The sequence below is a fragment of the Cyprinodon tularosa genome, unplaced genomic scaffold (assembly GCF_016077235.1).
Source record: "Cyprinodon tularosa strain WSP-4 unplaced genomic scaffold, ASM1607723v1 ctg79, whole genome shotgun sequence".
NCBI classification, from domain to species: Eukaryota; Metazoa; Chordata; class Actinopteri; order Cyprinodontiformes; family Cyprinodontidae; genus Cyprinodon; species Cyprinodon tularosa.
The window spans coordinates 336827-458722 of NW_024039551.1; the positions used below are offsets into that span (position 1 = coordinate 336827).

The 121896-nt window shown below is 38.6% G+C and overlaps 1 protein-coding gene across 1 annotated transcript; it reads left to right on the plus strand.

The window, feature by feature from the left end:
• The first annotated feature begins 44439 nt into the window (after nt 1–44439).
• LOC119773886 (mineralocorticoid receptor-like) lies at nt 44440–104319 on the plus strand. Its single transcript, XM_038271087.1, has 7 exons — nt 44440–44629; nt 56672–56788; nt 66347–66688; nt 71397–71541; nt 80025–80155; nt 92363–92520; nt 100672–104319. Exons 1-7 carry the CDS (start codon nt 44455–44457, stop codon nt 100825–100827), a joined length of 1224 nt encoding a protein of 407 aa, XP_038127015.1. The 5' UTR covers nt 44440–44454; the 3' UTR covers nt 100828–104319.
• Nucleotides 104320–121896: the final 17577 nt, after the last annotated feature.

Sequence of the window (121896 nt, forward strand, 5' to 3'; positions counted from 1 at the left end):
GTGAAGTTATGAGCATAGATATGTATCATTATGAGAATAAAGTCGTAACAATACGATAATAAAATTGTAAATTTACGAGTATAACGTTGTAACATTACAAGAATAAATACGTAACATTACAAGAATAAATACGTAACATTACGAGAATAAATACGTAACATCACGAGAATAAAGTCGTGACATTACCAGAATAAATACGTAACATTAAGAGAATAAAGTCATAACATTAAGAGAATAAAGTTGTAACATTACGAGAATAAAGTCGTGACATTACCAGAATAAATACGTAACATTAATAGAATAAAGTCGTAACATTACGAGAATAAAGTCGTGAAGTTATGAGCATAAATACGTATCATTCTGAGAATAAAGTCGTAACAATACGATAATAAAGTTGTAAATTTACGAGTATAACGTCGTAACATTACGAGAATAAATGCGTAACATTGCAAGAATAAATACGTAACATCACGGGAATAAAGTCGTGACATTACCAGAATAAATAAATAACATTACGAGAATAAAGTCGTAACATTACGAAAATAAAAGTCGTAACATTACGAAAATAAGTCGTAACATTACGAGAATAAAGTTGTAACATTACAAGAATAAAGTTGTACTATTACGAGGATGAAGTAATCATACAATAACCCGTTTCAGAAAGAAAGCTTTGAGCTCCGACCAGCTCCGCCAATCAGCAACCTGAGTCCACTTTGACATTCTGCTGGATTGCTAAAAGATTTCCTTATTTGTCAAACCAGAGCCAAAGTATAACTTCACATAATGCTTGACATTCCTCATTTTAGGGAAGAAAGTGCTTCTTGTGGGAGTTTTCATAAAATACAACTTGTTTCTCATAATATTAGGACTTTATTCTCTTAATATTACAACTTTATTCCTGTAATTTTATGACTATTCTTGTTGTGACTTATTTCTGGTAATTTTACGACTTTATTCTCGTAATTTTACAACTTTATTCTCATAATTTTACAACTTTATTCTCGTAATGTTACGACTTTATTCTCTTAATTTTATGACTATTCTCGTTGCAACTTTATTCTCACAGTTTTACAACTTTATTTTCCGAGAGCTTTAGGACCGAGAACTCCGTCCTAATTAGCCTTACTATTTTTGAGGAGGTAAAAACATAATTTAGGTGTTTTTTACTAAATAAAGTCGGGGGTGACCCAGATGTATATCTGATTGCGCATACACAAATGAGCTGATGGTGCGGATCGTGCTTCCGGGACGGATCGGGTTGTGACAATAGCCAAAAACAACACTAAACTTAGCATCAGCTGCAGAGCTTCCTGGTGGTGCTAAGCCAAAGGGTTCTTCCATTTTTAAAATGAGACTAAGCTAAAATTAATCATCTTTAGTTGATTCAAAAATGTAATGTTGAGTGAAATATGAAAATATTCAGCCCTGGTGGTTTATTGTCTGTTCAGAAACTTGAAAGTTAGATCATTTTCTAGCTAAGTGCTCAAACCCAACACCAAACAAACCACTGCAGTCTGGATGCTTTTTCTGATTTTAAAAAACAAAAGACTGCTTTTTCAAGTTCGGTTAGATGTTGGTAATGAACTTAAAATAAGCATAAAATATCAAATCAATCTCTTTTTTGCCGCTAAAGTGGTTCTGTAGTTTTTTGATGCTGCTACTTAAATAGGAGACAAGGTTTCATTTGATACCAGAAAGTCTGACCTCATTACAGCCAAGCTGCTCTGTTTTTCTAGAAATGTTGGATAAGCTTCTGTTTGTTGTCGGAAATACAAGATCTGGAAATCTTGGCAAATCTAGGAAATTTGAGGGTAAACTTTTACTATGATATTAATTGACAGGCTATGTCGATAGCCACATTTATAATGTTCATTTTGAAAGTAAGATAAAAAATGTAATGTATGCCAAATGGACTACTTTCACACTCGGCGTAACATCCCCACTCATCTTACCGTGAATAATTAATGAGCTCTCAGGGCAAGAAGGCTATAAATGTTAAATTGAAGTTCATGATTGCAAGTCTAAAGAAAAAATAAAATCTGTTAAAAATTAGTGATGGCAAAAACTGGAAATTTTAAATTTGACAATAATCTCTGTTTGATGCATCTGAAGTTTAATTCAACACAGTTTATTTATATAGCGCAAATTCTCCACACATGTCATCTGAAGGGACTTTACAGTTCACTAGATCATCCAGTCAAATTGATTGAAAGTTTTTTATCTAAGAAAAAACAGTTGATTGCATCGACTCATTGACTCTCAGGCAATCCCTCACACTAAGCATGCTTGTAGGTCTTAGTTCTGTAATTCCTTTCCTTAAGACCCAGTTTGGGATTTCTTAAACATTTTTTCCTGTCATGGAATACAAAAAGAAATATAGAACCTTTTATCGATGTTTAAAATTAAAGAAACGGCTGATGGTACTTAATAAATATGAGGTATAAAGTCGTGATTATGAGATACTAAGTAAAGTACATTATCTCGGGTCTGATCTCTGAGCATTATATAAGAAGCTAAAGTTTCTTTTAATATGTGCAATAAGTGGGCATGTTGTGGATGATCTACAAAGTGTCTGCATAAACTTAAAGAAGTGCAAACTGATTTGGTTGCACCTGTTAAAATGAGCAGATTGCATTTTCTAATGGTAGTTTGAGATCAGCTGTAAAACAAAGATTAGATTCAAGCATTGAGTTGGAGGTTAAACTGATTATTATTAAACTACTGTTAGGATAATTACCATAGATGATGTGTGAGTTTATTACACCCTAATATTTTCTGCCTGTTGCATGTCAGAACTGATGTTTTCCACAGTAGTTTATCTAATTAGGACAATTCCTCTGTCCAGATATACGGTTATAATCTTCATTCTGTACGAGGCAAAGATTTGGAAGCTGCGTCCTTCAGCTAAGAACAAAGTGTAATATTTTGATAAGGCTGGAGCCATGGATGTCTACTCATCTGCTAACATGTATGATGTACTGATGTGATGATGTGGCAGACTAGAGATGTATAAAATGCCTCTTTAACTATTAATCGTTGCCGCTTCCTGAGAAGTGAGCCTGGTGGTGAGTAGCTGCCTTCTGTAAACTCTAAGCAACTTCTCTGATCTGAGTAAGATTACAATTTCTATCAGAATCTGATCTAATGTCTGATGGTTATTAAATACATATAAATTATGAAGTGTTATTTAAAGTTTGTCCAGAGTGATCTCTTTTCAGGAAAAAGAGCCAGAGAGAGAAAGCTCTAAGGTGCAGACATAGAGCCAATCTTTAACACTACGCACAAAAGTAAAATGAAACATAACTGTGCTTATTACAGGGCTATAACTATTGTTTGGTTTTTTAAACATGCCACAATATACAAGTTCATTAATATTTTTTATTTGGATTTATCTGCATTAATACGTGACAGCCTGCAGACATATTTTCCTCTAGTGATATTATTCTAATGCGATTATTTCCAATGGTCCAAATAAGCAAAACTTTAGCACAGAATCTCTCTGCGTTGTCTGTCATTATACCAACGCCTCCCAAATGGAAACGACTGCAGATACTTTTGCGTGTCAGTTTGTACCCGACTTTCGGAAATACTAAAATAGACGCAAAAACTCCACTGCAGTTTCTTTTCAGTTGAGTTTCAGTTTTGGAATGTCTCTTTGCACTTTTTAAATGTTTATATTTTCATATCCTTCACTCATGCATTTATTTGGTTTGGTCATTAGAATAGGAGCTGCATATTGATGAAGGCAAATGCACAAAAAAAGGTTTGCATACACTTTCTGCTGAAATGCAAACACAAATCACTCTACACCTTCTTTGAAGATCTGCTCTTTGCATACAAACTCGTTTGCACCTCATTTAAGAGACACAAACCTGAAGATCAGGTCCCCTAAATCTCATAATTATTACTTTGAATCCCATAATTAAGATGCACCATGTGCTATTTTTTTACTCTCAAGTGGAAGAAATTTCTTCCATTAAAAAAAAAAGTTGAAAGTTTGGTATCGTATTTGGCCAGGTTGGCCAGGTTGGATTTTAACTCCTCTACTGGATGCAGTGCACTGTTTGCATGAGCTTATATCCCTGACTTGGACTATCCCACTGTAAGAATGTCAGGCTTGATCCTTTTTGTTGCAAAGCCACTTGCTAAATAAAATCTTTGGAGATAAGCGATCAGGGTGAATATTTCCACACGGCTCTTGGTTCACTTACAATAGCCGCGACTGACGAGGAGAGCAAAACTAAACATTGTGGACAAATAAAATTCCTGGTGAATCCACTCGTTATCACTTCCCTGCCAAGACAAAGTAGACTTTTTGTCATTTAAAAAAAAAACTTCCCATATTGCTGCACATGTCTTAAACAGATTGAACAAGTTGCTTAACCTGCATGAAAAATGTTGCTTTCACTGTGATTTTCTGCTTTATATATTAGGTAGATATTCACGTCTCTGGCTCACAGATAACACTGTGAGAAATATTTGAAAAAGCAGAATATTTTCAGCTTGTAGTTGGTGTGCAGCAGTCAATAAATAGGAGAGAAAATTTCTTAGATATGATTGCTTTCTATATATTCTGTGAGGCCGCCTTCATTATGGCTAATTGGATTCAACGCTGCCCACTCATTGGCCCACATTTCTGCATTTACATCATATTAAAGGCATTTAATCTGAGTGGCATTGATAAAATAAGACTGACATTTAAGCTCCTAAATCTGCAGGATGGAAGGATGTTATGAGGGATTTTAGAGGGAGAGAATAGGCTGAGAGGGGGGGGGGGGCAGTCAGAGGGTCTCAGACACAGAGAAGCAGGATCTCATTGCAGGGTGTTTTTTCAAATGACGGTCTGCTTGTCAGTTGCAAGTCGTTTCGATCGGTGCTGACAGACGGGTAGAAGCTCTGCTTTACTAGTTCAGGATTAGAGATGCAGGCATCGGTGGTAAACTTTGGATAAAGTTCTCCACTTTACTGTTTATTCTTCTGACCTTATAAAAAGCAACATGCACTTTAACAAAAAACAGTTTCAGTTTAAGTGGTGTAATGTGAAAAAAAGTATTTGACTATTCACACTAGTTAAATAAACAGAGATCGATGGATTTCACTCAGTCGGCACTTTATTTTCATCTTTGCAAAGAGAGAACAGTTCATCATACAGTTCTTACTGCTCTGTATTCAGCCCCGTTCTGCCTTGGCAGAGTGTGTTCCCCTTACTTACAACAACGGAAAGTAGTCAGAGTCAAAACAAATTACAGACACTTTGGTAAAATAGTGAAGAATCTGGCTTTATGAAGAAGCTACAAACACCGTCACGCTGGAGAATTGTGTGGCCTTGCAGCTGAAACAGACTGAGTGAAAAATATTTTATTTATTTAATTATTTATAGTGAGTAAATAGGATAATTTAATGTATTAAATAAGAGAAATCTAAATTTTCCAACCAGGATCTGAAAGGATGGCTAAAACATCCAACAATCTGTCAAAGGTTGTTTTGGGGGTTTTTTGTGTGTGAAAAAGGGAATCATGTAAAAACATTTTATAAAGGGCTGAATGATTTTGCAAAAAAACAAAATTGCAATTATTTTTAACCAATATGGAGAATTTGCATTAAGCCTGTATTTTTATTTTAGGGTTTCAGTTTTCGTGACTTTGAACGCTTGCATGTCCAGAATCCATTGTTGCAGGACTGTATTGTAACGTTTTTGTGAAAAAGTGCTTACTTCTACTCCCCTATGCATGGTATGCTGCTTTGTTTGACAGCAAACCCACTTTGAGTGTATCACCTAAAGGCCTGCGGTGAGAAGTTTAGTGTATTTTTCTTGTTAAAAGTAATGTGAACAATTTAAGCGCCTCTGCAATTGGAAAATTAGGTTTTTGTTAAATTGCAGTTATATTGCAAATGCAATTAAGCCCTAGTTTTATATTTAGATGAAAGTTTCCCCCATGATTAAAAAGCATTTATATCCTGAAACATTCATGAGGAGGAAGAGTCTAACCATCCGTTTAGGATTTTTTCCTTCTCAGTTCTCTTAAGGTATCGTCACAAAATTTCATTCAGAGATAAACTCCTGACTTTGACTTTTCAGCAGCTTGATTCTTTTCTTTTTTGCTTATTCTACTGTAGATGTTAGGCTGTATTTGGGGAGGACGGTCCTGCTATTTTTTCCCCACTATTGTTCCAATTCAATTGTAATTAAAGCATTCTGAGAGTAACTTCACTGTTTTCTCAGTTTTTAAAAAAAAATTTTTATTTGTTTTACGAATGATCATTTTTTTTACAATTGTAAAATTTTTTGGTTTTTTTAGATGTTATTTTTTTGTCTTTTGTTTTCATTGCATTTTTTTTTCACATTGCTTTTTCCAGATCACCTTCTCTGTACTTCTGTGGTCGTTTTGTCCACTGGAGAGAGGATCAAGGATGCTTTTCTATGGGTTTGCTGGACGTTATGTGGCTTGAAGTGATTAGCATAGGATCTTTAAAATGCAATATGAAAAAAATTGAATTTGGAAAATTCTATCTGAAAAAGAGAGAAAAAAAAAAGAAAATTGAAATTATAAAGTCTCTAAAAGGACAAAGTTAATGTTTTTTTGCTTGCAACAATAATGGAACAAAATCCCCTCCCTACAGCTGTGGCAGAAAGCCTGAACCTGAAATGTTTTGTTTAACAGCGGCCCTCATTCTAAGGTACCAGAGTCATGTGGCTGAACAACAAGCCCCAATCGTCAGCCTTGACAGTTGGTATGAGGTGTTTAGACTTTTGTGTTTTGTTTTCTTCACCAGACTTAGTCCAGTGAAATATGTCCAAACATCTGTAATCTGTCTCCACTGTCCAAACGACTCCGAGCCAGACGTCTCATGGTTTATTCAGAGAAAACTTGGCAAACCCAGATCCTGCTGTTATACTCTGTCTGGAAATAGGGCGATTTTTACCTTTTAAGCTCCTTAGTTAATCAGTCTTTTTTGGTATCTAACATTTACATTTCTTTTATGATCCTTTCCTCGGTAGAATGATGGGTTCCTGGGTTGCAGGTGTCCTTAGAAGCCCTCCCATGCTGACATCCAGAAACAGATTCTTCTCTTGGACCACTGCTGATGTCATTATTTTCTGTTCCACAGCATGGCTGAAATGCCAGCGTTATAGAGGTGGTCACATTTGCAGTTGATCAGTAAATCAAGTGGATTTAAACAGCAGCACCTGGTGCCGTTCTTTCTCTCAGGAATCAAAATGACTTGGTTAGTTTAATTAATCTGATCATTGGTAGCTGCTCTACTGAAAGACTTTCAGCTTTCCTTGTTAAAGATGAGTTTAACCCTGATATCATTTTGTGAGTTACTTGTGTAAGGATCTATCATATTCTTATTATTCTCTCACAAAAGAGGAGAATAATTTAACTTTACGCAGCTGTCTTCACATGCTTCTCTTTAATGCAACCTGGACCTAAAGATGTAGAAATTAACGGGACATCTGGTTTTCTCACAGGTTTAATTTCTGTGACTAACTGGATGTGCTCTCTTTCATCCCTTTGACATAAAAACTGGCTCAACTGCTTGTTTCCAAGACAGAGCTAGTTTACCGTTAGCTTTTCTAACATAGAAGGTATTTATAGATCGGTGCTTCTATGCTACTTTCCCATATTTGCTTCAGTCTGTTCTGCTGGTTTCTTCCTATTAAAAGGGAGTTTTTTATCTCCACTGTCGCTACATGCATGATTGGTGTGAGTGATGGCTGTAGAGTCAATTATAAAATCCAGGAGAGTATCTACTGTCTCTTCCTGTTCATTCAGGAGTGGATAATCCTTTAAAGTCAGTGAGTGGATGCAATCAGCTGGTTTTCCAGAGAATTAAACTTTGAACCTTTAATCTGACTGGAGGATCTGATTGAATCGTCTCAGTAAAGAGCCTAAAGATGAGTGAACATAAGTGAATTGAGTGGATGTGATCATTGCTGTGTTTAAATATGTCTGGGTCATGGCAACCACAAAACAGGCAAGTAGCAACCGGACTTTTGCTCAGTTTTTGTCCAGACGTTTCCACACCTATCCAGGAGTCTTTGTCTGGTCTGTCGGTTCCACTTGATCACTATGTAGTTGGAGTGCTGCTCTTCTTAAGGAGCATGGAGGTCTATCTTCCTAAGTACATTCCAAGTCAGATGCAAATCAAATTCTTGACGCCTTGTGTTGTGTATGGGTTATGTGTTTGGCCATTTGATCAATGATGAGTGTGCTTGTGTATTCTCTTAGGAACAAGTTCCAGAGCAGAGTTCTAGATGTTTGGAAACTGAAACCTCCGTCCTTCCCCTTGTTCAGGGATGGCTTTTCCTTCACCCCTCCTTCAAACCACTTGTCCTCTCTGTCCAAGGCCTGAACATTTTGGTGATCAAAGGTGTCTCCTTTGTTCATGAGGTGCCAATGTTCAGATAAATCTGGCCCAGAGCTGCTAGCTCTCCTGTGCTGCACCATTTGCACTGTTGTTTGTTTTCTCCGGTTTAGCAGTCCTTTCTGCATTAGTCTTTGGGATAAACCAGTTTGTGTCTCAGTGTTGTTGGGTTAGAAATTTACTGATCACTGCATTTAATGTTACGTTTAAATAAAGCTTGCATTATGACCTAGTACTATTCCTATTCTGTTACAGAAATCCTTTCATTGAATTCATTATTTCCCAAAGAATCAACTGACTATCTGAGGATGATATTTAATGCTTTAGGAGCGAACCTTGGGGTTAATATAATTGTAAGCTGGATCATTCAGACAGTAGGTGATGTATTATGCATGCAGCTTCCTGAGGTGAGTTAGATGTTTGCATAGCCTGGTGTAAGAGTAAGCTGTGTTAAAATGGTAAACGCAGGGTTTCTTCACCACACAGTTGATCATGGTTCACAGCAAAGCAAAATAAAAGCCACTGCATCTTGAGAATGAATGTGTTTTATCCTATAGCATCTTCTGTTCCTATGATGTTGGAGTATGGAGTGATTTCTTTCCCATTATTGATGCAAGCCAAGAACACATTTTGTTATTGGAAATTAAAAGTAAAAATGAAACCCAGGAATGAAACTTTTTTCTCAGAATTTCTTTTAATTTTTTGTTGTCAATTCTTTCAAATTATTGTTTTGTTTTTTTTTATGGATTTTTACATTTTATTTCTTCAAATTTCTGCTCTACAGATTGAGTTTTAAGAATTCTTTCTTTTCAAATTGCGTTGTACAGATTACATTCTCTTCACTTCATGCTTAATCCAAACCGTCGCTCTAGACCAATAAAAATGCTGTTGCTAACATCTAGCAGACCAATAGAAATGTGTCTTCCCTCCTCTTTCTAGAGGAAGGCCCGCCCCTTAAAGTTAAGAGAATTTGATTGTAGAACGGCATTTAAAAAGATCACAATTTGTAGAAGTCCACATTAAGAAACAAACTTTGAAAAAAAGAATTTAGGGTTTTAATTTACTCTTAAAAACTTTTTCAAAGTGACATTTTTGGATTGAATTTCTTTTCTTTTTTAAGTTTTCATAGACAAAACGTCCTTTTATCATTATTTTCATTTTCAAAACATGTTATTTGCCTTCAGCAATAATGGGATGGAATTCACTCCATATTGCAGTGAAAGCAGAGTGTTAATCAGTTTGGCTCAGGGCTGCTTCCCGCCATAGGGTCCAAAGCCTAGTGATGTGTTCAATGTCATTTTAAAATTAAACGGAGACTCTTAATATTTTATTAACAAGAAATCAAATAAGTGATTACAGAAACGTTGGTTAGAAAAGTTTTCCAGAACCAGATTAGAGGACAGTTGTCATGATTACTGCGTGCAACATAAACTGCTGGATTTGAATTGAACAGATTTTCTGTAATTAAATCTTAATACTTTATTACAATATTCTGCTTTATGAATCAATTTCATGTTACTCCAAAAAAAACCTCCCTACCTCCTGCTGCCCATTCTACTCTGTCAAACTGGGCTGTTTGTAGAAGGAAGAGGAAATTGGCATCCTGTTGAACCTTGTTCTTAAATAACTCCCTGCAAAGGATTTATCCGTGTCTCATCCAACAGTTTAACGCTGCCTTTCACCTTGAGAACACCTCAGACCAGACTATACCGAGGCTTTAGCGCCCCATGGGGATTATTCGGCCAACATCTTTGGCCCCTAGTCTGAAAGGGAGCCCTGCGAAAGCCCTTAACGCAACAACGAGCCACTGTTTGTCCTGGCTTGCTATAAATTGCCTGCTTTTAGCACAGCAGTGCAACAGCAGCTATTAGAGAGGAGGATATAATCTACCCTGACCTCGTCTGGCCCGGAACAGTTTAGTCCAAACCGGTGAATCCAGAAGCCTTCATGGAAACAGCTCTGGACTCCAAGCTGTTCCCAGTTTTACCTCTGTTATCTGGATGTCTCTGTAGACGTATTAATCAGAAATTAATTTTGGGGGGGAGGATCACATTAATCCCTTTCCCTGCAGTAGAGTGGAGTATCAAACTTCTACCAGCACCTTGCACTTTTATCCTAGTTTACCCCCCCTTCAGAAAAGCTGCTGCTGAAACAGACGTTAGATTACGGCACAAATGTCCATTTGGACATGAATACCCAGGCCTGTTCTAGCAAAGACACCGACAGACGGCCTGTTTTAAGCCTTGCAGCGTGTGCTCCTCATCATCCACTGCGCCGTAGGGAGCTGGGTTTCTTTGGAGTCTAATGACTAGTTATCGACATATCGCTACCGATTCTTCTTGAACTCACTGGTCAGAAAAAAATCAAGACGTTTGTTGACTTTCTCTAACAACTATCCCTCTGATTAGTTCAAGCGTTTCAGATTGATCCTGTCCTGCTTTCTCAATATTGCTGCTGCACAGATTTCTCTGAGCGCCTGTGGAGTGTAAAGACAGGCTCCCTCCGCATGCAAAGAGGATGGAGCAAGGAGAGAGGAAAACTGGACTACTGCTGTGGCACAGGAAGGGAGAGTGGGCAGCTGAAGGGGAGACCATCTCAAAAGGAATGAAAAACGTTGGAAGTAAAGTAAAGTTACCTTAACTGAACATTCTCCTCCTAGAAGAAACGATTTGTTCTCAAACGACGTCAGCCGATCTTCTTTAATGAGAAAATTTTCCTGTCTGGTTACGCTGACCAAACACCAACTCTGATCTACAGCAAGCCGGTGTCCCAGGATTGATTGGCTTTGAGTAGACCCCCCAGTGTGCAGGACAGCATCTTTCTTTAAGCCTCAACTCGGCTCCTTTGGTTTGGTATTAAGCCGTGGGTCAGAAAACAAGAGGACTAAAGAATCCAGACAGAGGCAGGTACCAGAGCTGCTCTCGGTTCCTGTTAAATAAAACCACAAGTATTCATAATCTTCAAAAAAGGTTGACAGATTCTTCTTTGGGGAAACATTTTAAGAAGAACCTCCCCAGTAGACTCACTCACAAGATATTCATACTGTTGTTGAAGACTTGGTGGAAATCTGGAGGCATTCGTTTTCTTTCTCTGCTTTTATTTATTTCACTTTACACTCCCTTTTTATTTTGTTCTATAAAGCACACATATAAAATAATACATTAGAAATAGTGTAAACAGAAACAGATACTACTGGAAACAAAAGGATCTTAACTAAATGAACATCTCTTTTGGATAATGTGTCCCACCCCATGCATCAAGCTGTTGCAGAACTGGAGAGCTCCTTTATTGACAGACTGCTGCACCCTAAATGCACCAGGGAGCGTCATCACAGATCCTTCCTCCCAGCAGCTGGAAGACTCTAGAACCACCACTGTTTCAACAACCTCAATAAGTTGCTCCATTTATGCTGATTTTGCACAGTTTCTACCTTCGTCAGTTAAATAACCTGCTGCTGTCATTTTGCACATCTCTGATGTTGCTGCTATTTTCAGACATTCATTACTGTAGAAATGTCCATAGCTGTATATTGGTTATTTATTCTCCAGGTGCACAGTTTTATATTGCTAAATCACTTTACAGTACACTAATGTATTGTTTATCTTTTAACTCTTCACTATCATGTTATTTTTATAAATTTTTCTAAGGTCCACATTTGTGTGACCATTTTTTTTTCTATAATCTTTTGGCTGCTATAAACACCAGAATTTCCCCATTGTGGCAAAAATAAAGGGGTTTTCTATTCTACTCTATTTTATAATTTACACCCTAGATGAAAAATATAACTATCCTGAATCAAATAGATAGTAAACATCAACATTTTGCTGAGAAAACATACATTTATACTGCATAAATATATTTATATAAATATATATATATATATAAACCTGCCATTAACTTTCTTTTGCATTTGTTGTGTAAACATCCATGCAGAAGCTGTATGTAACTCTACTTAGTTTTAGTCAATTTAACTCAACAAATAGTCAAACTTTAAATGTTATTTACTTAGTTACCTCCTCACACTCAAAGCTTTGCTGAGTAGCCTAAACAACTTTAAAAAGTTAGCATTTTTCTCTTAAACTCCTTTTCTGTTTGATTTCTGTCCTTTAGGCTCTTCTAGAAAGTCCCAGAATATCAAGGGCCTGATTGGCTGTTTGTAATTAGCAGGAGCTCCAGCTCCAATGAGAGGACAGAGCACAGCTTAATACATAGACAGGAAAACTTGTATTCTTTTCCACTCTTGTACTTTCTCACATTTCCTGCCATTAAAGTTGTTATATTGGGATTTTATCCGATGAATAAAACCAGAGGAGAGATATCTGAGTGGAAGGAAGAAACATAAACAGCTTTCATCTTTATTTTAAAGGAGGTATTGCCTGATATTTTATTCTTACAATCCCTCTGTAATTGTCTTTATATTAAGTTGTAATAATTTTTGTGAAAAAAAAAAAAAAAAAAAAAAAAAAAAATATGTATATATATATATATATATATATATATATATATATATATATATATATATATATATATATATATATATATATATATATATATATATATATATATATATATATATATATAGATCTTTTGGACCCTTTCTCACACCTCTTGTATTGCTTCTTGTTAGGGTAAGTTTTGGAATATAACTTGTCTGTGCATTTAATATGAATTAGCAACATTAGCATGTCTTCCTGCTCTCTAATACAAACCAAAGTTCTTTACTTCAACCAAATAAAACACTTAATCTTTTTGCACACATAGACCAACACAGTATTGTTGCTAACACCCAGCGGACCAATAGAAATGAGTCTTTGCTCCTCACTGCAGGGGAAGGATCGCCCCCAGAGGTGAGGAGAATCTCATCTGTGAAATTAGACAAGCATGTGATTTATAAAACTCAAAACAGAAGAAAAAAAAATCTGTAACAAAAAAGTTAAACAATTAAATTAGAAAAACAAGTTAAAATTATTAAATATAGATTAACATAAAATTCCTAAATATAAACTACAATTTCACTTTTAAAAAAAAGCTAAATAGGAAAAATATGAGTAAGAAATTTGAAAAAAAGAAATTCTGAGGAAACAGCTAAATTACTTTCAAAACTTTTTTTTTTATTAAAACACTTTTTGAATATTCAGATTCAGATTTATAAAAATTTTGTTTACTGTTGCAAAGAAGACATTTTGTAAATGGAAATAATGTATTAAAATTCAAGCTGCTGATCTCCAAAGCTCCTCTGAATAACCTTCTCCTTGCTTATTTGGTCTGTTTAGCTAGATGATCATGTTCTGGTTGCTTGGTTGCTGTATTTATGCTAATATTAAATTACACACCGATACACTCAGGAAAGTTGCATTAGATTATATTTAGGGCATTAGAATAAGGGGGTGTAAAACAGGGATTTCACACTTTGCCGGGTTAGATCTGTTACAGAAACACAATTTCTTTCACTTTAACAGTGTGAGGAATTCATGAATGAATAGTTTTGTTTGTAACGTGAAGAAAGGTAGATTAGATCAAATAATATGAATGTGTTTGGAGAGCTGGATGCTCCATTAAATCAGCCGTTATTAGTTCTAATTGATGGCTGCAGGCGAGGAGCTCAGACAGATTTATTTGCTGCATTAACACCATTAGATCACTAGAAGAATATGCTCTCTTCTAGTTATTCTGGTTCGGTTGGACAGAAATTAGTTTTGGCTTAAAGTAAATTAGCTGTTTCCAAGAATTATGACTCTTATGATTATTGACCACAGTTCATCCCAGCAAAGATTAGATTTTTCATACAGTTTATGGCAGATGCTGGGATTTTTTTCAAAACCCCCCTAATTGTCAAATCGAGCGGTCCGTCAGTTTGGCTCCACGGTGGCAAACTTCTCCTCGTGCAACAAATGGCTTTAATCCACTCAAATTTGTGGAAGTTTCTCAGCAGGAGGCAGAGATTACAAGGATAACGCTCACAGTTTGTTTCTCGAACCGAGGGGAGAGAGAAGAGCAGGGAGAAGCTGTAGAGGAGGCAGGAAGTGTGAAAGCAGCCGCTGGAGTACGGACCTTTCAAAGGCGTGCCATTGTTAGATAAACTCAGATCTGCCTCAAACAAATACAAGATCCCATGATGTGTGGCATGAGATGGAGTCCATGTCGTGTGGGGCTAAAGGGGAAGAATACCTGTCAGTAAAAATCTATGTGGGGATTTCTGAATTTGTAAGTCTAAGTCAGTGTGAGTAAATGATAAGATATGTTTTTTTTTTCTCTGAGCTCATACAATAACCTTCATAACCTAGTATCTGGGTATTGCAGGCTAACAAAGAACCAAAAACGTCGAACCTGTTCTTCTGTTTCAATTTGCATGTTTCCTAAACCAAAATAAGCCACAAAAAGTTTTTGGACTATTATATAAACCTTCAAACTCAACGCTAATTCTGACATTCTGAAATTAAAAAGTTTCCTGGATGGGAAGCAAAACATCTTCAAAGTCCAGTGGATTGTTAACTTTTTTGGAATCTCTATGCTTGTATTTTTATTGACTGGTATCTTTCCCCAAAGATAAAAGATAAAAAAAAAATTTATAATTTTTTTGGAATGTTTGAGGCATGATCAGTTTATGGAAAACCTTTTTATCATGTGACGTCTTAAAACATCTCTTAGCAATAGGCTTCTGTGTAGACTAGACCTGAATATGACCAGATGACAGTCCGCTTAGCTAATGCCGTGGCTTCAACTGTAAAAGATTGAGTTTTTCCCTCAGGGTCAAAGGTCAGAGTCTGCCTTCAGCTTTGAGTTCAACATTATGACCATGTGCTGGTTCCAGTTTTGTTCCCAAATGGAAAGATGGATCGACAGAGAGATGATGGATGGATGGATGGATGGATGGATGGATGAATGGATGGATGGATGGATGGACGGACGCATGATGGATGAATGGATTGATTGGTTGATCGATTGACACATGGATGGACGGATGGATGGGTGGATCGATGGACAGATGGTTGCACGGATGAATAAACGGATGGATGGGTGGATGGATGCATGATGGATGGATGGATGGATTGATTGGTGGATCGATGGACAGATGGTTGCACGGATGAATAAACGGATGGATGGATGGATGGATGGATGGATGGATGGATGGATGGACGCATGATGGATGGATGGGTGGATGGACGCATGATGGATGGATGGATGGATGGACGCATGATGGATGGATGGATGGGTGGATGGATGGATGGATGGATGGGTGGATGGGTGGATGGATGGATGGACGGATAATGGATGGATGGGTGGATGGATGGATGGATGGATGGATGGGTGGATGGATGGATGGGTGGATGGGTGGATGGACGCATGATGGATGGATGGGTGGATGGATGGATGGATGGATGGATGGATGGGTGGATGGATGGATGGATGGACGCATGATGGATGGATGGGTGGATGGATGGATGGATGGATGGGTGGATGGATGGACGCATGAAGGATGGATGGGTGGATGGGTGGATGGATGGATGGATGGGTGGATGGATGGATGGACGGATAATGGATGGATGGGTGGATGGATGGGTGGATGGATGGATGGATGGATGGATGGATGGGTGGATGGATGGATGGATGGGTGGATGGATGGATGGACGCATGATGGATGGGTGGATGGATGGATGGATGGGTGGATGGATGGACGCATGATGGATGGATGGGTGGATGGATGGATGGGTGGGTGGGTGGATGGATGGATGGGTGGGTGGGTGGATGGATGGATGGACGGATGATGGATGGATGGGTGGATGGATGGATGGATGGGTGGATGGACGCATGATGGATGGATGGATGGATGGATGGGTGGTTGGGTGGGTGGATGGATGGATGGACGGATGATGGATGGATGGATGGATGGATGCATGATGGATGGATGGATGGGTGGGTGGGTGGATGGATGGATGGACGGATGATAGATGGATGGGTGGATGGATGGATGGATGGATGGATGGATGGATGGATGGATGGATGGGTGGATGGATGGACGCATGATGGATGGATGGGTGGATGGATGGGTGGATGGATGGATGGATGGATGGATGGATGGGTGGATGGATGGACGCATGATGGATGGATGGGTGGATGGATGGGTGGATGATTGGACGCATGAAGGATGGATGGGTGGATGGATGGATGGATGGATGGGTGGATGGATGGATGGACGCATGAAGGATGGATGGGTGGATGGATGGATGGACGCATGAAGGATGGATGGGTGGATGGATGGATGGATGGATGGATGGACGGACGGACGGATGGATGGATGGATGAATTGATTAGTGGATCGATGGACAGATGGTTGCACGGACGAATAGACGGATGATGGATGTAGTAAACTGAGTTAGTGGTTTAATTGTCTGGAAACCTTCTTTGTTTTCATCTATAGAATTATGGCAGATCCCTTCATTGCAGCCGTGATGAAAGTTCTTTCCTCTTTTAAAACCTGTCTGAACCAAAGCACATAAAGAGGAGCCAACCTGCACACTGTAAGATCTACTATCAATGATTTAACATCCTCAAAAAGATGCACATCCCTTCTTTCCAATTCATCCAAGTGATTCTTTTTTTTCTCCAGAAATTATGCTCTATTTCCTGTTGTAAAGCCACTCATTAGCACTGATGGGTCTCACCACGTGAAGCAGAACAGTGAATAGTTAGGAAATGCACGGCACAATCTGGTTATCTGCTGCAAAAAAGAGGCGTTTCAAAGGGATTTCTATCGCTGCCCACAGCTGTCTGCTCAGAGTCACAGGAGACCAAACTGCTGTTCACAACAACTCCTTAAACACCTTCACACTTACTTTCTTATGACGAGGCTTCAAGAACTCCGCTTTAGGAACAAGATGTTTTTGTTGTTTTTTCAAACAATGATCCAAAGGGAAAAAGCCTCGGGGGATTTATCAGGAGGATAGTCTTAATTCTGAAATGGAAATGAGGAAAATATTCCAAACCCCCAGAGTATTTAGTCGGGTAACAAAGACCTCTTGGTGGCAAATTATGATGCCATGTTTTATTAAAACTGTGAATGAGATGCAGCCTAGAGGGAGATGTTGCATACATTTCTGAACTGTACCCTGGGTGCATGTTAACTTGTTACGGAGGGAAATGACAACAGCGATAGTGGCCGTCGGTTAATGATGAGGTCATCAGCAGGTAGTCCTTTGGTTCGTGATGCTTGATGAATATTTGTGCATTCAGCACTCATGTCTTTTGATCATTTATAGCCCGTGCATTGCTGCTCCTTCCCTTTAATGTTTTCTTTCATCTATTGATAAATGTTTATTTGTGTTTAAATCAAGACTTGTGCAACATTTGTTATCATTGTGTCATTTTTATCAGTTTTATTCAGTGAGGCAGAAATCCTGTCTGCTTTTAAGGTTCAGCCAAAAGCTTTCCTTAATGTTCTTTTATTTTTTGTTCTCTGCTTTTTCTCTTCATAGTAGCTTCATCAGGTCTGTTCCTGATTGGCTGACAGACAGAACCACCTGTGGAGCTTGTTTACCATTAGCTTTTCTAAAGTATTTGTAGATCGGTCCTTCTATGTCTGCTTCTGTTCTCTTGAACCCCAGTCAGCCTCATTAGATGGCTACTCACACTCAGTCTAGCTCTGGTTCTGCTGAAGGTTTCTTCCTGATATAAGGGAGTTTTTCGTCTCCACTGTCGCTGCATGCATGCTCAGTTTAAAGGATAGCTGTAAAGTCAATATCTAGTTTCTCTTCCTGCTCATCCAGGAAGAGAGAATCCTGTTAATTTGATCAATGACTGGATTCAATTGGCTGGTTTTCCTTAGACAGAAACTTTGAACCTTTAATCTGACCGTATGATCTGATTGTACTGGATAATATAAAGTGACCTGAGATGACCTGTGTTGTGAACTGGCTTCATATTGATATGTGCTGAGCTGAATCGCTAAATGGAGGAAGAGGAAGCAGTTTCTGCTTAAAGCTCCTGCATGTCATACTTACAGGGATTCATTGACATAAACATAATACATGATCTATATGCATGCTATTTATTATCACCTATGAACTGAAAGTCTCAATCTTTATGTTTGCCTTGCCGTAAAAATTGCTGGAAAAAATGACATGGGAGTTCCCATTTGTGGAGGCAGACATCTTTTGGGCTATGGTGACTGCCCAAAAGCGAAATATAAAAAAAAAAAGGATTTGATGTAATAGTTTTAACTTTAGCATTTAATTATTTGGTGTGTACTCCTTTCCAAACCAAATAAAAATCCAACATAAAAATAAGTCATACCATAAATTTGCTCTTAGAAAACCAGAGCACCTCTGACTATTCTGTAATCACAGTTAAACTGGAGGAATTGGGAACAATGTACAGAACAAAGAATATAGTCAGACTGACTCCATTTGTTTCATTTTTTGTTTTGTTTTGTTTTCATTCTTCGTGACACTTGATTGGGTGTGGGAAAGCAGCTGATACCAGGGTGTTCCTCTGCATTGTTTTTAATGTACGTCAAAGCTGAAGGTGAACTCAAAAATAAAAGAAAAACATAGTTTTTGGTAGAGATAAGCTTTTTTTAATTTTTTATTTGGGTCCTCACAAAGTAAAACAGACCCCAGCCCTGTTCTATTTTATAACCTAAAAAATAAAATATTTTCGTATACCCCTTGCAATGCACTTTCAGACCACTAGGGGTACAAGTACGCCCCTGTTGGGAATCACTGCTCTAGAGGGTAATTGCTGGAAATGGACAGAGGGCTGCTGAGGATCAGCAGAGTGAGTGGCGGAGCTGGATGAGGGAAGCAGCAGCTGGACTTGAAACATTCCTTCTTGGGCTAAATTAAAACGGCTTTATTTGACAGCCACTCAAAAACCAGTAAGCATTCCCCGCTTTATCCTTCGTCAACATTATTTTCCTCTGTCTTCCGTTTTGATTTAAAAAAAAGCTTGTCTCTACGGCCTCGATGATATTCGGCCTCCATGATATTCATGATACTTTGTATATCCTACTTTTATCAGCGCACTCAAGACAATAATGGTATTTATGTATTGGATGCTGTGATCTAATGTAAGTAAACCTTCTCAACACTTGGCCAATGAGCTAAAGAAATTACCAGCACATATCTGGGATCATTTAGAGCAGGGCTTTTAAAGTGTTGGAGTGTAAAGGCCAATTTATGCTTCTGAGGCATAGCCTCATAAACCGTCAAAACCGTTCCTGAAAAGAGATCACTCGGGACAAACTCTTAATAACACTTCATAACTTATATGTATTAAATAACCAGGAGACATGACAACAGATTTTGATAGAAATTCTAATCTTACTCAGATCAGAGAAACTGCTTAGGTTTACAGAATGGCAGCTGCTCATCTCTGGGCTCACCGATTAATAAAAAGGCATTTTATACAACTCCAGTCTGCCACATCCTCATATTTTACATCATACACGTTAGCAGATGATTAAATGGGACACCACTCTCATTCCATTTCCAAATCTTTGCCATGTACAAAATGAAAATTATAAAAGTATATCTAGACAGACAGAGGTGGAAAGTAACGAAATACATTTACTCAAGTTACTGTATTCAGTAGGTTTTTTGTGTATTTTGTATTTTTCAAGTAGTTTTTAAAATCGGTAATTTAAATTTTACTTGATTACATTTTGAGTGAAGTATTGTATTTTGTTACATTACATATCCCATCTGTTACTGAGTAAAAAAAAAACTTTGGAAAACCGAAAGGAAGACAAAAAAATCGGGCCCGTAAGCACTACAGTGAGTGACGTGATCAGCATGTAGATCTAGGCTACCAGGCGCCAAGTCTTTCTGTAGGAGATTGGGAACAAGATGGAGGTGGATCAGGAGAGCAACGATGGTTCAGAGAACGTTTCACTAGAAATGCTAGCTGAAACATCGAATTCTGCTGCCCAAAACGACGAAAATCCTTGGCCACATTTGAAAGACTGCTTTTCATTTAAATTCAAGAGGGCCAACAGGATCATCATGCAATGCCAGATGGGTCTGCCAAAGTTGGCTGAACTAGCAGCATTCAATAACTCCACATCTAATCTGTGGAAGCATGTTTTGGTAAGCATTTAGTGCATTGGTACTTCAAACAAAGTTTTCATGACTAACAGCCAATTAGCAAAACAACCTGTTTCGTGGCATTGCTAATTTTGTCTAGCACAGGGGTCGGCAACCCGCGGCTCTTTCATCCTTTTACTGCGGCTCTGAGTGGCTTGGGAAAATAAATTGCTAAAAAAAAACTATTTCATTTAAGTCAGTGTTTCCCGCAGCACTATCTTGGCAAGGTTAGCAACAGTTTTTTTTTTATGTAACTAAGTAACTTTTACTTAAAATACATTTTAAATTAGCTACTTATTACTTTTACTTGAGTAATTTTACTTGTACTTGAGTAATATTTCATCCAAGTATTGGTACTTTTACTTGAGTATGATATTTTAGTACTTTTTCCACCTCTGTAGACAGAGGAACTGTCCTAATTAGATTAAAAGGTCAGTTCTGACATGCAACAGACAGCCCATATCAGGGTGTGATTAACTCACTCATCTTCAATGATAATTATCCTAACACTAGCAACTCTACGTAGATCCGTGACCGTCATATCTTGCAGATGCACCATTGTTGTTTTGGAAGATAAACACTCCCATCGGTGCCGCCGATGTTCTTGTGTATTATGGAATAGGCTCCCCCTTGTGTTTGGCGGGAAACTGCTGTGCGTCCCTAGAAATTCCAGAGCGACGGTGCAGAAGCATAGCCTGACGTAGTCCAACTCAACTCTAGTCAGAATATGAGTCTGATGCTGCTCCATAGAGCTGTGATTATGGGGCGTGTTTTGAACGGACCAGGAAAAAAATGCCTCTGCACTCAATTGGATAGACCTACAACCAATAAGAGCAACGGAGTGCGTGACGTATGTTAAGCGACGCATAGTTGTTGTCCACAAAAATCAAAGCGTGCAGTTGCACGCCTAGAATAAGAGGATGAGCCTTGAGTTTCTCTGTTCCTCTTTTAAAATTAATTTGCTGTCGATATCTTCTAGAACAGACCAAATAGCAGAATCTACTCACCTAAACTCTCCAGCGGCAGCCATTGTTGTTGGCGCCCAAGCGCGCTTTGGTCACGTGGTTGATTATGTTACTGTTGATCATCTGTCCATCATCGTATAAAGCCCGCCCTGACAATTTGATTGGATCGCCTGACAGTGGGCGATAATACTCGCGCTACTATGGAGCAGAGCCAGACCGAACTTCCCGACCTCAAACCTTGTGGGCGGGACTAAGTTCGGAATGGCACCCAGGCTAGCAGAAGCATACCAGCAAAACCAGTTCGGGACCAGACCCAAGTGACATTTGATGTGTGCGGATGCAGAAGTCTAATCTGTCCTTAAGCCTTCCTAAAATAAATAACAGAGAATAAAACACCCCAAACAGAATAACTGTTTTTTTTTTTTTGTGTCCCTTACATTTAAAAAAATTTTTATTTTACACATTTTGAAGTTTTTCAGTTTTTTCTCACCAAAATCACCAATGGATGATATCACATCTACATAATGAAAACAGGGCTTCCTTAGTTTAAATGTAAATACTCTATTGCTGCTGCAGTGGAAACTACATAAGACCGAATTTTGACACTTAGAGACATACAGTTTAATCTATGTGTTCTAGGAAATTGTTATACTGCTTCTCTTCCTATTCTATAATAGTAAATATGATAATAATTGAACTCAATTGACCTTACATATAGGAAATATACCTCTGCATTTAACCCCTCCCCTTGGGGAGCAGTGAGTTGTCATTGTGGGGCGCCCGGGGAGCAGTGTGGGGTTAAGGGTTTTGCTCAGAGACCTATATTCCCCCTTCCCTTTGTCAGTCCTACTGTACCTGCTTAAATAAAATAAGGTGTTTCTTTTAACAGCTGTCAGTCAGTCATCAGAACTTATGTAGGAAAAGAAATTCTGTGCTCCATCAGCGTTGGCCAGCAGCCATTCAGGCGTTAAATCATTCATTTAAAGGTCCGGATGTAACAAAGCTTTCACTGTTGTTCTGTTGGTGCTCCTTTGGATGGAAACACAGCTAGTTAAAGCTAACCAACCAATCGATATCATTTCACTCACGTGTTATTTCCGGAATCAATATAGCAAATAATTTCTATGATATTTTAACTGTTTTTCTCAAACTTTCTCACAGATTCTTTGTTTACATTTTGCCTGAAATTGGGAAAATATTTTCCCCATATTGCTTGTCATGTAAGGATGTGGTTGAACCTCTACAGCTGTAAGAAGTGTGACTGGGGGAAGGATTTGTAGGAGCACGCATGGAGGACGCTGCAGAGCTAAACTCCTGGATCTTTGCCATGTGCAGACTTGGCTCCTGCAGCAACCATCCTGGGTTTGTGGTTTCAGACCCACTGCCATCATTGAGCCACCTCAGCGATAGGTACACATACATAAACCTCTTTATCTGGGCGCTTCACACCTGAACCCTCTGGGTGTGTGAGAGCGCCGCTGCCTTTCTGCAGGTGCTGGACCCGGCGCCGATCTTCCTTTTTGCTCCTTGCAGAATTGTAAATGACTTCTGGGTGTTTGAAGTTGATCGCATGTGGCGGCTAATGCGTAGGGTTGCAGGCAACATGTGTTAGCGCCAGTGTACATTAGCCTACATTCAGAATGAGGACTTCTTGATTCATAGGCGAAAGGAAAAGGTCGTCCTCTGAATATTTCCTGGCATGTTTTATTTCTTTGGACTCACAGTTAGTTTATCTGCTTGTTGAGGTCAGATATCTGAAACGATAACCTTTAGCTTTCTGTGTGCTTTTTCTTTTTATTGTTCTGATGATGCACATGTGAGCTGGGCTGAACCGGCACTCAGGTGTTGTTGGCTGCTGTTAGAAAGCAGAAGACGGCGGTGAGCAGAGGGAGGTGTGTGGAGGTGGATCAGGTTAGAGCTGATCCCTTAAAGATAATCTCCCTGTCTAGGGATTTGTTTTTCTCAATTGCCCCACGGCCTCCAAGTCCGGTTTAGAGGTCAGCTCCTGCGCAAGCAAAGGCATCCAAATCTGCCTTTTGGCAAATTTTGGACGGCGCCAGGTATTGTGTGGAGCTGGTGGGAGGGAGCGAAGTAAGCGGTAAACACAGCTGAAACATGAACGCGGGGGAGGTCAGGTCCAGAGTTCACTCACACCAGCAGAATCCAAGGATTTGCTTGTGTAACAGAACCAGTTTAAGAAGAGTGACTTTGAAGTGGTCCATTTCAGGACCCGCTTCCTTGTGTGTATTTAGTTAGATTAGAACCGGCTCCTGTGTTTGTGATCTCAAAGCTCACATTTGGATGTGATCTTGGGCCACTGGGCTGGGGTTTCACGTTCTTTCATGTGTTCAACATGTTGTGCTTATCACCCTCCTCCTGTTTGCTTTTCTTTCTTTTTACATGTCTGGAAAGCTACTGGGTTATTTTCTGCATGTCTGATTTGCTTCACTTTATTTCAGCTGGTTTGTTTGTAAGAACAGATGATCTTGAAAAGTCTGTTCTAAAAGCAGACAGTTGAAAGGAGAAAATAGTCTCAGTTCTCCATCCCTCAAAACAAGACAGCGTTGATTTATTCAGTATTTTTTTTTAATAAAGAAACCAGCTGAAGTGCAAAGTGTCAAAATATATTTAATTAATCAGAGAAGAAGAAGTCGTCCAGCGTCTCTGTGGAGGAGCTTCAGAGATGGTCTGTCTCACCTTCAGCCCATCCTCTAACCTTGAATATTAAAAAAAGGTTAATTTATCTCAGTAACTCAGGAAACAGAGGAAAACACATTCTAATGCTGCTAATTATAGTGACTTGGTTGATTAAAGTTATTTCATCAGACTAATAATGCAAAATAACACGTAGAATAATGTGGACTTGATGATAAGGATGTTTATTACCTCTTTAAAGTGTTGATGATTTTAAAAGGTACAATAAATCAGCAAATTAGGCAGATCAGAAGAAAAACTATTGGATTCTAAAACCCATAAAACTTGAACTGTAATTGTTAAACTGGATCTTTAGCTCTTAACCCGAGTCTAGATTTGAACTTGCTTCTCTCCCCTCCATTAAAGATGGAGCCCTGCGTGTTACGAGCCCTTGGCATTATCAATGACCCCTCACACCCCCTTGCTGCCCTCTGGGAAGAGGCTTTGTAGTATTTGCTGCAGGACCAGCAGGTTCTGCAACAGCTTTTTCCCCGCTGCCATAAAACAGCCGAACTGTTTAAACTCTAAGGACCCTGTCACTCCTTGCCCATTTAGCCAGGGTATGCCCTACGTCCCAAAATCTTCTAAAACGCTGGCATACGCTGAACTTTCTGTCTTTTTTCAATTTTGGGCGTATATATAGAATATTCATAAAGAGTCCAGAGCGTATGTCCAACGACAGCCTTACTTATGCATAAAGCACAGCAGCGTAATACTCATAAAATTATGCACACGTCAGTGTCCTAAGGGGGGCAGCGATGCACCCGGAGGCCCCAGGCCTGCATTAAAAGATGTCTTTGATCATGGTATTAACCTAGCCTCTGTTTACCCCCCGCCAAAAATATAAAAAGAAAGAAAGAAGGTTTGCAGTTGCAGCAGATTTAGCGTCATTCATTCATTCATTCATTTCATTCATTTCATTTATTTTGAAACATGACATGATTTTACAATGTTTGCATAGAATGCTTCCTAAACATACAGCATGTTTCAAAAAGGAGCAGGATGAAGCATAAGCTTATTAAACCCTACCCCTCAGTTACATAAGTCATGGTGGTAAAGGACGATTACAGTAAGACAAACAGTATAACTTTTTGTGCATTATTCTTTTTTGTATTCATCAAAAATACTTTTCTTATATTGTTTTTTGAATTGCTGGATGCTTTTACAATGTTTAATGTTTTCAGGCAAGCTGTTCCAGAGCTTCACTCCACTAACTGATAAACTGAAGGTTCTTTTTGTTGTTCGAACACACTTAGTTTTGTAATGTAATTTTCCTCTTAGATTATATTTTCCATCTCTATCTGTAAACAATTTTTGTATGTGTGCAGGAAGTAATTTATTTCTTGCTTTATAAAGAATTTGAGCAGTTTTGAAATCGATCAGGTCTACAAATTTAAGAACTCTTGAATCTAGGAATAAGCAGTGAGTGTGATCTCTATAATGTTTGTTATTCGTTACTCGTATTGCTTTCTTCTGCATAATAATCAGTGGTTGAATGTTTGTTTTGTAAGTGTGGCCCCACACTTCAACACAATAGGTTAGATAGGGCTGAAACAATGAGAAATATAATGTGTTTAAAGCTTGTTTGGTCAGAAGATGCCGGGCTTTATTTATAACAGCCAAACATCTGGCCAGCTTTGACCGGATGTGCTGTATATGTCCCTTCCAACTAATTTTATTATCTAAAATGACACCTAAAAATTTTATTTCATCAACTAATTCTAATTGTACATCATCAATACTTAACTTTATTTCACTACTTTTTTTAATGTTTCCAAATATCATGAACTTAGTTTTTTTCAAATTTAACGATAGTTTATTTATATTACACCATCTCTTTATTTTCATTAATTCTTGTGTGACTAATGCAAGTGTCTGTTTAAGATTTTCACCAGATGCAAATACATTTGTATCATCTGCAAATGATACAATTTTCATGTTCAGGATGTTGTTCAAGTCATTTGCATACATTAAAAACAAAATCGGTCCCAGCACCGAGCCTTGCGGTACCCCACTCTTTATTTCTAGTAGGTCTGATCTTATTTCATTTAATTGAACAAACTGCTTTCTGTGATCCATATAGCTTTTAATCCATGATAACACTATGCCTCTAATTCCATATCGCTCCATTTTTTTGATGAGTAAGTTATGTTTAATGGTGTCAAATGCTTTACTAAAATCCATAAATACACCTATGGCACATTTCTTATTATCCACACATTCTGTAATTTCTTCTACCAAATCAAGTAGAGCTAATGATGTAGATCTACCTACCCTAAAACCATACTGACTTTCGGCTAATAGATCATGTTTGTCAATGAAACTATTCAATCTTTGAAAATTGTGATAAAATGCTCACAGGATGGTAATTTGTAAAACAATGTTTTTCGCCAGCTTTATATAGTGGAACCACTTTGGCAGTTTTCATTTCTTGTGGAAATACTCCAATTTGGAAGGATAAATTAAACACATACCTCAGTGGTTTTACAATTACTCTTATCAATTTTTTTATAGATTCCATGTCAATATTATTAGAATCTGCAGAGGTTTTTGGCTTAAGTTCATGCACAATTTTTTATATCTCTTCCTCTTCTATTGCATTCAACAACATTGAATTCTTATTTATTTCCACATTTTTAATAGCTTCAGCTTCTGCCTCATCATCATCTTTGATTTCATCCGCCAAAGTGGAACCCACATTTACAAAAAACTTGTTAAATTCATTAGCAATACATTTAGTATCAGTTATTGTTGTATTCTCATGGATAAAGTAATTTGGATAAGAATGTGCTTTCTTCCCTTTTTTAATAATTGTATTTAAAACTGCCCATAATCCTTTTGTGTTATCCTTGTTCTTTTCCAATTTGGAGCTAAAATATTTTTTTCTGCAGCTTCTTAGAATACTTGTGAGTTTATTTTTATATTTTTTATACCTGTTTTCAGCATCGATTGTTTTCGCCTTAATATATTCCTTATATAGCATATTTTTCTTTTTGCAAGCATTAATAAGCCCCTTTGACATCCATACATTTTCTTTTTTATTTATTTTTATAGTTATTCTTTTTAATGGGCAATGCTTGTCATACAACATACTGAATTTATTAAGAAATATGCTATATGCATTATCTACGTTTTCTTCTTCATAAACCTCACTCCAATTTTGTCTTAGTAAATCCTCTCTTAAGTCTGCAATTAATTGTTCTGATTTTTTTCTTATATATGTACAATATTCATTTTGCTCTATAACATTCTCACCATCTATTGCTGCAAAAACTGGTAGGTGGTCAGTTATGTCACATACGAGTAAACCACTCATAGTAGTGTCTTCCGAATCATTGTAAAAAATATTATCTATTAATGTTGAACTGTGCTGGGTAATCCTGGTAGGTTTTGTGATCATCGGATAAAACCCGAGACTATATATCATTTCAATAAATTCGTCTGTATTTTTATTATGGCTAGGGTTTAAAAGGTCTATGTTCAGATCACCTGTTATTATAGCTCTTTTCTGATAGCCTGAAAACATTTTTTCAATTATTTGTACTGTAGTTTCTATTTTAGACCCTGGGGTGCGATACATACAGCAGACCAACACATTTCTCTTTCGTTGCAAACTGACTTCAATGGTTATACATTCAAGCACATCATCCACTGTAAAGGACATTTTCTCCACCATTTTGTGACACAAACTATTATCCACAAACAGGCCTACCCCCCCTCCTTTTTTATTGACACGATCTACATGTAAGAGTTCATAGCCCTGTAAGTGAAAGTCTGTATATTTATCCGGTGTCATCCACGTCTCAGAGATCGCGATAATGTTAAAACGTCTTTTAAGATGCCCCAAATAGTCTTTTATGTGTTCAAAGTTTGAATGGAGGCTTCTACCATTGAAATGGATCAATGATAGTCCACTTGTTACATTCAGAGTTTTGTTAAATTCATACTCTGTCCAGTATTTACACATATTTGACATATCATGGAAGAAATTATTTTCTGGATCGATGTCCTGCTCATAATCAAGCGTGTTATGATCAGTGTACGTGAAAGTTTGTAGCGTGGAGGAAACCCACCTAATCCATCGCATCGCTTCTGCTCCTCAAACGAATGATCTCGGATCATTTTGGTGTATTCCCCTGCCACAATATCATTACCTTTGTCCGTGTCCATACAGGTGTCAGCCATAGCGAGGTGTAGTGTGCGCGCGCAGCTCGATTAGCGGCAGACTTGGCCCACCCACAGCCAGCATATCCATCATATCCATTCAAAACAAGGAACTGCGTTACCTTATTGTCCAGTCCGTTGACCTCACATGTACTTATCCAAATCCGACATCTCACGGACGACGAGCACTTTCGCGTCCTCGGGCGAGCCCAGAAGTTTCACAAACACTTTACAATCTCTCACCCACGTCGCTTGGATCTTGTTTTGCTTCCTCAGGTAGCGCGCCTTCCCTGCGATTTCCGCGTTTTTCTTAATCAGATGGTCATTCACGTAAACATTGGTCCCACGAAGTTTTCGTCCTTGTTGCATCAACAGTCTCTTATGTTTTCTGTTCGCAAAGCGCAGTATAATTGACGGCTTGTCACTTTGATTTCTGCGCGGAAGGGGATGACACCCTTCAATCCAGTTTTCATCAATGGAGATTCCCTTACTATCGAAGAAGCGCAGCACTTGTTGCTCCAGTGAAATTAACTCCGCGTCAGATGAATCTTCGCCAGATGCCCCAGCCGTGGCTCTGGCGTAGGATCGATGTCGTGATTCCAAGCCGGTTATGATAACGTCATTGACGCGAGAGTACTGCTCCATATCAGTTACTCTAGTCTCCAGCATTTTGATTTTGGCATCCTTTTCTGCATTTTGCTTTTTTAACTCCCGAATCTCGCCCATTAAGTTCATAATGGTGCTCTGTTGTTTTGATATTTTTGCAATTTCCTCAGAAAGAAAGTTTAGGGACTGTTTGATTTCAAACATTTCCAATGCTCTCTGCTCATCTGTCCCGTCACACCTCTCAGCTGCCATTTTTTTTTTTGGCAGCCATGATTGGCAGTCTGCGAGTCATGTCTGCGAGGAAAAGTGTTGGTCATGGCTGTGGGCATGAACGCAGGGAGGATCCATCACACTCACCTTCATGCTCATCCTACAACTTATGAGTAACTTACACTTAACGTATGTCAAAAAATCAAATAACTTACCTGTAACATATGGCCCTGTATGGCATACGCTGGCGTACTATGAGAAATTTTGAGCTCAACTAAAATGTATTTAGTTAACCACTGATTGTGCAAGTTCTACTTAAAATAATGAGAGAGGTCTGTCATTTTTAACATAGGTACATTTCAACTATAAGAGACGAAAAGGGAAAAAAAAGATACATAGTAATTTTCATTTCACTGTGGTAAGCTGCTCATTCACTGTTGAAAAGCTGTACGCATTGAAATTTAATTTTGTATACACAGCGTGTATACAAAACGACAATAAAGTTTGTCTTCATTTTTTTTATTATCATACTTTAATAATCCCAGAGGGAAATGAATTCTCTGCATTTAACCCATCCCCTCTGGGAGCAGTGGGCTGCCATTGTGCAGCGCGCTTGGAGCAGTGTGGGATTAAGTGTCTTGCTCAGGAAGCCAGAGTGGCAGTCTGTGGGAGTCAGGGATTGAAATGACAACCTCAGGATTCAAAGCCCTATGTCTTAGGCCCCGTCCACACGAAGTCAAAACGAACACGAAACGCTAAAATTTTCCAGAACGTTTGTCGTAAAGACGGAGACGTGAAATAAATGTGATCGTCCACACGAATGCATGAAAACGCTGCAAAATGTATGCCAGGCCTGTAAGTGGCGCTGTGGTGCCAAAGCAAAAATAGGCGACGAAATGTTGGGCATGCGCACTTATATTTATACATGGTTGCCCTGCGGGTCCATTTTCGTGGTTAAGTCAAATTCAGGTGCTGAACTATGTGGTCGATATTGCTCTGTTCTTCCTGGAGATATTCCAGAAGAAGAAGATTCTGTTGTAAGCCCGACAGCAGGGTGAGTAGCATTAGCAGCAACCATTCAACACAGTACGGCGCCATTGTTGTTGTGATACTGTGTCGCGCATGCGTGTTTAGAGGCGACGCTATGACGCATGCGTGTAAGAAAAAAAATGCGGTTAGAGCTTAAAGATGGAAACGCGAAAACGGCGTTTCAGAATCTTCCCACTCTGAAGGCTTAATAAAAAAAAGATCGTTTACAGACCCCCGAAACGCCGGCTTCGTATGGATGAGAGGCTGGTTTGGTGAAAACTTTGTGCGTTTAGGCCAGGGTTTGACTTCGTGTGGACGGGGCCTTTACCACTAGGCCACCACTCCCAAGTCTAACTGGTTCAATAGTTCTTGTGCTGGATTTATAGTTTAAATGAAAAGATAGAAGAAATCTACTAATTTTAGTCTAAAAAGTATCAGAAATAAAAGACTTGCAGGAACCTGGGATCAGTAAAACATCAGCATCCTTACTGCTCTACCTAATGGTGGGCTATTAAGGGCAATATGGTTTTGTTCTGGTAAAAATGATGCAGTACGTTGGCTTTTCCACTAACAGTCAGAGTTTAGTTAATGTATGAATGGAGCTTTTGGCACATTGCGTCTTGAACCTAAATTTACTCAGTTTGGATGCGATCAGTTCTCTCCTCCTGACAGGCACAAATTAAGGTTGCTTCCATCCCTGATGATCCTCCCCACCCCATAACAACATCCTGCCACGTCTCCCACACATTTCTGCTCGCAAGTTTTATACCACGTCCAGAATAGTTCAGGTGATTAATTTGATTGGTTTTGTAGGACAGTACATAATTTATGTCAACACGGTCAAGTGACTCAGCTAGTTATAGCTGAACTCCCACTGGCCTTAAGGTTAATTCAGCTGCAGCTGCTCCATGAAAACGAGGTGGAACCGCAACAAAGAGCAGCAAAGACAGGCATGCAGTGGGTGTTTGTGTTCAGACATGCTGGGACCAAACTGAATCCTGTGTAGATCGGAATCAAACCCAGCCTGTATGGACTCCTGAAAGCAGTGCATGTGTCTTTCTGAGGCTTGTCTCCTTTCTTTGTTTACAGTCAAAGCAGGAGATTTATAGGGGAAAGGTAATCTTGATTTGCTATTATAAGAGAAGGTCACTCAAAGTTTGCAGGCAGAAGCGTAGGAGGGGAAATGAGATGAGGGTCATGTTTGAAAGGAAGAAGCCGAGCGCCCTGTTCCTACAGTGCAACATCTTAAGGTTATAGTTGTTTAATCAGTGGAGATTATCCTGTAACACCGAACACAAGGGTAAAATAAGCCAAGCCAAGAGGAAATCTCATATTTCTGTATGCTCAGGTACAGTGCCCCATGCCAGGGTCACCTTCGCTAGGAAAAATAAATCCCCTGTGGCTCTCTTACACTACCCATAAGACCTCTCTCCCTTTGAGAGGTGGTGAGTGGGTGTCAACCTACTGTTTATACTGTCTGTGCATGGTTATATAAGCCATTTTGTCCTCTTTCAAACTAATCTACCTTTACCTTTTCAACACGCCAAGTTGTGTGTTACATAAATATTCTTTGAAATGCTCTAGCATAAGGTTTCTCAGTGTGCCAGGGGTGTGTGTTACATAAAAAAATCGCAGGGCAGACGGTGGAGAAGCTGTGTGTGCGTGTTTTTCTGTCAGAGTCAAGGATGCTTTTCTTTCATGAAGGGCAGGTTCAGGGAGGTTGTGGCGCCTAAGCTGAACTATCCCAGCTATAACAGCCTCTACAACCAGGGAGTCAGAGTGTCTACCAGGCACACGCACACACTCCCATTTATCTTTACGGTGGGCGGCCGGCTCTGCAGCAGTGCAAACAAAAGCAGCGGACATGTATGAGCAGGCATGTGCGTCAGGCGATGTTACATGCATGATGAGGACATTGTTTTTCATGACAACAGAGCTCTCTGTACAGTTGAGCTGCTTGTTTACTGACGCTGCATTGCTAATGTACTTATTTGGGTCAGGAGGTTCTTTGCTTACCATGAACACTTTGTTTTATTCACTGTGTTTCACTACGTTCATCCACTCAGGATGATTTAACCCACAGAAATCATCTGCACTCTGCTGTCCTGGTAAAAAAAAAAAAAAAAGAGTTAAAATATACTTAAAATGCAACAACATGATCTGACTGAAAAAAGGACAATCAAACCTTTATTTAGTTTTTTTATTTTTTATTTAGTTTGCAAGTCATTAAGAAGTTATAGGTAACACATATGTTAGCTTGCAGAATAAATCCTGCGAAATGGGCTCCCGAGATATGGAGTTAAAATTATATCATGATTATTTTTGCGGTTCCGATAAAAAAAAAAAAAAAAAAGCTTTATTACTGTTTTTGCAGTCTTTCTCGGGTAACTCCCTGAACCTTTTTTTTAGTATATATATATATATAGATAGATAGATAGATAGATAGATAGATATAGATATATATATATATATTTTTTTTTTTTTGCAAAACAGGATTTTTGCTTGCAGTAATAAATTAACACAATTAATTCCATAATTAACAAAGTTAATTACAGCAATCACAAATACTGCTCTTTTTTCAGGACACAGGTTATATAAAAACTTTTTTTTGTATAACTGAAGATCTCGGAGTAAATGCATATAATACTCTTTAAACTTCTCAATCCACAAAAGGAAAAGAGGAAAAAACATACAAAATAAAACTTATGACACTTCACTTTCTTTTCTTTAATTTTTAAACATCATTAATTCTAATTTATCGTTTCTAAGATAAATCAATAATCTTGTAAAGGATTCAATAAATGCCCATGCCTTAAATGAAATAAATCAAGCCTTTTTTTACTTAATGCATTTTCTTTAATTTCATCTGAGTTTCCAGGAATTTTTTGCAGTTTTTCTGGACCGCTCTGAATAACTCAAAATGTGTTGATCAAAAGTTACAAAGATGTAGGGAACAGCTGAAGCTCTCTGTAATAAAATCCAAAATATTTGCAGGTGTTTGCATTAGCATGTGTCACATGTAATGCAGTGTTGAAATAATGGCTTTTATTTATCTCTCTGAGTTGGGTCGTGCCTATACAGCCTTCCTTGCAAAGGATTGTGGGAGCCAGTATAGTTCCTAGAGGCAGCTAGAGACATCAAGAAGTCTCTATGCTAACTGTTCTGGTGCTAGGAAGCATCTTCTTTCCTTTTCCTAGTTCCTCCCTACAGCACTTACTATGACGGACAGAACTCCGCTTTGGCTTAATCATATGGGAGAATTATCCTGCCATAATGCAAGAGCACATAATTTAAATTTGAGAAAAGAATTTAATCTTCTTGCACTCAAAACTTATAATGCTCACACTCAAAACATGCGCTCTCTCTCAAATCTTTTCTCTTCTCTCTCAAATCTTTGTTTCTTCTCTCAGATTTAATGCTTCTTGCACAGATATTTTCTCCTCTCGCTTGCCTCCTTCTCTTTGCGCACAAACCGCGCTCTGCTCAAGTCTCAGTTACGCTCGCAAACCCAGAGGCTCTGCTTGCGGATTTTTTTTTGCTCTCTCTCACATTGGATCGGATCGTCGCCTAGCAACCTTTCGAGCCAATAGAACGACAGCCTCGGCAAGGGTGCGCTTGTGTAACCCTACTGAGTGTGCCTGTGATAAATCTTACAGACAATAAAATGGCTTTTTAATTTAAAAGCTATGCATTTTCAGACGTGACGTGATGTGAACAGAAAACTCCCGCCTCAGAGTTGCTCGTCAGAAAAAAAAAAAAAAAAGTTTGCTAGTCAGGGCAGATGCTAATACTGCCTCCAGCAGAAATGAAGTGACTTTTCATTGGTGATTCTTGAATCGCCCTGTATTATTTCCTTTTTTGATTTTCCTGATTGTTGTTTTTCAGCTTCTTATTTTAATAGCTTTTAAATTAAAAAGCCATTTTATTGTCGGTAAGGTTTATCACAGGCACACTCAGTAGAGTTAGACAAGCGCACCCTTTCCGAGGCTGTCGTTCTATTGGCTGGAAAGGTTGCTAGGCGACGATCCGATCCAATCTGAGAGAGAGCAAAAAAAATCCGCAAGCAGAGCCTCTGGGTTTGCGAGCGTAACTGAGACTTGAGCAGAGCGCGGTTTGTGCACGAAGAGAAGGAGGCAAGCGAGAGGAGAAAATATCTGTGCAAGAAGCATTAAATCTGAGAGAAGAAACAAAGATTTGAGAGAGAAGAGAAAAGATTTGAGAGAGAGCGCATGTTTTGAGTGTGAGCATTATAAGTTTTGAGTGCAAGAAGATGAAATTCTTTTCTCAAATTGAAATTATGTGCTCTTGCATTATGGCAGGATAATTCTCCCATATAATCATCCTTACCGATTTGAGGTATTCAGATTGAGCCCAAGACTTTTTTTCCCCTTGCATTTAAGCTGACAAGACTAGGGAGACTATTTCTTTTTGCATTTAAAAAAAAAAGGGCAAGATGGCCGCTCACACTGAACCTGGTTCTGCTGGAGGTTTCTTCCTGTTAAAAGGGAGTTTTTCCTCTCCACTGTAGCTACAAGCATGCTTAGTGTGAGGGATTGCCTTTGACTAAATGAGTCGATGCAATCAACTGGTTTTCCTGAGATAGAAAACTTTAAATCAATTTGACTGGATGATCTGGTTGAACTGTAAAGTGCCATTAGGTGACATGTGTTGTGAATTGCCGCTATATAAATATATATAAATATAGAAATAAGATGCTTCCAGAATAAAAGGCGACCACATTTAATTCCTTCTCAATTTGGTGCTTTAATGATCATTATTTGGGCTTTTGTTCTGACAGAGAGAGGCCAGCTATTTCCACCATGTGAAGAATACCTCCAGAGCGACATGTGAATCACTTCTAGAAAGGCCTGGGAGCCGTTAAAGCCCAAACATCTGTCCAAAGTTATTTTTTTGTTTTTGTTGTCCTCACAATTTTCCTTCTTTCTTTTAAGAATTCATTCATATTTCCCCTGAGCGGATAAGCCGTTAAAGCTGTGGTAGAAGAGTTAGGAGATTAAAACATCTGCTTGTAAATGTGGGTGAATATAAACAGGCGTTGTGTACTCATCTGTACCCTCCTGGGAAATAAACACTAACTAAATCAGTTGTTAGCTTTGTGTGTTATCTCTGAAGATGAAAGGACCCTGAAAACAATGAAACTGCTGCCCTGGGGTTTTCTGCATGAGCAGAGAGAGAGAAGAGCAACAGGAGCAAAGGCTGAGGCCTCTTTGATCTGCGCGGTCCGACTCAGGGAGCGAGTCCTAGACCGACCCGAAAACAGAGAAGATAGCGGTTTAGAAAAAAAGACACTTTCAGAGAACAGGCTGCAGCAGAATGTCTTCGGGTCGGACCATTTATTTTGGCCAAGAACCTCTTTTAATGGCTGTTTGTAAAGACTTGATATTTAAGTTACATTTATTTCTTCTTTTTCTATTTCATCTTCTATTGTAAAGGCATGATTGAGGAAAAAAAACATAGTTTGGCTGCTTATGCAGCTCCTTTCAGTTTATTTAGTTGCTCTACAGAGGCGGAGCTAGATGGGGGATAGGGGTGGCTCTGACCAATTCAATTCAATTCAGTTTATTTATATAGCGCCAAATTCACAACACATGTCATCTCAAGGCACTTTACAGTTCAACCAGATCATACAGTCAAATCGATACAAAGTTTTCTATCTAAGGAAAACCAGTTGATTGCATTGACTCAAATACAATCCCTCACACTAATCATGCTTGTAGCGACAGTGGAGAGGAAAAACTCCCTTTTAGTAGGAAGAAACCTCCAGCAGAACCAGGCTCAGTGTGAGCGGCCATCTGCTGAGGCCGACTGGGGTTCAAGGAGACAGAAGCAGAGATACAAAAAGCAGCTGTAAAAGGCGGGCCCGTCCAGGAAACACACAGCCAGGCAGACAAGCTCTGAGCCAGCTCCCATGCCAGAGGACGAAGAGAGCACATCCACTCAGTCACGGTCAGAGAAACAGGACCACACTGGAAAACAGGCCGATCTCCAACATCTATAAACAAGGGTGTTGATGGAAGCAGCACAGCCTTCTCAACGACTCCATTTTCCAAAGTATACATTAAGGCAGGGGTCTTCAATGTTTTCCAGGCCAAGGACCCCCAAACTGATGGCGAGATGGAGCGGGGACCCCCTAATAACATATATTGTATGAAATAGTAGCATATAGATATAATCCTATAATCACTCTATTACAGATGGAGTCTGGTAACCGAAAGTAATTTCTCCCTGGGATTATTAAAGCATTTCTGTTTCTGATTCCTTGTTGGTGGGACAGGTGTTGTGAATGAAACGGTGCCCAGCTTGAAAGAGCTCCTGTGTGTCGCTGAATGTGTGCATTGATGACTGAAAGCCATCTTCTGCCTCCATTTATCTGTTTACTACAGTGTGTTTAATTCATGTTAATGTGTTTTAAAGACATTTCAATTAATGAAAAAAATTGCAGGGGAGGAATAAAAGAAAAAAAAAAGTCTAATCAACTAAAACTTTTGCGCCCCCATGCAGTACCTCCGTGGACCCCCGGCGGGGGCAGGGGTCGGCAACCCAAACTGCTCAAAGAGCCATATTGGACCAAAAAAATAAAAAATAATAATCTGTCTGGAGCCGCAAAAATGTAAAAGCCTTATATAAACCTCGTATAGCAACACGGGCTCTAAGTGTATTATCCCACTATACAAAAGGACTATATGGGCTTAAATATATAATAAGCATTCACGATTAAATGTTTATCATTAAGCAAATATCACATAGTAGCCTGAGGTGATGGAGGAACATTGAACGCTCCCATTGCGCACCGCTTCACCGAGCACCGCTTCACCACCTTCACTGCGTGGTTTAAGTTTTCTTGCAATGATGAAATTATAGAAACACAATAAAGGAATCTTTCTATGGTGGACGTGTTTCTGTTAGGAGGAGTTTGAGTCATGAGGAACCAAGCAGAGCTGTGCTCTCTAACCCCGAAATCCCACATCCTCCGTCACCATCGTTCCTTGGTCTGATTAATATTTTTAGGATTTGGGGAAAAAATGGAAGAAAGGTCAGATACCTGCATCAAAGCACTACCTGTTTGATCTGTGGACGGTTTTCCATCCTTGCAACAAAACTAGCAGCAGTATTGGAGTTTGGAAATGCAATCCACTTCTTAAATCTATCTTTGCGCTCCTCTAATTTATCCTGCAATCACACTTTTTCTCTCCCTCCCAGCTTGGTGGTGGGCTGCAGATTTAGCCTTCCCTGGAAATACCTTTCCAAATTTTTCTGCTGGCTAATCCAGACCCAACCTGACTTAAAAATGTATAAATTACCAGATGTTGTCCAACGTCAGTGTCAAATTTCACTTGCGCCGCTTCTTCTGTTTGTACGGTGAAGCCCTCCAGAGCGTCCGGGACCAGGCTATACGTGATATAAATTGGCCAATGAGCTGCTGTCAGTCTGGGTTGCTGCTGCTGCTACTTTTTGACACAGCAGGCAAACCTGTGGCAAGCCGGGCGATGGGAAAGAAGGAGAAAATGATGAGAAAAAGAGACTAGAGGAAGTGTGGACTGCTGGAAGAACTGCAGTGAATTGGTGAAAGCAATGGCGTGCTCAAAGATGACCCTGCACATTTTCAGTATGTTTGGATCGACCTGCTGCTGTGAAGCAGGATTCTCCACCAGGAACAGAATCAAAGATAAATATCAATCCAGGCTCAAAATGAGCTCCTTGATATGTGATTTAGAATGGCTTAGTCTCCATTCAAACCAGGTTTAAAGCCTTGCAGGCAGCATAAAGCCCACTGCGAACATTAAGCCATAAAAAAATGAAAGAAAAATTACAAAATGTCAGTTCAGGTGTTTTATAAATTATGTGAATCAGGAAATTGTCTATATACCAAACTAAACGATTGTTGTTCTCTACTTAAAAAAAAACACTTTAGATTTTTAAAATGGAAAAAAATGTTCTGTTTTTTTTATGTACTTTTTTATTTAAAAAGACAATGTGTAACATGGATGCATAAAAACCTCATTTTATTTCAGTGTTAAATTATGTGTAAAGTAACGGATTATAATTAAAAATGTCTCCAGACCTTTACTGGTGGATGATTTTCTTTTTTCAGACCCCGCTGATTTATAATTGTTACCCGTGATCTACACTAATCACGCTGCTGCAACTGTCTAAGGGCCCGTCCACACGAAGTCAAACCCTGGCCTAAACGCACAAATTTTTCACCAAACCAGCCTCCCATCCATACAAAGCCGGCGTTTCGGGGGTCTGTAAATGATCTTTTTTTTATTAAGCCTTCAGAGTGGGAAGATTTTGAAACGGCGTTTTCGCGGTTCCATCTTTAAGCTCTAACCGCATTTTTATTTTATTTTTACACGCATGCGTCATAGCGTCGCCTCTACACACGCATGCGCGACACAGTATCACAACAACAATGGCGCCGTACTGTGTTGAATGGTTGCTGCTCATGCTACTCACCCTGCTGTCGGGCTTACAACAGAATCTTCTTCTTCTGGAATATCTCCAGGAAGAACAGAGCAATATCGACCACATAGTTCAGCACCTGAATTTGACTTAACCACGAAAATGGACCCGCAGGGCAACCATGTATAAATATTAGTGCGCATGCCCAACATTTCGTCGCCAATTTTTGCTTTGGCACCACAGCGCCACTTACAGGCCTGGCATACATTTTGCAGCGTTTTCATGCATTCGTGTGGACGATCACATTTATTTTACGTCTCCGTCTTTACGACAAACGTTATGGAAAATATTAGCGTTTCGTGTTCGTTTTGACTTCGTGTGGACGGGGCCCCAATCAGATAAGGTCCTAAATAATATACACACCGGATGGGTTTATCATCTGAAGCTCAAACCGCAGTTTTGAAAGGAGAATAGGTTTGTGTTTTCACTACTCATGAGTATAATAAATTATTTTAATTGCGTTCTCAGTTTATGGTTGATATAGTAACAAATGAAAATTCCAATTAGTTTGGACAGTGGTGCCCCACCTGTTTTAGACTTCTTTCTGTTGGAGTACATGTGATTCAAATCAGTAGCCATCAGGGCTTGCAGAAGGCTGATTTATTTTAATCAGGTGTTTTTGCAGCAAGGAGACACCAAAACGAGCATAGCCGTGGTAATTGAGTACAGGATGGGGACCACTAGGACAGTCCACCTGAGAGTACCACTGCTGCCACCCTCTGGTTTAGAGGGGAACTGCTTGTTCCCGAGGTGGTAAACCATTTTCTAATGGATGGACAAATCCCATTGTGGGGAGGGCCAATGATTGGCTAGTTTTTTTCTAGCATCTAGCTCCACCCTCTTCAATCTAAAAGTAACCTTAGGCTAAACTCAGTTCACACTTTAGTCCTAAACTAGGGTGTGAGTTATACTAACGCATTGAGTCCAATCCGCTCGCACTTGTTCAAGCCCATAGAAGCACTGTAGCAATTTAAACATGATGCGGCCATAGGTGCAGTATTGTCCAGAAACAGTTAACGTCACTTTTCCATAATGACCACACACAGTGTTGCAAGCAATTATCATGAATATTTGGTGTTTTTGTGGAAATAAACGCAGGCCTAGAGACACAAGATAGATGTTCACCCATTGCACTGAGAAAGACATGGAGACTGAGAATGCAGCCTTTCTGTAAGCCCATAGGGATCTCTCTAAAATGAAAGGTTTGAATAAATGTGCCTTACTAAATGAAAGCTGATGGATTTACATACCCTGCATTGTTGTTTTAGACTTGGTTTACTCTGAAAGTGATGAAAACAGAAATCAAAATTCTCTTTTTTACTGTTTTTTTTTTTTTTTTACAACTTAGTCAATGAGGTCACCCCTGAAAGCATACCAGTTACTTGTATATGTAGACACAGAATAAGCACCAATAACTTATCTTTAAGCCAGCTCGACCCTGCGCTCGCTTGGGCGCTGAGACAGCATGGTTGCCTCACTTAAGGCTTGCACACCTTCAGCTCTGTTTAATTAGTTTCACCCTAAACTAAACCTAAACTCAATTCCCAAACCCTAAATCCCATCTCAAAAACAGAACTGCTTTTTATAGGGCTCATAGGAACCAATGACCCCCTATAATGGAGTGTATGTTTGAAAATGTATTTAGCAAAATAACACAGACAAATACATCTGTTTATGAAGCCTGTTATTGACTGAAAGCATATGATTTATTGACTTAATACACTTAAAATGAGAAGTTTGTCTCTGGCCTTGTTTGAAGGAATTGTTCCCCATCAGGTCTCAGCTTTCAGACATGAATCGATATCAGTTGCAACATGGATGGAAAGAACTGGGGGAAGATGATAAGGTGGTAAGCTAAATAGCAATTATTAACACATTATAATGATAAGCTGAATATAATATATATATATGATGTGAATTAGTTTTACTCTTTGATTCTTAATGCAGCAAAACGTTAGTTAAGTCTTAGAGAACTCTGGTAGGATTCCAGAAATGTTCTTAATCTCCTTCCTATCTTCACAAAACTTACAAAACAAGAGGTGTGATACAATTTTAGGAGATACTTGATATTAACAAGAACAAAAATAGGAGCAATATTAGCAATATTAAGTAATCTGTGTTTTATGTTTTCACAAATATAGAAAACTTTTGAAATTATCCTCATGTTTTAATGTTTTTTATAATAGAGGCATTTCCTTCACCAGACAGTTGGATTAGGTGTGGAGGGTGATTGGCCACGTTTGATGAGAACTATGCAGACTTTTTCACATTGTGAGACCTTGAACTTCAGGGTCTGGTTCACTCCTAGTGGAAACATGCCTCTGTCCATTTTTTTCTTTATACATCATGCATCACTGTGCTTAAAAAAATCGGATTTATTTCTTGATGGTTTGGTCGCTGTGGCTCAGTTGCTTGTGCTGCATTTTCAGCAGCTGCTCCTGGTGCACAGTCATTGCAGTCTGGCCTGTCTGCTCCGGTTTCATAAGCATAAAGTGAATGACCTATATAGTTCTCAGAGGGAGGGGAAGTCACCTTGCTGGTTGACCAGGAAACAGGCACGTGGCATGGCGGTGATGAGGTTTTAATAAAGGGGTTGACCAGCAACTTAATATTGTAGGCAGACTTTCGATGGACGTGTCATTTGCTGCTCACGTTGCTAATGGCTGAAAATCTTTCCAAGGCTGCGTCTCTTTGCTTGTGTTGTCTTCTGTCTAACACTGCTTTGTCTTAATGTGGAAAGGCCAAAGTAAAGGGGAACATCCAGTGCATTAACGTGCTGAAAAACACATCTTGACATGGACTGAATTTGCAGACACAAACATTCACCTTAGGTGAAACCACAAGGCCCGGTGCCAGAGAGATCAAGTCAGACAAACACCTCACCAGAGACTCCTCTAAGCGTCCTAACAAATTGAATGTGTGTGTAGACGGACAAGAGGGAATTAGATCAGTGGTCGTGATTGTATCTGAGTGTGCTGCTGCGGTACACCTTTCCAGTACGTCCCCGGGAGGAAATGTGTGTGCAGGGAGCGGAGACAGAGAGAGGATGGGGAGAGGGAGCCAAGCAGCTGGATGATGGAGGCTGTACGGAGAATTTTAACCAGACAATCACCTTGCATGCTATTGATTGGGTTGGAAGAGAGGTAATTAGCACAGAAAAGAGGAAGAAGCTAGGGCCACTTTTGATGTTTTGATACAAAGTGTTCCCTCTTTGTACCCATCCATGTGTTTGTGTGTCTGTTTTGTGTTTTAGCTTGAAGGGAAATGCTTTACTTCAGATTAATCTAAGGCTGTAACAAATATACAATAGGCAAAACAAATAACCAAATTCTCATTGTGGAACAAATCACTGCACACCATTGACCATAATGGAAAGGAGTTTTCAACAGATTGTTTTGTGAACGACAGAACCGGGTCCTTGTGAGGTTCTTGAGGCCATTTCTGGTTTGGGTTTGGATGTCCAGCCAGTGTGATTCTCAAGGATTTGAAGAAAAGGTTCATGACTATTTCACATCCAAGGTATTTCATGCTTCCAAGTCATGCTTGTGTTTGGTGTTTTTTCTCTTGATAATGAAAAGCAGCCCAGAAAGTGATAGAATCATATTATGAAACAGGTGAACTTCTAACTCCAGTTCTCTGTATCTTTCATAAGAAGCTGATTTAAGTGGTCTTGTTGACTTGGCTGCATGGTGGATGCACCATGAGAACAAAGACACTTGTTCTAGATCCCACAGTGCAGCGTGTCTGACCACAAAACTGTGATAGTACAGGTTTTAGATGGGCTTGTTTGAAAAACAAAACGATTTACATATCTAACGAACTTAACACTGCAGTCACAGAGCTCTGAATGCAACTTCTGCTCGCTTTCAGGATTACAGCCACCGCCATAGCACCATACTCCCCAGGGGGTTGCAACCTATCCAAATAACATCCATTTGGAGCTTTTTCTAACCCCCACCCCAGCCTCGGCCACTCTCAATTGATCTTCATTGACTTGCGTTGTAGAGGGTTGGACTTTACCAGCTGAGCTTCCTGAAAGTTAGAATACTTGGATCCAGAAAGGCTGCAACATAGCCTTCTCCTTTCATTAGCACTGATTGTCTAACTCTATCAGAGTGAGGAAAGAGCTTATACAAAAAAGGAAGGACTTGATTAACCAGTCTGTCTACATTTTGACCCTCTAGTATGATTTTAGATTAAATGAATCATGAACCAATGAAGGTAGATAGTAGTAAAAGGGGATGACCATGACCTGACTCTGTAGGGGCCACTTAGGTCCAGTGCTCCCCTAGCCTGGCCAGCCACACCAACTGAAGCTGTTAAATGCTCCCACCTCCTGAGGGAGGCAACCAGGGGGCATCCGAAAAAGATGTCCGAGTCAACAGCTGACTCCTTTCGATGCAGACGAGCAGCGGCTCTACTCTCCTGCCAACCTGCAGAGAAATCTCATTTTAGCTCTTATATCTTGGACAGACCTAGGCGAGTGCTTCCCTCCAGTTCAGGAGGTTCACGGATCTGACCAGGATATGAGATGTCCTCCTGTGAAGGTCCACCAGCCATGTCCTCTGGGAGGTTTCCACAAGGCAGAACCAAAGCTTTACCAGACACGATATCTCTTCTTCAGACACATTGGGAGCACCTTGTACTGTATGGGGTAGGGGGTGTTGTAAGAGAGAGATGTCTCTCTCTTCATCTGCTGCTTCTTTTAAGCACATCCATCATTATAAAATATGGCTTTTATGGATACAAGCACAAAAAATATACATTATCTTTAAGTTAAAACTCTAAACATATTAGGATTGTACCATTAAAATAGTTTGAGCTTCCAGAGAAGCCTCTGTATGCAGAGGAAGAAGCTTTAAATCACCAGTGGTTTGTAGAGGTTTCCTACCTTCAGGCAGTGCTACTTTAAAAAAATCCACTCCTCTTTTTTGTGTAAATCACCGCTTGCTTTCAGGAAAACTTTTGAAGAATATTTGCTGTGATCATAGTTCATTACTGCATCCACAAAGTTACCTTGAAACTTTTACATCTGAAAATGATACAGCAAAGCTTTCCCTGGTTGCTACCTTCTGAGGCTGAACTTTGGAGGGAGGGAAGGTGATTGATGGATGGACGGACGGGTGGAGGAACGGAGGGAGGTGCTGTGTGACGGCAGCATTGCAAGCTCTTCAACGCCAGTCATCTTTTCTTCTTTTACATACATTCCTTTTCCTTTTACCAAAATCTATAAAAGGCTTCCATAAATACCACATTTTACAGTAGATTATAGTTAGACACTGATTACCATCAAAGGACGCCCTTGTTTGAGGGAATCGTTCCTTACTTTCCCTACTTGATGCTATATCAGCCGAAAGGTCAATAGTAAAGAGGAACAAATGTTTTTATGCTTTGGATCTTTTGGATCTTTCATCAGTTCACTCGCCTTTACCATTCATAGAAATATATATATCAGAAGTTTAATCCATAATGCTGTTTGCTCTGCAAAGGATTTGTTTTTTTTGTCATTTTTTTCAACACTTTTTCCAGTAATTCACAGGATTTATTCTGAAAAAAGGGGAGACGTTTTTCCGTTTGTGTTTGACATCCTGTTCTGCGTCTCTCTGCTTATTGAATTTAAATAATCCTCTCTATAATTCTGTCAGAGTCGTCTCTGTAAGCCCAGCGGAGCTATAAATCAGGAGATCTCAGAGCCGCTCTCTGTCTGTTGGAAGACATCTTTATGACCCACCACACTGTGCTGCTGCTGTCACTTCAACTGTAAAAATTCATTTCACCATGTGCATCAGCTCAGAAGGCAGCATTCCTTTCCAGGATTGTTTGATGACTTTAATAAATCCTTTTTTAGATTTATGCACCTACTGAATTTATCTTTGTTTTTCTCTGTGTTGCCTTTCAGCTCAGCTCTCAGGCAACCTTCCTCCACAGCCAAAGTGTGCCTGGTCTGCGGAGACGAAGCGTCCGGGTGTCACTACGGCGTGGTGACGTGTGGAAGCTGCAAGGTCTTCTTCAAAAGAGCCGTTGAAGGTAAACCTGTGCTCATTCTTAGGCTGGGCCTCACTGGAGGCCTGTACCAGGAAGCAGGATTGGTACCACCAAGCTGGATTCATTCTTAGCACGACTGGTTACCATGGTAACGCACTCTGACCTAGCAAACTTGCTGCATTTCAGGCTAGCTTTCAGGTTTGCTTTGAATCTTAAACACGCTCCACCCAGCAGCCAATCAGCTTTTAGGGAAAAAATGATGCGCCCTTTCTTTGAAGAAGCTTTTTAATTCAGAGGAAAAATAATTAAAATAAGAGAAAACCAAAATAAAAGAACCTGAAAACCAAGAAGCTGTTAAAACAAAATATTTCCCTGACAAATTTAATTTCAATTTCATCCATCCCTTCATTATCTGACACGCTTGTCCCAAGTGGGGTCGCGAGGGGTGCTGGTTCCTATCTCCAGCAGTCAATGGGCGAGAGGCGGGGTCTACCCTGGACAGGTCGCCAGTCCATCGCAGGGCAACACAGAGACAATCAACCATTCAGACACACACTAACACCTAAGGAGAATTTAGACAAGTCAATTAACCTAACAGTCATGTTTTTGGACTGTGGGAGGAAGCTGGAGTACCCGGAGAGATCCCACACATGCTCACGGAGAACATCCAAACTCCATGCAGAAAGACCCCGGGCCGGGAATCGAATCCAGAACCTTGATTTCAATTTATTTTTTTATTTTTATATTTCCTTCTTTTTGACTTACCAACCTTTGACTATTCTTTTTTTTTTTTATCCTCATACACCGCCACAATTCAGTAGTTTGAAGTATAATTGTTATACGAAGCTAAGCAAAAAGAATAAAATAAAAATCAGAGGTCAAATTGAGAGAAGATCCTTTGATGACAATTACCTATATATAATATAAGTTCTCACTGCTCGGCTGGCATTTTTAAGATCATCCATTCGACTTGCAGCAGTGCGGCCCTCATGGTAACACTGACTGTATGTATGGCCATGAGATATGCAACCTGCAGCTTCATGTACACCGTCAGGGATGCTGGGCGGCTCAGGAAAAATACAGCCTGCTGAGCTGTAAGTCAGGTGTCCAGAGTCCTGATGCAGTTGATGAATGAATTGTCTTTCCTGCATGGCCACTTGCCATAGCAGGTGAGTCAATACCTGGATATGTCTGAAAATGCATGTTAATTGCATTCTAAAAATCTAGCTCTATATATATCTATATATCTATATCTATATATATCTATATATATATATATATATATATATATATATATATATATATATATATATATATATATATATATTGGACACACCTTCTCATTCAAAGTTTTCTTTATTTTCATGACTAGGAAAATTGGCATCAAACCTATGAATTAACACATGTGGAGTTATATACTTAACAAAAAAGCGTGAAACAACTGAACATATGTCTTATATTCTAGGTTCTTCAAATTAGCCACCTTTTGCTTTGATTACTGCTTTGCAAATTCTTTGCATTCTCTTAATGAGCTTCAAGAGGTAGCAAAGGTTAGGATTGACTGAAGTTGTGCAAAAGCAATCTGTAAAACTTAATGTTCAGAACTATAGCGAAGAGAAGAGGTAAGATCAAATAAGTTTAACTTCTTCATACCTTTTTCAGACATAAGCACTGAGTTCTACATATAATGAAATTCTATATAATTAATAATGTTATTATAAAGTTGCCTGTGTTCAATTTCTATTTAATGGATTTTCTGAAAGGAAGTAATACAGTGATTTATCTTCATTATAATTATTTCTGTAATTATTGTCATCATTGCCTATACTTATATAACTGCATTTCGGTAGTTAGGTGAAGCCAAACAGTTTTAAGCCTCTAACCATTTGCACAAGCAATCTTTCTGGATCACCTACAACACGCCCAAATAAAATGTTTGCACGAGCAAATACTTGGAACACCCCTCAGTTAAAGCATGATGGGCCTCATCCCATCATGCTTTAACTGAAGGGTGTTCCTGTGTCCTCCTGCGAGCCGAGCAGGAGGACTCAGCTTTGGTCTAAGCTTTCTGTTATATAACCTCTTTAATGTGAGGTTATTAGTTCCTGCTGCCTTTGTGTGAGCTGTGGTTAAATCTTATGCAGACTTTAACTGCTCGTTATCACATCAACTAATAAAATTATTTATTTTATTCATTGTTTGCCTGTGAGTAACTGTTGAGTTTAACCCCGACACCCCCGACTCCAATCTACGGCCTGCAAAGAAAACCCTTCTTATGCAATCCTGGCCAGGCCTTTTCCTTCACAGTAATGATGTGAAACTAAAGGGGGTTGTTGTTGGGTTTTTTTTTTGGGAGAGGCTCTGTAGTGAGACCAACTGCGTGTTTTTCCCCCAAATTAACCTGAAAATTACCAAACAGAAGCTTTTTATTTAGCCAGTGTGACCTGCTTTAGACAAGCATAATGAAAAGGAAACAATTCAGAAGGGAGCTGCTCTTGTTATATTTAGCTTGGGAGAAATTCCAGCCTCAGTCATAATGTGCTTTTCATGTCGCGCCTGCTGCCTGAGGCCTTGGCCTAACTCATTTAGATGAATGTTTGAATGCAAAGCACACTGAAGAGCCCGGCGATGGTGAGGAGGGGAGAAAAATGCGTCTCTTGCCAGCCTGCTGTCCAGCCCTTTGCTTGATCTCATGACCAATGGAGGATGTGCAGTAATTCACAATCAAATTGTCCTCTGATTCAATGATATTTACACATTATCATCGCAGAGACATAAAACCGGATTATGTGTCTGTGGTTATCTAATCAGACATGCCGTTGTTCCAGTGGATAAGTCAAAGATATGGGGTGCCAAAAAAAGCTGCATTTAAACAATAAAAATAAATCAGGAGGTAAATTTGTTTCAATGTTATTAAAAACTAGGGACTTATTTCAAAGAAGTATATTTGTGGAAAAATGCTTTTTTTTTTTTTTTAACTTCTTTATCAAAAAAGATTTAAGAATTATTTCTAGGTATGCAGAAGTTCAGCCAATAGCTTTAGTTTTTCAGATTTCATTTTCCAAATTTTATTTCTTTTGAAATATTTCAGTAAATGTAGACTCATAAAACCGCACCTCTAAGTTGTGAATCTTGTTCCATTATAGTGGCAGTAATAAGATGAGGTCAATAAAGTCAATCAAAAAAGTCAATCAATCAATAAACAAAACTTTGAAAAACAAAGTAACCAAAAAAAGTTTTAAGAGTAACATTTCTGTTTTTTCACTTTTTCTTTCTTTCTTTTATGTAGTGTTTACAGATGTTATATTTTCTTTTTTTCATTATTTCTGCTATTCAAATTGAGTTTTACAAAAATGAAATTGAACCATTGTAATAAAAAAAGAGAAAAAAAGAAACATTTTGAAAAAACACAGAAAAGACAGATAAGATATAAAATGTGTGCTTTGCTCACAGCAATAAAGAAGCAACATTTTCACCAAAGACTTAAAAAAAAACTCTGTAAAAAAATAAAAGATAAAAAATGGAGAGAAAAACTAAAAGTATTGGTAAAAATTTTGGATACAGATCGTAATTTTTGTTTTTGTTTTTAAAAGTTCCATTTTTGAAACACACTTTCTTCAAATGTCCTTTTTTGAAACGTTTTCTTTGCTTTCAATAATACTGGACCACATTTCTCTCTATATAAACCACACGCATTTTAGACAAGATGCTGCAAATGTTCAAACTGAGAAAGGGAAGCATGAGGCGTAGTGATGTGAGCTGTTACCTCATTTGACCTCAACACAGCTGCTGCTGAGGTGGAAAAAAAAGAAAAAATGAGATGAAAGGCAAAGCAAAGGATGAAAATAGTACATGAAGGATTTAGCAAAGTGAAGGGAGATAGAGGACAGTGAAACAGATACGGGAGGAGGAGGAAGGACAAAGAAAAAGTCAGACAGAGACGAGAGATAATGGGAGGAGGAGCCGGAGAGACTAAATAACAAGGAGAAGGATGGAAAGTGATGTGTCAGCAGTGAGAGGTGCAAGTTGGGACGTGAGGAGTCGCTCTCCTCTCTTCCTCCACTTCTTCCTCTTTTTCCTCGCTTTTCCTCTCAAATCTGCAGATCTTTCTGCACAGCGGCCCCCGGGGGACACAACTCTTCAGCTGTAGTTCGTTAGACGCTAAATGGCTCATAGTCCTTCAGCGCCGAGCTGGTTAGCATTCTGCAGAACAGTCAGATAAAATTATAAATAAAATGATATGACTGTGGCACACATTCGGTTTAGCTAGTTTTTATGTTGCAGTGCTCAACCTGAACTCTGCTGTATTTAAATTGGGGCCATCTGTTTAGAACATCTATGGGCCCCCGGGGGCCTTCACTGTCCAAACTTCCTCTCACATAGTTCCTCCCAGAAGGGTGAATAATAACTGCTTCTAAGTTTCTTCTTCTACTAAAGTCACTAAGTTCACATCCATAAAGCCTTACAACAAACAAATGTTTACATGCGTTTATAAAAAGACACTTTAGAGTTCATTTATTCCTGTCTGATGTTCAGTCACCTTTATCAAGGTTAATTCCCGTTGCTGGAAAATAAATGACACATTTCTTTTTTCTAAAGAAGCATATCTGCACAATCTGAAATATAAGTAAGAACATTTTTGTGAAACTAAGTGTATCCTAGCTTTTTTAGCTGTTTTAGGCAATTTGCCTGTGATTTAAGATGTTTACATTTAAAACAAGAAAAAAAAAACATAACTAACATAACTTATTTAAAGAGCATGATATCGAATTATCTCATTTTAAGGGAAACAAATCTCCGGTAATTCTGTCACAGATAATGTTGTTAACCTGCCTAAATTTAATGATTTTAAAATATTTGAACCTTTTTTAAATCAGTTTTTGCAATGTGTCCTTGTTGTTTCATAGAACTGCATCGTATTTTTTTACTCAAACATTCCTTCCAGAAGCTTCTCACAAGGTTCCTTCTACCTCCAAAGAAAACAACCTTCAAATCGGTGGTTTTTATGATCCAACGCTTAATTTAGGCTTGATCAGATCGCAGAACCTGTGTCAAAAGGGAAGGTTTCTGTGTTAATTTGCTAAAAAAGACTTACAGTATAAACTGATCTAAAGATATTTAAAAATAAAATGATCTGCCAACGAAATAAGGATGTATGTCCTTAGAATATGATTATTAGATATTATGCACTTGAAATACAATAACAGGGTTGTTTTTTTCTTATTTTATACATAAAAATCTTTTTTTTACCCGTTAAAACTAATGGAAAATACACTTATTTCTAGAAAAAAGGGCTTACTTTTATTTCATTTTTTTGTAGTGTAATTATGTTACTTTTAAAAATGGCTTCTTCCTCTCTGAGCGGCCTTTCAGTCCATGTCAGTCCATGATTTGTTTTCTTGAACGAGTGAAAAGCTTCAGAAAGCTTTCATTTTAGGATTAGAAACTGTCCTCCTCCAAGAAACGGCACCTGTTCTCCAGGATGCTGTTATGGCTGCACCGTCTCTTGATTTGGTTCTGATATAGTTTTCATTTTTCCAAAGGCTTTATTTTCTTGAAATATTAAAAAAGCAATGCCACAGATTTAAATTTGGGATAATCTATTTATTTAAAAAGAAATCATATATATTAAAAAAAAGCAAACAAGATATGTAACACAATCTTTAGAGCTCCCTTTTTTTAATTAGCACGACTGTTTCGAAAAATTTATGTTAGGATAACAAATCATCCAACATATTTATTGATCTGAATAAAGGCAGCAAATTGCTGCAAATAATAATAATAATTGAACTTTATTGATCTCACATTTTTTTAGATTTTTTGAGAAATGTACCTCTGCATTGGGGAGCAGTGGGCTGCCATCGTGGGGCTCCCGGGCAGCAGTGTGGGGTTAAGGGTCTTGCAGTCTGTAGGAGTGCAGCTCGAACTCAGAACCTTAGGATTCCAAGCTCAATTCCCTGACAACTAGGCTGCCACTCCCCCCACTCCCTTTTTCCTATAAGAAGGTCAATTTTTATTGAAAAGAATGTTTTTCCCCTGTCTTTAACAGAAAAGGAGTTTGCTAAATAATTAAAAATTTGAATTGTATTCAAAATAGGTAAAAACAACTGATTCATCTTATTTTAAGGACAGCAGTCATTCCATTGGTACATCGTCCTGTTTACCTGCTCAAATTAAGGGAAATCGACTCATTTTAATGTGTTTTTGCTCACTTTTAGATGAGTTATTTTCCAGTGTTCATTAACCAAGGTGTCTGCGGTCAGATCCATGTCTTTAGTCTGCTTACAGTTTGAAGCCACTCCTCTTTTGCTGATCTTTTAACCTGTCGAAAAGATCCAGACTGATCTGAAATCTTTATTTCTATTATTGTCTTTCTATCTGTTTTCCATTCATACGTGCATCTGCATTGTCTCTGTCACTTTCGGAAGGACTGGTTTGTTGATGTAAAACAGCTGCCCTCAGTAATCGGCTCCATGTGGCGCACGTTCGCTGGGTGCCAGCCTATTATTCACATGTCATCAGTGCTCTAGCATGCCTGCCTTTCATAATAATTCCAAAGGGCACTTAGTTCTTTCTGCTCAGATTCGTTTTGGATGTATTGAGCTGTGGCGCTGTCTGGTTTGGTTCTACAGCCTCACTGAGCCATGGTTTCCATGCTACTTGTGTCAGTCATCTTCGAAAGGTCGTCTGAGGACACCGGTTCAGCGTCTGCTTGAACGGCAGCTCAGCCGTCCAATCAGGTGTCCCTCTGCACTGGATAGGGAAGTACAAAGCGGCCCGCCGCGTCCTGAGCTCTTCTGGTTGTTGTGTGCAAGCGGCTCATGTAACAGCAGTTGGAGGAGAGCCACTTACTCTAACAGAGTTATCTGGATGTCTGCTCTTAGCTCGTCTCACACTAGACATCATTTGAATACGGAGCGCACAACGTGCCAACACACTCCCCGTCGGCTTGTAAATCCACAGAGCTTACTGTGTGTGACCCACAAAACCCAAAGCTGTTAAGTTTGGAGGACGCTGAGGGTTTCAAGCAAATGTGGGGCTGAAATAATGAGACGGTTTTCATCTGAACAGCCCTGGTCTGTTTTAAACGTTCTTAAAAGTTGCCTTGATCAGGAGCTCTCCAGGATTTCTGAGTTGCAGCCAAAGCTTTTTTTTATGGACAGGAAATAAACTAAACAGAAATCAGCCTTTAGCAGATGCTTAAGAAGTTTAAGATTAAAAACATCCGGTGCATGAATTAAAGACAGAAGCCTCATAGTCTACTGTTTTCCTTTCCTTAAGGGCCGCATTTGTAAGTTTATTCATTGCAACAGGATTGGATTACTGCTTTAAAGGGGATTTTTGTTGGCTGTTGTTGCAGTTGGATTGTTAGAAAAATGTACCATGGCATACGGCAAACAGAAAAACTTTATCTTAACATGAAGCCAGCCCAGCCATGTTTTTTTGTTACAGCCGTTTCTGACTGACGTCTTACACGTCACTGCATTTCATTGGTCCGAAACGTTTCGGTGTCGTTTCTAATGCATCTGTTGGCTTCTTGCAAGATGTATTTTTGAGTGTGAATTCACAAATCCTGCAACAATTCATCATGCTTGCAAGGTAGGCAAAAGCCCAGTGTGCATCAAGAAGAAGGACATGTTATTGTATGATTTATGGAAATAATAATTAAGATTACAGGGAGCACACACACACACACACAATACCCGCATGCATAGGGGGTTTAAACCACATGCAGCATTAAGCCGTATGTCTGGAAACAGACCAGCACAGCCACACTGGTGTTCTGAAGATTGCTGGGGGGCGAATGTCACAATGATATAACTACAGCCATGCCTGCAGAATACTGGTAAGGTGAACGGAGTGCTAGTCTTTTTGGTCCAACAGAGAAAAATTTAAAGTTGGGACATTTCTGAAAAACTAGAAACAATCTAAAAGGCATCATGTGACCCTAAAAGCGTGTAAAAAAAAAAAAAAAAAAAAAAAAAAACCCCACATACTTTCCATCCATACAGATCAAACTGCTAAAAATCCAAAATCTACATGACTGAGACTGTTTTATAGCCAAAGATTATCAGTGGAATGTTCAGATTTTGGGAATATTTTCTGATCTATTCTCTGCATTTCTTTTTCTGTGCCTTTCTTTTTGTATCTCTTTTTGTCAAGTGTGTGTGATTGAGATTTTCCATAGAGCCCTCTTAAATGTGTCTTTGTTGGAGCATTCAAAGGTTATGGCCGGTTTCTCTAAATTAGCCATTGAAGTCTCCAAACAGTCCCTCTATAAAACGCATGGACATATTCAGATATAAACAAGTGTTCTCATGTATGCAGCCATTGCTTTGCCCTTTGAAATGTGAACGGTCCTGAGCAAAGACTACAGTTTTATTGTGTCATTTAGCCCATTCCTGCCTGCTGCAGCTCTCCCAGCCTTCATTCTGGCAGCAGTAAAAAGAAATACATTTTATCAGTACACAGCACAACTTTTTAGCAATCCCACATTTAGTAAATCTGAATCCAGACGCAAAAACAAGAGACTCTGTCCTTTACAAAGAGTCCAAAACTTCCTGCATTCTCCAAAGAGATTTCATTTTTGAGAGGTCTTTGTTTTACAAAAAAGGACTGAATCTGTTTGAGGAACTTACAGCTTTTGAACCATGTGTTAAGTCAGTCGAAGAACAAAACTAGAATTTTGTCTTTGTCTTTTAGTGCAGATGCCTTTTGAGCCAGAGCTGTAGCAAAAAAAAAAAAAAAAAAAAAAAAAAAAAAAAAAAAAAAAAATATATATATATATATATATATATATATATATATATATATAAAAATACAGTGGATATTAGGATTTAGTCAGTCGTTTTCTCATGCAGACTATGCTGTTAGATGAGAATAACTTAAACCATACATGGATTTAATTTCTCCGCTCAACCGTATGAAATATCTGTTTATAAATTGAACGTTAAGGTATTAAAATTTGGTGCTGCAGATAACAAACGTTTAACGGCATGAGTTTGATTCTGAGGTAGTGGTGCAACCGAACGCCACTTCCTGCAGGGCCTCTGCTCGTCTGCCCTGGACTCACCTGAATGTCTCTTCAGTGGATCTAATCTGACCCACTTCCCTTCCTGTTGATCCCTTTGTTCTATGACATTCGTGTGGGTCACACCTTTTGCCTGCAACCAAATGAGCCTCACCACCCTGATAGATTTTATCAGTATCTTCAGTTCCATGTTTTTTCCTTTCTTTAGAGACACACTACAAATGTGGTGTGATAAAATAATGATTTAAAGATGATTATCTGTATCTTATATAATCACATAAAGTTAAAAAGAACAAAGCAGAACAGCTAAATTTTATCATAAACTGTTTTTGTTTACACACGTCACATCGAGGCTATATATTATGCAGGTGAAATCTTTAGCATTTATTTACTGTAGAGGTAAGAAAATACTATTAAACAAAGCAGAGATGAACATGCTGGTGGCGTTAATGTGACCCCTGACCGGCTTACTATGGCCGCCACTGGTTTGAGTCCCGGACTCTTGTCTGCCTCCCACCAATCAGAATGACAAAATAGATAACCCTAGTGCCTGAAAAACATTATAGAGAATGGTGATCTTTTTATGGTTATCTATTTTATGCAATTTTTCCTTTTAATATTCCTTGAGGTAGAAGCCTTATCCTTTATGTTTAAATTCCCAGAATGTTTTTCTTTAAGTTTTCTTTTTTCCAATTAAAGAAAAGAGCAGCATATCCGTCTGTCCAGGGCTGAAACATTTACTTTTGAAATTATATATTGACACGTCAATAGCATACTTTAGTTATATTTTTCATATGAACATAGTTGCGTTTTTGCATTTAGGAGCTCTTATACTGAATTTCATCAGAAAACTGATCAGAATGCATCAGTTGACTGACCTTTAAAGAGATCCTGATCCCTTTGGCCCAAAATATGTTGTAATTTTCCTAATATATCAATTATTTAAACTAATATTTGTGTTGCATGAAAACTCATTATTACTTCAACAATCATGTCTTTTGTTATACTTTTCACCCGTGGTGGTAATTTTTTTTTTTTGCATGCTGGGTAGATGACACAGTTAGGTGTGACTGGACTGCAACCAACGGAATAAACACAGGAAAACTCACATTAGCAGAGACTGTTGTAATTTTATACAATAACGCACTGCATGGCTGCCTCAACGTTTTCAAGAGCCGTTATACATTAGGTATCTGTTGGAACAGAGAAATCAGAAGATAATGTACTGTTTAAAGTGACAGTGAAGCATCTTTCAGCTGTTTTAAATCATTCTAATATATCTGGGAAAAGGTTTTTATCTTGATGCTAACAGCCTCCTTTAGAAACTGCAGCTTTTGTAGCATAGCTTGTCTCTACCCGATCCGTCCCGGAAGCATGAACCGTTGTCCTTCTGATAGATGGAGTTTTTGCACGCAGTATTCGGGCAAAAAGGTAAAAAATAAATGTTGAAGCATTTGAAAATGAAAAACTTGAATGTGATATAAAAAGTTGCTTCACTTATTACAAGGCAATTAATTTCTGAAATAAAATTAGTATTCTGATGAAACATTGGGTGCATTTATATCTGTGACAGGGCTGCCCTAAATACAGGACATGATAAATAAAATGTGTTTTTAGCTGGACGAGTCCTTTCTGATGATGGTTTATTTCCTGTTTTTCTTGAATAATTTGTCCTCCGATTCTGGAGCGGCCCTTGATATCAACCCTGAAAATGTAACTGCTGTCTGTCTGACTGAATCTTGCAGGATGGATTGGCAGATGTATGTTCAGAGGTAAAGGGCTGCGTGAATGCATGCAGATACGGTGAACGAATAAACCAATTCCCTCCTTTTCAGATGAGCCAACTGTTCACCAATGCGGGTCCACAGCAGCACTTTGACTGTGGCTCTCAGAGCTTCACTCCCACAAAAATCAACAAGACTTTGTGAAGTGAGCGAATTGAGTTGACTCGGAAAGCTTTTCAGAATTCCCATTCTGGCCCAATCAAGTGCATGTGGATGTGTTTCTCTGTGCACAGGAGGAGGGGGGGGAGGATATTGCTGCGTTGTGTTTCCTGTGTCGCAGTTTACTGTTTTTTAGAGCAAGAAAAATGGGCTTATGTAACGGTCATGTGATTTAGCCAGAAATAGTGGTGGGGCTACAGCTGCTGCCTCTCATCCTGCAGCTCGGTTCCTTGGCTTTTGGCAGCAGCCAGACAGACACACTGTGCACTGCTCCTGCTGGCTCCCAAAACAACTTCTGCTCAGTACTGCACGCAAAAACATACATCCCATGATGTAGATCACAGAGATAATTCACAGAATCATTTGCAGAGAATCTGCATGTAAACAATCAGTCATACACGGCATGCAGTCCATGCAAAAGTCCTCTAAGTGAAGAAATTACCCTTTAGGAGCGGTGCTTATTAACATGTACACATTTCTACAACATGGTATTAGCATAAAATCAACCTAAAGCCCGGGGAACGCAAGCATTGCAGTGGGGGGGTCACTGGGGTCAAATGTGTGCCATTTGGTCTCAGCTGTGTTTTCTTCTGTGGGTATTGTTTTATTTAGTAAACATATACTGCACTTTTGTGTGTGCTTGTCTTTGTGAGTGAATGAGTGTGTTTTTGCATAGGCAGGAGCATGGTGTGTGTGGGTGTTCGTTGCTCAGAGGCTGGCGGACGTGTGGGAAAAAAGGATTGAGACGCAGCTATAGAGGAGAAGATGAGTGAAAAGAGGAGGAGGAGGAGGAGGAGGAGGAGGAGCGGTACAGTGAAGAGCTAGTGGAGCGGAAGGAAGCTCTCTGAAATGGGAGATCATTGGGTTTAGCTAAGGGCTAGGCAGGAGGCTGGAGGGATTCTCGCCATGTTAGCATCACTGTCAGAAATAGGCGAGCTGCAGCCAGAGCCCTGCTTCCATCATAGCCCTGCATCCTATTTACTGTAAAAGCTCTGCTAAGAAAAAAAATCTAATTTTCCTCATTTTCACTTTAATCTTTGAACTTTTCCATCATGTCCTCGTATTTAATTGAAGGTAACTCTTCCTCACTTGTACTCTTTGCTCTTGCAGGTCAACACAACTACCTGTGCGCAGGAAGAAACGACTGCATCATTGATAAGATCCGAAGGAAAAACTGTCCAGCCTGTCGGGTACGGAAGTGTCTCCAGGCCGGGATGAACCTCGGAGGTGAGCGCCCTGACGTCCGGATTTGCTCTGTCACATGCCAGCGTTTGAGTTACCGTGAGTCTGTTTACAGGGGATAATAGATGTGGAAAAGTAGGTCTGGCTGTCGCCACAGGAGGCCCAGAGATGCTGAGTCATCGGATGGACATGAGCGTAAATCTGAGCACATCTACTGTACCATATGAGATGTTTGTCATCTCCAACCCTGGCTTAAAATAAAGCTGTCGTCACGTTTACAGATTAAAATCATAGATATCCCAATCAGGGGTTTAATTCCAACCCAGTTAGACACACGGAAACCAATACTTTACTGAAGTGGAACCATCTACATGTTAACCTTTAGGAAATGATGAACATATTTATTATTGCAGGAACAGCAAAAGCAACATAACAGATTACTGGCTGCGTGGTCAGCAATCTGCCTTATTACACGCTGGCTAACGTCCTCTGCACCACAGTAACACACAACATTTCTACTATAATTGAAACAGTTGACTCTGAATTAAAATGTGCAATAAATAATTTAAATACAGACTTAAAGCTGCAGTCTGTAACATTGAGAAGAGAGCAGACTTCGACTGAAAATTTGAAGAAAAACAGGTTTCACTCCACTCCCCCACCCTCTCTGCTTCACTCATGCCCCACCTCCAAGCTCCACCCCTCTCACAGCATCTGCGTGGCTACCGCATGCGACCAGAAGGGGGGAGGCGGGATTCAGCGTGTGTGAGCTGTGATTGACACTCCATCAGACGCTCCTCTGGCTGTGATTGGTTGTTTTGACTCGTCCCGAATTATTCTTTCCAGATTGAAATACGGGCAGTAGGCGGTACCAATTGAAGCAGTTTTTTTCACAGGTTACATATCACATGTACTGCTGTCTGGGCATAGGGACAGTTTTAGCCAATATGACAAAAAAGTGATTTTTAAAAACTTACAGACTTCAGCTTTAAGGAATCACTAATAGATACTCATAGGTCAGACGGATTAAAATGCATAGTGAAGTTATGACCTAAACATATCAGTAGGAAAGTGATTGATTTTCATCTGAGCTTATTAATTGGATAAATATAGAGGTCTATAAGAGCCATTATAAGACTTTATTTCATTTTTTATTCTGATAATAAAGTCCTAATATTATGGGAATTAAGTCAATAATATTATAGTCATGATATAAGACAAAATAAATTGTTTTAATTAGTAGTTTTTAACTAAGCTGTGAACCCAAACTGCAGCGAGTGGATATTTTTTTACAATATGTTTCATTTTCTTTCAAAGTACTGAATCATTTTATTTATTTTGTTGTTGTTTTTTTTTGTGCCAGCTATACTAAATACCGACTGAATAAACAAACAAAAAAAATCTTTACACATAGTTTATGAAACCGAAGGAAACGAAAATCCGGTTGCTTTCCAATTTAAGGGGTTCTGTGGTTGGCATGACCCGAACGACTGATAATTTACACAGGCAGGAAAAACAGGAACCTATTAGGTCACGGAATAAAATATGTTGGTACGTCGCTCTGACCTACTGTCAGGCTGAGTGCCACTTCATTTAAATAGACTAGCTGTGCTTATTTTATTTTTTTCAAAAGCACGTGGATTTAAGCATAGAAATAAAATGTGTACTTCTTTATAGAGTAGAATAGAATAATAGAATAGAAATCCCTTTATTGTCCCACAATGGGGAAATTATTCGAGCCACATATACCATAAAAGCTAACAATTAATGAAAGTTCACTGATCAAATGTGGATTCCTGAGCTTTTTTGTTTTAAAACCAAAAGGGGCCCAACTTCATACTTTGACTTTATGAATTTCCTTGCCAGAACAAAAGTCTTCTGGTTAAATAATGGCGCCTTATTATATTATATTAAATTCCTGTTTTACACATTGGTTTTGTTCTTTCTGTTAGTAAATTTAAGCTTTTGTTGTCTATGTAACTTTAGTAGAACGTGACTGGTGGTTCACGGTTGTGCATGCTCTAAATAACTAAATAAAGAAGAGCTTTAAACTCAGATGATTTCTACTCAGTAACTCCAAGCAATCGTGCAAAAAAAGGAGGAAAAATTCAAGACCAAGTGTGAAAAAGGAAACTTGAAATAAAAATAAATATTCAATGCCAAGAGTAATAAGACAGAAGTAATAGTCTGAAAACAACTAGAGCTGAAACAATTAATCGATTAATCGATTATTGAAAAAATCTTCAACTAATTTAGTCATCGATTAATCTTTAATCTGAGAACATGTAAAAAATACCTTTAGCTGACAGAGCGACACACTTAGCAATAATTATATCAAAAAGATATAATTATCTAAATTGTAAAAAACTACATTTACATTTTGCGTTTAAGATAAAAAAAACAGCTTTTCAATCTGTCAATATGCTCTATTCAGATTCATAAGGAAAAGTTTTAGTTTCACCTGGTTTAATCTTGTAAAATCTTTAGAGAATCTATTGCTATCCAATTATTATTTAAAAAAAAATAATAAACAGATTAATTGATTTGCAAAACAATCGTTATTGCAGCGCTAACACAACACGAGTGTTGATGTTTACTGTGACTGCTTCTGCAGTTTTAGCTCAAGCCAATATATGTGTGTGTGTGTATATGTATATGCGTTGATGCCATTTTTCTTTTCAGGCTCCAAAAGGACTAAATAAACACTATCAGGAAGAAGATGTGGTGGATATTGTTCTATTTAAATATGGATATAATTTTTTGTATGTTTTTGCAGTCGTAGTAAACGATTAGGCCCTTTAAACCTCCAGTGATTTAAAAGCAGTGATATCAGAGCAGTGCAGCATTTATAACTGATTATTTCACTATGGTTGTTGTTTAAAAGCCACCCCCTGCTTTTCAACCCTGAGGAAATGTATAATCCAGACTTCAAAATGCAAAAGAAAGAAGTGAGAGGCACCCTACTGCAGGGACGGAGTGCCGCCATTTTTATAGTCTATACCAGGGGTCGGCAACCCGCGGCTTCAGAGCCACATGCGGCTCTTTAGCGTTCCCCTTGCGGCTCCCTGGAGCTTTTTCTAAACTTTATGAAAATCATTTTTTTTTTTGTTTGTTTGTTTTAATATGGAGTGCAGGAGGTCAAACAAAAAATAATTATGTTTTCCAATGCTATAAACATTTGCATAATAAATAAATTTAAACAATAATTTGCGTCATAGCCATAGATATCAGTGGTCATAACTTGCAACCAGCGCTGCCAGGCAAACAAAGCTGCAGGTGTGTCTTGGACCATGGATCCCAAAGGGGAAAAAAGGAAGATAGCTGATGAGAAAAGATTCAAAGGATGGACCGAATCATTTTCTTTCATTATCAATGCGGAACGATTGCCTGCATTTTTGCTTGGTAATGAGAGGTTGGCAAAAAATAAAAATTTGGAAAGGCATTTCCAGGGAAGGCAAGCTAAATATGCAGCCAACAACCAAGCTGGGAGGGAGAGAAAAATGGTGATTGCAGAACTTCTGGATAAATTAGAGGAGAGCAAATTTAGATTTAAGAAATGGATTGCATCTCCAAACTCCACTACTGCTGCTAGTTTAGTTGCAAGGATGGAAAAGCGTCCACAGATCAAACAGGCAGCGCTTTGATGCAGGTATCTGAACTTTCTTCAATTTTTTCCCAACTCCTAAAACTATAAATCATACCAAGGAACAAGGGTGACGGAGGATGTGGGATTTCAGGGTTATAGAGGGTGTCAGATCGTGCTGGTTCCTCATGACACAATCAACTCCTCCCAACAGAAACACGTCCACCAATGAGAGATTCCTTGATCCTGTTTCTATAATTTCATCAATGCAACAAAACTTAAACCATGCGGTGAAGAGCGGTTAAGCGGTGCGTGGTGAAGCAGTTCATTGCTCGTTCCTCACCTCATGCTGCTATGTGACATTTGCTCGAGGATATAGATTTAATCATGAATGCTTATTACATATTCAAGCCCACATAGTCACTTTCTATAGTGGGATAATACACTCAGAGCCCGTGTTTCCATAAGAGGCATGTATAAGACTTTTACATTTTTGCGGCTCCAGACAGATTTGTTTTTTGTTTTTTTTGGTCCAATATGGCTCTTTGAGCAGTTTGGGTTGCCGACCCCAGTCTAAACCATAGGTTGGTTGATTCGGCCAAATTATTAAATATTTCTTTCTTTTTTTCCCTAAATAATTGTTAAGTTGAAGTTTTTTACATAAATGATCCCTGATTTGTTTGTTTTTAAAATTAGTTATTCACCTGATCATCTTCATTTTTGCAGCTCTGTTTACAACAGAAGTTTAACAGGAAACTTAGACCTTAATGAATATCTTTGTTTATCCAAACGTTGGGGGTTAAAAAACGAACCCTAAGCTCAGTGGATTTAATATGAATTCATTAAATTCCCATTGGGACGAATTTGAGGAGCAACTTCAGGCGTGAATTTTCATCATGGATTGTAAATGTGACGGCACCCTGCCCCTGCAGTACGATGCTCTTCCTCAAAGCTCTGATCTGACCTACAAACCGCTCTATAATCTTAGATACATACATGGGTTAAAATAGTCTGCTTTGCATGTTAAAATGTCCTGAGAGGTCGATAGTGTTATATATCTATGAGCAGAAGTCGGATCATCCTTTAATAAAATCGGTCAACTAAGGTTGGAGTTTATTCATGTTCGAATGCAAACCTAATATCATTCAGCTGAATTTAAATGTGTTTGCAAACAGAAATATCAAGCTGCTTCTGTGTTGATTGAACCTCAGATAACCGAACAAAATGCTGATGATATTCAGCCATAAACACGTTGAGTTTCTTGAGTTCTTGTTCTCTGATGGTTTCTGCAAAGAAAAGTTAGAGGGAAAGAAAAGCATCCTAGAAACCAATGCTGTGGAAAATGTCTTCAGTCAGTTATAATGTTTACCTCAGTGGACGTTGGAGTGAGTTCTAAACCAACACCAGCAACATGATCAGTCTCACTAGACCAGCTGTTGTTCTGCTCAATCATAAAGGAGCCTCTGTAGTAACTCTGTTACACCAAACATGTCCAAAAGCTGCATTTATTGGTCTATCAGACAGAATATTCCTCCAGTTTCCCTGCTATTATAGCACCAGTCAGCATTTGTTCATTTTTCCTCTATTGTCATTCAGCCAATTACAGAATATTTCAGCATTAAATTAGGATTTAGAATAATTTCTAATTGAAAGCAAATAAACTGAACTTAAGATGGTGCCTAATCCTCGTTTACTATCTGGTTCAAATGTCAAACTGAAGGTAAAATAGTTCTGAGGTGCTGAAGAAGAAGGGTGCAAACGCTTTGTATATATAAATAAACACACAGCAAAGACAGTAAAATAAATGTGCTGCAAACTGTGTCAGACACATAAAAGATGGAAACCCACAAAACGCATACAAAAAATCATGAAAGTAGCAAAAACAAATTGAACTTAAGAAAAGCTGCAAATTATCTCCAGATTGTGGAAATGCTCCAGACCACTAAACATGAACTTAAAAGAAACCAGACTCTTTGTAAAGACAAATGGTTGCCGGTCACTGATCTCTAATTATTCAATTTCAATTTCTATTCAGTTTATTTCTATAGCACCAATTCACAACATGTCATCTCAAGGCACTTTACAGTTCACCAGATCATACAGTCACATTGATTCAAAGTTTTCTATCTAAGGAAAACCAGTTGATTGCATCGACTCATTGACTCGAAGGCAATCCCTCACACTAAGCATGCTTGTAGCAACAGTGGAGAGAAAAAACTCCCTTTTAACAGGAAGAAACCTCCAGCAGAACCAGGCTCGGTGTGAGCGGCCATCTGCCGAGGCCGACTGGGGTTCAAGGAGACAGAAGCAGAGATACAAAAAGCAGCTGTAGAAGGCGTCCCCGTCCAGGAAACACACAGCCAGGCAGACAAGCTCTGAGCCAGCTCCCATGTCAGAGGATGAAGAGAGCACATCCAGTTAGTCACAGTCAGAGAAACAGGATTACACTGGAAAACAGGCCGACCTCCACAGCCAAACAGCAACAGACTACTATGAGAAAAAGCAGAGAGAGCATAACGTTAGAGATTGAACTAACAGATTCTGCAGAGTGGGAGAATAGAGATAGAATGAAGCAGAATGATGAAATGGGGGTCCCTATGTCCTCCAGCAGTCTAAGCCTATAGCAGCATAACTATACAGATAGCTCAGGATAACCTGAGCCACTCTAACTATAAGCTTTATCAAAAAGGAAAGTTTTAAGCCTAGACTTAAAAGTAGACAGGGTGTCTGCCTCACGGACTAAAACTGGTAGTTGGTTCCACAGGAGAGGAGCCTGATAACTAAAAGATATCTGATAGACTGAAAAAACTGAAGACCCCTACCACCATTTTGGTTCGCCCCGCTTTCAGGGAGTTCTGCCATAAAATGCCTATTATGTAATGTAATTACCACAACACTGTAATCAATACATGCATATTACATATACATCGTTAACTTAGCACATTGGCACATCATTAGATATTGCGTATGTTTAATATTCTTAATATGTGACTACAGTATTATTATGGTCCATTAACACACTCATTGTGTTGTGATGGATTTGTATAATATGTTATATTACATGAATTATAGACTTCATAATGACTATGCAATGTGTTGTGCCTATTTTTTTACCATAAATTACAGTAATCTACTGATGCTATGAAAATGCAAGTGTGTGTAAAAGTGATGACTTTATCTTTGTTTTGAAAGTCTTAAGCCATCCTGAAAATGAGAAAATCATGTTTGGTGCTGTAGCGCACATATTGTTTACATTCCGACCGGTCTAATTAGGGAGTACCAATATGGTGGCTGATGACTTCACAGTACCGTGTATAACCAACATCCTATCAGCAATCCAGTGAATAAATAGAGATCAGTGTTGCCAACTTGCCGTCCCGTTTTCATCTTTCCTACGGACCATCTGATAGATGAGAGGGTTGGAATAGTGACACTTTTACGGCCATTTTTAGAAATATCTTGAATATACATTTTTACAAACATAAAAGTATTGATACGTTTGGGGATATTAAAAATTTCCCATCAGCTAAACTCCAGCTATTATTTTCCTCATGGTGTTTATTTGACGAAGTAAACGGTCCCTCTGTGCAGAGCTGTAATCAGGGAAGCATTAAACCAACCTTTAAATTAAACAGCCGATTATTTTCTTTCATTTATTTTGTATTATTTGATTTTAAAGTCTTTACTCAGAGCTGGAATCGTATTGGGTTTATGTTGCCGTTACTCAGTTGATTTAATTGGTGTATATAATTTTTGATACTTGATAACAAAGCATTGCAGAGAAACATGATGAATTCAATTACAGAGTTCAAAATATGTTAAAAAATAAAGTCTTTCAATCATGAGCTGACATTAAAATAGGTAATTAATTTGACTCCAGGCGATTTAATGTAAAACTTCTATTGATAATTTTAACAAGCTGCTGTTCCTGTTAATGGGGACGACCAAATGAGCTTTGATTTAAAGTCAGACGTTGATATTTTCAGCTAAAATATGAACAGACCTGAAAGCTCTGCAGAATGACTCAACCAACGACCAGAGCGACTATGAAATCATGACCGGGCCGTTAGTCCGTGACCTATTTAAAAGCAATGTTTTCACAAGCAACAAATATGCCCTATAGATATACATACTTACAAAACAGAGAATGATGTCTTGTATATATGGACTCAAACATTTATAATAAAGAGGAAGAATTGCAGCTTAGAACCTCAGTGCAGCTAAAACTATAAATACGGCATGTGACGTTGGCGCCGTGGCTTACCTGCATATTTTTAAAAGCAGAAGTTAACACCCAAGTCCGCTCTATGTTGTGTATGTCTGCGCTCTCACTGATCACTGAAGAACCTTTTAAGTTATTAGATCAGCAATGATATATGCCATGATGACATAACAGTCGTTTATAGCGGCTGGACGTAAAACAAAAATATGTTTCAGATATGTAGTATCAGACTATAAAACTTTAAATTTTTTGCCGGCAAGTTTTGACATTTTAAATTAATGAAGGTCTTGATTTGAAACTGTTTTGTTACAATTCAGTGACAGAATAACTCACTTTAAATGTACGTAAAAATCCATTTATGTCATTCCATTCGTGTGTAGCTTCTTCTTTATATATATTCTAGTAGATTTTTGGTGGTTTCATGCTGAAAGCTCTGCAGGAGGAGAGATCACGCCTTGGATGCAGGGATTGTCTCCCAGCCGGCTCCTAGATCAGCTTTTCTGATTGGCTGTTTTATTTCCTTCATTAAGGTCACTCATAGTGTTCTCTATAGTTCTTTATAGTAAAGGGATCCCTCCTCATAACATATTCTGATTAAAGGTCGATATGAAACATATTAATGACGGATTAAACAGTCTCTATGTCAGTGGATGTTGTTGTCATCTCTGTTAAAATCTGAAGGACTCGAAAGGCTTTGTTTTGTTTTTTGTTTTTTTTTGCTTCAGTAAAGTTTTAAAATTACTGATCCAACTTAAAACCAATGAAAAGACCCAGCTGGTTTTCGTTTTCTTTTGCAGATTTTTGAGTTTTCTATTTTAATTGAATATTTAAGAACTTCAGATCATTGGAAGGTAAAAAAAGATATCAGTTTATCAGAATCAGAATCAGGTTTATCGCCATTGTTAGTGAAGGAGTTCACAAACTAGGAATTTTTTATGGTACAATCGTGCAACATGAAACATATAATATGGAATAGGTAAATAAAATTATAAAAATATCTAAAACACTGTGGGTATAAGGCATGCAATAAAATAGACTAATATATACACTATGTGGAGAGTTTCAGAGTTTAATAAAGCTGTGCAGCCTGAATAACTCAGAGAAGCATAAACGAACAGGCAGTCATACACAGTGGATATTTATCAGCACAGCATCTGCCCACCTCCTCCTTTATGCAGCATTTGCTGTTTTTATTCTCCCTGCATGAAAACATGAAGCCGTAGCATGAACTAAATCAGGGCTTGCCTAACTAAGCCACTGACCCCCAAAAACAGACAATATATAAACTAAATATTTATATTTAATAAGACATTTAATTATTTACTTGTGTCTCTTTTTGTTGTAATTTTTTAATAACATTTAAATCAGTATGACAATATACAGTACAGCATCATAAAATGTAATTTATAACCTTAAATGTAGTATCTACATATTTCATCATATATTTTTGGCCCCAATATACCTAAAGCATCAAATCGCAATGATTGTGAAAATTATCTTGTGATCCTCCCCATAGTCTTTTGGGACCCCTGAGGGCCGGAGCCCCTGAACTAAATAAGTGACTTAAATTGAAAGAGCCTGATGCTCGTCTTCTAGGTCTTCGTTAAAACCTTTTATAATTTTAAAGTGATAAAAACTGAGAACTGAGCAAGATTTTACTAAAATAAAACCATTTTCATTGATGTATGAATCTTTTATGTCTCTGCCTATAAAGCATCTTTTATTTTAAAGATTATAATCCCAGATTAAGAGATCCAGCTCTGACTTTGGTTAATCGGGTTGTTTTGTTCCTCTGCAGCGCGGAAGTCTAAGAAGTTAAAGCTGAAGGGAGTCAGCGAGGACCTGCAGAGCTCCAAAGATAGCCAGATCGCCACAGGTGGCGCTGGAGGCGGCTACCTCTCCTCAGAGAAGGAGCTGAATGCCAGCGCTGCCAGCGCCCTGGTGCCCCACGGGCCCGGCGTGGTCACACCTTTTCTGCCGCCCTCCATCTGCAGCGTGTTGGAGCTGATCGAACCTGAGGAGGTGTACTCCGGCTACGACAACGCGCAGCCGGACACAACCGACCACCTGCTGTCCAGCCTCAACCGCCTGGCTGGAAAGCAGATGGTCCGCATGGTGAAGTGGGCCAAAGTACTTCCAGGTTAGTGACCAGCTGAGGACTAAATGTTGCTTTTGTGCAGGAATTAGAAAAGAGGATATTTTTAGAAAAGAAAAATCTCCTAATATGAGGTTTTTATGTAACACCTGCAGACAGATTAAGAACATGTTTTAGATGTAATATTATAAATATATATTCAAAATATTTCCAGATGAACGTAAATCAGCCCAAAAATCCTAATCTGTACAAAATGTGCCATTAACACTGTTTTGATATTTTCTCATGGAATTAAATTTTATTATTTATTTTAAGGTTTATACTCAAGTTTTGAGAGGAAAATAATGGTGTTAGGATCCAAAACATTAATGTTTTCCTAGAATTTCTTGATGGGCAAACGCTACGGCGTCCGAGATCTGTGATCACAGCTTCTGCAGATTTTCTACAAAGAAAATCTTACAAAGAATGACGAACATCTCTGTTGATCCTCCTGAGTCAGTCCTTTGCAGAGATGGCAAAAGTACTCACTTTCCGTACTTGAGTAAAAGTACAGATACTTGTGTTAAAAAATACTCTGGTAAAAATGGAAGTACTGATTAAACTTCTTTACTCAAGTAAAAGTAACAAAGTACAGGCTTGTAAATTTACTTAAAGTATAAAAGTAAAAGTAGAAACCACTTTTTTCATGCTGTTGCCTACATTTTAAATGGATGTCTGCCAATAGGACTAGATCTCCGTTGTGTTCATTTTCAATCATCTCGTCGTCCATGCTACTATGCTAACGCCACCATCACCAAGCTGCAATGATTTGCCGTGAATGAATACCGCTGAATCTGTCGATTCATCTTGTAGTGGTGCGTCAAATGCAACGTAGATTCCCATCCAATTAGATTGAATTTGGTATTGATGACGTGAAAAATAATAACGGTAACTCCATTGAAATGATTCAAAACTAAAGTAACGAGCCAATTTTTTAAAATGTAAGGAGTAGAAAGTACAGATATTTGTGTAAAAATGTAAGGAGTAGAAGTAAAAAGTTGCCATAAAAATAAGTAGTAAAGTAAAGTAAAAATATCAGAAAAATCTACTTGAGTGCAGTAACTAGGGATGGGAATCGAAAACCGGTTCCTGTTAAGAACCGGTTCCGTATTTTCCGATTCCATGGCATCGTTTGGCAGCTCACTGAACGATTCTTTTTTCGATTCCCGCAGCACCAGAGCCTAGAGCGCCGGCTCTGGGGAGCACGACTTACGTCACGTTTTTTACGTAAGTTACGCAAGTTACGCAAGTTACGCAAGTTGGAAGAACTATTCGAGGAGGAAGACAACGAGCTGCGGTCACTTTGTGAATCAAAGCCCCGTCTTTCCTTAGCCCAGAGGGTAGATCAGGAAATCCAGCTCTATAAAAGCTTGCCCTCCATCCCCTGCAGGGATAGCGCCACACTGTGGTGGTGGAACAAGCAAGATACGCTGCCCTTGCTATCTGACTGGCTGAAAACTACCTCTGTGTGCAGGCTTCCTCCACCCCATCTGAGAGGGTGTTCTCCACGGCTGGAGACACCATAAGCCCTGAAAGATCCTGTATCCTTCCAGAAAAAGCAGATATGCTCATCTTTCTGCAAAAGAACTGTTAATTTTTCCTACTACTGTTTTATAATTAGTATTTTTTGTTATTTAAAATAGGTTATTATCCCATCATTTGTTATTAGACATTGTTGGTTATTAAGTTTGTTCTTGTATATTTATTTTTCATTTAAACACAGATGTTACTCCAGTTTCACATTTCCTGTGGACATCTTGATCTTGTTGAGTTTGTAAGATTGTGCAATAGTTAAGTAAACAAAGTTGATTCTGATAATCAAACTGTTTGTTCTCCTTTTTCCCCCAAATTGGAATCGAAAAAAGAATCGATAAAGAATCGAATCATTTCATAGAATCGAAAAGGGAATCGGAATCGTGAAAATCTTTTCAATTCCCAACCCTAGCAGTAACGAAGTATTTGTACTTCGTTACTTCCCATCTCTGGTCCTTTGATAAAAAAAAAAACACTCTCTGCTGGAGTATGGAGTGAAATTCAGTCCTTTATTTTTGCAAGAAACACATTTTGTAAATGAAAATTTGAAAAAGAGAATGTGATACAAAAAAAGTGACTGAGAGTAACTTTGTTGCTTTCTAAGATATAATTTATTAATCATTATTTGTTTTTAATATTTGATTTTTTAATATTTATTTTTTTTATCACATTTGTCTTTTTAAGATTGAAGTTTTCATCCTTTGCATATTTCATTTTCCAGATCATTCTCTTAACTTCTGGAGGCGGGCTTTCCTCTAGAGTGAGGAGCAAAGAAGCCTTTCTATTGGTCTGCTGGACATTAGCAACATTAGCAGTTGTGTAAAGGTCCGCTACCACTGCAGGCAAATGTGGCCCAAGCCCAGAGATGGGAAGTAATGAAGTACAAATACTTCGTTACTGTACTCAAGTAGATTTTTCTGATATTTTTACTTTACTTTACTACTTATTTTTATGGCGACTTTTTACTTCTACTCCTTACATTTTTACACAAATATCTGTACTTTCTACTCCTTACATTTTAAAAAATTGGCTCGTTACTTTAGTTTTGAATCATTTCAATGGAGTTACCGTTATTATTTTTCACGTCATCAATACCAAATTCAATCTAATTGGATGGGAATCTACGTTGCATTTGACGCACCACTACAAGATGAATCGACAGATTCGGCGGTATTCATTCGCAGCAAATCATTGCAGCTTGGTGGCGGTGGCGTTAGCATAGTAGCATGGACGACGAGATGATTGAAAATGAACACAACGGAGATCTAGTCCTATTGGCAGACATCCATTTAAAATGTAGGCAACAGCATGAAAAAAGTGGTTTCTACTTTTACTTTTATACTTTAAGTAAATTTACAAGCCTGTACTTTGTTACTTTTACTTGAGTAAAGAAGGTCAGTGAGCAGATGACAGTCTGCATCTAATACGTTGGCAGCACCAAGCCTTCCTGTAGAGCTGAGAGGAGCTAATATGTAAGATTAAAAGTTGTCGTTTTACATAATGAAGTTCTAAAGAAAAGCGGTTAAAATCTCTGCCCCACCACTGCCAGATGTATCTCTGTATCCAGACAGTTTCTAGTGCTAAAATGGCATCAGAACTCCCTAAAGCGCCACAATAAGCAGTTTTCCTCTGCTTTTATTTATGTTTTTCACAAACAGCGCCTGCTGACACAATAAATAGCTTCTGTTGTTCTCCTAAAACATAACCATTTCTCCATGTTTAGTGTTTCGCTGCTTGTGACGATCCTTTATAACAATAAAGCTCATGCAGGTCAGTTTGGAGCCTCTAACGGTTCACAGTAAGGTCAGATACAGGCCACATTTTAAAGGTAATGGGACAAACAAACAAAAAAAATCTTCCTAAAAATAATTGATAATCGTTTGAGCATCAAGAGCTGCAGCGAGAACGGAGCCCAAAAGTCACAGTGAGGAGATGTTTCTCACCAAGAAACTAGAAGACCTGAACTTTAAACTGCATCCACTTCCCAGCATTCAGGATGGAAGATTTTATACTCGGGCAAAAATCAGGTGAAGAGCTTGTGTTGATCAAATACTAACAATTTAGATTTAAACTGTAAAATAAGATTGAATGCCTTCATCTTCACTTGTTATCCATTAAAGATGCAGCTCTGCTGCTTTAGTCAGGGTACACAGTTTCAATTTTGAATATTAGGTCAGGAAAATATTCTTAAAATCTCAACAAGATTATAAATGAATCCTATTTGAGCGTTAAATAGAATCACGATCGAGCTTTCCAAACAGAACTCATTTACATCCCCTTTGTCTGCGCGGAGGATCTCATTAAATTCAACCTGGAATGGGAAGAATGTTTATAGAAGGATGAAGCGTTTCCTCTGAGATCCCAGTCAGCGGGTTAGATGTGGAAGGCTCCCTCGCAGGTAGCTCTGAGCACATGCTTCATTTGCTGATTGCAAATATTTGATACCTCAAACGGTGTCTGCTTGCTGTATCCGGAAGTATAAATAGAAGCGAGACAGAAGGGTCAAAACGAGAACCTTGGACTTTCAGATCTGCCCTCAGTCCAGGTTTGGATGCTGCAGCTCAGATCACCCAGAGAGGAGCATGAAACATCAGCGGCCATTTTCACAAACATCTCCTCAGGTTTCAGAGCAACATTGGGAAAACAGGCCAAATTAAAACTACTTCCTTTTTATTTTACACTTTCTATACAAGATAAAATTTTAAATTATATCCACACCATGAAATGCCTGGAAGCCATTTAACATCCATTTATCACAAATCCCCTCCAAATAAATGCAGATTGTCACGTATTTAGACGGAAATATTCCCTCAGCCACTATTAGTCACTGGTGCGTCCTCACTTGGCCTAGGTTTCTGCATGAGAAGGAGACTCTTGCCAGAGTTTGATTGAGAGTTTGGCAACTTTCCTGTTTGACTATTTTTGGAGCTTCATACACAAAGCGCCAATAACCGGGGGCCTGGTGGGATCTGCATAAAAAGAGAATGGGTGAATACTTGTCACTGGTTATCATGTCAAAGCAAACGGCGGATTCAAAATGAACACTTAAGCGCAGATAAGTGTGTGGAATGCAGTGACACAGATAAACACACAAGCAGAAACTGGTTTCTAAGTTTTCTTTTGCCTCCTTTAAATGGCTCGTGACCCATGATGTGTGTGTTGTGGTGTTTTTGTTTGCTAGGTTTCCGGGGTCTGCCCATTGAGGACCAAATCACCCTGATCCAGTACTCCTGGATGTGCCTGTCCTCTTTCTGCCTCAGTTGGCGCTCCTACAAACACACCAATGGTCAGATGCTCTATTTCGCCCCGGATCTCATCTTCAACGAGTAGGACTGCATCTTCTTTTTGTGCTTTTTTGTAATATTTTCATCTGTTGTTTAGTTTTATTTTTTAAAAGGACAGTTTTTAGGTCTAAGCAAGGAAAAGTTATTTATACAGCAGCACATTTCAGTAGCAGGACGATTCAAAGTGCCGTACATAAAAAAAAAAAACACAGGGAATAGTACATTGCAAGATAATTATAAAGAGAAGAGGAAAATGATTGATGAATAAAAGTAATAAATTTGCTCTATAAACTTTAATAAGTTTAACCATTTTGTGGTTGAATGGGTTCATAGTCACCTGGTGACATCCTGATGTACAGCTGGGTGTCATCCGCATAGTTATTGTGACTTATGTTGTTTATTATAACTTCAGGGGAGCATATTGAATAGGAGGGGCCCTGGGGTGGATCCTTGGGGAACGCCACAAGTGATTTTTGTCATTTCTTATGTAAATTTCCCTGCTGATACAAAACAGGGACTAACTTTCAAGTTTAAACCAGTCTAGTGCTGGACCAGAAATATCTGAATAAATTAACGATTCATGCTTGTTTCTTGTTTTGAGGTGTCATAGATACACGTGACATCAGATGTTTTAGAACAAGGGCTGATCAGCTTCTCTAAATACTACTTAGGTGTGAGTGTGTGTGTGACTGGTTTGTCCTGTTTGTCTTTCTGTTGCCCTGTAATGGACTGGTGACCTATCCATGGTGGAACCCACCTCTCGCCCATTGACTGCTGGTGCTGGCACCAGCACCCCTTGTGACCATAGCTGGGATACAGCGGGATGGAAAATGGATGGAAGTGCTAATCAAAAACCAACAAATTAAATGTACAAATCTACAACCCCTGATGAAACAGTTACACTGCTTACTAATTGGTTCAGTAATGCACTTAAAAGTTGTTTGCAAACTGCCTTTAAAGAAGAAGAAAAAGGAAGGAGATTAAAACAGAACCATTGACCCAATATTTATTTTTTTATTATTATTTTATTTTTATGTTTTTGCAGCAAATACTTTGGAAACAACTTCTCAGTAAAGATATAGGCTGTGTCCGAAAGTCCATCCTAACCCCCAAATCCCTTAATCGCTATGTAGAGCGGGGACTATATACTGTAGTGCACTTTATAGTCAACTCAGTACTCACTACTTTTCACTCCCTGTTGGTCATGTGACTCCACCTTTTCACATGTTGCCTGTGCATATATTCCTTCTTTGTCACCGCTGTTGGGTAGCGACAGGCGTAGTCGACAGTGGGCCGCTGTGACAACAAATCCCATGAAGAATACCAATCTATTTATATTTGCTCGTCTAGCGACCATGCATGATCATTACTTTTCAAGGTGTCCACAACTTTTTCATCCACTAGATGTGTCAGGCTCGAAACCTTGGACCTAACATTCAAACAGACAGATCCGAACGAGTTCAAGCAGTCTATATTTAGAAACTGCGTGCTGCTGCTGCTCAGCTGGAGCGGATAAACCGGATCCTCTGTAGAAGCAGAAACTCAGGTCAGGTGATGAGCGGACCTGATGCCAACCAACGCCGAGGAGTCTCCAGAAGGGAATAGCTGAGCCGAAGTCATAACCGAAACAAGTTCATAAACCAGACGATCAGAGAGCCGATGAGGTACCGATGAGGGAATCAAAGCCGTGGTCAGAAAAACAGTCGAGGTTTGATAAGCCAGTAGAATCCAGGAAGCAGTCCAGAACAGATCAGACTAACAGAACAGTAAGAGGCACAGCAAAACTCGGGATCCACAAGACAGAAACAGGTCACAATCAGGTAATCAGAACTATAATCAAAACGCTAGAGTTACTCTCACCAAACTGCTCGAATAATCTGGCACTGGAGGCTTGAAAACAAACAGTATATATATGAGCTGGAAACAGGTGGATCATATAAGCAATGATGAGAGAACAGAGTTAAACAGGTGGATGGAATGAGCAATCAAGCCAGCCACCAGTGCCAGGACCATGTTCACTCGCTCATCTAAAATCACTATATAGTGCCCTATATAATGATCAGTGTTGGGAACGTTACTTTGAAAAAGTAATTAGTTATAGTTACTCGTAACGCCGGTATTTCCATGTGGAAAACGCTGTTTTGCTGCTGGAGTCCTCCTCACTCTCCCTCTCTCTGTGTGTGCTGTACGTTAACACCGTAACAGCCAATCCCATCCTCCCCTCTCTCATGACAAGGCGCGCACAAGTCCTTTCATTAAAAAAGGTTAATTGTGCGACCTGAGTAACGTGCAGTAACAATGGTAACAATGGTAACTGCGTTATAGTTACAGTCAAAGTAGTAACGCCGTTACCCCCATCACTGATACTGATTAGGGTGGACGTGCAGACACAGCTATAGTGTTCAATTGATTGCTCTAGATTCTTGGTGAGCAACCTTAGGTGCATCACTGCCACCCTCTGGTAAGGAGTGTAACAGCTTCCTTAGCTTTTGTAGATTTGTACTCATAAATGTGTTTGTCTTTGTATGTTGTTTCTTATTCTAAGTTAGTGGGAGCATGTAGATACAGAATAAAAATGCCCTAAGATGGACATTTGGAGAATGCAACCTGTGATTTTTTGTGGACTCTGTTGTGAAGTTACCTACTGACACAAAAAAGGTCCAAAGTATATAAATATGATTCCCTGTTGGCTGTTGAAGGAGACAAGGCAATCCAGTGTCCACCGAGCATTAGAGTCCTCAGTGAACTCAATTAGAAGGTATTAGACATTAAGGGCATTAGAGTTGGCAGCACTGAGACCCGTTGGACCTTGAAAGGCGTTGACCTTCAAGTCGAGCCAAATGTTTCAATCCTCATCCTGTTACACTGAAAATCACTTTCTTACCACACAATAAATCAAGGAAAAAAGCTCTTTCAATTAATTTATTGTACATCAGATTTAGTTTTGTCCAGGTTACATCTTGGTGTTAAACTTTTACGAGACTAATCTGTTGTAAGCTGATTGATAATCAGCAGATAAAGACAACTTTCTCATCTTTTATATTTTATTTTTTATCTAAAGTTATCTAACGTACCGGTAGAAGTTATTTTCATAATTGTATTTTTTATGGTTTTTTTTACAGCAATGTATTAAAGGTACCAATGAGAAGTGAACCATTGTTTAGCATTATTTAGTATACTAATTTTTTTTTTTAATAACAGTTGTCACTAATACCTACAACTACACAGTTTTAAAGCTTATCTTTCTTTTCTGGACACTCTCAAACTGCCAGCTTCACACGCAATCTGCTCATTTTAATTGAGCGGAACCAATCCAGTTTGCATGTCTTCACAGTTACCAAAGCAATCTTTGTAGATAGTCTGCAACATGCCCACTTATTGCACGCACATTAAAATGAATTGTAGAGCAAATTAGCATCCCTTGTTCTGAATCTTTGTAGATCAGGCTCTAAGCATGTTGGTCACATGAGACTCCTATAAAACATATTTATATTTGTGGTGGCCATGTGACAAAATGTGGAAAAGTTCAAGGGGTATAAATACTTTTGCAAGCCACAGTAGGTCACAAGCTTTTCTCTTGGACCAAATTAGTTTAAATGCCTTCCTCTTATGAATTCTTTGTGTTTGGTTATTAAAATCCAGTAGGCTTTTTTTTTCAGCTCACCTCCTGCTTTAATCAAACTGCTCTGTAATTGGCTAAGCCCACTTAGCTTTCTGGGACAATAAGGTCTATTTCTCTTTAAAGCAGTTTAACATGAATTATTCTAAACTTCATAGACAGCAATGGTTTGACCAACAATTATAACATAATATAGATACTAAAAACTTAATTGATCCCCTATGGTTTTATGCATACTGTAAAGCTCCTTCCAGCGTAATTGCACAGACAAGCATCATGGAGGAGTATGGAAGGTTAAAGGGACAAAATTGAACACATAAATAGATATATCATTAAATAGATAAATGTAAATATAACAGGAAATAAATTATTATACCACGAAATAATGAAATCTATAATGCAATAAATAAATACACCCTTATAATGACCATTTAAATTACTATATCTACCATTCATGATTTAATACTTCATTGAATAATGTTTTTTTAATAAACCATGCAATAAATAGGTGTACCATGAAATTATTAAATGTATAAAAAAATAAGTGTTTTATTAAATGTTCCATTAAATATAGAAATGTTTATTTATTTAATATTGTATTAAACTATTTATTTAATTTTTTATTGATTAAAATGGAAAACTAAATAATTAAATATAACATTAAATTATTAGAAATACAGTTTTAATTATGACAATAATTAAATACAATTGTTCATGAATTAAATTATTTAATCATCTGCTGCGCAACGCCATGAAATATTAAATATATTTCTTAAAAAAGGACAGACTTTTTATTGTCATAATTTAAAGTGTACATTTTAATGTTTAATTGGGCATTTAATTATTTACTTCTACATTTCATAATCTAATGGTGCATTTAATTGTTTAATGCATTATTAAATTAATAAACAGTATGTTTAATTAGTTAATGGAACATTAATGAAACACTTACTTTATTCATTTAAAATGAGTTGAATTTAATATGATTTATTTATTGAAGCATTTGATTATTTGATATGTTAAAATTATAGTGGAGGATTTTCTCGAATAATAAAATTTTTTGAAAAGAAAACTTAAAAAAAAAAAAATGCACATGTACAACCCTATACCCGCTCCCGAGAGGGAACGCAGATAAAACGCCTGTGAGAGCATTCAGGAGCCCGTTTGTCCTCATGCACGCTCTGTTTATAAGTTGCTGTTTGCATCAGTCGTGCAATATTACTTTCTAAAAGAAGATTTGCAATTTTTCCACTATGTCGGACTCACCACCGGTAAGTGAAAATGAGGACGAGCATGTAGGACGGCCTTACGTAAACATATCAGCAGAATGATTGACAATTAGGAGGACCATTTATTTAAATGTTCCATCCGGAAAAAGAACATAGTCCACTAATCCTTTAAGTAAATAAATCGTAAATTTTAAGTATTTAGTTGAAAACACTAATGTCACATTTATTTATTTATTTTATTTTATATTTCTTTGTACATTTATTTATATCATGATGCATTTATTTATTTAAGACCTTTATTTAGACCAGGGGTCTTTAACGTTTTCCAGGCCAAGGAACCCCAAAATGAGGGCGAAATGGAACGGGGACCCCCTAATTATATATATTGTATCAAATTTTGTTATATCAAACTTATCCTATAGTCACTCTATTACTGATGGAGTAATGTAACAAAATAAATTTCTCCCTGGGATTATTCAAGTATTTCTGATTCTGATTCCTGGTTGATAACACAGGTGTTGTGAATGAAACGGTGCCCAGCTTGAAAGAGCTCCTGTGTGTCTCTGAATGTGTGCATTGAAGACTGAAAGACATCTTCTGCCTCCATTTATCTGTTTACTACAGTGTGTTGAATTCATGTTAATGTTTATTTAAAGACATTTCAATTAGTGGAAAAAATTGCAGGGAGGAGTATAAAAAAAAAAGTAATAAACCAAAACCTTCGCGACCCCCATGCAGTACCTCCGTGGACCCCCTTGGGGTCGTGGACCCCCGGATGAAGACCTCCTATTTAGACCCTTTGAACCTTCCATAAAGGAGATATGTACTAACTCTGCTTTATTGTATTTTAAACTGTTTACATCACCAGCCACTTAACCTTTTAGATGTTAAAAATCGCTGAAAATGACATTTATTACAGTATCATTTTCTTATTTGTTTATTTTTATTACAAAGAACCTTTGATTGGCTTTGTATTAATCATTGGGAATCATATTTCTTCAGTGGCAGCTACAGCCCCTAAATAATTATAACAAGTAGTTTGTAAATGAAAAAAGTCTCACAGTCAGTGGGTTTGTGTTGCTCTGACAGGAAGAGGGTCTAACTGGCATTCAGCCACATCAAAATCTGCATTCCTAACACCTCAGTGTATGGAAATGTAAACATATTTCTGTTATGCTCTCAGAAGCTGTGAAACTGGAATTTTATTTACATTATTTTAGTGCTCAGCTGTCAGTCAAACACTCTGCTCACCCACTTAGGGGCCTGGACTTTACACACCTTTATCTGTTTTTAGCTCATTAGATTCAACTATTTATCACTTTAGTCACAGACTTACAGTAAAACTCCTTTAAACTACTCAGATTAGTTTAGTTTTGGCTCCTTAGGAAAGAATTAGTAACTGAGTGAGCTGAAGAAAGAGGGGGCAGAAAAAGAGGAAAACTTTTTTTTTTTTTATGTCTTTCTGAAAACCAGCAGCTTGTGTTTCAGCAGTGATTTATCAAACGGAATGAGTGACAAACTTTCCCTGGAGGTGTATGGAAACAAATTTGTTCCAATGTTTTTGAAGCAAAGAACACAATAAAAAAAATAAAAGCATTTAAAAAATGAGACGTAAAAAAAATGTATTGTAAAAAAGTGTATGTGAGTAATTTCCCTGTGCATGGAACATATATTGTTACAGTCTGCTATTTTTCAGATTTTTAAATGCTCAGATTTTCTTTCCAATTTTTCAAATATATATACAGATTCTTATTTTGTTGCTTTTTTTGTCTGTTTTTGTTTTCTTCTCGTTTGCACTGTCAATATACAGATTTAAGCCTCTTTACTTCTGGGTGGTCTGTGCACAGACCAATAGAAATACTGATGCTAAAGTTAAAACATAACAGACATCTTTCATTTAGTGCACACACACAACAAGCCAGAAGTTTAAAAATCAGTAAATCAGGGATTTAGAAACAATGCAATAAAATAAAATAAATAAAAATGTTTTTTGTTAATATAAAATTTGAGAAATTATTATCTAAACAAAACTTTGAAAAAAAAATCTGAATAATATTTGAAATGATTAAAATATATGAATAAAATAAAAACAAAAAACATATTCATTGAACTTTTTCATTCAAACTCTCTAAACCTTTTTTACTTTAATTGAGAAGTCCCTACTAAAGTTACATTTTGTTGTTTGCTTTCAGTAATATTGGAACACATCTCTCCCCTCAGCAGGGAGGCTGCTTATTTCTCCCATTAGTCTTTACTTTACAGCTGCAAAGAATTTAACGCCTTCAGGTCAACATGACCCTCTGGCTGTTTGACCCATAAAACGCTGCTGGAATAGAACCATGACCCAAACTATTTGTGGGAGTATAAATATTACGAAAACCCCTTTAAACCACTGGTATACTAGTCAGAAAAACAACATCCAGTTTATTTGATTTGCGTTTAAGTAGAGAAAAATGCTTTATTATGATAATTTTTAGTGTTTAGTTGAATTTCTGTAGAGGATCTCTGGACCTCATCCCTGCTGATTCAGCATCACGACTTCAACCTTTGAGAAACAAGCAGCCATTTTTCCCCTGAGTGCAGCTAATTAAAAGTCATTTAAAATGCAAATTATACGCAACCTTTTATTAAACCTCAACTAATTTTGGTTCAATATCTACTATAGGAAAAATTTGGTCATTTTAAAGCAACCAATAGCTCATTTGTGTTTTTAAGGATTTAAGATAAAGAAAAACATCTCTGAAAGGGAACTGCTTTCTTTTCTTCAATAGGATATACAAAAATATATATTTCTGTTTCTTATCTTTCTTTCTGTTGCAAAAATGATTTTCATTTACTCTTTTAAAATCCTGCTAAAGCTTCTAAGGCTGGTATTTCTTATCATGTTATTTTCAAAACCTTGAGTTGGTTCTTTATATTTTTTAGCCGCTATTAAGTTCCATATCAATAGTCTAAAAGGTTCCCATTTACTTTATTCTTTAATTAGGTTAAATAATTTGTAATAAGATATTTTACTGTTGATTCTTTCAGTATTTAATACAAAGAGGACAATAGATTGTTAAAATATAATGATATGGTATTTTTAACTTAGTATATTGTAAAAAACAAACAAACATTTCAACCATCTAAGCTCATTTGGTGTCTTGTGACCCTCAGAGGGATCCTTAGCCCCACTGTGGGAAATTCTGTCTTAGATGATTTTACTACTAAAATGTGTATGAAAAAAGGGAATGAAACATTATTCAGACTTAATACACAGCGTGTGCATTTTCAGTACATCATCCAGTAATTTAATAATAATAATATGATTTCTGTGTGTAAAAGCCCCATGTTTCCTCTGTAAATGTGTTTCTATGGTGACCAGTGACAGCTATAAGGTCCTGTGCAGCCAGAGCTGCAGAGAAAGAGGTGCATCTGTGCTGCGATACAAAAAGCTGCTCTCTGCAATCTGGAGGGATTTGGGATTCTGCTCTCAGCCCCAAAAAGCAGGATCCTCCTCTGTAGTTTTTGTGGAAATCCACTTTTCCTGGACCCAGCTAGTCAGTTTCAGATGCAGTGGAAAAGAGAGGAAACACATAATTCAGAGAAGCCTTTAGGAAATAAATGGATGAGTGGGTGCTAACAGAGACACGTGTATTCCAGAGAAAAGCTTCATCCGACTGTGTTTCCTTCCTCAGGGAGCGCATGCGGCAGTCGGCCATGTACGACCTGTGTCTGGGCATGAGGCAAATAAGCCAAGAGTTTGTCCGATTGCAGCTGACCTACGATGAGTTCCTCTCAATGAAGGTGCTTCTGCTTCTCAGCACGGGTAAGCAGTCAGCCTCACTGCACACAGCACTAAAAATAAAACCAACCTGGTTTAACTGATTCTTGTAATATCAACAAATAAAAACATAAAAGTCCGGAAAATGTGTCTGAAATCCAGAGGACTATTGACCCAGAGACGGCCAATTTGGCTTTCGCTTTTATGTCTTTTTTTGCTTTAGTGTTTCGGAGCCTCAAAGGAATCTATTAGTCAATCTAATTAGTCAAGCACATATAAACACAAAATAAGTTTTTAAATGAAGCTTTTCATTTTAAGACAGGAGAAAAAGAATCTGATAATTGGTTTGATCAACTTCAGCAGCAAAAGCTGCCTAAAGCATTTGGGATACTGTGCAGGGAGTCTCCAGGTCACCAACAAAGCCTGGTTTCAGAACGTGGGATTAACCATTCCTGAGTTTCCCTTGTGCTTTTAACATTTGCACACTTTACTTCATAAATTCATTCCTGATTCCTCTTTTGATGACTTGAAGAAGAAAAGTTTAGTTTTGCCAACATGTTGAAGTGGCTACGTGCTGGAGGCATTGTGGTGCTGCGGACGGGCAGAATCTGGACTTTGGTTCAGTTCTTTATGCCCATCAGATCCTGAAGCACGAACGACCAAGGAGGATGTTGGTATTAAAGAAAGATATATCAGTGAGATTTAAGTTGATGCTCCCATGGGAAGGTGTTAGCACGGGAAATGCCTTCCTTTGGGGTTTCATTCATAGAGTCAAGGTTCCGTTTGTTCTCCATTTGCAGTTCTGACATCTTCAGCTCTTCTGGAAAAGATTTCAAAAAGGCTTGAGAGGGTTTTGTGGGGATTTTAACCTTTTCTTCTGAAGAATAGTCATGAGGTCACATACTGGATAAAAGATAAGATAATATGATGATTTACCTTTATTCAATTCATTTTGGTTTATTTATATAGCGTCATTTCACAACACATGTCATCTCAAGGCCCTTTACAGAGACAATTCAAACAGAGTCAAATTGATTCAAAGTTTTCTATCTAAGGAAACCAGTTGATTGTATCGACTCATTGACTCAAAGGTTATCCCTCACACCAAACATACTCATAGTGACAGTGGAGAGGATAAACTAAAATTTTAACTTGGCGATCTCACACTGGAGAAATTCACTCTCTGCATTACCCTATCCCCTTGGGGAGCAGTGGGCTGCCACTGTTGGTCCCCAGTGAGCATTCCGGGATCAAGGGTGTGGCTCAGGGAACCAGAGTGGCATTCTGTGGGATTTGAACTCTGAACCTCCAGGACCCAAGCACCATGCTCTAACCACTAGGCCACCACTCCCCCAACAAAGCTAGCGTTGGACAAGAAGGTGTGTTAATTAATCTCATGTTTAATCCGTTTAAGTTTCAGACCTGGTTTAGGCTAGAAAACCATTCCCAAACTATGATGCCCTCAAACTTTATGGGCTGTTCAGACAGGACCTGGTCTGCATTTCACTAGCCTTGCTAGTTATCTGGGTAGAAGCTTTTGGTGCTGGAAGAAAGAGGTCCAGAGAGCGGATTAAGGCCTTCAGGCTTGGAAAGAGGTCTGTTTCTTTGGCAACTATAATCATTAATTTGTGTAGTATACGTTAAATATAATTAAATTCAGTTTATTCATATAAGGCCAATTCAACACATAATCTCAAGGTACTTTACAAAGACAGTACAACCAGATCATACAGTCAGATTGGTTCAAAGTTTTCTATCTAAGCAAAAAAATTAGCTGATTGCTTCGTCACATTGCCTCGAAAGCAATCCCTCACACCAATCATGCTTGTAGCGAGAGTGGAAAGGAACAACTCCCTTTTAACAGGAAGAAAACTCCAGCAGGAACAGGCTCAGTGTGAGCGGCCATCTGCTGAGGTTGACTGTGGTTCAAGGAGACAGATGGGGATATAGAAAAAGAAGCAGAGATAAGGAAACGCACAGGCAGCCCCCTCCGGGAAACACACAGCGCGGCAGATGAGCCCCGAGCAAACTCTCATTTCATAAAGCTGTAATTATTATAACGCACATGGTTTTTAGCATTTCCTTCTTTCGCTGAAAAAACCAAAGGCTGACACAGTCGGTTCCATGCCATTCCCCTGACACCTTCACACCCAGACGCCTCCCTCTGACTGTCTGACAAAAGGTTTGAATCATCGCTTCTGATGTCTGCACTGCTTCTCATCACCATGCTGGACGCTTTGACCCGGTGCCGTACGATGCATCTGGATCGCCACTGCACTGCTATGTAGCCCTTACCATGCAGCTAGCACGTAGTCTCCCTGTTTTTGTAAGGTTTGTAGTTTTGTAGATCTTCTGTAGAAAGTTGGAGACCTCTGCCTATAATATTTCTGATAATGCAGCATAGCGTTACGCTAGCTGTCAATGTTTGGTTGAGGTTTGAGGACCCAAATGCAGAGGCAGAGAGCACTGAATAACTGCACAGCGAGAGTATTTATGGTTGACTGAACAATGGGAGGACTAACGAGCTGACTGGGAGCAGGTGTGAACAGAAGCTTCTAGGAAAAGAGCGAAAGAAAAGGAAACCAACACAAGAGGGCAACAGGGAAAAGCCCAAGAACTCAAATACATCCAAAACACTACAAAATGGTAATTAAACCAATAAAACTAGAAAACTAAGAAAAACATGAATCAACATGAAACTGAAAACTCAAAGAAAACTTAAAGCTGCAGTCTGTAACATTGAGAAGAGAGCAGACTTTGACTGAAAATTTGAAGAAAAACAGGTTTCACGCCATTCCCCCACCCTCTCTGCTTCACTCATGCCCCACCTCCAAGCTCCACCCCTCTCACAGCACCTGCGCGGCTACCGCATGCGACCAGAAGCGTCCAAGCAGCGTGCAACACGGCATGGAGTGTGAACCGGTAAGAGCGATAACACTCACCTCCAAGCAGCTAGATATAAGATGCTGGTTATACCGAAGTTTGCCGTGTAAGCAGTTGTCGGCAGGGGCAGTAAGGGCAGTTTCTCTTTCGCTGGTGGCTGTCGCTCCGCCATGACTTCCACGCGCGTCCTCCTGACTGCGGCAGCCGGGCGCTGTGGCAGGTTAAGCGGTGAGGGGGGGGGGGGGGGGGGGGGGGGGGGGGGGATTCAGCGTGTGTGAGCTGTGATTGACACTCCATCAGACGCTCCTCTGGCTGTGATTGGTTGTTTTGACTCGTCCCGAATTATTCTTTCCAGATTGAAATACAGGCAGTAGGCGGTACCAATTGAAGCAGTTTTTTTCACAGGTTACATATCACATGTACTGCTGTCTGGGCATAGGGACAGTTTTAGCCAATATGACAAAAAAGTGATTTTTAAAAACTTACAGACTTCAGCTTTAACAGAACCAAGACCATAACACTAGCACTTTTTAGCTAAACAGTATGTATGGTTGGGGGTAAGGGGGATGCTTTAAATAAAAAGAGGTTAGGGACTACAGGTCAGAGTTCATCCATTCATTCATTTTCTGTCAAATTTATCCAAAGCGGGTCGTGAGGGGTGCTGGTGCCTATCTCCAGCTGGGTCAGAGTTCATTCACCAGAAAAAGTCTGAAAGTTAACAAACTTTCCCGACAGATTATTGTGTCCTGCAGGTGCACTCTTGGTAGTTTTTGTGTTTTTTTGCTTTGTTTTTGCCCAGTTAGTAAATAAAGTGTCTCATGTATATTTCTATAGAAACGCCACATAACTGGAGGAACGATACTGAGCATGGGGCAAACAAGGAAGTATTGGGGCTAAGCTAGTTAGCACCTCCATGTGGTCGTTGTGAAAATAATGAATAATAAAGAAATGTTTCAGAATGAACAAAAGCCCCAAAAATATCTGATTCCAAGCGGAAAAAGACTGGAGCACTTTGGGAAATCAAGCTAAAGCTGCCAAAGCGTTCAGCTGTAGTCGCTAAGTTGACGGATGCGAAGTAAACGTCCTTATTAATACTGATACTAGTGATAGAAAAGCTTATCTTAGTCTCTACAGTCTGAGAACAAAGGAGCAGAGGGAGTAGAGTACATAAAATTTTTTACCAAACTAACAGCAACAGAAATTAATTTTTTGCTCAAGTAATACTAGAAAGTAGTCGTCGAATAAATGCTCAAGAATGATGAATTTCTTGGTAAAATCACTACTCAAGTTCTCTGTAATTGTTTGCTTGTTTTATTTCACATTTAAAAAGATGTTTTTTGGTCTTTTTTTTTCATTTAGGCATATAATGTTACAACTATCAAGCTTAAACTTTTTTAGCGGCATCGTGTCTCTTTAATTTGTCTCTGCAATTTATGTTTAATTCTTTGATTTCTTTTCTTTATTATACAAATAAATTAGAGCCGATCTAATGGGGATCTTTGAGGTAACCTCCTCTCTACAGAAGCAGGTTGTCGATAAGGTGTTTGGTTTTCTGCTCCAGAACTCCTCTCTCTCTCTTTCTCTCTCAGGTCACACTCTGATCTGAATCCTACTAATCCGGTAACAAAGATCCGAACTGTGAAAACAGACATGAAGGCATGAGGAGCAACAAAAAGGGAAAAGTCAAGCAAAAGGCTGACGTTCTGCTGCGGTTCCTTCAGTTTTATTCCACCTTATCGCCACAGAAAGTCTCCTTCCCACCCACAGCGTCTCACGGCATATTTGAAAAGAACTGTTTCTCTTTAACATTCAATAACATTCCAGCAGATAAACGCGTCTCAGCCGTCACCTCTCACCATCTAATTTAGGAGAAAGTCCTGCTGATGGTGAAAGTAGAACTGAAACACAGGAGCTGACAGGGTTTTATTCACAGTTCGCTTGAAAAAGTGTTTGTTTTGTCATGAGACAAACTTCAAGGTTTAATGTTAGCATTTTACTTGATAGATGCACAGAGAGCAGCAGATCATTACTGTAAGCTAACGAAAATAGCCAACATTTGTTATCTGTGCTGCCAGCCTCAGCTCCTCTGGTTTCTGACAGATTTACATCCAAAGACAGAAATTTGCTCATTCTGTTCAGAAATTAGCTGAACAGCAGCTTTCAGGTCGTACCAGAGACGCTTGACTTTGACTGGGCCGTTTTATCTTTGGAACAACCGTCCAAGGAAACCTTTTCATCCCATTCTCTCCTAGGTTCACACTGCAGGCCTTGATGCTCAATTCCGATTTTATTACCAAAATCAGATTTTTTTTACTTTGCCGTTCATATTTCCAAATATATGCGACATGTATGTGATCTCCTGTGAGAACTGCAGTCACACAACGCAAGTGTCCCGCATGTGCAGTAGAGGACGCAATGACGTCACAGGCCAGCATGCTCTTTTTTTCCAGAAGTAAACATGGATGGTAGTGCCGGCGTGCATCTAGCGGTCTTTTCCAACCTTAAAAACTCAATCTTTTCAATATGTTTAAACATAAATACTGCTCTCCGCATCATCATCTGCCATGGTTGTTGTTTTTCTTGCTGCTTTTGCGTAGCAAAACACATAATATTGACCTTTGTTGGGTATTAATGACGGTCAGGTCGGATGAAAGATCAGATTCGTATCGGATTCAGGACCACATAGCCTAGTGGCCTGGATCGGATTGGAAAAAATCGGATCTGTGTTGTTCAGACTGCAATAAAAAGATCAGATCCAGGTGGCCTATGGGCACAAAAATCGGATTTGGGTCACTTCAGGCTGCAGTGTGAACGTAGCCTTAGATGGATTCTCTGCAGACTCACCCAAGCAGCTCCTCCAAAGTAACCATCAGTCTCTTGGCTGCTTCTCTTGTCGTTGCTCTCCTAGTTCATCCTGTCATTTCAAGTGATCTACCCTTTGTTTATAGTTCTGTGGCTCCAGTTGAGTTTTCTCTAGCTGTGAGACAAGACGGCTCTGAGAATAAAAGGATTGCACTCTTCTAAAATGTTTGTTTGTAAAATCGTTTTCTTTCCTCCTCAGATCCATGCGGTACTTTCTGTTCATTTAAATTCAGATAAATGACATACAAAATAGCTATCTGGTTGTAAAACAACTAAATTCGTCCAAAAAGGAAAACAAAAGTTTGATTTATTATGTTTTTTTTTATTATTATAAATTAAATGTTTGTGCTGTTTTCTTGTTTACCATAATGTAGGTTTTAATTTTCATTTGATTCATTCAAAAACGTATTCAATTATTGAATGATTTATTTTGCTCATATTCACAACACCTGTCACCTCAAGGCTCTTATTCAATCAGATCATGCAGTCAGATTAAAGTTTCTACTAGAGGAAAACCAGCTGATTGCATCCTGTCATTGACTCTGCAGGATTCTCTGCTCCTGGATGAGCAGGTAGAGACAATAGACGTTTGCTTGCATTGTGTCGTTGACTGCATAATCCCTCACAGTGAGGATGCATACAGCAGTGGAGGAATTTGCTTTGGTGATGAGGAGCAAACCTGTTCCTCTAGAATCAAACCTGCGCTAGAATCAACCTAACTATTATATTAAATGAACTCACCTGTCCAGCAGAAAGCCTGAAACCTGTGTCGGTTTGAAGCCCCGCCCCCTCATTAATTGTCTCCATCTGGTAAAAGCTGCGGTGATGTCCAACCATTTTCTCCTGGTTATTGCTTCCTTTTCTCTTCTTGGTTACCTTCTCTCCGCTCTCTTGGTAGACTATGCTTGTCCTCCATTTCAACAGAATATGTTTGTTTGGTTTATAATCCTCACCTACGGTAACACAGGGCATGAGGCTAACAGGCTTTAAAGATGGTGATTGGGTGCTCCACCACTGCTGTATTTATAAACACCTCATTCTAAACTATGGAAACGCTGTTTTGATATGATTGTTACTAGATTTTGTCGATTTTTATAAGAAAGTACTCAGACTGTCCCTTTAATAGTTGATTGTTTTATTTCCTATTTCACTATTAGATTCATCTCTACTACAAGGCATTTATTAAGAAGAGTGAAGAGAAAGAGGGAAAGGAATGTGAAAACAAAAATTCACACAGGTTCAGTAGCTGAGTCGGTGAATGAGGACAGGTGTACATGACCTGGGAGGAAGAAATAAATGACTTGGAGTGCAGCGGGAAGGTAGAGCAGCTCCTTCTGTTGCTTTGGCCTCCCTCTCCGGTCCTCTGGACGTTTTCCAGGGAGCCCCACTGCACCTAATAAAGGCCAGTCAAATACCAGGCGAGGAGCCAAGACCTGCGATGGTTCGGCTCCTCCCTGAAGCCCCCGGCTGGAGTTCTCCCAAAGCGGATGGGGATGAACATGGAAGCAGAATGACAACAGGGCCTTAGAGGAGTTTCAGTAATGGAGGGAATTTATTTTATTATTTTTGCAAAAAAAATAATAACAATAAAAACATTTCAATTAAAAAAAGGTTTTCAGAGTAACTTTGTTGTTTTCTCAGATTCTTTTATTTTGTTTTTATTTTTTCAGACTTTACATTTCATAGTTTTTTTCACATTTCTGAATATCATTCTTTATAATATGCATTTTTTAAATCACATTCTCTTCATTTCAGTGTGGGCTTTTCTCTGAGTGTGGAGCAGAGATGCATTTCTATTGGTCTGCTGGTCGTTAGCAGCAACATTTTTATTGGTCAGAGCGAGATTTTGTGTTGGTCTAGAAGTGAGGAGAATGTAAAATACAATTTTCAATGGTTGCAACTTCTAAAAGTCAATCTGAGAAACAGAAATTAAATTCAAATTAAGTAACTTTTTAGCCTCTAAAATAAAGTTTGAAGAATAGAAAATTGATAACTTAAAGCTGAAAATATCTTTATTAATAATATGTAATAAATAAATAAAAAAGTTGAAATAACAAAATCTGAGCAGCTGCTAGTTACTCTTAAAATCTATTTTGACTGTTTTTTGAAACTGTTTGCAAAGTTTTGTTTCTGGATTGCATTTTTTCAAATTTTACTTGAATCAGTTCTTTGCAAGGATAATGGGACAAAACTCCCTCCATACACAAACGAGTTCTTTTTTTTTTGGTACGGAATCTTATTACAGCTGAGAAATGTTGGGAGAAATGAGGTCATCATCCTTCGCTTGGATTCTCATCACAGCCCACATGATGAAGGTTCTGCACCATAAAGGGGTAAAAAGACCATCTGTGCTGCAGGAAAGACGGGTTCTACTCTCCATCAGACACAGCATTTGTCTACAGAGGAGGTGTCAGCTGAGTCCAGTTGTGTGGATATCTTTGGGCGTTGTGTGTTTCATGGGGTGATGAGGTGAAACACAGAGAGGAGATAAAGAGCAAAGAGACGATGCTTTTATTTCCCTCTGACCTTGGCTGAGGTTCCGCTGAGCCCATGGTGGCTCATGACCCTGTTTGGATTTGGTACCAGACCGTCGGCCTGCTCAGGCAAAGTTCTACATCTCCATGCAAACACAGAGACTTTGTGGTTAAAGTTCATTTCCTGCTGACGTTGACGGATGAAGCGATAGACTAGACGAACCTTCACATTTAAACCAAATGGTCGGATAAAGACTAAAGTCACTCAGGATTATGTAAATCGGTTAGTTTTTTTTCATTATTGCTAACATTTACCTTAATAAATCCTCCTCTAGCTACCTGGAAATGCCGCACAGAGTTTTATAGTTGCCTTCAGGCGTCTTGTTTCAAGACGGAACCTCAAATGCGACTGAGCCTTGAAAGCTCAGTCCTCGAGGGCCGGTGTCCTGCAACTTTTAGATATGTTATGGTCCGACAGTCCTGAATCAGATGGTTTAGTGACCCCTTCAGCATAGAGTCCAGTTCTGCAGAGTCCTACGATTGTTGGACTTCAGTGTGTTAAAGCACAGACGCATCAAATAGGTGCTGGATCCAAGCCCGCCTGGTCTGGAGTAACTCCTCATAGACTTCTATTATGATCTGCCATTGTATTTTTTTTTTTAGTAGTGCAGCACGCTGTGCCTGGCATTATGTACTGATGCACTATGCACTTACCAGAAAAGAGGAATTCCCACAAACGTGCATTTTGCCTATTTTTTTCTTTTACTTGCATTACCTAAAAAGACTGTAGTATAAAATTTTTGGAAATTGAATAAAAATGTTGAATTTTAGAGCCTAAGGGTCTGGTATCTGAGGTATCAGTAAGTGCATGCACTTGTTTTAGAGTGAGGAATTCAAAGTGTGGCGTATGAATGTGTGCACTTGATGAAATGCACGTGTCCCACTGTCAATGCATGAAAGTGGAGCCTGGACACTAATGTTTTCCTCCTGGTAGTGGTTACTAATGGCAAACCATCTTCAGGCTAGTTGCTGATTTTTAAAATAGTAAAAAATCGGTTAATTGTAGCCATCATTAACTAACTTAATAGTCTTGAATGTGTTCTGACAGTAGTAACACTACGCCTTAAAATGATGAATTAAGTTAAATTCGGGACTTCTTATGAGCCAAGCTAACATTAGCTTCACTGTCTATATCAAAGGTATAGTGGAGAATGTTCTTTTTCCAGGTGGATCATCTAAATAAATGGTCCTCCTAACTGTCAATCATTCTGGTGATATGTTTATGTAAAGCCGTCCTTCGTGCTCGTCCCCATTTTAACTTATCAGTGGTGAGTGTGACATGGTGGAAAAATTGCGAATCTTCTTTTAGAAAGTAAGCTTGTATTTACGAAACAAACAGCAACTTTTAAAAAGAGCATGCATTTGATAAGCGTTCCCTCCTGGGAACGGGTACAGGGTTGTGCATGTGCATTTTTTTTTTTTAAGCAAGGAGGGTGGGTATTTTAAAAAATGCATGAAAATTAAGGAAAGTCAGGGTTGAATTAACTCTTTATTATAATTGATGTGGTTTAACTGCAAAATCTAATAAAAAAAGGTTTGAATGTAATTCGGTTTAGTTTTGGTTTTGATACTTTACAGGTGAATTTCTGCATCATTATCAGAGTGTGATCAAAGTGGAGTTTTAATATTAGAGGTTATTTTCCGTTTTTATTTATTTTTGGTGCATTTTGTTTTGAACTTTTATTTGATTTATTTAAAATGTATTAAATCTAAGATTCTTCTTAATGTACAGACTAGAACCTTCTTTGTCATTAAGTGAGACATTATTTTTTAAAGATGGACTGCTACCTTCACATAACGCTTGTCATGTTTACTAAGAAGTTTCCAGGAATGACTTTTAGTCTTTAATTCCAGGTCACAAATCTGCAGCTAATTACCCTTGAAATGGTGCATGTGATAAAAGCAAGTTGCTAAACTGGCTTAAATCACAAACAGAGAGAAAATGCCCCCAAATCCATGCCTGTGAGTGGGAGTGGAAGCCTAATTCACTGAGCAGCTCTAATTAGCCTTTACAACGCTCCACATCTCATCATTAAAGAACATACTGATGGCTGTGGAGGGTTTGGCCTGTTTTCTGCAAATTCAGTTAAACCAGTGCTTGCCAGCCAATTCTAAACAGTTTAAAACTAACTCCATATTGTTGACGTTTCAGACAGATTTCTCAGTGGTGGATTTTTATCCTTTTTTGGTATTTTAAAGCTGTGGGGAAGGCATGCTGTAGAGCTGAGGTTCAATGCAGCAAATATTTCTAAACTTTAATTTCTGAAACTGTGCTCTCTTTAACTTGCTCTGTAAAAGAAACAAAAAAGAAATTATATTTAGGTTTGTTTTTACATTTTTATGTTTGGTTCAGTTATATTGGATTTCAGCTAAATAAACAAGGCTTAACATCCCTGGTCATTAAAAAATTGGATGTAATTATTCAAAAGGGGTTTCGTTACAAAAAAATGTGTGTATATATATATATATATATATATATATACGTGTGTGTGTGTTTGTATATATTTGGGTTTTTTTTGTTATCTATCTATACCAAAAATAGTGCTCATATATAATAAAGCAAATAATGCACTGCAATATAACGGGGGATCTTTTCATACGGACCAGTGAAGGGTGGCATGAATGAGACCAGCCCTGAAATGTGAAGACCAGAATGCTTTAATATCCGCCTCTATGTTGTTGCTCTAGGTTTTCTGATCTTCTGTTGCACAGATTCTCTGTGGGTTTTTGGTCAGGCAGATTGTTGCCCAGTCAGACAGTCTTTATGTCTGACTGGGCAACATGTAGCCACTTTTTTATGTCTACATGCTTTGTTAATAATTTAAATTATTTACACTGCAGTTCAAAAGTTTGGGGTCACATTGAAATGTCCTTATTTTTGAAGGAAAAGCACTGTACTGTTCAATGAAGATAACTTGAAACTAGTCTTAACTTTAAAGAAATACACTCTATACATTGCTAACGTGGTAAATAGCTATTCTAGCTGCAAACAGGCTCTAACCAGAGTGAGAAAAAGATGTGGGAGGCCGCGTTGCACAACTGAGCAAGAAGATAAGTACATTAGAGTCTCTAGTTTAAGAAACAGACGCCTCACAGGTCCCCAACTGGCATCTTCATTAAATAGTGCCCGCAGTAGCATGTTTTTGTGGTCCTCTGAAGGGAGTAGTACACACTGTTGTAGGAAATCTTTAATTTCTTGGCAATTTCTCGCATGGAATAGCCTTCATTTCTAAGAACAAGAATAGACTGTCGAGTTTCAGATGAAAGTTCTCTTTTTCTGGCCATTTTGAGCGTTTAATTGACCCCACAAATGTGATGCTCCAGAAACTTAATTTTGCTCAAAGGAAGGTCAGTTTTGTAGCTTCTGTAACGAGCTAAGCTGTTTTCAGATGTGTGAACATGATTGAACAAGGGTTTTCTAATCATCAATTAGCCTTCTGAGCCAATGAGCAAACATATTGTACCATTAGAACACTGGAGTGATAGTTGCTGGAAATGGGCCTCTATACACCTATGTAGATATTGCACCAAAAACCAGACATTTGCAGCTAGAATAGTCATTTACCACATTAGCAATGTATAGAGTGTATTTCTTTAAAGTTAAGACTAGTTTAAAGTTATCTTCATTGAAAAGTACAGTGGTTTTCCTTCAAAAAGAATGACATTTCAATGTGACCCCAACTTTTTGAACGGTAGTGTATAACTGAACACACTTAAAGTAATTAATGTCTCTTTAAAAAAAATCTAAATAAAAATGCCTCATTTCGGATTTCCTAGCTATTTCCAAGGTATTAAGATGAATAAAGAAGTAAATCCAGGTCCAACATTTTCAACAAAAATCTGCAGATTATTGACTAAAATCTGCTCTAGTAATTTTTCACCAAGATTGGCTGATGTTCTTTTAAAGGGATGGAGTATGGAAAAGTTTTGTTGTTGTTGTTTTTATGTAATTCAGATAATGTTTGTTTTCCAGTTCCCAAAGAGGGCCTGAAGAACCAGGCAGCGTTCGAGGAGATGAGGGTGAATTACATCAAGGAGCTGCGGCGCTCTGTGGGAAAGGCCACCAACAACTCTGGCCAAACCTGGCAGCGCTTCTTCCAGCTCACCAAGCTGCTGGACGCCATGCATGATGTAAGTTTCCCTGATCCGGTTCATCCTGAACAGACTTCCCTATTTTCCACTGCCACTTTGGTGCTCTACCCTTGAAGGAAAAGTTGAGTAAAATGGCAACATAGTGGATTCTGGTTAATGCTTTAGTTTGTGGTTCAATAGCATTGTGTCATTCTCAGTGAGGATAATTGCATCCCTGAGGGGAGGGAAGGGGGCGGGGGGGATTTTGGAAGAGGCAGTGGCCTCACTGTATTGGTGAACGGAACAGAAAGGGATCAATAGCAGCTACAGCTTATTGGATCAGGGCACAGAGGTGCCACTGTGGGAAATGTGCTAAATGACGGTCACGTTGCTATGCAAGGGTCAGCGGGCGCAAAAACATCGCCTCTAGGTGCAGATCAGCAAGACAGAAGTCATAACGATACTCGCCAGAATGAATTCAGCCTTATGATGAGGTAATTGGGCTTTGTGCTGACGCTTTGACCTTTCTATAAAGGAAGACGGGCTGCCCCCAAGCGGTCAGCTGAAAAATCCACATCTGATGTCTTTAGATGTCCCTGTTCAAATTCCTCTAACATGAAGAAGGGACGAACAAAAGGCCCCATTCCTGTGACATCACTAAGACCTCCTTAACATCCCCACAACATGTGTTGTATTTTACTGGGGTTTTACGTGATAAACCAGTAGAATGATGAGTTTTAATGAGAAAGCTCTAGCTTGCTGGTCTAATGATCTACACAGGGTTCGGAGTAGGTGGCCCACTTGAAGAAGAACCTCTGCCACAGTCAGTTCTCTGCAGCCCGCAGATTATCTTCCATCCATAGTCTTATGAATCATTTCCCTGTAGAGGAAACTCCATACCCACAGCAGGGTGCTGCCACCTCTGTTTGCTGAGGGAGTAGTATTTTGTGTGTTGTGTGAATGGTTAGTTTCATGTTTGCTTTAAACCAGTTGGAAACCAAGGTTTCCTCTATCAGAGTGGATTTCTTCCCACTTCCCAGGAAGACCAAATATTCAGAGTGAGATATGCCAATTTGTTCTCTAACCTGAGTCATCTCCTGAAGTCCAGGTGGATTTCCATGTCTTGGTAGGTCTACAGTTGGTCTCTCCTCTCTCCGTGTTCAGATGATGGCTTGATCAGAGCTATGAAGTCAGAATTCTGCCCAAAAGGCACACACACAATAACTACTAATACCATCAATTTTATTTAGTACACACACGCACATACAATACTCTTCATGCATATTTTATGCATGTAGATTCACTGCCACGAGGCCCCCAGTATATCACACATACATACGGCCCTGTAGATTCTCCCCTATTCACATGTGGACCTTTTGTCACTACCCGATTCGTCCTGGAAACACGGTCCGTACCATCAGCTCACTTGCAAATGCGCAACCAGATCTACATCTGGGTCGCCCTGGATTGAATTTTTCAAAGAAATACTTAAAATACGTTTTTACCTTCTTAAAAATGGTAAGCATACTAAACTATAATATAACTATAATGTATTTCCTGAGAAATAAATGCTTTAAAATCCTTTCTGTTTTATTACTCCTCTGTGTCCGATCTGTCCCGGAAATGGGATCCTATAATACTTCTGGGAGCTAACTTTTTCGGTTTTGGATTTAAACCTAAATCTAGTCTTTTTCACTTTAATGTTTTCCTTTTATGTTCACATTATGGTATATAGTGTGTAAACTAAAGAAAGAAACAACTAAAATGCAGATAAACATGGTTTAATCATATTTTGCCGGACTGCTCTGACTATGTCTGACAGACATGTTCACAAGTCATTTTTTGCAAGTCCAAGTCAGGTGTCAGGTCTGAGAGCTCAAGTCCAAGTCAAGAGTAGGCCTGTTGAAATATTAAATTAATCGCACAATAAATTCTAATCACATGATTAATAAAAATAAGTTCAATAATTCTATCTATGGAATGATCATTATCTTGAACTGGTAAGTGAAAAATACATGCTTGTATATCACGTAGCGTTGTCACGTAGCGCTGTCACGTAGCGTGTCTACTTTTCACTTCTACATGACCGTTTGACAGCCCCTCTGCCGTTTTTTTTTTGTAACGTCTGCTGTGTGCGGGTAATGCGAGCGGCGATCAGTCAAGTTAGTAAAACAAAAAACATTTAAAACATGAAATATTGTTCACAAGTCGGAAATCGCAAGTCTAAGTCGAGTCTGAAGTCATTAAATATGCGACTTAAGTGCGACTCGAGTACGAGTCACAAACTCGAGTCCCCACCTCTGATGTCTGATGATCACATCAGACAAGGTGTTTAACGGTGAAAATGTAAAAAGCATCAAAATTGCAAACATCAATTAAAACATCTTTTAAAGGTGTTGATTAGCATTCTTAATGAGTTAAGGATAGAAATATGCACTTTTAGTACCATAATTACATAATTATGGAAACCCAGATGTATATCTGGGTGCACATGTGCAAATGAGCTGATGGTACAGATTTGGTAGTGACAGCTATCTCTGTTCCATCATGTCAACTTTTGTCCCTTTGAGGGTGGAACCTCTGCAGAAAGTATACAGTCTATGATTGGCTGCTTTTCAGGAAATCTTGCATCTTGAGAGAAAGTATCATTTTCTTCCTGGTTGTGGCTTGTGATGCAGGAAAAGGATCTGTGTTGCAGTCAGAGTTGAATTCTGACTTCATATAAAACGTCAATCTCTGTCATCAACTGACAGTTTTATAAACTCAATGTTTAAAATAAAAAAGAATGCTCAACAGTGTCGGCAAATTGTCTGTATTCAACTATAAATGCAAATGTTTAAATTAGGGGTTTCCATACACTTCCAATATGACACCAATATCGTATCTTGGAGAACTGACAGATACTGATATTACCTGATACGATATTAGCACAAATCATTCTGCTATTCTTACTTATTTTTTTATTGTAGATTGTTAGTATATGATTGATCAAGTTATAGAGAGGAATAGTAAAAAAGCTCTACGTATTATGATAACTGCGCCATGTAAAATAACCAATAAGTTTCAGAATCTATAAACAGTAAGGGTAACAAAAAACGTTTGTTTTCTTCTGCTTCCACAAAAGTGGTTTTATCCATAAGTAAACACAGTAAAAAAAAAGTGTCATAACTGGAAACCTTCTCAGAGCTCACTACGTGTCTCTGAAACAAGCAAATGCCATGACTGCTGAAAGCAGAGATCTCAGAGATTCCAAACATTCAGGTTTTGTTAAAATCTGCTTCAGGATTTACTGAACTAGGAGCAAACGTCTGCCAGGATAATCAGACTTGTTCGAAAAGCAAAACGAATTCAAGCTCATTTGTGCTGTTTCCTCCTCAAGGCAAGTTTATTTGTATAGCACATTTCAGTACAAGGATAATTCAAAGTGCTTTACATGAATAAAAAATAAATTAGAAGAAAAATAAAAGAAGAATAAAAGCAAGTAGAGATAAAACATGATAAAAATTGGTAGTAAAGCAAATAAAACAGTTGGACCGCAGCTTTAAACCAATAATACCTCAGTCAACGGTTTGATTTCAACAGTCAAAGGAAACTCTAAACAAATGGGTTTTTAACTTAGACTTCAAATAACTCAGACTTTCAGCACTTTTGCAGTTTTCTGGGAGTTTATTCCTGATCAGTGGAGCATAGGAACTAAATGCTGCTTCTCCATGTTTGGTTCTAGTTCTGGGTGTACAGAGTAGGCTGGAACTAGAAGACCTAGGTGGTCTGAAAGGTTGATACACTGACAAGAAGTCTGTAATTTATTGAGGTTCTGAACCATTCAGTGATTTATAGACTAACAGTCTTTCTACAGTAAGCCAGTAGGACTTCAGAACCAGGCTGATGTGCTCTACTTTCTTAGTTCTTGTGAGAACACCGGCAGTAGCGTTTTGGATCAGCCGCAGCTGTCTGGTGAACCTATGAAGACACCAAGATAAATGCATAAATATGTTTTTCTAGATCCTGCCTGTACATTAGCCCTTTAATCTTGGTAATGTTCTTCACGATATTGCATCCAAGTATTGATCTGTTGTCTGCTCTAGCAACCCTCGGATGGTTTTCTGAATCCACCACAACACTACCAACTGTATCTCCCATTAATTCTTGTTTTTTTTTTTTTTTTGCAAGTTACAAGGAGTTGGTTTTTCAGATCACAGCCTGCCTTTGTCTTTATCTGCTGTGATTGGTTGAGGTTCTGTAAATGTCATGGATCAACTAGATTCTGCTGACTTTAAAATAATAAAAGCAGGGCTCTTTTATGAAAATCTGCCAATTTGAAGTTAGGTTGGAGTCATTCAATTAATTATTTATTTAAAATGGAACAATGCATGTTAATCAGTATTGGTTCATAAATTAAATATGCCAGAGTTAGCCATATAGTCAAATGTTTGTCGATAGTTCCAGGGCAGGTTGGTGTTTACAAAACTGACATAAAGCTCACATAAAGCTCACATAAAGAAAAAGGAAAAAGAAACACAGCAATAGACAATATCAGCAAAAAGCATTATTTTAATTAGCAGACAAAAATAAAATCAGTGCAGACAATAACACAGGCAGTTCACACATCAAATATTATTTATAATACACCGCATGCCGACACTGTGACTGTAGATCTGATCATCCAGGTGCCAAAGTTGCACTGATCTACTGAAGGATTTAAGTGTTGCAATATTCCTGATGTTTGGTTGCAAGTATGAACACTATGAAAAAAAAATATTTTTTTTCTGAGAGGGAAAGTTCAGCCTCCATGACCACACCATGTTTAAAGGTATAAAGTCACGTAATATTTCTATACCAAAAATACCCAAAAATCCAGTTGTAAAGGAAAAGCTCTGTGCTTACACCTTTAAGCTTTCTCTCTCTGGTTCTTTTCCTGAAAATAGATCGCTTGTGACAAACTCTTTAAATAATACATAATAACGTGTATGTATTGAATAACCATGAAACAGGACAACAGATTTTGACAGAAATTGTAATCTTACTCAGACCAGAGAAGTTGCTTAGGGTCACAGAAGGCAGCGCTACCAACCAGGCTTGCTTCTTGTCAAAGTTAAAGTATTTTATACAACTCCAGTCTGCCACATCATCATATCATTACGTCATGCAGTTTGTAAATGAGGAGACATCCATGGCTCCAGCCTTATCAAAATATTACACTGTTTTTAGATCAAGGACACCGCTCTCATTCCATTCTTAACTCTGTACCATAATGAAGATGACTTTTTACCCTGTCAGAGGAACTACTTAGGAAGACACAACAGGCAGGATTTATTAGGGTTTAACAGGCTCACATAACATCAGTAAATAATCCTAACACACTTGATTATGGAAGTCGATACTCCAAGCCTCCTATCTGTCCGGATTGTTTTTAGATAGTCCTTTTTGAGGCTAAATAGAAGCCCAGCACTGGGAGCAAGGAGCTGATGTTAACAGAAATGGTGCCATCTACTGGCAGAACTGCTAAACTATCAGAGAGCCAGATGTTTTCCATTAACCCAGCTACTAAATAAGTCTGTACTGTGCTGTATTGCCTCGCAGAGATCAAACAACTCAGAGTATAAGTCTTAACAACATTGCTAACACCAGTAGCACTATTAGCAAGGACATATCTTAGCGTGTCAATCAACTTCTGAGGTTCTGACTTCAAACCCCACTCCCACAGACTGCCGCTCTGGGTCCCTGAGCAAAGACCCTTATGCTGCGTTCACACTGGACGCAGCTGGCGCGACAGAAGCAGCGACTTTACATGCAAAGTCAATGGTTGACGCGCGTCAAGGCGCAGCAAAAGGTCCCGCGGCGCGTTTTGAGCAGCAGGCGCAGCGTGTCGGGCGCGTTTAAGCATCTGACGCGCGTGACGCGCCGCAAACGCGCTGCTGCTCGAGATGGAAAAATTGAATTTTTGCTGCTCGACGCGCCGCGTCAACCAATCAGAGAAGCTGATCTGGGAGCTGGCTGGGAGAGAGACACAGCACTGATGACACAGACCGCTCTGATCACTCCTCTTAAACAGTTTATTAACACATAATTAACTTAAAATGCAGAAATCTGCCGGCAGAATATGTTCGCTTTTATTATCCTGCTGCCTGCAGATCTGATTATTTAGATGAAAAACACCTACCAGCTGCCGCGGGGAACCGCGAGGAGGCGACCCGGCCAGAGGCTGCTGTTGAAGGGATTCCTACTGTCGGCGCACCGCTGGTATGTGGGGGTCTGAGCGGCTCCGACAGAAATAACATTGGGAGGCAGGATGATAATCTGAATGAACTGACTGCACTGATTACGTTTTCAGGTGTATTTTCTCACTTAAAAACATATCAAAACTACTTTATTCCCACTGATCACAGCAAATATAGCTGCAAGGCAGAGAAAGGATAGTGAAGCTCCGCCCAACGCCATCAGACACACTTTTGCACCGCACAGCCAGAGCAGCAAAGCTGCTTCAGCCGCGCGTCAGAACTAACTGATACAAGCAGGAAAAATGAAGCAGCAGACGCGATTTTGCTGCTTTCGCTGCGTCCGATCTGAACGTAGCATTAACCTCAGACTGGTCCCCAGGTGCCGCACAATGGCAGCCCACTGCTCGCCAAGGGGATGGGTTAAGTCCAGAGAGTTCATTTTGTTGCTCTGTACCGTTGACAGTGTAGTGGCAATAAAAAGCTGGAAACTTCGCTGCAACATCAGAACACTTTCCGATTCTCAGCTCCAGTTTTAATGTATTCTATTAGTAAGACAATTTTCCTAACACAACTTCACTTTTATCTCTCCTGGAGTCAAACTTCTTGTGCCTTTTTACACTTGACCTTCGACTTTTCCTTTTTTTCCATCTATTCTTTGAGTTCCACACTCGCTCGCCTCCATTGTGTCGGCTTGTTAACCAGTTGTACGTATGTGCGTTGACATAATTCCAGTCAAAAGATGTTGTTATGGTCAGTATACACAGGAAGGTTGTATTCTCTAACCAATTGAACAGATAAAAATAGCTCAAAAGGCAAAAATGACTAATGCTACATCAAGAGGACACCCTAAATTATCATAAGAAGTGGTTACTTTTATAGACATTAGATAAATGTCAAATAATGTGACTATGTACCTTTAAGGTGGATAAAATCCTTCAGAGGAGGCAAAGCCAAACCATTTAATATTGTACAGATAGGAATGACATCACAAAATCTAATCGGGTTTTCAAATCTAAAAAAATATGTATTTTGAGGAACGGTGAGATTGATGGTTACTTTTTTGGCACTGAAAGTATATATTTTGCTGCTTCATGAGTTGGGTTATGTTGTATTTGCTGAATTGTTGCCAACATGAATTTATTCTATCTGTGTCTTTCTTTGAGACTTAAAGGACGGTTTTAAGTATTTGTGTTGTTGAACCACATTTAACTTGCAGATTCCTGCAACCTCAACAGGTAGGTTAGTTTAAAAAAAGACCCAAACATTTCAGCTATTTTTGTACAGTGTGAATATAAATCAAAGTTTACCCTGCAAATATACGACTGTATCATCTGCATACAGTTGGCTTCCAGTGACAGACTGACTGTTTCAGTGAAACTGGGTGAAAATTAGATGTTGTTTTTGAAAATCAAGTAACAATCAAGTAATTTCAGACACACTGTAAGAAAGTTTTTTTTTCATATATTTGAAGTAAAAACAAAAAACTCCTTTTGTAGATTTGGCAAAACTGTGATATAGGAGGCCTAGATATGTTTTTATTGTAACCTTTATAACTTTGCTTTAGATTATCTTTGCACAAGTAATGTCTACAAGTGGATCTATTGTTTCTAAGACCTTTTTCATTATATTTCTAAGAATTTTATTTATAGTAAAATGCATTAAAAAAATCATTTGACGGGGGAAAAAATTCTAATTTATTCATGCCATCTTTCTTTTCTCTGAAAACAACGCAACTGTGGTCTTGCTGACACTTCTGGTGGACTCTACCAAATGTTAGCTTTCTTTTGAAACCAAGTTTTTGAAATTATGTTTTTTAATTGCTGAGTAAAAAAAACCCAAAACAGATACACACCGTTGGGGCACATGAGGATATGCATCATTTTCTTTACAATCTATCAGTAAGCTCCATCTGTGTTAAAGTTACACCAAACCTTGGAGTTGTAAGGTGAGAAAGGTGTTTGTTTTCATGACGTTCTGTGTTTTTGATGCGCAGCTCGTCGGGAACCTGCTGGACTTCTGCTTCTACACCTTCCGAGAGTCACAGGCCCTGAAAGTGGAGTTCCCTGAGATGTTGGTTGAGATCATCAGAGACCAGATACCGATGGTGGAGTCAGGCCTCACTCACACCATCTACTTCCACAAGAAGTGACCCGCTACAGGACCCGAACAAAAGGGGCATTAAGAACCGGGAAAGACGAGGAGGATGAGGTTCAGGGAAGAGGGAAGTTCATGAGAAAGACCTGAACTGTCGGCCCTCACCCAGCCGCCCTCTACAGCCGTGACCTCGCCTCAGATCGCGGCCAAGGCTGAGGGGTGAAGAGAAGGATTCAACCCTGCAGTCATTATGAGCATTTCAGAGCTGTGAATAGTCAGAGACATCAAACACGACACAAAGATCCTGAATTTTGACAAACGTGACAAGAACATCCTGATGAACCCCCATGCAACCCTGCCCCAAAGATAAAAAAACAGTATTCTGTTGAGATAAAGCCATACGTCACCTAGAATACACCCAACAGTCACAGATGGAAAACAAACACCCCAACATGCCCTGCCGTACACGCACTGTAACGGGATTCTTTAGCTAATCCAGTCAAAAGTTGTTGTTTTTTAATGCAAATCTTAAATCCAGCTTATGCAGTCTGTAAAAAATTAATAATAACACTTGGAAATATCCTGCTTATACTAGAAAATTAGCTCTGCGTGTAGCAGCAAACCCAAGGGCTATACAGGTATCACCATTAGCTAAATAATCTCATCAATCTAACAAGTCCAAGTTTGATCCACTAGTCTGTGTCGTGACAGCTGTTGACGACTCGGTTTTTAAGGTTAAGACGTGTTGTGAAACAATCAAGACTATTATGCAAAAGCCCAAAGTTGGAGCTGTTCTGAAATGAATGAATCTGTGCAGCGTGAAGAAAGCTGGAACTATTCAGAGATGTTGCGGGAAAAAAACATTATATTGATGCAACACTTTTACCTTTTCTGCAAAAAAAGAACTAAAAAAAAACATTAGAAAATGCATTTCTAGAAAAGATTGGGCTGAAAATGGGTTTGACTGAGGTGCATCTATTAGCTGTCATTTGTGGTGTCTCCAGAGCAGCTGTCCAAACGGGGGGTTCTGACCCGTGAAACCAGCCCTTTGTGAACCAACGCTTATCTCCTCTTCCCAGAGACAATAAAACACATTTTCTAGAAGGGTTTCTTGTTTTTGGAAAAGTCAGTCGTTCCACGTTTAGGTGCTTAATTTCTACAGAGCTGGGCGACACCTGACATGTACAGTAATAGGTAGACGATACCATATATGGACACAAAGTTTAAACACACCTACTCTGTAAAGTTCATAGTATCCAACATGGAGCATTACTCTGCTAACAGCTAACACACCCATCCCAGACGAGTTTGTACAGGTTCTAACTCCTTACACATTGATGTACAGAAGATGTTTGAAGGTATGTGTTGATGAAGAACAGATTATTCTACTGGATTGGTCACTTTTTTCTTTCCCTCCTGCTTTATTTTATTTCTTATTATTGTCACTCGGGTCTTTTAGACCATTTTATTGTCCTGGGTCCTGGTTGTGGGGGGAAAAAAAAGCCACAGTGATGCTACTGAAGAGTCGCAGGAAGATAACGAGCATGATTGTTTTCCGGTTGATGTGCCCTAAGTGTGTATTTACATGTGTTTATGAAGTGTTTCTTTTTTGACCAGTATGTGATGAATCTCTCTGCTCTTTAAGGGTGGGTTTTCCTGCTCACATTTCTAAGTTTAGGCATATCTCATTTCCACGTTGGGTTTGCACAGAGGAAGAACCATGTGAAATGAGGCGTTAGTGCAGCTAGTATGGAGGGTTGGTTTATATTCCATCACAGAGAGAAGGAGTGAAGGACGTTGGCAGCCTAGCGTGGCGCTAGTGAGCTGCTATACCAACACCTCGCACCGCCGGTATAGGTACCAGAACTGCTCGGGAGGTCAGATCCGCTCAGGCCCTTCGCATGCCAGTGACGTCACACTATATAGTTGGCTGAACGTTGCCATATGACGTAAAACATTGTGGTTGCCCAGACAACGATAATAACATAATGCAACGTCTGTTTGCAGAGTTGGGAGCATCTGTAGTGTTAGTGTGTCTAATGATGATGGAGTTCTACCAGATTGATAACAAAGGTGGAAAAATATGTTTATGGTGAACAAAGTAACTACAAGAACATGATATAAAGGAGAAGAGCTGAGTAGAGCTGTGCCTAGCTGTGCTCAGTAGCTAACAGGTTTGCCTCTTTTAGCTCGGTCAGTTGGGAATATTAAGCTTCACTACTTTTAACATTGTGTCAATAACAACTGTTGGTTTTCTACAAGTAGAATAACTTTTGTTTTTTTTGTTTAAAATCTTTACAAAGTCATTTTTGAGATGTTCCATTTGTCCTTCCCTGTTCTCAGATCATAATAAAAAGAATAAGAAGCAGCACTGAGACTTCTTGTGTCAGAACAGAGTCTGTCTTAGAAGCCAGTGTTTTCCTTCAACACTGAGTGATTCTTTTCTGCTTTCGGCTACTTTAGAACGCTGATGAAACTTAAAATAATAGCAAATGTAGGTAATAATATGGTGAGAAGAAGAGATCTGATTGTCAAGAAACAGGTTTAATACAGTTTGTCCAAATGGCGTTGCTATATGATGATGTCATAAGAAAGGGCAGGACCCGGAGCAGATCTAACCACCCGAGCAGAGTTGGTACCTACACCGGCCCAAGGCACAGGCGAACTAAACTGACCCCTAGTGGTGAGTTCCCACCAAACATGAATAATGCGTGACAGAGCAAAGCAATGCAGAGGACCAATTGTTATTGAGACAAATCAAGCAAACAGAAACATGGAGAAAATTTAGCTCAAAAGTTAAAAAATCCAAATTTTCTGTCATTCACATCGCATCATCCAATCAGAGACTGAATGTGGCTGTTTGGTCGGGTGAAGGAGCACACTCCACTTTTATCCCATTGCATCCCCAAAGTGGGATGACAGGTTTGAACCCTGGACAGAGGGAAGTACCACAGGAAGCGACTGTGATCCAGCTGCAGATCTTGGACTTCCCGAACTAGGAGCATCTCTAGAGGATATGTTGACCCGCTGAGGAAAGCTCTGCCTTGTCTGCACTAATTGTTGGTGAAATGACAAGCTACAGGATGCAAATAATGTGCACAATCCGCTGGAGTCATGTTTGGTGGGAACGCACCAGAAAAGCTAAGAATCTTTCCTTCTAGATATGCACCGATCATCAGCCGATCTTTGCTCGACCAGGTCGGTGAAATTTGGTCATTCAGAAACGACAACACCTGACAGATTTCAGGTCAGCAAATGCACTTTACCCCAACCCTACGAGGTGATGCCAACTATTCCACTCTTTGGTGTGGAAGTTGGTACTGGGGGAGAACTCAAGCGTAGCAGTTTCTTTATCATAAGAAGCACAAAAGACATAAAAATAATAAAAATATAAGAAGTATACAGTTAATTAAACTTCTTTGTTGTTAGCCTTTGGTGATGAACTAATGTCTTTGAGGCTGGAAAGCCACATTATCATCACCCTAATCTTTAGGAGACGGTAAGATCTCAATTCTGTCCCTGATTGGGCCACTCCATAACATTTCTGCTTCTTCCGGTTAGAAGAAAAAAATAGATAAATATGTCACTTTAAACTTAAGAATGTGAATCATTTTAGGCAGTAAATGAAATAAAATGAGAGGAGAGATTTGAGCAGATAACAGGAAGGTTACAGTGCGATAGCCAAGCAGTGGCTTATCCTGTTGTTTCCTCTAATGGAAATGAACTGGACTTTGGAAATGCTGGTGCCAGCTTAAATATTTTAGAGAAAACAAACAGGGACTGCTGTTCTGCTAACTGTGCTAAAATGCAAAAAAGCCTCTTTCCACTTACAACCTGACCAAGTAATTTACAGCTAACTTATACTGGGTCAGAGTTATGTGTGAATAATAATAGTAAAACTGACCTATAAATTTACCATTTCAAGACCTAGTACCGTACCCGCTAATTTACCAGAACTGCTCTGTTACATTACTGGCACACATTTATAAATTTACGTGAAACGTTCATAGTGACACATTTTCTAGCAACATGATAACCTCTGCAACAACAGCAAAGCTGATAAACGAGCTGGCAATATTTTATCAAGCAAGAAGGCAAGTTTTTAATGATGGCTGAAAACTAGTCGGACCTGGAAATAGAAGACCTCCTCTGCGTCCGCAAAGACTGAAATAGAACGCTGGCTGTCAGGAAGTTTGGGACTCAGTTACATATGACATGATAACAGCTAGCCTCTCTTTGGGACAACAGATTATACACTGGACATAAATTCAAATTTTTAATAACATTATAGCAGCTCTAAGTAATTTTTTGTGGTGCTCCCCCTACTGGACAATTTTAAAATAGCGCAGTTTTAAACACTGACAGCTACAAAGATGTAACTGTAAGCCGATGGAAGACGCATATAACGACCAAATGTCCAGGGAGGTGGGTAGTACTGCCAACAAAGTCAAGCCCAAACAATGGGCTGCCGTAAAGCTATTCGTCTTGTCTAGAGAACAAGATCTGAGCTGCAGACACCAGTTTTTCATTGGAATAGAAAGCATGGATTTCCAACCAGAGCCCGTAGGGGGATATGACAGGCCACTTAATCATCTCATTGACACATTCCCATCACAGGGACATAGAAGGAGACGTATTGAGGTAAAAATGTTATTTAGTGCTGCTTTTAAAGCCTGCCTGCCAACCCAATAAGCCACTAACAACATAAGAGCCACAGGTCCTGTTTGCCAGACTTCTAATTTCTTGCTTGATCAGTTAAAGCTGTATCGTTTAGATTACTGCCACCTACAGGTGATGGTAGGTAGATCCAGTCCATGGTTTCCAGGTTGAGTGTAAAAAGAGCTGAACCAATATTTTACTGGGACAGGTTTGCATCTGTGCAATGAGCAAATTCTTGTGGTCCCAGTAGTTTACTTATGAAAGGGGCTAAAGATGCCAAAGCATTTAGAACTGGGATATGCAGCGACTTCTTGATCGAACACGCTGCAGTTTCTCTGCTCTAAAGCTTAATTAGCTGCTTTTTTAATGCTGCATATAATTTTTCTCAAATAGAATAAGAAACAGCTAAAATGGGATTCAGCAGGTCAGAAAAAGTGATCGGTGCATTTCTACTGGTAATATTTTTCCATAAACTTGAAAATTTTTTAATTAGTTTATAATGTAGACGGGCTGGACTCTCCTGACTGAATGTCTCCATGGTGGGACTGGAAAAAAAGAACCAGACTCACTAACTCATGGCCTCGGCTCAACTGCTGCATTCCTGCAGCTTGAAGTTCATTTTCAGGCAAACAGAAACGGGGATCAGAAAGAGGAGAGGATTCCGTTTTATCTGAGGGGAACTGGGTTATCCGAGATTGGTGTCAAATGTTCTCCTGATAACTAGTTTCTTTTTAAACCATGAATTATGGGACAGAGCATGAAGTAAGAACCTGGGCCCGATTTCCCCTCTTTCAGAAATAAGTCTTTTTTTTTCCCTCCCCAACTGCAATAATTAGTAGACTGGTTTTACTTCACAGCCTCCCTAACACTGACTCTTCATTTAGTCCATTTTGTTGTCCTTTTTAAAGAATAAAAAATGTCTAACAGTTCATAGAATGAATGAGGAAAGTATTTTTGAGAGAATTATATTTTGCTGGAAAACAATATTTAAGTACTTTGTCTAGAAATGCTATCCTTTTTGTAAAACAAAATGTTATTGCATGCTTTTTGACAAGATGTTTACATGTATTTAAAAAAAGGGAAACTTGTGCCTTTTTATCTCACCTGATTTACAGTTTTACAGTATATATTGTAAATAATAAGGCAAGTCTTTATGTTAAGTGTAGTATGAAACATTTCTACTTTTAACCATCTTGTTGAACAGTTGAAACAAGTCGTTTCCCACTCGCCATGTTGTGTCTGTTGGCTCAGAGCAGAACTCTGCAGTCGGCGCTGTAAAATGAATGTACCAGATATTGTGAGCAAATTATGGAACGTGCTACCTGAATGTTAGAAAGACGACGTTTATTATCCACCCATTTTTTTTATTTTGTTTTTATTATTTCATGAAATAAAAAACAAAAAAAACAAATGCACTTTTTAAAAGAAATGAATAAATTGTAACAGGCTGTATTAAGAGACGCATCATCTGGAGGCGACATCGTAACCCATGGCAACAGGGATGTTACAGTACATCAGCTGAAACTTGGGATCTGGAAAAAATACAAACACATCAACTTTATGCTGGAATTATTAATATTATTATTGTTATTTCTGTTTTTATTACAAATGATGGAATGAAAAGAAACTTTTTAAAGGAAAGAAATTTGACCCTAAGAAAGATAAATCCTTTAACATTTTATCAAAAACCCATTTCCTTCTTCTTTCATCAGTTTTCTTCTTTTTTTGTCAAAAGTTGGATGAAAATCTTTCGTTTAAATGTGAACCGATAATCAGTAGCATGACTGGATCCGTTGCTCCTCTGATAGGATAGAGTCTGCGTCTCCAGAACAGTACAATAAAAACAAGGTTATAGGAAGTTCTACAAAACTTTTGAGTTAAAAGGATTTAAAGGTTGTCCTCAGTGAGGGTCTGTGGAGTAATTAGTGGTCAGTATCTACCTGCTGTTGATGGGAGTCTGCATCATAATTTATGTTTTTACCGTAGAACCAAGCTAATGAGTTTCAAATTAAAATCTGTCTATAAGTGAATAAAAAGACATTCTTAAAGAGATTTAAATCCATCTAAACCACTGATCTAAACTGATTGGATTGAAAACAAAACAAATTATTTTAGACAATAAAGAAATTTTCAAAACATTGTAAAGAAAAGTCATCAGACTGAGCCAGATGAACAAGGGCCTGTAGGCAAAGGAATTCCTGTAAATCAAACCTTTAGTAGTATTGTTTTCTATTATCATTACACTGTCACAAGTACAGAGCAACATTTAACCCATCCCTTTGGGGAGCAGTGGGCTGCCATTGTGCAGCACCCAGGGAGCAGTGTGGGGTTAAGGGTCTTGCTCAGGGACCCAGAGTGGCAGTCTGTGGGAGTGGGGCTTGAACTGAGAATCTCCGGATTCCAAGCTCTATGCCCTTCCCACTAGGCCGCCACTCCCCAAAGCAATGATGACCATTTAATACTTTATATATATACATTGTTTTAATTAGTGGGGCCATGACATAATCAAAAGTAAAAGGCAAGAGAATGCAAAATATATTAAAAAGGTAAAATAGTAATCAGAGCTAGGTTGTGATTTGGGCTAAAATATTAGGGAAAAATTAAACAAATCTGCCAAAAAATAAAGAACTAATTGTTTTTCATCATTTTCCAGAAGATTTTTATCATTAGAGGCACATAGTCCTGTTCGGCATTTTTAAAATGTATACTCCAGTATCTCACTCTGGTGCGTTGCAGTTTTTTTTATTTTTTATTTTTTTTTTTTACAAATTAGAGCTGATGTTTTATTTATTTTTGTGTTTTCTGCTTTCTTTTTGCTCAGAGATTAAAGCTTTTTATTTATACATATAATTACAAGCGAGGTCCAATACTGAGCATGTGCACAGCAGGTAAACAAAGAGGTGTTTCACTACCGTGGCTAAGCCAGTTAGCAGCTTATAGCAAATTGGAAAAATAATGAGAAACAGTCAAAGATCCAGGGTTCCAAAAATGTAAAAAAACAAAAACAAAAAAACAATCCACTGGAATGTTTTCCAAGTTTGAAGATGTTTCGCTTCCCATCCAGGAAGCTTTTTCAATTTCAAATGTCTGGAGTAGTGTTGAGTTCCAGGTTTTATAGAGTAGCTCAGCAAAGCCTTGTTATGTCCATGAAAACATGCAAATTGAACCAGAAGAACAGGTCCACCCCTTAGTGATGATCTAGTGTTAAAAAATGTTTGATTCCAAGATGAATGAGCCAGGAATAGAGCTGGGAATGGGATGGAGCTAAAGCTGCCGAGGGGTTCAGATGTGGCTGCTAAGTTAATGATATAAATGTGCCACTGACAGACTCTTTAGAGCAGCTTCATTTCCTCTTTTTTCTGCTCTTCATCAAAAGTTTGTTAGTCAGTGGGTTTTTATTCTTAACAACCATTATAATAACAAAATAGGAATAGAAGTAAGAAACCGACTCTAAACTTTTATTTTCTTATAATACTTACATAGCGCTGTTTGTTTGCAAAGGGAATCCCCAGCTAGAAGCTAAAGGGCTGCAGCACTGGGTATTTATTTAGCATCTGCTGTTTTTAATATTAATTTAAAGCTACCAGCTTCAACCAAGTGCAACATTATGGAGTCTAAATTTGTGCCATTAATTATGCAATGAGCATGTTTTCAAATAGACTTTTTTTTTTCAGTTTATCTTTTTACATTTTTATTTCAAACTGAATTTTATATATATATATTTTTTTATTTTATTTTTTAAAATCTCTCTTGTTTAGACTAAGTTTTATATATTTTATTATTTTCTCACTTCAAGGCTGATAAAAACCCTTAGTTTTGACGCATGCTGACCAACAGAAATGCATCTGACAGAAGGAAAGAGAAAATAATCAGTAAAACCTAATAGGAAAATAATACAATTCCATCTGAAAAGGATAATATTTAAAAAAAAAATAAAGTTTAAAAATAATTAGCTGTTAAAAATATTTTTGAAAACATAAAATTCATTGATTTCTTTTTTACTATGTTTCATTTCTGGATTACATTTTTTTAAATTTCCAGTTACAAATGTGCTCTACAGTATACAACAATAATGAAACAATATTTAAATTCACACAAAATGAGACCGTTTCACTCTGCAGAAAAAACAATCATTATTCCCTAATATTCTTCCACTGCTTTAGTGCACACTATTTTGGAGGTCATTCCATCATATATTTTCTGTCAACCATTATGTTTATTTGTAAAACAATTAAAAACCAAAATGGAAGCTGTATTTTTGTGTTAAAAGTAGTCATTTCACCCAGGAGCACAGACTGTGAAAGCTACAAAATTTTGGTTTACGTATAAATATGGGAATTAATGACAGTTATGCTGAACAAAACAGGGAAAAGTGTGATGGGTCTCTATAATAAGGCACAAAGATTGAATTTATTTTAAGGCGGCAGAAATTTAGTCAAGCTCTGCTGTAACTTGCATTTAGCCCGACTCTGATGGGAGCCTCTGTTTCTCCGATCTGGGGTCACCCAGAGAGCTTTCAGCAGGTAAGACACTGACTAATGAGAACTCCACAGAACCTCATGTCAAAACCTTCCAACTACTGATTTGTTAGTTTGGGTAAAAGTATAATATTGAGCTGGGAACACGGAGAGCTCCTGTTATTGTGAGTAATTCAGCATTTCTAACCAAAACTTGAACAAAATGAGAATAAAGTCAATTTTCTGCAGTAATTGCAGCTTCCCGTCAGCAGGTAGACCTGAGGGTTACACTGACATTTTCCTCCAACTTTCAGCAGAAAGTCAACCAGAATATTTACATCTGTCACAGTGCAGGGGGCAGATCAATGTTTATGTTTGGTGATTAGGCCCCAGCAGCCAGAACTCCACAGAGCCGTTTTCTCCTCTGCTCCTTTCGGCTCCTGTGTTTCACCATCAGTCACTGCTGTTTCTCACTCTGTTGCGTCATTGTGAGTCTGGGGTCACGTCGGCGCCATTTTCTGTTTTTAAAGAGTTGTGAATCGGGTGAAGACAGACTAAGCCATATCTCCACAGCCATGGCAGTGCATTATTTATTATAAAGATAATATATATATAAATATACAGCAATGGTTTTTTTTTTCAATTCCAAAAATACCTTTTTACTCGGTAAAAGTTTTCTTAGCAAACATACGACAAACCTCCTTCACCAAACCTCCTTCAGCGTTTTTTCAAACCAGTTACTACTGTATATCTTAATGCAGATATTGCCATAATTGTGTTTGCAGAAATATTGCAAGATTCTAATAAAACTGTTACAATGATTGATGGGTGTGATCTGGTTATTTATTCTGTATAACAGAAACCTCTATTACTTAGCCAGCTTTAAGTATACAGTTAAAGTGTTAAAGTAAAATCAGAACTTTTTTTAAACGATCATTATTTCATAGTCTCACACAGACTGATGTTTTCTATGGAGGACCAAGAGAGTCACTGAAAAAGAAATAGAACTTTCAACTTTCATTTCAAATTAAAAAAAATCTGATTTTGGAATTTATAAAACATGCTGCAATGAAAAAAATGAAATGTAAATTTAGAAACCATAATTTATAAATCTGTTTATAAATTGCTTATGGGATGTTTACGATTGTAATTTCCTTTTTTTATTTTCTTTTTCACCTTTAAGATTTTAAATCTTTGCATTTTTGTTTTACTTTCCCCTCCATTTATTTTAACCAGTCACAGTTGCTCCTCAGTTGTAACAAGCTCCCTCATTGGTTAGACAGCAGTCCTTGGATCACAATACTGCGGCATTTTTAAAATAATTCGTTTTTAATGGTTTTCAGGAAGTAGACAAATTATAGAAAAGCTTGTACATGTGGAGGAAAGCAGCAGAAAACACTTGGAACAGCACAAGAGATAACAATCACTTCAGCTATCTAGGTCAGCAGTGCAGGTGCGGCCTCTAACGCCTCTAAGAAGCTTGTCCAAATACGGTAAAACATTGAATCTGTTTTTTGTTTTTCTCTGTCTCTGTGTCGGAATTGAGCTAGATGGAAGTCGTTTCTGGGTATCCACAAAATCCATATCGATAATGAATCCTGTTTGGCTAGATTAAACCCATTTAACGTGAACTTGCTTGACTTCATATCCACTGAAACAGCGCCGGAGCTTCAGACCCAAAGTAAATTCAAGAAAATAGGCAACAGGCTTAAAGAGGCATCAGTGCTGAACTACTGAGGTGTCATTAAAAGTGTTTTAGTCATAACGGGTCAAATAAAGAAGCTATTTTAAAGATTTTTCTGTAAAAACTTACATAATGCCTCTTTAACTATAAATCTAGATATATTTTATATATAAAAATACACTGCTCAAAAAAATTTAAAGCTACAGTGTGTAATAATTACAGGCATATAAAGTCAGAAATTTAATATATTATACATAACTATGTTATTTATCATCACCTATGAGCTCAGCCTTTTAACCATAATATTTGCGTTGCCTTAGAATTCGTTATTTATAATTACATAGGAGCGGGTCTCGCAGCCATGGAGGCTGACATCTTTGCGCTACGGCAGCGCAGAGGCAACAAACTAGCGATTGCGAGATCTCCCATGACGCTCGAAAATAACTACGGCAAGTTGAGAGAGATGAACTGAGACGGTACTGAACAGTAGATGGCAGTATTATGCCTGAGAAGCGTTTAGTCTGCCTGAAACCAAAGAAGAAGAAGAAGCAGGTATACTGCGCCTCGGTAACAAGAAAGGTAAACAAGGCGGCAGGCGTGAGTGACTTTGCAAACTGTTTGGCACTGTGTGGCCAAACATCAGACGAAAGGAGGATCATGCCTACTCTGTATCACAACGAAAAGCGGCGGACACCGAACCCCCGTCATCTAAGAAACGGAAACACGACGAGAATAAACGCAAGAGTGACAAGAAACGACAAAAAACACGGATCAACATTGGCACGGCATTTACACGATGGAAGTCACTGATGGAGGAAAAAGGTTTTCAAAGTGACGCTCAAGTTGCCAGTTTTCTCTTGGACAGGTAATTAATCCTACACACACAATTGTCTAATATCACTGCAGTTTTTGGAGTACAGGATGCTCAGACCTGTCTAAAACAATAACATGCTGCGGCGTGATGATGCTGTTACTCTCCAGTATACTTATTCAGCAACGTCCCTGACGTTTCACAGGTAATGATTCAGTAATTTTCTGTAAAATAATTTTCTGGATATATACCTCGGTTACTTCTCTCCAGCTCCTTTGGAGATCTTCAAGCCTTTCCTCCTCTGCTCTCACCCCGCTGGCTCCCCTCTCTCGCCTGGCCCCAGCTGCACGCTCACCCCGGCCTCTCTGCCCTCTTCCTCTCCCTCTTCCTTGCCTTGTAACCCCCGTGCCACAAACAAGACTTGGACTCTGTAAACGGGGAATATATATTCTTCCAGCGAACACAATCTCGCTGTTAAACTAATGACTACAATTACTTCGTCTGTTTATATCACCATGCAAAGCAGATCACCAAAACGTCACAACGACGCAGAAAAAATAACGGGTATATTTATTATCTTAAGTCTACATGAAATCTATACCCTAAACAGACTAATGAAATACTATCTGTAAAATTATCTATGTAAACAAACCTCATCACTTGAGAAGGTAGGTGATGCGGACGTCGTGGAAGACATTTTGTCCTGTAACGCTCGCCGTACTGTTGGGAGGGAGAAGCGGTGGGGGGGAGACGTTCATGTTGCTGCAGTCTGCAGTCTGACCGCTAGATGTCGCTGAAAATTACACACTGTAGCTTTAATGAAAACTTTGAAAACACATCAGATTTTAATGGGGGAGAATTATGCTGTTTATTTCTACTGATATGGACTGGGTGATGTGTTAGGAACCAAAGGATGCCACATCATTTGATGGAGATTAAAATAATCAACCTACAGAGGGCTGAATTCAAAGACACGCCAAAAACTACAGTGAAAAAATGATGCGGCAGGTAAGTCCATTTTGCTGAAATTTCATTGCTGCAACTCACAATGGTATTCAGTCATTTGTATGGCCCCCCACATGCGTGTATGCATGCATGACAACGTCGGGGCATGCTCCTAATCAGACGACGGATGGCATCCTGGGGTATTTCCTCCCAGATCTGGACCAGGGCATGACTGAGCTCCTGGACAGGCTGAGGTGCAACCTTGACCCTAGCCAAATGCAAAACTGCTGAAAAAGAGTCAGAAAAGATGAGAGGAAGAAATGTTGGTGGCCTCCACCTGTAAAATCATTCCTGTTTCGATGGTCGTCTCATTGTTGCCCCTCTAGTGCACCTGTTGTTAATTTCATTAACACCAAAGCAGCTGAAACTGATTAACAACCCCCTCTGCTACTTACCTGACCGAATCAATATCCCAGAAGTTTAATAAACGTGATGCTTTACTCTGCTTACAAAGTGTTCCTTTATTTTTTTTTGAGTAGTGTATATATTATCTGTGCTTGTGTTTATTGGCTACTCATTACAATCCCTACAAATTGATGTGTTACAGCAACTGAAAGATGGCTGGCTGTCACTTTAAACAGTCCTTTATCATCTTTTGATTTAATTCTGATTTCTCGTTAGCTTAGTTAACTAATATAGTAAACAGTAGATCACAAGACGATCACATTTGCTAGTTTAGGCTGAATCTCTTGTATAAAGGCACATGGTGTTTATTGCTTCATGTTCCAGTCCAGTCAACCCAGCATGCATTGCATAGGTGTGAAAATGGTGACCTCCATTAGTGAAAATAAATTAAAGGATATAAGATTTTTGAACTAATTGACTTTTTAGGTATCACAAACGACAATTTTTAAGGTACTAGCAAAATCCCAACATATTTAAGCCGAGTCATGGATCCCCTTTAAGTTATTTAGGTGTGAATATATGTGAAATATTTGTGATTCAAACAAAAATGGAATCTTGTAGTGTAAGTTTTACAAATTCTACATTTTGTATCAATTAATCTTGGTTTAGGTTTTAAAAATACACAAAAAATGTTTTTCTTCAATAAATTGAGATATTTAGATCTTTAAGAGCTGATCTGTTTTTTTTATAAAGATGAAATTGTTAAATGTAGTTGAGCCGTGCTAAGCTAAAGGCAAAACATTTCTTTTTTTTGTTTTTTTTCAATTTTAAACAGCTTAATTTGGTGCCTGGAGGAAAATAATGAGCTGAAATGAGCAGAGAAAAGAAGAGGAGCAGCAGGTAGAGCAGCTTAAAGGAGCAGCCGGAACAAAGAGGGGAGGAAAAGAAAGGCAGGAGACTTTCCCAGTAAAAAGAAATCACCATTAACCTTGTTAAGGTCTGATCGCCTGCCTGCCTGGACTGCAGAGCAGACAGTATTACTTCTCTGCCTCCCCCCCAACTCCTCTGAATCACAGCTTTCTCCAAATCTCCCCCAGATTTCCAATTGCTTTCAGTTGTAGTGGTGCCAGATAAACAGAATCTATTGGATCAGGCTGATTTCACGGCTGCACCCGCGCACATGGCAGCGTCTGTGGCCCACTTTCTGAGCCCAGGCTTTCTTCCTCCCTCCTCGCTTCTCTCCTTTATGTTTGAAATTCACTTTTCTGTGACTTCCTGCTGAGTTTTCATCCTCAATAATACATCAACTCTTACTATGATTAAGTTTAAGTTTTGCTCTGTGAAGGAAACGCATGGAAACCCTAGAAAGTATTAAGTTGCAGCTCCATTAGGAGGAATTCAGCCATGTTGTCCAAATACGTCTGTTTATTCCACAGTAGCAGCTGAGTCACAGTGTTTTAAGGCTGAAGGACACTGCGTCATGGGAAGCAGAGGACAGCTGGACTGCAGCCAGAAACAGGAAGTGGGGGAGAATCAAGGATATGGAGAGTTTTACACAAACACACCTAAATCGAGCTTTAATCAGGATTATTTTACGCTCTTCAGGCGTAGAGGCTCTGGCTATGTCTGGTAAATGGAAATGTTTTCATATTTTTGGCCTTTTTCTCTGTCTCACCTTTTATAAGCATTTAAAAAAAAACAATGTTCTCCAATGAGGGCGTTGTTTACAGCAACATTTAATGCCAAAGCTGTACGAAGTTATCAAGATGCTTGATTTTTCAGGTCAGAAGGGGGACAAATTCACTGACGCTGGAGAGAATTTTTAGGAATAAAAAAAAGCCTGTTTCCTGCATTTCTGAGGTGAGACACTGATGCTGGACAAGAAACTTACTGTTAAAAAGTAACTAGTTATAGTAATTAACTGTGCAGTAACTTTTCATGACTTAATTGATTAAATAATCAATTAATTATAATTATTAAATTTTTTGTTTGTAATAAAAGAACAATTAGATGTTTCACAACTTAATTTTTTTGCACATTGACAGAATTTAACTGGTTATAAAACAGGAAGGAAGCTGAAGTTGATGCAATTATCTGGTTTTCCTTAGATAGCATGGTTCTGAGCCTGGTTCTGCTGGAGGTTTCTTCCTGTTAAAAAGGATTTTTTTCCTCTCCACTGTCGCTACAAGCATGCTTAGTAAACCATGCAAGCAAAGCATCTGGTCAGTAATAAGCTAAATTCTTTTTCTATGGGTGACCAACGCCTTTATAATGTAACTGCACTAACTAACACTGCATAACAAAGCATAAATACTTTAATACTGCAGTTAAGTAGCTCGTATCTTCACTCAATGGACAGTTTTATTTTTCTGAGAAGTTTTCACATTTCCCGCCTACATTTAAACACAGATATCTGTGCTTTTTATTTCCTAGTTTTTCTAAAATTGTTCTTCACTTCTCTACATATTGATGCTGATTTAACAGCTATAGAAGATGATGGACAGATTTTAATCCAAAGACTCCATCCATTCCTCCTTTATTACATTTTAAATGTACACACTCAGTATGTTTCATGTTTTATTTTAATTTTAGCGCTATTTGCAGCTTTGGTACACAGATAGCAGAGCTTTATGCAAGACTTCTGTTCAGTTTAATCTATATTATAATTTCTGATGTTTTAATTTAGTATAAAATTAGACCCATTCCATATTTTTTTATGTTTTTTTTTTTTTTTAACAGTGAGATCAAAATAGGAAAATTAACCAATTTGTAATGAATAGAGGTTTTGTATTTTGTATTTTGTATCATTTAAGGTAAAATCTTTATGTACATTTTGGAACCTGTACTTTTTTTATTTTTATGGAGGTAGAAAAGTGCATTGGTACTTTTAACCAAGACTTCTTTTTTTTTTACACAGTTTTCTGTAATTTTTATGTTAGTACTTGGAACTGAAAGTAATTCATGAGGGACAATAAAAGGTTCACACAACTTTTTCAGCTGTATGTTTGGGTTGTGACTCTTTTATAGTGCTGCTTTACATCATGTTCCCTTATCTTTAAATTTTTTTCTTTATTTTAATTTATTTTATTTACTTTTATTTATTTTAGTTATTTTATCTTTTTGTGCAGCACTTTGGAAACCTTGTGTTTATTTAAATCGTGCTATATAAATAAAGTGGATTGGATTGGATTAAAATGAAGAAAAAAAAAAATTTGAGCAAAGTTCCCAAAAGGCTTTCACCTTTCACGTCCTCAGAAAGCGTTCCAGTCCTTGTTGTAGTTTTATTTTTCTTTAAAATTGGTTTCCACCAATTTTCTTTTCTTTTCTTTATATTAAAGGAATAGTACACCCAAAACATGATTAGCCTTCATTTTCTACTCACCCCCATGCTGAACAACACTCTGGAGTACTTTTTTGATATCTCAAATGCATCTGGAGATCTGGGAGGCTTCTTGCTGTCTGCTGACATTCAAATAATGGAGGTCTATGGTGACCGAGACAGAAAGGTCCATAAAAGTCCACAAAAAACGTTTCAATATTCCTCCATACTGCTCGTCCAATGTATTCCAAGTGTCCTGAGTGGGTAGCATCCAGAATTTACTCGAAACGAAGTCATTTAGAATGTTTTTAGAGCATAAACAGTAGTGTATAGGATTTCCTAAAAGCGCGCACATGCGCGATCACGACGCTACGGAAGCCGGCAGACCAATTTTTTCATTTTTTTTTTTTTTTTTTGCACAGTAAAAAAAAAAAAGTAAAGCTGACCAAAATTGAAAAGTTTTATTTGTGAAATTAACAGATCTAGAAAAGACTGGTTCTTCTTTTGGACACATGTTGTAAATCTATCTCTCAACCTCCCTGCCACCAAATTTTTATTAAAATTCTGTTGTTGTTTTTTTTAATTCAAAACTTTGCAATAACTTTGGACTAAAATCCTCTTTCCATATATATCCATCCACTGATTGGTCTCTTTCTAAATGCGTCATCCAATCCTTTCATCCATCATTTATTAATTCATCTATCTAAGGGGAGTGATTTCTCCCTGGATGCTGCTCTCTATGGGATGGGTTCAGATGTAGAGGACAAACCCTGCTGTAATGTGTAATTTCAATGACTAATAAAGTTTATTATCCCTTCAGTCTTTATCCATTCTTCCATCCATTCATTAAACCTTACATCCATTTATCTGTAAAACAATCTTTGCTTTCAGTTTGCCAACCATCCATCTGTTGTTCCTTTTTTATAATTTCATCTTTAATGTTCATGTTATCCATGAATCAATCCCTGTGCTCCTTGCTTCAAGGCAACAGCTCCACAACCTGCTTCACCATAAGCTAATGGTAGAGAAAAAAAAGTAAAAAAAAAAACAAATAAGGAAAAGGACTCAGGGGTCGTAGGGATTACATTTTTTGTGTGTGTTTAAAGACAATAGGGAAGTTATGCAAGTGTCTCTAAAGGCGTATAAATATAAGCAAGTTTTTTTTTTTTTTATTGGGGGAACAGAACATAAAAATAAATTTTCCTCAGGACACACATATCCGCTGGATCCGTCCCCACAATGCAGACGGTTGTCACAAGTTGCATTTTATGGCTTGTATCTTTTGAACAGATTTTTATTAAAGTAACTCTATTATAACCTGACACTTTGGGCTTAATAAATACACTAAAATGGATCAAATTGGTGTCATCAAAACATGCAATATATTTCAGAAGATAACTTTTTCAAATGAGAAATACAACAAACTCTACAGGAAAGGCGGCATCATCCACTTAGTAAAGAATTACTAAATTTGCATTTCACAGTGGATTACTTTCTATTTACTTTCTATTTTCTAACGTAAGACACAGATTCGTTAGCTCACTCAATGTCTTCGAGTCAGTCCGAAATAGCCAGACTGATGTTAGGCTACATACTATACTATGGGATAAATCGAGGTAAATATGGATTTTCTAGGTTAGTTCATCCACTGACTGTGAAATTACAGTGAAACGACTTCCCACAGCCGGCAAACTGCTTTATTTTTGTAGCAAAATGCTACTCATGTAGGCATTTTTACTGCGCATCTCTGTGGGAGTCGGGAGTACCAACATGGCAGATCATGTCATGATCCGCCATGATGCTATCACCAAGAGATCAGAGGATGAATGACCTTCGGTAGCGCTCCTTTTTACAAACAGGTTGTAAGAGTCTCACTAAATGAGCAGCTCAGCTCCTCTACAGTCTGGTGCAGAGCGTGGAACATTTTGTCCATGATGGATGGAAGCTTGGACAGCACAGGTGTCATGAATCCCTGGGCGTTGCACCATGGCAGCCCACTGCTCCCCAAGGGTTACACTGCATGAAAAGTGAGATTTTCGTCCCCGTAAACTCCCGTAAACTCCCGCAGATCTGCCTGATTTTCGTCAGTTTCCGACAATTTGCAACCCGTGCTTGTCCGCGTTTGTCGTGCCACAAATTGTCGGAAACGGACTCTGACGTATTTGGAGAGCGATCAGCTGTACTAATGGCCCTAATTAGCATATGAATGCAGCAAACCCGCGCGGCTGGCCAAGTCTGGCTTGAATAACCTACTCAGTATTGGCTGAAACCACTATTCTCAAACAAATGAAATCGCTCGTGATTGGCAGCAAAACCACACGTGGCCACGCCAGGCTTTAATTTTCTTACTGAGTATTGGACGGAACCACTTCTTTTTAAACAAGTAAAATCGCTCGTGATTGGTTGGCATATATATATATATATATATATTTACATATAAATTTACATATATATATTTATGAATATATATATATTCATTCATATATTTATTCATTCATATATTTATTCATTCATATATTTATTCATTCATATGGTGTGTATTTATGTTATCCTACACTACTACACAATTATTAGGCTACCATCAAGGACATGAATGAATTTATACAGGAAATGAACATTTGCCAGGAAGCTGTTTATGCAAAGAAAGAGCTTTATTAAAACACACACAACTATATACAACGCGTATCCAAACACATGCGTTTCTAAAAATTACGGTCCGTTTGCTTCCTCGGGGTTGGAGGTAACTGGCAGCATTCCCTCCGAGGCAGGTCCGATGTGCAGACGCTTACTGTGCGTGCCCCTGTACTTCGGCATCGCTTCTAACCGGGACTGCAGCTTAACACAGAGTTCAGTGAGATCCGGCCTACGAAATTGCGGCGACCGTACAATCCATCCAGAGACACCGCCAACGACGCCATCTTCTTCGTCGGACATGAGGCCGACGGTGGCGGACTTCCAGAGTTCCACTTCCTCATCTGCTAGCACACTCTGCCTCGCTTTCAGCAGCTGAAAAAAAAACAATGAATCAGCGCACTGCGTATGGACACAACACATCTATCAATGCACCTGAAAAATAGTCACCAAATAAAGTCTTACACTCTTTCTTCTAGCCCGACTCCGAGCAGATTGCTTGGCAGCCTCCGCACGCAACGTGTTGGCTGGCTGCGTGTATCTGAAGCTCCTGCGTACCGTCTCAAAATACGTCTTACAGGCAGCTGGAAAACAATTAAATGAGAGTGGTATGAATAAAAAAATCAAACGCAAGTCACAGTAACAAGGAAGGAGAAAACATTAAAACAAGTCACTTACACACAATGTTGTCTTTATCAACATCGTGCAAATCTGGACTTGCTGATATGGCTCCGAGCAAATAGGAGGTCTGTGAAAACAAAATGTAAAGCTATGATCGGTATCTATCCGTATCCATTTCCTTTTACCGCAGAATGAAAGCATATTCTTTAAATCTTACCCTTGCTCCGGTTCATAGAGCCTGCAATTAGTCTCCGAGTTGTGAAGACGGCATTCTGCTTCCTGTGAATCACAAAAAATACACTTTAATAAAGCTTGTTCTTGCAAGGCTACTATTAGCCGTAGCTTTAGGCTAGGCTGCTATTAGCCGTAGCTTTAGGCTAGGCTGCTATTAGCCGTAGCTTAGGCTAGGCTGCTTTTAGCTTAGCAGGCAGTAATCGAACATATATTTACCGCTAGCATCTCTTCTTTGAGTTTGTCTTGTTCGATGCAGAGTCGCCATCGCGTCCAAGAGGAGTTTTACCCCGAAATCCCACATACTCCGCTCCAGACCGCCTGCACAAAGCAAAGCATACATCCTCCGCTGTGGCTGCAGACTGCGCTCCGCTCTGAGTTTCTTGGAGATCGTAGAGAGCATGCGCGAGATGAACCAGGTTTTCCGTGGATCAATAAAAATAATTAAAAAATCATTCTTTTTTTTTTTTTAAATCAAGGCCTTAATTGGCACTAAAATGCTTATAAAAACAATTTCGTCAGATATATCGCTCCAGGCGGAGAAAAAGCTAGAGGATATATATATACGTATATATGTGTGTGTGTGTGTGTTTACATACATACAGGAGTCATGGAACTCTGCTTACAGCTCCTTCATACTCATTTACACTAATAACTTGTGTACATGTTTCTTGTTGATGGCATTAAAATCATTTCAAATAGCATTAAAATAGCATTAAATTAGAGTCACTCATTCCTGTATTAACCCTATGAGCGCTTAATTTAATATGACATATTAAAAAAATCCCACCATCATCCAGCATATGTTCAGTTTCTGCCCAAATATATATATATATTTTTTTGTAGATTTTTGTAACGGGGATAAGGATAATTCAAAACTGCTTTTTTTGAATGAACTTGTTCTCTACTCCCAAACTCAGCATCTCTTTTCATTCCTGTAATAAGAGGTTTCTTTTGAATGGATTTGATTAAAGTTTAAGTCACTCGATATAAAATAAATATTTTGATGGAGATGAGAAATCTGCTTCCTCGTTGGTGAATAACCAATAGTTTGGATCCAATCATTTAAATAAACGGTGTTAGATTTTTTTTTTATATATATAGGAATTGTGCTATAATTTCTAGTCACCGATCTGTTGCTGCTATATTTTAATTTGACGAACCGGAATTTGTCGATGTTCTTTTTCCTGTTTGGTGCGATTGCAATTGCAGACCATGACCTGGCCGGACCTTATGACCACAGTGTACCAATCTTCTGATGGCTACTTCCAACAGGATAATGCGCCATGTTATAAAGTGAATCATCTCAGACTCATTTCTTGAAACTTTTCCACTTAAGTAATTGTGAATTGAGCATATTG

Bases quoted from the DNA above. Each gene is read 5' to 3' on its own strand.
- LOC119773886 (XM_038271087.1), top strand. From the start codon at position 44,455: ATGCACCTACTGAATTTATCTTTGTTTTTCTCTGTGTTGCCTTTCAGC. The intron at 56,789-66,346 runs GTGAGCGCCCTG...GTTCCTCTGCAG, and splicing joins GGCCGGGATGAACCTCGGAG to CGCGGAAGTCTAAGAAGTTA. The intron at 92,521-100,671 runs GTAAGTTTCCCT...TTTGATGCGCAG, and splicing joins TGCTGGACGCCATGCATGAT to CTCGTCGGGAACCTGCTGGA.